The 116,010-nt window shown below is 42.6% G+C and overlaps 2 protein-coding genes across 7 annotated transcripts; one reads left to right on the plus strand and one right to left on the minus strand.

Annotated features, from left to right (window-relative positions):
• Positions 1-22,087: 22,087 nt before the first annotated feature.
• Positions 22,088-71,878, minus strand: HSD17B2 (hydroxysteroid 17-beta dehydrogenase 2). 2 transcript variants are annotated; one of them, XM_019743735.2, is made up of 5 exons: positions 71,430-71,878; positions 36,969-37,181; positions 31,436-31,621; positions 26,485-26,622; positions 22,088-22,536 (listed from the first exon to the last, which is right to left on the minus strand). In XM_019743735.2, the coding sequence occupies exons 1-5, from the start codon at positions 71,701-71,703 to the stop codon at positions 22,163-22,165; spliced, it is 1,185 nt and encodes a 394-aa protein (XP_019599294.2). In that variant the 5' UTR covers positions 71,704-71,878; the 3' UTR covers positions 22,088-22,162. The 2 variants fall into 2 exon arrangements, with proteins under 2 accessions (XP_019599294.2, XP_074170622.1); XM_074314521.1 differs by having other exon boundaries at positions 71,587-71,815.
• A 415-nt stretch (positions 71,879-72,293) lies between these two features.
• Positions 72,294-104,847, plus strand: SDR42E1 (short chain dehydrogenase/reductase family 42E, member 1). Of its 5 annotated transcripts, XM_074314523.1 has the most exons (4): positions 94,434-94,676; positions 101,076-101,303; positions 101,570-101,664; positions 102,216-104,847. In XM_074314523.1, the coding sequence occupies exons 3-4, from the start codon at positions 101,597-101,599 to the stop codon at positions 103,324-103,326; spliced, it is 1,179 nt and encodes a 392-aa protein (XP_074170624.1). In that variant the 5' UTR covers positions 94,434-94,676; positions 101,076-101,303; positions 101,570-101,596; the 3' UTR covers positions 103,327-104,847. The 5 variants fall into 5 exon arrangements, with proteins under 5 accessions (XP_019599283.2, XP_074170624.1, XP_019599287.2 ...); XM_019743724.2 differs by lacking the exons at positions 94,434-94,676; positions 101,076-101,303 and adding an exon at positions 72,294-72,312; XM_019743728.2 differs by lacking the exon at positions 101,076-101,303 and having other exon boundaries at positions 94,434-94,693.
• The last annotated feature ends 11,163 nt before the right edge of the window (positions 104,848-116,010 follow it).

Genomic DNA, 116,010 nt, shown 5'->3' on the forward strand with positions numbered 1-116,010 from the left:
TTCCTTGATGTATGTGTGCCCATTCCTTCTTTCTCCTCATTGCTCTTATTGTATACGGAATTTCAGTCTTGAAGTATTTAGTCTGGAGATACCAGAATATTCAGATGGATCTGGGACTCAATTCCAGTTAGTATAAGTAACATAGTCAGGGGATGAGTGAAGAGTGGGACTATCTCCCAGAAACATACGATGCTGGGACTTTTGTCTCCTCCTTTTGGAGAAAGGGTGAGAACGTTTTTTGCACAAAGGATGTTTGCGATCGTTAAGCAGAAATAGAGTTGTTTTTCTTGTTATGGGAAGTTTAAACATGTTTAGAAGTGTGTGCGTGTGGATGCTGAATGGCCCAAGGGGATGGACTGTAGCAGATACTAACCTGTTTCTCGGATTCAAACTCACCCTTTTATATCAGCTTTTGGTGCTGGGCTGGGGACTCAGCAAACCCCATTTCTCCTTTGCCACCTGGCTCCTTCTTGGGATCGGCCAGTGGAGGACCAGAGGGAGATGGCAAGACTAGAGGAGGAAGAAGGAACAGGTCCTTTCTGTCTGCTTCTCTGCTTACTGTTCTTGTCACCCCAAAACACCTCTTCACCCCAGCAGAGGCTGGTGTTTCAGTAACAGTCATTGATAGCATTCCGTGCTCCTTCCTCAGATATCTGCCGGGTCCCCTGGCCCATAGGACCCCCCACTCAGCTCAGACACCGGTATTAACCTTATCAGAGGTCGAGTTTCAGCTTTCTGGTCTCTCCAAGCTTCTAAAATTGAACAATTTCAACCTCTTCCCTAAGAGTGACAGCTTCCTGCGTGATATCCTAAATGTTCTCGTTTGGCTTTTTTAGTTCTTTAATCCCAATGAACAATTCTTTTTTAATTAATTAAGTGTATTGGGGTGACAAAATGAGGGTAAAAAAGATCAATGAACAATTCTTCATACTGAATTTGTTGAAACAAGGGTGGCTTTGATCTCTTGACTAGATTTTTCCTGATACAGACTCATCCCAAAGCATCTGTAAAATCACAGGTTTGGTGAGCTTGACATGCTTTTTCTAATCAGCATTCAAGTTTACAGTTATTAAAGTAAAAATGTTCAGCCATGTACAACTTCCTGGAAGTTATCTGATGTAACCAGTAGTTACCACATTTTGGGAAACACTGCCCCCAGCACAGTAACACCCACTGACTTGGTTGCCACATCATTCATACTCATCTTTGTTGTCAAGTTACTGTCCTCTGGGGATTGTATCTTACCTTTTCATTTGCCCCTGTGCCTAGCAAGGAATGTGACCCATATTTAAGCTTTTAGCGAATGTTTCTTCAGTGAATAAATGATAGACGATTTGGAAACCAGTTGGCCTACAAAGCCTGTTTAAACCACAGTGCCATGGAAATGAAGACCAACAAAATGAGAAAACAGACTATTCAGTAAATGCTATATAGCAGGCGAGTCAGCCACCATCATTTGTCTTTTAGCAGAGACTCAAAGGTAGAGGCATGGAAAAGCCTTACTGTGAATAAAAAGGGACGTCTTCAGAGAATGCCTCGATTGGAGGCTGTTGGCGAGGCAAAGCTGTAGGTTGCTAACTAGAAGCAGGGTATCCTATGTGATTGGTTAGCGATGAATATTTGACTTTCTCTGGTTGGTCCTAAGTTGGAAGTGGGGACAAACATTAGGGAAACTGTCGGTTATTAATCAGATCTTTACCATATGGAGCCAATTGTTAAAGAAGTTACTGTTTAGCTTCCTAGATTGTTGCTAGAGGTAACCATCTGGCTTCCTCCAAGTCTGACATAGAGTCGGCTGGCTTCCTGAGTTTGTTGGAGAGAAAGGCGTTGGTTTCTTGGGCTGCTGCAGGTTATGGGTCAAAGTTCTGTTTTTATATATGGTCTGGCCATTGTCTGTACATTCAGTCTCTCAGTGCTCGTTTAGTTCTAATCACACTGTAAAATACAACAGTTTGACCATGTCTCTGTGGAAATATGCTCCTAATTTAAGAAGACTCCACTTGTGGGATCAAGGATGTTTGTGGCTCCAGCCCTTGTGCTGGAGACAGACACCTCAGCATTTAGTGCCTCAGAGACAAGGCCATCAAATCAGGCAATTGGAACCATTTGCTACCCCAGATCTTGGGGAGGAAAACTGACTACCGTTGGCGAATGGATATAAAATTCAATTTAACAGATAATTATCATTTCACTCATAGATATACAGCCACCCATTCACTGACATTTACGTTGGTTGATAAACCATCCAATTGGGCTATTTGGGGAGAGAGAGAAGATGTAGCTATAATAGTAGTTTCAAGAAAATCCCTAGAATCTTCCACTTTTTAAGATGACCTTTGTGAAGATACCAGTGTCTCCACTTGCCTGCCAACACACATTTTCCCACTCCTGGCCTCAGAGAATACACCGGTACCTTATCATTTGAGTCCAAGGTGTGTTGGCAGCTTCTTAAAGAGAGTCTTTCGTCAGGCATGCCTTCTCTTTGTAGGAATATCCTTCCATGAGCAGTTTATTAAAATTATTTGGTGATTCTGTAAGTTCTTATAAGCTATAAGCTTCTCACTACACAGTAAGTTCTAGTTTTGATTTTAATCATTGTGAAATCATTAACCCATAAATGTACCCTGTTTAGCTCTTTTTGGAGAAAGAAATCATTTGCACAGAAAGGATACCACTTTCCAAACCAACAGCTCAGTTTTACATCCTGAGTTTTCTTTCAACCTACGCAGATTTTGCTGTTTTCCATGTGGTGCTGTGTCGTCACTTGCCACAAGAAAAACAGATGCCCTGGGTTTCAGATGGTCATTGTAAAGCACCCCCTGGCCTGCTCTGTCCAAAATCACACTGTTCTCCATAAGGCATAGTTAATCTGGATGCTATCTCTTGGTAATATCTCTTCCATCAGCATTGAATGTGAGAAAATCCTGCCTTCCCGTGAGTCGCAGAGGTAACCCGATGTTGTTGCAAAATTGCAACAGGATCAAACGACCAGGTCATGATGACCATCGGACAAATATTGACACTGTGATTTCCAGTATCTTCTCTCTCTCCTCTACCACTCACGCAGGCTCTCACACCCACAATCCCCTCGCTGACTTCTGCCCTGACCATTGTCCCTGATGGTCACTTCCCCACTGTTACACTCATGTCAAATGGATTCTATCCTTGAACTTGACACTTCCCTGTTCCCACCTTGGACTCTCATTTAACCTCATTGGGATGGCCATAGTCAAAAATGGAGAATAACATAGCATCAAGTCTGCAGTTCAAACCATAGACCAGGCATATGTTAGGAGGGTACTGTGCAAACCCACACTTGACCATTAGAGATTCTATCAGGTATTTAATCAAGAAGGGAACTGATAATGGTGGGACGAAGGTGTTACCTGGAGGAAAATAAAGCAAGGTGGAAGCAGTTGCTCTAATGGATGGGTCCCCAAAACAGTAACCACTCTGCTGTTCACGTTATGAAATGAGATCTGTCATTCAATGTCAGCCATGTACCAGGAACATTTCTGACATTATTCATTTAACTCAGCCAGGCAATAAATTATGGCCGAGGGTGTCAAGTATTGTCACTATTTTACCCATGAAGAAACAGAGACATTCAGTAACTGACCTAATGTCACACAAAACTGTTAAGTGATAGAGCGAGGATTTGAACCCAGATCTACTGACCTTAAATTCCATGCTCTTTCTCTTATGTCACACTGTACAGGAAAGCAAAAGAATAGAATTGGGAAACAGCCCCATAAGAACCTAATTTTTTACAAACAGAATCTTTCAGAATAATGTTGCCTTTTACATAAATTATCTTTTACAGATTATACAAGTCAAATTTACACTAGCAATCACTTTTTAACACAAATGATTAATATTGTAAATGGCTTATTCTCAATATTAGTAAACCCATATTAAAAAAGATTGTACATGTAAATCTATGGTAATAAAAAGAATTGGGAAAACAATTAGTTGATGAATATTCACTGGGAATATAACCACATGGCATCACATATTCACTTAGGTCATATTCTATAAAATAGTACCCAATTAAAGCAGAGATTATGCCTCAGTCTTCTTTGTCTGGTTCGAACCCCAACTTCCTCGTGCAGAGCCTTGTAAAAAATAGGTGTTTAATAGATAATAGTGAATGAATGAAAATCCTGTTCCTAGTATTTACCCAAACTCACATAAAATTTTTTAATGACTCTCTCTGTGACTTTGTTTAATAAATATTGGACTCCTCAAGGATTTTGCAACTTGACTGTTTCGCAAGATAAGTTTATTTGCAGGCATACTCATAAATTCACAAACTCAAAATCTTCAGTTGTTCAAGTCTCCAGAGTAATGGAGTAGGATATTAGTATTTTCCCCCAGGAAGTCAGAATTATGAAATTCTTAGTTGGGGATGTACTGCTTCCTTCTGATTTAATCCAGGTATCTGATTCTACTGTCTTGTCAAGTGAAAGATGCAAAACATTTAAGGCTAGTTCTTCCTAGAAATTAACTCCAGGACCTGCTGCATCTGGTAAATCTGACTGGGGAAATTCTGAGGCAGATCATTAAAAGTGACAAATGGCTTCTTTCTGGCTGCCGATGGTAAAATACAAACAAGATAGAGAAAGTGCTGAAAGAACTATTTAGTTCTGTAACTGAATTCAGAGAAAATTTGAGGGCTCAGGGTGGTCTTCCTAGCAAGTAAAAGGTTCTCAAAGTAAGAAAATGCAAAGATCAAATCTGACGGTTTGTCAATAGAATTTGGTCTCAGGGTGAATTTGGAGGTAAATCCTCAAAATCTGGGATTCAGCTGTAAGACCATTTTCCCGTTTTGAGATGTCAGAAAGATTTAAGGGTGTGTCTCCTAGACCATCTTTGTCATATAAAAGAGATTCCAAGTATCTTAAGGGCATTGTCACTGAATTTGGAGGTACTTTGTTATGCAGCATTATATCCTGAAACACCAAGTTTAAGACGTTAGACAATCCTATGTGTACAAGGTGTGGAATCTCCATGTTTCTTTCATTTGCATTTTTCTGGCTACTATCAAGTTTGAGAAGCTTTTTTTTAATCCCTGTGAATCCCCTGTAAATTAGATGACAAGGTTTGGAAGGATGAGGGGCGGGGGGAGAAATCAGCTATATGGGATAAACTGCAGTGCAGATACTGCTGGAAAGAAATTTCAAGGGAAGAAAAGAATCCCAGAATGTTAGGTTGCTGGTTGACCCATCCTTATACAGGTTTGTGGTGCTACTGTAGCTGATTTCGGGAGACTTGTTCAATAGATCATGGCCTCTGCCCTTGGTTATGGGAACATTGGCATCTGGATTTCTAGAAATTACAATCCAAATCGCCAAATGTACAGTTCTGGGGTGGCTTCTATCATCTCTAGCAAAAGTGGCAGAAGCCTCGAGAGCCTCCAGCAGGAAAATAATGGAACAGGAAACCACTGAGTCAGAATCCTGCCTGGTTTTAAAAGACAGTGAGGCTGAAACTGTTTCTGCCCATGTTGAGACAGACACAGCTGGGTGCCAGCAGAGAGCTTCAAAACGCCCTGCAGGTCCCGTGGATTGGCAGTTAGCCATTCTTAAATCAGAAACTGGATATTTTCAATATGTATACCTGGGAGCAGAAGAGCAAAACAAAGAAATACTTGAAGTCTTCCTGAGTTCACTTCTCATAGTTGAAGAGATTACCAAAAACAAGGCCACTAATAGATGCCAACGATTTCAATGGTGGGAGGAAACTAAGAAAAGCTCTTGTACATGTGAATTATGCACATTGGAAGCTTTTTGGCTTTAATACTAAAAGTGTTAGAATTTGTACTGTCTTAGTCCAAAAATTCTAATTCATATTGAATCAACTCAATCTAATGATTTAAATATGAGCTAACTCTTCATTTCCTTGATTAAGAATAAATACTTGCGCTATCAAAAAAGAAAGAGGGGGGAGGAAAAACGGAAAACTCTTTCTTTACTGGACTTCCCTGAGAAGGGCCCAAGGAAGAGATCTGCTTCAAGATGAAGATTTTAAAAGTAATTCTTTTAAAAGTTTGGGACCAAATCTTTACCATATAGGTCTCTTTTATTTTGACAGCCTCTCAACTAGTAAAATGCATTACTGTTTTTAGTCAGTACTGAGGTATAATTTACATATGATAAGATTCACTTATTTTAATTCTATGGTTTGATGAATTTTGACAATTGTATTCACTTGGGTAACCATTACCACAGTGAAGGTATGCAGTGTTTCCATCCATCCTAGAAATTCCCTCCAGCTTCTCGAGTCAATTCCCAACCTCCTGTCTAAGGCAACCACTGACCTGTTTCTTTTATATTACATTAGTTTTGCTTGTTTCAAAATATCATATAAATGGAATCTTACAGTATGTATTTTTTTGTACCCAGTTTCTTTTGCTCAGTGTAATGTTTTGAGATTTATCTATATTGTTGCCTGTTTCAGTAGTTTGATCCTTTTGAACTGATTTATGCTAAATCACTCTTAGTTCAAAGAAACTAATGTAGCCTAGCTCACTATTTTTTTGCTAAAGAATAAACAGAAAAGTAAAGAAAGGAAAAGAAAGAAAGAAATGCACCAGTACCCCTGAAACCTCTGAACCTGCAGAATTGATCCATTTATTTTGACAAATCTATCTTTGTCTAGAATCGTTCCCTGCCCTATCCTGATTCCCATACTCTCCTACAGGCTTCGGTTCTAGATAAAGACAGTAAGAGGGGAATCTAAAATGGATGGAAAAGACGGAAATAACAAGTATTCATTGTAATGTCAGACTCGCCTGCAGCAGCAGGGACTGTAACCTGTCTCACTAATCCTCTTATTATAAATTTTTATTGTTGACATTCTGACTGGCCACCACCTTGCAGAAGCACTGACAGAATGGAGGGAATTAATGTGGAGAGCAAATAGGTCTGAGTAGTGTAAGGAGCGGACTGCTGCAGAAGCTCTTTCTGCTCTGCCCATTTTCTTAGGTCTTACCATTCCGTGTACTGCAGCCGACTATCAACTGCCAGAATCCACATCTCTGTGCCAAAGCCTTTTTCCAAATTTGTGGAAGAGCATTCTGCCTGGGCACAGCACCCTGGAAGTGCCAGAGACTTAACTTCTTCTGGAAGCAGCCCTCAAGCAATCACTGATCAGAGTTGGTATCAAAACACCCCATCATCACTCAGCAGGGATGTTTGGAGGTGTGTGTGCATAACAGTACTTCAGAGAATTTTCCCAGGAATTGGGCTCCAGTGGACCTCAGTGCTAACTTGCTGGATAAGGCAGCTTATTGGCTGCTTTCCTTTCCCCTCACTACCCTCCAAGTTTTTCCTGCACCTCCAAAATACACTGCTTGCACTTGAATCCTCACCTCAGGGTCTGCTTCTGGGGAACTTAAGATAGTAACTCAGAACCAGGCATTTGAACAATTTTTATTGACAATGGAAGAATAGACAGACAGATGAAGAGTAGATAGACGATGGATGGATGGATGGATGGATGGATGGATGGATGGATAGATAGATGGTAGATCAATAGAAGCATGGATGGATGGATGATGGATGGATGGATAATTAATACATAAAATCAAGAAAAGAATCATTTGAAAGGAGAAAGATCAGAGACATCTTTATCTGGAAATTTTATATTGATTAAATTCAAATTTTCTTATTGAAAGTTTAAAAATCACAAATTGGTTTTATTTATTTTTTCAAAGATTTTTATTGTGGAAAATTTCAAACCTTTATAAAAGTAGATAGACTAGTATCATAAATTTCTATGTCCCCATTTTCCAATCTTCAACAATTATCTATTTATAGCTATTTTGTTAATACTTCCACTCACTTTCCCCACTCTATATTATTTTGAATTGAATTCCAGATATCATACCATTTCATCTGAAAATATTTTAGTGTGCATGTCTAAAAAGATAAGGGCTTTTAAAATAATTGTTATCACATGTAAAGTAATTAAAATTTCTTAATGCCGTGAAATAGCTAATCAGTGTTGAATTTTCCAATTATGTAATAAATGTCACTTTTTAAATAGTTTGTTGTTTAAATTGAGATCCAAATAAGGTCTCTACATTGTTACTGCTTGATGTTCCTTTTAAGTCTCTTTTAATCTACAGGTTCCCCACTCCATCTCCCTCTTTTTCTTGCAACGCATTTGTTGAATAATTGCTTGATACATTGTAATTTAACAAAACATGACTAAATCTAATGTAAATTACATTTTTGCTTCCTTTGAGTCATGCAATTTATAACCCAGGGTTAAGCCAGTGCTTTGACACGATTTCTTCTTTTCTGCAGACTAATGTTGAAAACTTTTATTTATGTTGTGGGAGGCATTCTCAAAATGTAAATGCTTGGAGGCTGTGGAAACAGACATATGTATATGAAAGTAAAATCAGAACTTTCAGAAGCTGGATAAGTAGAGAGAATGAGAAAGCCAACGATAAATGCCAAATTACTTTTTGAGTCTGGAAATTGATCATGTCACTTTGCTTAAAATGTTTCTTTGGTTTTCCACTACACTGAGAATAATACTCAAGACTAAACAGATGCAGACTATTTCCAAGTTTAAAAATGTATAACCAAGCCTAAAAACATGAGATAAAATGTCCCAGTAGCTACCAGGGGAACTTAGCCACAGTAATAAGCGAAAATCAAAAGTGTGTGGCGTGGGAATGTAAATGGTACAGATACTTTGGAAGACAGTTTGGCAGTTTCTTACAAAATTAAACATACTTTTACCATCTGATCCAGCAATTGCATTCCTTGGTATTTACCCAAAGGAGTTGAAAACTTATTTCCACATAAAAATCTGCACACGGATGTTTATAGCAGCTTGTTCGTAATTGCCAAAACTTGGAAGCAATCAAGATGTCCTTTAGTAGGTGAATGGATAAACTGTGGTATATCCAGACAATGGAATAGTATTCGGTGCTAAAAAGAAATGAGCTATCAAGCCATGAAAAGACATGGAAGAAACTTAAACGCATATCACCAATGAAACCTATCTGAAAAGGCTACATACTGTATGATTCCAACTGTATGACATTCTGGAAAAGGCAAAACTGTGGAGACAGTAAATAGATCAGTGGCTTCCAGGGGTTGGAGGGAGTAGGGAAGAAGACAGAATAGACGCAGCTCAGGAGATTTTTAGGGCAGTGAAAATACACTGTGTAATACTACAATGATAGACACATATCATTATATACTTGTCCAAAACCAAGAGTGAACACTAAGGTAAACTGTAGAATTTGGGTGATTATGACATGTCAATGTAAGTTCATCAACTGCAACAAACGTACTACTATTTTGTGGAATGTTGATAGTGGGGGAAGCTGTGTATATGTGGGGACAAAAGTTATATGGGACATCTCTGTCCTTTCCCCTCAATTTTGCTGTGAACCTAACAGTGCTCTAAAAATGTGGCTCAGGTGTGAATCTAGACAAGATAAATCCTTTGGGAGCTAGGTCTTGAACTCAAGTTTAGAAATGGAATTACTCTTGATAGTTCACTTGAGTATAGAACGCTGGATTGAGATTTGTTTTCACAAACCCAGAGATCAAGAGCTGTTATCCCTCCCTGAAAGAAGTACTGAAGAATGGATTTAAGAAAGTAAAGACAAGGTTATGTCATGAGAGAAAAATTAATGAAGACAGAAATCAGCAAAAATTGGCTGGAAAATCTGAATATACATTGATTGTAAATCATTAATTATTTGGAAAATTTAAGTATGCATTGATTATAATCAAATTATATGGTTTTCAAATTAATGTAACATGGAAAACATAACACGGAAGACGGGAAGGAAGCATTTTGAGGGAAATTAAATTGTGCTGATATCATCTTATTCAAGAGGAGACTAGAAATACACATTTATTTAGATATTATTTTTTAAACTATAACATTAAGTGCACATATTAAAATTTTGAGTAACCCTTAAAAGAATTGAAATAGAATATGGCTAAGTTAAAAATAGGAGGTCAAAAAAACACAACTCATCCGATAAGAGACAGAAAAAGAGAAATGAACAAGAATCATATGGTATTGGCATAGGATAGACAAAAAAGACACATGGAATAGAAGAGAGTCCAGAAATAGACTCATATCTGGTCAGTCATTTTTTTTTTTCTTTTTACAAAGGTGTCACAGCGATTCAGTGGGAAAGTCAAGTCTTTTCAACTGTGATGCAAGGACAACAGAATATCCATGTGGAAAAAAGTGAACCTTGATCCTTAATCCCACCAGTGTGGACTACACAAGTGTATTCATTTCTCAAAGCTCATGTGCTTAAGGTGTATTTGAAATGATTATGTCTCAATTGTCCTTAACCTTTGTTCTCACCCTAAATGTTACCCCCTCAGAGAGGTTCTCCATAACCCCTCTGTACTGTCAGCACCTTCAGCATCCTGGATGGTACTGACTTCAACCTGAAAGAGGTAAAAGGTTATCTGGCCAAGATTCTTCATCCCCCCTGCTCTACCACCCACCTCCATCCCCCATGTTCACTGGCTCTGCTTTCCTCGTTGAGCCCCTTCCCCGATAGGTTTACCCCATTCCCTCCCACCACCTCCAGCACCTTGCTCCCTCTGTTTCCTCCTTACCTCCCACCCCATCTCCGCATCTTCTTCCACTGGAAATGCTTGCCAGGCTGCCTCCTGCAAGATGTTGAGGCTAGCAAGGCAAGAGGTAAATAGTAACCACTCTTGGTTGTTAGTTTGAACTTTGAGACCCCAAATTTTCCCTGCTTTCTGGGTGTTTAATCAGAGTCTGTGTAGTTATTCAGTACCTGACGAATTGCTGCACAAGATCCAAAATCATTCCTGTGCCCCTAGAGCAGAAAGCTTTGCAGGGAAGTGGAATCAAAGCTAGATGACTATCTTCTTTCCCTCCAGCTGCTACTTGTTTATTCCCTTCAGTCTGATGCTAGCTTAGGCCTTGCAGGATTCATCCTAAGGAGGGGATGACAGAAACTGTCCTTGGAGATCATAAAGACTCAGCAAGGCTGACATGCATGGTTGCACAAGTTGTGCATTTCGAAATATACCCTACTAAGGCAGATAGAGGGGCCTGAAATCCAGCCTTCAGCCCCCTTACCAAGCCATTTACCCTTGGGACTGTGTCTGTCTGGCTGGCAATTAGCAAAATTGTTTACTAATCTGCAAAAGTACCACTAGCATCTACCCTGAAACTTAGCCTGGGGAAGACAGGAAGGGACACTGGCTTTGGCTGGATTCAGAATTCCTGTAGCAAAATGGCCTTGTTTTACATGTTTTCCTGAGCAGGTCTGAACGAAGGCGGCCTACAGACATGAGCGAGTTTTCAACGAGGCCCATTATCTGATGTTTAGTACAGCTAAACCACGTACTAAAATCATCCACAGGCCCTGCCCAGCAAGTTGCATCCATCTGCTCAGCTTTGGCCAGAGCTTCCCTCACTCCCTCCCGGGCCTCTGCCACCTGGCCTGTGCCAGGCATTTCAAAACCAATTACCAGATCAAATGGATTCTACCACTTGTCACCTCAGACCAGACCTGTGGTTCAGGGCCTGTGGACCTGGGTGCTGAGCCCCTACGTTGGGGCTGACTTTACAATCAGGCCCAGGCAGAACTGTGAGCACCCATAGGTGTTAAATGGGGATTGGAGTCATTTCTCAAGAGTCTAGGAGCAGCACACGCCTGCGTTGGAGTGAGTTAAGCACCCTGGCATGTCAGGCAGTTATTCAAGGAGAGCTGTTATCTTTCTTACACCTCCAGGGGCTGGTTGCCAAGGTGTTCCATCTGTTACTGGGTTCTTTTCAGAAGAGCCAGCAGTGGTTGGTTTAGGGGAGCCCTTTGTGATAGGAGAGCCCTCTGGGCACTCACACTTAATAGCACTGACCACACGTTTCCATCAAACAACTATTTATGGAGTTGCTGCCTGTTTGTCTTCCCCATGATACTGTCAATTCCCAGGAGAACAGGGATCCTTTTGTTTTGTCCCCAGATGTGTCCCCCAGTGACAAGCATCATACCTGGCACAAGGTAGGAGCTTCAGAAAAACCTGCTGAGTAGGAGTTGGTGGGTGAGAGATGAAAGAGAAAACCTGAAGCTTGGGGTGGAAACAGGACTCCCTCCTTTGAGCAGTGTGGACTGGGTCTGGCTTGGCATTTGTACCCCCGAGGCGGACCAAAGACAGAGTGGAAAGGAATCACAAAGCAGAAACGTTTGAGCTCCAGTTGGGGTGTGCAGGATATATAATACATGAAATGCGTCTTCCCTTAAAGTCTACTTTGTCTGGCATTGTACATCTTTACTAACTTACTTTTGACCAGTGTTTTCCATGGCAAATCTTTTTCTGTGTTCCTGACTTCAATCTTAGGATGTTGCTCTTGTTGCCACGGTCTCATTTTCAATGTCTTTGTGGAGACTGACCCTCAGAAGTCTGAGGTCAAGTCTTGGTACATTCCTGTCTAGTACACAGTGAGTGATTTCACTCTTAAGTATTATAACAATGAAGCAGAAGTCACAGGATGCGAAGACAGAGATGTCACATGTTCCACTTTCCCGTACTGCATGCAAAGCACAATGCCAGGTATTACCTGCTCGGCTTCTAGCCTCTGCCTCCGTGTGCTTTCCTTATGTTTTCCTTCAACTGTCCATTCACAGCTTTCCTGAGAGGGAAAATGCTCTGTCCCTTCTAATCATTTCACTCAGGACAGAAATGAAAGACTCGTGATGACACTGAATTAGTGTTCCTTTACCTTATTTGAAACACTGATGAACCATCAATATCCCAATACTGCATAGAAATATAAATATCAAGTGTCACTTTCAAGCAGGAAATTTTGCTGACAATTTGAACACTGCATCATTATAAGAAATAACGGTTCAGCAAAGGACATTGGACACACAGTTACGTCTTTGCTCTGACTGCAGATGTATGTGCCTTTACGAGACGAAACACATAGGCCTGAGCTCTATCACCTAGGAAACTTGTTCTAGAATAGTAGCAGAAGTCTCCAACAGCTTCCACTGGACTTCAATAAAGCTTGGTACATAATAGGTGCCACTGGATGCCTTGGAATGAATGAAGCATGATTGCTTCTCCTCCTCGGTTCTAATCTTCCCATTTCTCTTGATAACAACAGGTCCATGTACTGGATGGAAGGATCATACACTCTGTAAGGTCACGAGCAGCACCCAACATAATCCCCTTATAGCTCCTCACCTATTTAACACAGAACTCTCTGCACCTGATATGATCAAAACTACTGATCAGTGTGAGAGAAAGGGCTCTGAAGCCATGTAGCTTGTCTGTGAAACCCTGACTTAGAAAGAGCAAATGAACATCCATGTAGGATGGGAAAAAATAGCTTTCTTTGAACTCTCGCCTTCCTTCAGTGAGAGGTGATATTTCTCTAGTTCTTTCCTCGTGGCTAAGCCAGAGGTTTGACTTAGTCGCTGGAATGGCATCCACTAGCCATGGGAGAAGCTGTCTGGAACTTCTACACCAAGCCATCGTCATCATCGAGGGCTAGACAAGTCAATTTCCTGTCATGCACCAATTCTCATCAACTGGTAACGGCTATAGGAGTACATGGAGCACAATGCATAAAAAGCATCTAAGCCTTTATCTAGGTTTGGTGGAAAAGATTTTCTGATTGCTTAGCAATCCATACCTTGGTTATCGTTATGAAAAAAAAATCAACTAAAACTTGGAAATAAGGCAACAGTATATCTGTGATCTTCTTAATATCATGCCCAGAGCATTGTCTAAAAGTCTACCTCAGGACAACCTGACTCTAAGGAAGTGTGACCTTGCTTGACTTACAACTTACATATTGACTAGGGACCTAGCTCTATAAGAACAGGTATTAATTTGGAGAAAACCTATAGGGTGAAATTAGGAGACACGTTCTGATCAGTAGAGAAGATAGACCTGAAGATTATGAGTGTATTGTTCTGTAGAATCTTAACCAGATTTGTATCTAATTTAGCAATCTAATTCTAGCATCCTTTTATGATTTTAAGACCACTGTATTGTACATCATCTTCTCATATCCTATCTGAGGCCAGCTTTACCATCCTGCTGGTTCTCCAATTAATACGTTAAATAAAACTTTGATGCATGCACATTGTGTATTTGTTTTAGGTTTTAACGTCTTCTGAAAATTATTCCTTGACGTGTGGGAGGAGGAGGGAGGTGGAGTGGAAGTCATGAGTTTTGCATTCCTGGCCGGGATCCCAGAGAAGGAGAAGGGTTTGAGGATATTGCCTACCCAGGCTTGCGTTCTGCAGCTCATCCCAGGCTCTCCATCTGCCAGGGAACCAGCTCTGTCGGTAGAGATATTCATACGTGTTATTAGTGGCCTGCTGGGGCCACCAGGTTATCTAGTTATGAGAGAGATCATGTTGCCTTTCAACACCACTAGTGACTTAATGAAATCCCACTGATGTTATGTAAGACAGTGACATATCATGTCAAGCCCAGCTCAGAGAAGTCAGCAGGAATGAAACTTGCAGTATGGAGTAATAACTAACGTTTATCATGTGCCTACTATTTACCAGGTAAGTTCGAAGTACTTAACATAGACTATGTTATGGAGTATGACGGCCACTCTATGAGAGAGGCTCCATTAATCACCATCCTCTCCATGACAGATGAAGGGACTGAGGCATGAGGTAAAAGGAACTTCTCATAGCTCATCAGTGGCAGAACGGAGATTTGAACACTAGAACAATATATGCTCTTAACCCTACACAATTTGCTCCTTTCACACATTAGAAGTTAAACAGCTCAGCTTATAAAGCTCAACTGTTGGGATGATGAAAAAGGTCTGGAAATGGAGAGTGGTAATGGTTGTACAACATTGTGAATGTTCTTAATGCCACTGAATTATGCACTTAAAAATTGTCAAAATGGTAAATTTCGTTAAGCATACTTTACCACAATTAGAAAAACAAAACTCAGTTCTACTACATAGTAGACATGTGACTTTATGACGATAGTACGTACGTCATGAGGTTGCTGTAAGAATTGAATTGGTGAATGCAAGGAAATCGCTCAGCAGAGTTTCTGGCACATAGGAAGCCATAGATGATTGTTAGTTTAAGAGAAGGGGGAAAAAAGACAATAGGGATTATTATCAGGAAGAGTAGGAGGCATGAACTTCATTGTTTGTTTCTGAAAGACTCCCCTGTGCTCTCCTGGGTGGAAGAAGCATTAGCCAACCAGCAGTGAAAGCTCCCATTTGGATCAGTGTGTTCCTTCTGTCCTGGTTGCAAAGATTCAGAGCTCCACTGGCCTTTTCACTATCCAACCTCAACCTAGAAAGGACACACCAATGTGACCTTCTCTCCATAGCAAATGTGCTCAGATACAAAGAAGAAGAAAACAACAGTCACTCCTATGCGTATGGGGCCCTTATTCAATGCCAGGCATTATAACTAAATCCTTTGCATTGCTATCCTATTTCATGATGACAACAACTTTATGAGATCAGCATTAGCATAGCCCCTGTTTTTAGAGTAGAAAAAAACAAACAAAAAAACCCTAGGATGCAGAGAAGTTTAAACACTTGCTGAAGGTTGCCCAACTGCTGAACAACAGACTCAAATTTGAACCCATGTCTATGCATCTTCCAGCTGCTATAACAAATGACCATAGACTGGGTTGCTTAGACTACAACCATATACTTCGCAAAGTACTGGCGTCTGGCAAATCCAAGATCAAGGTGCTGGCAGATCTGATGTCTGGTGAGGGCCTGCTTCCTGGTTTGCAGATGGCCATCTTCTCCTATCCTCACATGGGAGAGAGAGAAAAGCAAGCGCTCTCCTTTCTCTTCTTATAGTGACACTAGACCCATCACAAAAGTGCCACCTTCATAACCTAATGACCTCCCAAAGATGTTCCTAATACCATCACACTGGGGGTTAGGATATCAACATATGAATCGGGGGTTGGGGGAGGAACACACTCAGTCCATAACACTGTGAAACTCCAAAATGCCCCTATCATATCATACAACCTTGCTGCTCTGCCACCAAGAATGTGACATGTTTAGAGCGATAGTAACCAGAATTCAAAACACAAAACAAAAACAAAACACTGTACGGGGGAAAGGAAAGTAGTCCTTTGATCTTAAAATAGGGAGAGACTAGAAGAATCCTCCAGGTTCTTTTTATGAGCCTCCCTGGAATAGTATCCCCTTGACCACCTCTCTCCCTTTTGTCTCTCCCAACCTGCCCAAAATCTTAATCTCACCCCTTACGGTAGAGCCCACAGCCTTCGCTCTGGGGGAGGTCACTTCAGGATCTGGGGTTATGAAGATGTTTCTCAGTAGAAATCAAAAACAGGAGATTGGAACCCAGAGCCTGTCTGAGGCCCCATCCTACTGTGTCCCTGCAGATGGGGAAGAGTCCGAGACAGAGCAAAGAGATGGAGAGAGTGACTGGGATGGTGCACAAGGGGAAACACACACACCAGCTCTTTTTGTAGAGGGTGCTTCCTTCTGGGAGACAAATACCCTGAGGACCATGCAGATGTGGGGCTGCGTGTTGGGAGTGAGCCCTTGAAAACACTACGGTGATGATTATGAGGTAAATCAGAATGCTCGTGATTGCAAGTAACAGAAACTGAGTTCTGGTTGTCTTTTAACAACATGGGAGTTATTCGATGTGTGTATGTGTGTTTCACATGATCAAGGCAAGGCTAGAACAGGCTTGAAAAATTGGGGGGCCAAGTGTCTCCAAAGGGCCAAGAATCAGGAAACACAACAACTGTCATTTGTGGGATGCCACCACCAGTACTCTTTATATCCCTCAACCAACATTCCATATCCTGGGAAGGTCATATGTTTTTCTTTGATGTCCAGGTTCTAGAGGCCAAGATGCTGAAAGAGGCAGGATTAAGATGTCTGGCTTCTGTAGTGGAAGGAAAAACATTGCTTTCCACCAAGATCTCATTCCTAGGGAATGATTTCCAAATAGGAAGGTAAGTGGATGCTGAACAGCACCCACCCCACACCTCCCCCTTTACAAACTCCACCTTTACAATGGCAATGGTACATATAGGCCTAGCCTTCTTCTGATTTTTCTGTCCTGTTTGGCTATTCCCCATGAGCTGTCAAGATGAAAGTGTGAGTTTTGAGTTCATCAATGACAATTTCTTGTATGAACATTTAAGTCTTACCTAAAAATCCTACCTAGAACAAAGAATAGCATAGCATGTTTCAAGTTAGGACCCTCTCTATATAGAATCAATTCAGCATGGATGGTCAGTAGAGAGAGCACAGGGCAATGCCCAAGAGAGAAAACCTCATTGTATCCAGCCATGAATCACTGCCTATTATCAAAATAGGAGGAAGAATAGAAAGTGGAGCTAAAACAAAGATATCTCTGTGGTAAAATTCCCGGGGAAATTATCTGGTGGCCAGAACACCCTCATAGGGATGGAATGACTTGAGAAGAATAAATAATTTGCTTGTTGACCTTCCTGTTTCCCATGGCTGGGATTGTTATGTTAGTCACCTCCATATTTTGCAATATGGTAAATAAGTTCTGTGATGATTCAGGACAGGATTGTATAATGCTAGACTCAGTGTACTTTACGCAGCTGTCCCAGCCAAGCATGATTCCAACAGTCTAGAATTGCCAGTAATCAGCTGAAATCTTTGGTTTCCACTATGAGGCTCAGCAAGGATTTTTGTTTCTCCTTGTTCCAGAGGGACCATGCTCACAGACTTTGGGGATAAAAACCCAAAAGAAATTTCAACTGAAAAATTGCTTTTCTACAGGAGAGGGCTACTGAATGATAATATCACCCACCCTAATCTTTTTGTCTTTAGTCTCATCTCTTTCTTTCTCCCCTAGGACATTACTGCCTTCCCTATTTTTTTCTGTCAAGCATTATTTTATTCCTCATTCGTCACTGAACCCTTCCCTAGAGTCTGTACTTGTCAGGAATTAATTCTATGGTAAAAGATAGAAACCCAACTTGAAATAGCTTAAAAGAAAGGTATCGGTTCACACAACTTAGAAATCAATGCAAATGGTAGCTCTGCAGGTATAGCTAGACCAAGGGGCTCAAGCTATGTCATCAAACCTTGATTTTTCCTCATCATTCTACTCCATTTTCCTCTATCCTGGCTCTATTTTCTACCCGACTCTCCTCTTGGTGGGCTCTAGGAGCTTCAGTTTAACATGGATATAACAGCAGGAATGGATACCCTTTTTCTCCCAGTGCCCATTAGCAATACTTCCTTCATTGGGAGACATGATTGGCTCTTCTTGGGTCATGTGCCTACACCTGAACCAATCATTGGAGCCAATGGTATATGTTGATGAGCCAGCCTGGGTCACGTGTGCACCCCTATGGTGGAGAGATAGGGTGCCTTGAATGACGGTCTTACCAAAATCCTCCAAAAAGGAATGCTGGGCAGGCATAAAAGTAAACAAACTCAGACTACGAACATTGTTACATCTCCCTGTCTTCAACCTTAAAATTGAAGGTTTGAAGAGACCTCAGTGCCCAGTCTCTCCTTCTTCCTTTTGCTGCTTGTTTCTCAATGTGGAATTCTGAGTTGGGTATTGAGCTGGGACTCAGAAACACCCATTTAGTCCTGCCATGGCTACACATACATCTGAGACCCCAGAGAGAAATACTGGCTTACAGGACAAATCAGTAGACAAATACTTTATTTTGAGCCACTCCGGAGATGCCAGTGGTCCTGAGTGGACCACTATGAGTTGGACAGGAGGTACCACCACCCAGCTGTTTGCATGGAATTGCTCTAGCTCTTCTTCAGAATTACACCATCCGGAATGGCATTCTAAAACATGGTCTTTATCACTAGTGGAATGAAACCGATGAAATTTAATGTTCCATTCAAATAAAATAGTAAAGCTTATTTGTAGGCCTTTATTGGCCCCCTGTTTAATAAAAGAAATGACATTTTCACTGAGTGCTTTTTCTAATTTTTCCCTCTTGCCTGGGACTGCCATGAGAATGGTCCACTTTCCTCTTGCCGGCAGTGGGAAAATACAGAAGAGGAAGAGATAAAGTGTAGTGGGGTAGGGTTTGGCATGGGATTTACATGGGATATTATGTGGCCAGGTATTAAACGTACCTTGCAACCTTCCCTTGAGCAGAAGAGCAGGACTGGGGGGAATGAGATACTTTTTGCCAAGAGTCTTGTTGTTGAATCTCCTGTTCACCATCCCTTCTCCCAATAATTCAATAAATTGTGGTCATAATGGGGGCTTCCCTCTGCCATTAGTTCTTCCTGGTTTCTAAACCAGTGGCATCAACTACTGTACAGACATTGTCAAGGCATGGTGGTGTTATGTATGTAATACTTGTCTCTTCTTTTCTGAGGTATTGTGCTAAAAATGAACTATATTGGAATGCTGATTAATTCTTTCAGGTAACTTAGCCTCTTCTAATTTAAAATAGGGTCTTCCAGATGAACATGCAGTGGAATTCCAGATTCTCACCCCCACCCCCTTTTCCTTGACCTTTTCCTCAGAATCTGAGTTCCTAGGGCCTGGTGTATTTCCCCAGCTCGAGGGAAGCGGCACTGTCTCTTCTTCACCGGCCTCCAGTTGGATTTCTCATCCTCACTTCAGCCCCCAGCTCAAGGCTGTCCCCCTGGTAGCCTCTGCTATAGCGTTGTCCCACCCACTCGCCTGGGACCCGGGCTTTTCCTTCCTACCCCGTTACCCCTGCTCTTTCCCTGAGACTCATCAACTTTTTCATACCTCCCCACTCCCACCCAAACCCAAGGGAGTCATGATGGGAGTGGCGGTAAGATGTTGTCGGTCTTTCTCTGGCTAAAACAAGCCACCCTGTGGTTTCTTTCCCTCCGAGGTAATCTGAAGATAGCGTGGAAGCTCTCCTGCAGGAAACCAGTTGGCAGCTTCTCTGATACGGGATTCTCAGACCCACCTAGGTCTCCAGGCAGCACCTTTTCCCCATGCCTCACAGTTTTCAACCCCTGGGAGGCTGCAGAACAGAAAGTAGGCCCCACACTCAGGTCTCAGCCTGATGTCGCCAGCTCTCCCCCACTGTCCTCAAAGAGCTCCCTCACCCTCCTGCGGCCTCACCACGTACCCCACAGGCTGCTTACTCTCTGCCTTAGAGCGGTGGTTCACAGACTTGACTGTGCAGCACCTGGAGAGCTCATTCCGACACAAGCGGCTGGGCCCACCCCGAGAATTTCCGATTCATTAGGTGAGGTCAGTAGAATAATGGTCCCTAGCAATGATAAGGGCACACAAGTTCCAAGAATCTGTGACTATGGAACCTCATACGGTAAAAGGGACTTTGTAGATGTGATTAAATTAAGGCTATTGAGATGGGGAGATTATCCTGGATTATCTGGGTGGGCCAATGTCATCACACGTGTTTTTATAAAAGGGAGGGGGTAGAGTCAGAGTCAGAGAAGGAGAGGAGGCAATGGAAGCAGAGGTCGGATGGAATGAGGCCGCCATGAGCAAAGGAATATGGGAGGACTTTGGAAGCTGGAAAAGGCAAGAAATGAATTCCCCCTTAGAGCCTCCAGAAGGAACACAGCTCTGCTGACAACTTGATTTTAGCCCAGTGAGATCCATTTCAGAATTCTGAACTCCCAAACTGTAAGATAATAATGTTTATTATTTTATCTGTATATTGTGTTGAGTGGCTGAGTTGTTAGTAACAGGTTGCTGCAGCCATAGGAACCTGAAAGGCGAGTGGGTTGGCTCCTGAGAACCTGTATTTCTAATAGGTTCTCGGGTGAGGCCGTAGCTGCCGGTGTAGGGACCACGCTTAGAGAACCACTGGCTTATAGTGAAGCACACAATCCTCAGTCTTCCTCCAAACTCTGGACTGCAGGTTAGACACACTCTGCCCGCTCCATGTCTGAACTGTGGAAATGGAATTGCTGGCCTTGCCAACTCAAAAAGTGCCTGTTGTGGAAATCAATGGTTTTACTTGATTTTTTTTTTTCCTTTCTGGTCTGCCCTAAAGCAATGGTGGAGAACCACTGGGTGGCTGGCATGACCAGACATTAAAAATGCATTGTATTAATAACTTCCTAACTAGTATCTCACTCTATCGTTGTTTATTATTTTCTTTGGGGGACAATTACAGACCGTTGTCAGTTTATCTACTTGCCCCATATCTCCATGAAGTTGGGAAACGGAAAAAGGACCTGCACGTTCCAGAAAGGAAATGAGACAAAGGGAGGGTTGCAATGAGCAAGATGAGTGGACCTCTGCTTCCCTTATGTCAGGTTGATATTTTTTCTAATTCCTTTTATGCCCCCTCTGTTCACGAGTTCCTCCGCCCCTTTTGCCTATCCCAGGTGAACCTGGCAACACCTCCCTTAGTATCTGATATTGCTCTCTTCAGCCAGGGTTCTCCTGGTAATGAGGCTGGCTTTCCATCCTGGGAGAATGGCTTTCCATCCTGGGATGCTTATCATGGAGGTGATAGGGATGGTTACTATGGATACCAAACCAGCCAGTCATTCGACATTCCCTGTCATTTGACATTCCCTGGGTCTGCCAAAAGGCCTCTGAGACCTTCCTTGAGATGAGAGACCTCATCCTATTATCTCCAGGGCTCCTGGTAGGTAGAGGAAGGGAGAGGAGGTACACAGAGTGCTGATTACGTACACTACATCCAATACCTTGGATGCAGTTGTTATGTCAGGACATCAGTGCACAGTTAGAAAGAGTCCATTTGATTGTGGTCCTTACTATTTTCTCCTCCTCTTCTCCCTTCCTTCTTTCATTTTTTTCTCTTCATCTCTGTTTCACGCCCTTCTCTCCTGGCAGGCAATGGAGTCCAACCTGGATTTCTGTTCTAGCTCTGCCTTTTGCTAGCTGTGTGGCAGTGAACTAGGAACTTAACTTCTCTGATCCTTAATTCCCTTACCCATTAGGTAGGGGTGAAGACACCTACCTTGGTTCTCGGATGAGAACTAGATGAGAGAATATCTAAAATGTATCTGATGCAGAGTAGGAACTCAAGCAAAGCTCTCCATGGTGGTCATTTCTACCCTCCAGTATTCTCACTGCTAGGTCCCAACAGAGTTCACAAGAAATGCAAGGTAGGAAACCACAAATTTAATGAGAAACTCAGTTTTCCCTTTCATGCCAAAACTATAGCATTCCCCACTTATTTGCCTACATGGCCTTCTTCTTCCAGGTAGGCATGCTTAGTGCTTTCGGCAGGCTACTTCCAAAGCAGAGTTTTCTTCTATAAATTTTCTTGCTAAAATAATCAACTATGCCAGTCGGGCTATAGGAAACGAAGCAGAGCCACAGGTACGTGCCTGAACCCGGCGTGTAAAAGGCAAAGGGCCTCTTCGCAGAGATGGCGTGCCGGACATCCAGGAGCACGGGGCACACATCCGGGTTGGCATATTTGTGCGTCATGCTGACGAAGTTCCGTTGCTCAAGGATATAGTCCTGGCCGTAGTCCTCCAGCACGTCAGGGGTGAGGTGGTCCAGGATGTCCTTCTCCAGCTTGTTCCACATTTCACTAGAGCCTACGATATCTGGGAGGCGACAGGAAAGGGAGGCTCAGATGGCAGGAAGTCCCAAACAGGCACGACTGCCCCCTAACAGGGAAACAGGCCCTTGTGAATTGGCTTCTGTTGGGAACGATGGGCATTCCAAACACATTTTAATATATGTGTTTGATGATGGTATTATATATATATATATAAAATATGTGTGTGTGTATACATATATATATTTTGCTGAAAAGTGCACAGGTGACTGGGTTTCCACCACCAAATGCTCATGTAACCAGCAACCAGATCAAGAAAAGGACAAACCAGACTCGAAGACTCCTCTTTCAGCCCCCTTCCCAGGAGCTCACTGTCCCAATTAATGAAATAGAGTAGTTTTGCCTGGCTTTGGACATTATATGAATGGAATCATACATTACGTTGAGAGACTCATCCATGTTATTGCGTGGTCATTCTCATCGTTTTCTGTTATGTGAATATGCCATCAATTACTTATCCACTACACTGTGATGGCCATTTGGGTTGTTTTCAATTTGGGGCTCTTAGAAATAATGTTGTCACAAACATTCCAGTACATATCTTTCATGACTGGTATATACAATGTGAAATATAATGCATGCACTACAATATATGTTATATATAAACTATGTATATACATAATGTGAAAAATAAGTAAATAATAAGATGTATATGTTTTTAAAATTAATCTTCTCTGAGGTAATTTAGTTGTGTGTGTCTTTCTACATTTCCTCCTTGTTCATGCAAACATATATACACATAGAGGGCTTTGGTTTAATTCTATCTTACCAGGAACAAACCAAAAAAAAAAAAAAAAAAAAAAAACCAAAAAGGATCGTACTATATGTATTTTCCAGGAGTTTGCTTGTTTGTTTGTTTGTTTGTTTTTGCTTTGTAATAAACCACAGGCCTATCTCCTGGTCAGTGGCTATAGATTGAAACCAGAGTAGCAGAATTTTCCATTAAACAGCTTTTAGTCAACCATTTCTCTATCAAAGGATTTTCCAGTGGTTGCTAGTTTCCACCATTTTAAGTGGTTCTACCATAAACCATCGTGCACAATATATCCTTTTGAATTTCGGCATTTACTTCTATAGGTTCCAGTCCCCAAAGTATGGGTGCCTGGTCAAAAGGCACATGCATTTTGAATTTTAATAGCTACCAGATTCTTTCCAGAAAGATTGTAGCAACCCACACTCCCTCCTGCAAAGTATGTGATTGCTTGGGGATCGCTGTGGGGATGAGATTGTGTTTGCTTGCGAGCTTGCGTGACTCCCCAATATCAAGACCACAGGGGAGTCTCACTGTAAAATACATGCCAGTGAAATCCAATTATACTCATGGGAATGCAAACAGAGTTCCAGTGGCTCGTTTCTTTTCATGAAGGCACAACACTCTATTTAAAGAAATTATTGCCCTGACAATTACTCTGGAGGGTTCTGGGTCATGAAAAACATGTTTACACGAACTCTTATTGTTCTTACAACTACCTCTCCCAGTCTCTTTCACAGGCTAGAAAATTCCTTTCCCTCACCACTTGCTCTTTAAACACCTCATGGACTATCTAACCACTCCGTGGGTACCCTGTCTAGAGTCTCCAAAGCTCCCTTTATTGGTGACAAAGCCACCAGCCCTTTGTCAACCTTCATCTGCCACTTTTGACACACACCTACCCATCCCCTGCCACTTTGGGGCTACACACAATGAAATTGTTAAGACTACCTTGATCCAAAGCCCATCTCTGCCTCATGTTGCTTCATATCAGCTCTGTGGCTTAGGAAATTTCTTAACTCCTCTGAAACTCAGTTTTTTCCCTGCAAAATGGAATTAGTGCGATGCCTACCTCAGAGGTGAGGATTCAGTAAGATTGTGTATGCGAAGTGCTTAAGAACTGCTCAGTATGTAATATGTTTTAGCTATTGTTATTGCAGAGCACCAGAAAATCTGGTGCAACTCCTTGAATGTCTTCAGATGCTCTTTGTGCCTCTGAAGATTCCTGTTCTTGTCCTCCACTTCAAGCATCATTTTCCAAACTTGAGTCCTCAGCCCTACTTTGTCTAGCCTCTTGCCTTAAAAGAACCCATCAGATATCAGCTTTAAACTGAGGGCAGTCTGGTATGAAATAAAGACTCCAGGCACTGCACCTAGGGAGCTGGTTTCAAATTCCCCAGCACCGCGGTGTGCCAGATACCCGTACTGGGTTGTACATTACCCCCACACACACCCTCACTGTCCTCACCTAGCAAATGATATCAATGAAATCTACCCCTCAGGGCTCTAGTACAGATTAAGACTCATGTGGAAAGGATGGGAGTATAAATTAGAGCAACATTTTAGAAAACAGTTTGGTATTATCCAGTGACATTAAAGATAATTAAACTCGATAATCCAGTCATTCCACTCCTGGGTAGGTATGGTAGGAAAAATCATGTACACAGACACCACAGTACATGTGCCAGGAAGTTCATAACTGAATTCTTCATAATTTTCCAAAAGTGACCTGAATAACCCCTCAACAGTAGAAAATTTGTGGCATATTCACAAAATACTATACAGCAGTAAAAATGAATGAACCTCAACTACACACAACAGAGACGAATTTGGGAAACATCATGTTGAGTGAAAGAAGCCAGACACCAAAGAATGCACACATGTTGATTCCATTCAAAAACCAGTACAGCCAAACTCGATTGCTTGGGGATGCGTGTATGGATGTAACACTGTGAAGAAAAGCAAATATAAATAAATGATTATTACAAAAAGGGAGAGAGTGGGTCATGCGTTGGGAGAGGACCGTATAGAGGCTTCTGGGTGCCGGAAGTGCTTTCTTTTTTGATTTGGATGTTCAGTACATGAGTTTTTATTATAATTTGTTCAACTATGTGTGTATATAGTATATTTCTCAACTACAAAATAAATAAGATCCACAACATCAGGACAGAACGTATGGACAGCAGCTAGTGTCTGAGAAGAGCAGCTCTCCCTAAACGTTAGCTATGCCAATTTCAGAGAATCCTCGAAACTATAACTTAACTGCAGAATCCAGGCACTGCTCCTAGGGAGCAGAGTGGCTCTTTGGTCCAAATGGCGCCACATCTCGGTGTTGGAAGTTTTCTTTGTCTGTGTCACTAAACCCTCAATTCTCCAGTCAAGTTCAAAATCAAATCTGTCATTCCCCGCTTTCCACGAGCTCTCAGTCAGCTTTCTTCTTTGTGTCATGTCTTCTCTCCCAGCCTCTCAGTCTGTCAAATTTGGCATTATCTTTGACCCACTGAATTCTCCTCCCTATCCAGGGGGTCCCCATGGTGGGAACCCCTCTCAGGGCTTCATCTCTCTATTCCTACTCCCCTGGTCCAGCCTCTCAACCTGGGTGGCCCAAGTCTCTTTCTCTCTGTCTTCCCCCTAGAATAGGCCTTTCACCCAGTCCTGCTCCTCCTGGCTAACAATCAAATCTCTAGGGTTTATTTTTGAGTATGTTAGCAATCCCTCCCAGTTTGTGGTCTTTTATTAGACAGGCTTTTTTTTACATCTTCACTTGAATCACCAATTAAAGGTTTAATGGCCCAGAACTAAGGACTGAGCCATAGGGGTGGCCATCTGCCCAGAATTCAGAAATTCAGGGAGAGGAGAGGAGAGGATGGCCATCTCCCTGGGGGGGGAGGGCAGGTAGAAGAGAGGTAGGTCATATTCTTCAGAGGGGAGGAGGTGGTATTTGAAAAATACATGACATCAAAACATGACAAAATACGTGACATAATTCCTTTGTGGAAGGATGCAGGGTCATAACCATATATGGAAGAACTTGGCACTTGCCCCTCTGTTCTTAAAAGAGCCCCACCCATCCCAACCCTCTTGGCTGGTTGACTTCTGAGGGGTTCAGTTTGAGCAGAACAAAGGACCTTTAGCATCTCTTCCTGGATGAACATTGCAAGGCCCTTCGGCTCAGATACCCACTTGTTCTGAAGCCTCCGGGCTGGATGACGGAGACTTTAACTCCCCATTTAGAAAGCTCTTGTCTCATGACCGCCGAAAACATCGTCAGAGCCGCCTTGGATGAGCCATAGGCTGCCAGCTTTACCATTGGGACCCCTCCTATGGAAGTAATGGGAGAGAAAAAAAATCAGGTCTGATGTTTTCAATTGTTCATCCACGCAGTATTTAAACAGCACCTACCACATGACAAGAACAGATATCAGTGGTGACTAAAGTATACAAGGACCCTCTATTGTCAGGTGAGTGCATATTCTTGGTCACCACTATTTGTCTGGCTTCTTTCCTTCTGCCTTCATGGCTGCTCCATCATATCTGGTCTAGGGACCAAACCAAGGGTAAGGTTCGATCTCTGCCAGCTTGTAAGCTAAATGTGGTGTAGGTGGATAAAGAGCACTTGCCTCAGCCTCTAACCTTCTTGTTCAGCCAGCCGACATTCTGAGGTTCCCAGTAGACATATCTTCCCGTGGTAAGGGGTGAGGTGGGGAGGGGGCACTGTTCAGCTCATTACAACAAAGAGCAAAACATTCCATGGAACCATGGGGCGTCTCTGAAAGAGTGTGTGAGAAAGGACTTATTCTAGGAGGGCCAGTTAGGGCTGAGAAAAGACGCTCTTTATCCCACCTAAGTCACATTTAGCTTAGAAGCTAGGTGAGATTGAGAGGGTGGGCGCAGAATGTTTTTCTTATTGTGTGAAATGCATATAACATAAAATTCACCATTTAACAATTTTAAGGTGTACAATTCAATGGCACGGAGTACATTCACAATGCTGTGTAACCATCCCCACTGTCTAATTCTATGTTTTCAATACCCCAAAAGGAAATCCCATGCCCATTAAGCAGTCACTTCTTGTTCCCTCTACCCTCAACTCCTGCTTTCTATCTCTATGTGTTTGCCTATTTGGGACATTCTATATAAATAGGATTGTCCAATATGTGACCTTTTGTGTTTGGCTTCTGTCACTTACCATAATCTTTTCAAGGTTCATCTATTCTGTAGCATATATCAGTGCTTCTCTCCTATTTATGGAATACCATTCCATTCTATGGATAGATGACATTTTGTTCATAAATTCACCAGTTGATGGACATTTGAGTTGTTTCCACCTCTGCCTAATCTGAATAAAGATACTATAAACATCCATATTTAAACACTTGTTTTCTGTTCTCCTGAGTATATACTTAGGAGTAGGATTGCTGGATCATGTGGTAACTCTATGTTTCACTTATTGAGGAACCCCAAATGTTTTCCGCAGAGGCTGCCCCATTTAACATTCTTACTAGCAATTGAGAAAAGTTCCAATTTCTGCACACTCTTGCCCTCGAGTGCTGTTTTCTGGTTTTTTTATTATAGCCATCCTCGTGGGTAGGAAATGTTATCTCATTGTAGTTTTGATTTCCTGCAGTTGTTTTTAAATAGTCCTCTTGGTGATGCTAAAACACCTGAAGTTTGAAAAAAATTGTCCAGGGACGAGTTGCATCCACTTAGGAACTAGTTATAAAAATGCAGAATCTTAGCCCCTCCCCCCTCAGACCAAACTTAATCAAAATCTGCATTTTAACAAATATCCCAGGTGACCACTACACACATTAGTGTTTGAGAAGCACCAGTGTAAGAGACAGCCTTAAATTGCTAACATTTCCTAATCTTCATTTAAACACTAGAATTAGAGTCTATGGTTTTGGGGGGGCTTTGCCACTGTTTGCCTAGTATGTCCTTGCTTGATTGTTTGCAAAAGTGAGAGGAATGCAGAACTTAGAGTAAAACTGATAGACTGGGTTACCAACCCTGGCTCCAGCGCTTACCAGCTGGATGATGCTGGGCTGGAGTGTGCTTGATATAGAAAAGGAATAAATACCCACATCCTTCCTGCAGACCTTATTGAATTAAGAATTATATAACTTTAGGCATGTAAGCTTCTAATACAACTTCGCCCAGAGAAAGTTGCTCAGTCTCGTTATACTCTCTTCCCCTTGGCCTACACTAGCCCTGGCTATTGCGTGAGAGTTTCAGGGAAGTAACTCAGATCTGGCTTCCTCTCAGATCACGGAGCAACTAAGGGACCAGCCGAATGATTAGCCAGATGATTCCCTTAAGGCAGCCAGCTCAGCAAGGAAATGTCCAGCAATGACCCCACCGTAAACTTCTCTAGACTAAGACCCAGCTCAAAGTGGAACCATGAACTTGGCTGGATACCTATAATTTATAGACTTGTTACAATCTCCAAGGCCACTTACTTTGGTGTAAAGTAATTGTAATGCATTTTAACCAGTAACTATGCTAAGCACTCACACCACACAATATATTTACATCTACAGCCCATACCAGAGGTTCACAACTGGGGGCAATTTGGGGTGACTCACCCCCCAACACACACACAATGGACACATGGCAATGTCTGAAGATTTGTCAACCCTGGGGGTGGGTGCTACTTACATCTAGTGGGTTAAGAACACAGATGCTGCTAAACGTCCCACAATGTATCAGACAGCTGCCCCACAGAAAAAAAAGTAGCCTTCCCCCAAACATCAATAATGCTGAGGCTGTGAAACACTGCCTTAGGCTCAGGTGCTGGGTCACCCTATCATTAACAGATGATAAAATTGACACGTAGGCAAGTGAGGTGACCTGCCCCAGATTACTCAGCTACTTAATAGAAGAAGAGGATTCAAATCACAACTGGCTCAAAATTGCTGAGGCCTGAACCGTTCTGTAAGGTGTGTTTTTTTTTCAACCATTCTATTCAAGCGGAGCTTGCAGCTGTATACAGGTTCGACTCTGTAATTTCTTAAGAGGAAACTGGCCAGGAAAAAGTTTTTAGATCTCTCAACATAAAGATTTTTCACCCGCTCTTTGTACAACCTATCAAAAAGTTGCCTCTCAATTCCTCTGATCCTTGGTTAAATATTTATCTAACCACCCTGCCAGGATTTGGGTTAAAGAGCTATTTCATTTCTGTGGGAGGGAGAATAAGTATGACTACAACAGATAAAATTCTACCAAAGAAGGTAGGGTCAAATCTAAAAGCAGTGACCTGTTAAGGGTTAGTGTGTGACAGGGAACAGCAGGATGGATGGTAACTTAGGGTCACAATCAGGGGTGACGATAACAATACTTGGCAGGATAAAAAGCTACAGGTAGATATAGACAGCCAGCCCCTTCCCAAATGTCATGGCAGATGGCTTTTGAGTCTCTAACTCACGCTATGCCAAGTGTGACTGATGATTAAACACGTGCCATTTCCTCTCTCACACAGCCCTAAGAAGAAGCAATTACTATGATCCCCAGGGTATAATGAGGAAGCTACAACTCAGGGGTCCAGGACTTTGTCGTAGGTCACTCAACTGTCAGTGGCAGGGCGGCTGGTGGCTCGGTTGGTTAGAGCGCAAGCTCTCAAAACAAGGTTGCGGGTTCAATTCCTGCGTGGAATGGTGTGTTGCGCCCCCTGCAACTAAGATTGAAAAAAACAGTGACTGGACTTGGAGCTGAGCTGCGCCCTCCACAGCTAGATTGAAGGACAACTACTTGGAGCTGATGGGCCCTGGAGAAACACACTATTCCCCAATAAAAAAAAAAATTTGAAAAAAAAGAAAAAGGAAAAATATGTCAGTGGTAAAAACAGGATCAAAACCTGGGCAGTTTATCTCCACTCCGCTTGGCTGCCTTCCTCTCCTTTTTGAAACCTTATTTTACCTGTATAACTACATGATGTCTTTTTCACTCTTTCTGTTTCTTGTTCCTTTTTTTAGGGATAGGAGGTGTGGGAGAGGAGGATGTATATTAAAAATGCAGTTCACTCTTCTGTACATCTCCTAGAGAAGAATTTAAAAAAAACATGTTTCTACCCTAACCTAATCCTTACAAGAGCAAGGCAGGAGGGTCAGAGTCAAGGAGAGATTGGAAAATGAAGGAAGGGGCCATGAGCCAAGGAATGCAGGTGCCTTCCAGTAGCTGAAAAAGTCAGGGGAACTAATTCTCCCTTAGAGACTTTGGAAGGAAAGCAGCCCTGCAGACACCTTGATTCTAGCCCAGCGAGACCTCTGATCTGTAAGATAAATTTGTATTGTTTAGCCACTAAATTTGTGATTATTTGTCATAGCAGCATAGGTGTAAACTAATACAACTGGGGTGAGGGTGCATCTACCCTCCCTCCCTGCTTTTCATCCTCCCCCACGCCACCGGCAAAACAAAACGAACAAATAAACAAACTGTGTGGGCTGACCTTAATACCTAGCATTGGCGGTCCATATCTAGGCTCACTCTGCCCGCCAGCTTTCCAAGCACTCCTAGCGGACATCTTTTATCACGTGAATGTGATGTCACATACATAAGCATTGTTTATGAAAGGAAGACTGTTAAACCCTTGACTGAAGTTGTTGACTATTGATTGAAATGGAGAGAGGTGTATTTTCAAATAATATGCCCGGACCCAGTTGCCCTGAGATTGCAAAATAATGAGAATGATTTTATGGGAAAATACTCAGAGCAGCCAACTGAGACAAAGCAGTCTCTGACAATGCCAACAGTGTGGAAACATTTGCCCACTCATCTTACAGGGAGAAAAAGAGTCTGCTGAGTTTGGGAAGGTTGAAAACAGATTACCTGCAATGCTGACATTAACCATTTGTAGGATTTCCTGTCCTCTCTATACGAGGAAGCGTGTGCGTGGACAGTCACATTGCAAAGATATGCAACACCCTTAAATCCTCAGTAATGAATAGATGAGTCAGAAGAGTTCACACATGAAAAGATTTGAAAAGCAGAGAAAGCTTTGATTGTGTTAAGAACAACAGTAAACATACAATTTGACTAATCTTGACCCAGCCCTGTTTGAGCGTGTCCTGCTTTCCTGTTCAGCCCACAGAGAATGCAGCGAGCCGTGTCTTGCACGCCAGGAAAAAGATCAACTTACCCACCATGCTGCTGATATTCACCAGCCTCCCCCTGGATTTCCTAAGAAGAGGCAAAAATGCCTTTGTGACTTCCACGGCCCCGAAGAAGTTCACCGCCATGCATCGTTTGTATTCTGTCATGGGAATGAGCTCCCCATCAGCGGGTAAGCCAAGGATCCCAGCATTGTTGACCACAGCCCACAGTCCTGAGAACAGGAAAGAATGCTTTTAAGTCTGGGTAAGGCTGGAGAGCAGGACGATTTTTTAACACTTCACGTTCTGGAGATTTAGGACCTAGGCAGATCACTTAAAATCTCTAACCTCAGTCTTGAATACCTATAACTACCTACCTTAAGGGGTTGTGTGGGGAGGACATTTGTGAACTATTAAGCAGTGCTTTTTTGGAGGTATTTTCTTTTGCTTCAAAGCCCTTTCCTACATCCAGGCAGCTAGAGATTTGCTACATCTGGAGAGAGATGACACATCAAGGGGAAGGGTAGTAAGAGTCTACCTTATGTTTCTTTCTCTAAGGAATGTGTAAAGACCATATAATATCTTTAACACAATGCAGGATGACATAAGAGCCTGCCTTACATTTCCTTAGACTAGAAGAATTCCTAATCCAGGGAAACAGGAAAACTAGAGCACAAGGGCCAAGAACTACCATGTTTCCCTAAGAATAAAACCTAGCCGGACACTCAGCTCTAATGCATCTTTTGGAGCAAAAATTAATATAAGACTCGATCTTATATTATAATACATTATATAAGACCCAGTATCATATTATATTGTATTATATTATATTATATTATATTATATTATATTATATTAACCTGGTCCTTATATTATATTATATTATATTATATTATATTATATTATATTATATTATACCTGGTCTTATATTATAGTAAAATAAGACCAGGTTTTATATTAATTTTTGCTCCAAAAGACACATTAGAGCTGATTGTCCAGCTAGGTCTTATTTTCAGGGAAACACGATAAGAAGATTGCTGAGTCCAGACTCCTATTTTTTCCCCAACCAGCCTGATCCCCTTGATCAGAATCACCAGGAGGGCTTGTTCAAACACAGATTGCTGGGCCCCCCTCCAGAGAATCTGATTTGTGATGTCTGGGGCGGGGCCTGAGAATCTGCATTTCTAACAAGTTTCCGGGTGATGCCGAAGGCTGTTCGGGACATACTTGGAGAACCACTGTCCCCACATAGTGGTTTGAACCTTGACTGAACATTAGGATCACCTGGGGGGCTTTTTAGAACCCCAGTGCCCAAGTTGTACCTCAACCAATTAGATCAGGAACTCTGGGGTGGGGGAGAGAGAGGAACTTGGCATTGGTAGTTTGTAAAATCCCCCAGGTGATTCCCGTGTCCAAGCAAGCTTGGGATCCCCTGCCATAAATAGTAGGAAAGAGGCAACACTAAAACTCCAGATGTTTCCGGGGTGAGGGATCTGGAACAGAGGTGAGAGAACTGGGTCTTCTTTATCTGGGAAAAACAGAGGTGACAGGACCTGGGGTGTGTTGAGCTAGACAGACCGGAAGCAAATTCTCCGAGTCCCCCATGCCTCAGCGTGATTTAGAACAGCGGTTCTCAAGTGTGGAACTTGTTAGACAGGCCAGTTCTGGAGCCCTACGTCAGACCCGCTGGATCAGAAACTGGCGATCAGAAACTGTTGAAGCTCAGCATCTGATACAACCTGCCCTCGAGGTGTGAGAAGCTGTGGTACGTGCAGGAGAGGAATAAGCCTCGGTGCTGGCTGAGGCACCGAAATGGCAGGAGAAGGCACCAGCCCAGCAGTGCGTTTCTGATGGCATCAAGCATGTAGGTAGCAGCCAACCTATGTGAGGAGTACGCGGAGCGCTGGGCATCTCCACAGGCGCCAGCATGAAGCACTGACAGTCCAAGACGAAGTGTCCCATCCCCAGGAATTTAGATGCTTCCCCGGAGAAATGAGATAAAGCGCAAGATGACAGAAATGGGCTTGGCCACGTGGCAGAAAGATGGCTCAAAATAGAAATTGAGTTCCGTTATGGAAAATAAAGTTATGATTTCTTGCACACCTGAGTTGGTGGTCTGACATTTACACACAGTAATGATTGGGCACATACAGCGAGAGGGTGCCTAGCACATAGTAAGGCTCGACAGCTAACATGAGGATGGTGATGGGAGAAGAGGATGCCTCCACTAGCATCTCCAAATGAGGGTTTTAATTCACTCAGCCTGATGCACACCTTTAACCTGTCAACGCGCAGACGGCAGCTTGAGAATGCCCCTAGAACAGCAGTCGGCAAACATTTTCTATAAAAGGCCAGATAGTAAATAGTTTAGCATGGCAGGTCATACTATCTCTCAACTCTGCTATTCTTGTGTGAGAGCAGCCAGACTGTCAGTGAATGGGCTTGGCTGTGCTACAATAAAACCTGACGCATGGACGTTGACATTTGAGTTCCATATAATTTACATGTGTCAAAAGAAATCCTTCTTCTTCTGATTTCTTTTAACCATTTAAAAATGTAAAAAATATCCTCAGCTCACAGGCTGTACAAAAACAGGTGGCAGAGCTATATCATAGTCTTTAAATGACAAAGTTAAAGAGCTAGACAACAGATTAGTGATTGCCAGCGGTTAGGCATGAGAATATGGTTCTAAAAAGGTAGCATGAGAGAGGCTGATGGTGATGAAACAGTTCTGTGTTTTGATTGTCTTGATTTTTGCACAAAGCTACATGTTATAAAATTGCAGAGCTACACACACACACACACTTGCATGCATAGACGGTAAAATCTGAATAAACTCTATGGACTATATCAATGCCAAGTTCCTGGTTTTGCTATTGTACTATAGTTATGCAAGCTGTTAATAGTGAGGGAGACGGGGCGAAAGGTACACAGGATCTCCCCGTACCGTTCTTTCCACGTTCCTGTCAATCTACAATTATTTAAAAATAAAGCATTTAAAAAAACAGGCAAGGTCATGGTTTGGCAACTCCTGCCACAGAATGCTAAGCTGGATCCAGACACGCCCAAAGCCACCTGGACTTTTCGGTTACATGAGCAAATACATTCCCTCCATGCTTTAGCAATTTGGAATTGGGTTGGGCCACTTGCATCTGAAAGAATCTTGATGGAAACGTGGTTTTAGTTGTCAAGGAACCTAGTGGGAAGGAGTGGGGGATGAACAGATATTTATAATCATGCAGCAACACGGGTACGAGTGAGTGGCCTGAAGACCAAGTGAATGATTCATGGATTACCAGGAAGGTCATGCAAGAGATGTTATGTTTGAGCCAGGTCTCCTGTGGGAATAGAGTCTGCAGCTGGATGAAGCAAGAGTCTTGGAGAAAGGGAGAGAGACAAGAAGGAAATTTTGGCAAGAGGAGGCTGCATATGCAAAGATATGAACTAGAACATTCTATTCTGGAAACCATTCAGAATGTACTGAGTGGATCATCAAGTATTGAAGATTAAGGGTTTGGCAGAGGCCATTCTCCTGAAAGGCCTTCAAATCCTTGCTTAGATTTGATGTGATAGTGGATAAGAGAATCACTGAACCATTTAATGAGACAAAGCAAAACAGATACCACAGGCCTGGCTCATGGGGGGAACCCAAGATGTGGAGGCTCTATGTCAAAGGGTTGTTCGGAGATGGACCACATTGGAAGATGTGCGCGTTATAAAGATCACGCTCCATTTGGAAAGTAATGGGGAAGGTAAAGCCCAGATGCAAGGAGGCCATTATGGGAACCCAGATGGAAGAGGGGGTCCTGCTCTAAGCCATAGCTGCCTGGAGATGATAGGAAGGGGCTGGGATGATAAAGATCTAGGACGTAGAATTGACAGGACTCAGAACCAAAAGGACGCACGGATCAAGGGCAGCTGCAGGTCTAAGTGACCCCCAGGTTGCCTGCTTGAATGACGGATCAGGTGGCAGTGCCAGCATCTGAGCCCATGGGGTGCAGGAGGGTAAACTGATTTGCAAACTGGCTGCAGAGGAAAGTAAAATGAGGTTGGTTTTTAACAAATCAAGATGGAATGTTGATAACCATATATCCATATAGTTCTGGATGTTGAGAAGAGGGCTAGGTGGATAATACAGATTTGGAAGTTACTTAAATCACTGTTGCTTAAATCTCAGTGTTTCTCAACTCTAGCAGAGCAGTAGCATCGCCTGGGGGGGCTTTAAAATATACTGATACCTGGACCCCCCTAAAGAGGATTTATTTACAGCTGACATGCCCAGCAAAAGGCAGGCAACCGTACGGGCCTTATTCTTGAAGGATTAGCTGAGTTAGTGTATGTACATACTGATATAATTGGTTGCGGGTGGGGTGCCCAGGATGGATGGGAATCACGGGTGTGTGACCTGTGCAGTCACACGGGGTCCAGTGCTCCTGAAGGACCTCACGCTTGGGTCAATTCTCTGCTGGCACTATCTTAAAGTCTTAATCATTTCTTTAAATAAGGAGCCCCACATAGTTTTCATTTTATACTGGGCCTCCGAACTTAGGTAGCCCATCCTAGGCCCAAGCATAGGTGTTTTCAAACACTCCCCAGGTGAGAATTCTTGGTATAGGGAGAGAATAGTATAGAAACAAGAAGTAGAAAGTTTGGGGCTGGAGCCTCAGTAACATTCACATCTATGGGCGAGGGTGGAGGGTGGTAGAAGAGGTTCACACAGGAGAAGCAGACAGAATGATCGGAGAACAAGGAGGGCAACAGGGGGCTGGCCACCCCAAAGCCAAGGCAGGACAGTTGATTGCCACATTTTAAAACACTGCAAAGAAGTTAAGAGCTGGGTGTGTGGGCTAATACTGATTAGCTTGGCCAGACCCGTTAGAGAGGCATGGTGAGAGCCAAAATGGAATTGAAGGTGAAGAAGTGAAAACGGAGGGCAGCAGGGTTCCAAAGAGCTTGGCCATGAAAGAAGGGAAGCGAAAGGGCAGGGGCTGAGGGAGGACAGTGATTACTAAGCTTTTTTTCTTTTTTTTTTTTTTAAGTCTAATGCATGTTAATATTGGTGGCAGGAAAGAAATGAGGAGGGAGTGGTGGGGGCGATCATTACAGGGATAAAGAATTCTGTAAAACTCATAGACACAGACAATAGTTTAGTGGTTGCCAGAGGGTAAGGGGGGCGGAGGGTGGGGGGTGGGAGATGAGGGTAAGGGGGATCGAATATATGGTGATGGAAGGAGAACTGACTCTGGGTGATGAACACACAATGGGATTTATAGATGATGTAATACAGAATTGTACACCTGAAATCTATGTAATTTTACTAACAATTGTCACCCCAATAAATTTAATAAAAAAAAAAAAAGAATTCTGTAAGTTCTGTGAGGATGGATCATGCCTGACTTATTCCTAACGTCTTCATGTCTATGAGAGGCCACAACACATGGCAGGTGCTCAGTACAGGTGTTGAGGTGCAGTCAGCTGCCAGAACAGATTACAGCGCAATGGTAAGTAGAGGCTCGACCCCATGACGGGCCTGGGCAAGGAGGTGGAGGCAATAGAGGGTGCGATGGCTGACGGCCGTACCTCTGTTCTGCACCTTTTGCACCACTGTGCTGTACGCATCTTTTATCTGCTGGGGGTCAGTGATGTCCATCTGCAGCACGGAGAGACGTGTGGAGCAAGTTCTTCGCAATTCCTCTGCTCCTGATCCCTTTTCATTCAGAACTCCGGCAAACACTGTGAAGCCCAGCTGGTCCAGATACTTGGACAAAGCATGGCCAATCCCGGAATCGCCACCTGCAAGGGGTCAAGGCAAGACAAAGTGGGCTCAAGCCAAGAAGGCAGGAGAAATTATTTAATAAGGAAACACTGCATGGTGGTACACTCTGGAAAGAGCGGGTCTTGAGGAAGTTTCTTGATTTGCAAAGTGAAAAATGCGCAGAGAAGCCACAACAGACCAATTTCTCTGTATTAAAAAAAAGGGGAAGATGAGGGAGAATTTGGGGTGGAACCATACATGGAAGGGGAAACACTGATGGGGTCGGGGGATGGTCCAGGAGTGACTGGTGGCCAAAGAATTTAGGAGAGAATAAAATCTCTCCTTACTAAATCTGGATTTGTTTTTTATTTGACAGTGAATGAATAAAGCCAAAGTTCACAGGAGGACATTTGCTTGTACTTATTCATGAGGAAGGGTAGCATAAAGGCCTGGCCCCACCATGCCTACCTGTGCAACCCAGATTAGGTTATTTAACCGCTCTGTGCCTCAACTTCATCATCTATAAAATGGGCCTAATGGTGGTACCTACATCAGTTAATATTTGTGACATGCTTCACAGTGCCTGTCCCAAGTAACTATTACATAAGTCTTTTTCTTTTTTCTTTTTCTTAACAAAACTATGTCATCCCTCCTGATTTCCAGGTCTTTACATGCACAATATTGGTAGATGGGTAGTTTGACTCTACTGACAGCTAAACACCTTGGTTACGACTCAGACTGCCTGATTCCGCCTCTTCCATGTCTGAGCCTTGGGAACTATTACATATAATTGTGTGGAACCTCCATTGCATCTGGTAAGTGGGGGTATAAAATTATCTCCTTCCTAGGCTGACCTTGGAAGTCAACAAGACGGAGGATGTTTTGCACAAGGCCCAGCATGTTATACATGGCTATTATCAGACATCATTGTGGCTCTAACCCAGATATCATTTCTGATTTACAATGTTAGAGATCAGGCAGTGCTGGCCCTAGTGTTGTAAGGCTGTGAGTTTGTACAGGGGTCAGAGGACCTCGGGAAAGTATATGGCTGGCGAGGCACTCCCTGCCAAGATAGGATAACCCTTGTGTACTCCAGAAACCCAAAGACGAGGCTGGGGCCTTCATGAAAAAACTAAGGGTTCCTTCAGTTACCCAATAGTAGCCTCTGAAAATGATCATACCTAGTACAAATTGAGTGTTCATCAAGTGCCAGCCAGCCTCATACATATTAACTTAATGAAATCCTCCAATACACCCTGGGAGGTAAGTCATTTTACTATTTGAGGGGGAAACTGAGATACAGAAGGATTAAGTCATTTAGCTGGGACACAGTAGAGGTTGGAAACCACGCAGGGCTTGGGATATAAACATCTAGAGTATGAAATATTCATTTCTTCCAGAGCACAGGGCTTAGCACGTAGTAGGTGGTCAATAAAAAGCATGTGTTGACTAAATGGGCATTTAGGAGGGCACTGGAATGTGAATTCCTTAAGAACAGAGAGTCCTGTGTCACTAGTATTGTGGGTACCTGACTCAAAGAAATGCTCAACAGACGTTTGTTGAGTTGGATGCCTACCCCAATAGCAGAGTGGGGGAAATGCTGGGGTTGGTTTTAAGTTATGCTCTTTGAGATCATTCTTTCTCTAGTGGCCTGGAAACCCATCAACTTGGAGCAAGCAAGGAAGACTAGAGTCGCATTTGTGCAAGATTGGAATGAATTTGAAATAGTGATTTATTCTAAAAGTATTAATAAAGTCTCAAGTTATGTGCAAAACGGAAACAACGTAAATCACTTTAACTCAAAAGAGTTAAGAATTGTAGTTTCAAAACTGTTCTAACTGTAAGTAGATTTCTGCTGTTGCCACATGGGGGCGCCATATTAGCTGGTAAACATAAATCTATCCTATCATTTCTTGGGTCAAGTCTTAAACTAGGCAAGTTGTGAATAATTTGAGTTTAGGAGTTCTTCAGGGTCAGGTTCCTTGAGTGAAACACCCCATGTTGTTAAGATAAGACTGCGCGTGTTCTTGAACACAAGTTGGATGCTACATTCAGAAAGAGGGATGAAGGGGGGAAAGTCTGCAAGCCTTTAAATGGTTTCTAGTCATTATTAAAACATCATATAAGTAAAAAAAAAAAAGAAGAAGAAGAAGAAAAGAAAACAAACTTTAAGATCAGCAGTGGGATAAGTAAAAGAAGAAATTACCTGTAACTTCACCAATCTAGCATAACTTTTACACTTTTTTTTGTTTTTTCTTCTAGTCTTTTTTCTATACACTGCTCTTTAATAATTACAGTTATAGCACATATAACTTGACAACTAATTTTAAATTAATATTATATAAACCAGTTTTACATGTTCTACATAGTCTTCAAAACCATAAACCATAATGTTTCACTACTCGATAAAATTCTCCCTATTAAAAAATGCAGCAGAGAAAAATGGTGAGAGCCTGGATTCTAGAGCCAGGGCACGTAGGTTCAAATCTTGACTCTGCCACTTATCAGCTGTGTGACTTTGGCCAATCACTTAACCTCTCTACATGTCAGTTTCCTCATCTGTAAAGTGGAGTGATACTAGGAACTGCCTCATAGGGTTGTTAGCGGATTAAATGATTTAATATGTTTAAGTAATTGGAAGAGGGCCTGGCATATGGCGGTCGCTATTCAAGTGTTCGTTAAATAAGTGGAAACTTTTTAAACATTCTTTCATTGGCTACTTCTAGTTCCTGGAACCAAAAGGGTTTTCAGTTCAGCGTTTATCTCAGAAGGTCATCACAGCTATTCTAACCACAGTGATGAATCAGCCAAGGACCCTGGCTCTGCTTTCTGCCAGCAGTCCCATCTCTCTCAGACCCTGTCCCTAAAGCTCCTCTATGTCCCCACTTTGTCAATAAAGCCTTTGACCAATAGCTGCTTAAGGCAGAGCTCCTCGGCGGGTGGGTATCTTCAGAAGTACCAAGGCCCTTTCTCATACTGGCATTTTACTTCTAACAGTGACATGAACAAACACAAATTGAAGACCTTCTCTGTATCAATAGCAGAACACACTCTGAATATGTGTTTGGCTTGGCCCACACAGTGTGTTTTGTAAAAATTTAAACAAATACTTCAAATCAGATGATTTCACCTAAAAATCCAAGTCCGTGGTTTTTCTTGATTAACCGGGAGATGGGCCAACTCCAGGCCTGCATTCCTACAATTCCTCTGAGTTGAAGTTGAGGACCTCAGTGGCTGCCTCCTTATATGGGCCATTCTCTCAGTTAGAACAAGGCTCAGTGCTCCATCATGTGCACACATTTCCACTGCCAGCATTGCTTAATAATGTGACCAGGATGTGGTCAAGATGACGGAGTAGGTAAATTCGTGTTTGCCTCCCCTGACCACCTCAAAATTACAACTAAGCTACAGAACAACCATCGTTGAGAATTACCTGAAGTCTAGCTGAACAGAAGTCCTGCAACTAAGGACATACAGAAGAAGCCTCATGAAGACTGGTAAGAGGGACAAAGACACAGAACAGGCTGGTCCCACACCTGTGTGTGACCATTAAAAATCAGGAGGGATATCTCAGCTATGCAGGTTCCCCCTGAGGAGCAAGGGGTCCTGGTCCCACACCAGGCTCCCCAGCCCAGGGTTCTCGAGCTGGGAAGAGGAATCCCCACCAGTGGAGACTGTGGCTGAGTGAGACGGAGGGTGGCTCGAGTCCCAATGTTTCTCTTAAAGGGCCCATGCTGGGGCTTACATGCTGACAAACTCACTCACTCTGAACTCCAGCACTGGGGCAGCAGCTCAAAAGGTGCCAGGGACATACAGGGAGGAACTAAGTTATCTGGCTTCCAGGCAAGAGCTGGAGGGGCAGCTTTCTCCCCAGAATTGTTGGCAGAAGCCATTAGCCCTGTCTCAGTGTGCAGACACAGGTGACCATCTTATCTGAGTCTCCATCAACCTGGCTGACACCTTTCCCCTAGCTTTGGCAATTGTCTGAGACCTCGCCCCACCCAACTTCCAAGCCCACCCAAGCCTCTCAGTGGCTTTTCTATACAAATGGCCTGTTTCTAAATCTCTCAAAGGTTCACAAACCCCAAACAAGTAGCATCTGGCTTCAGCTTGCCCCATACCACTTGCTGAGCAGCCCCAAGCCCAGCATTGGTGGCAGCTCGCCTTGGTTTGAGGCTTGGCCTCTCCTGGGCACCTCCAAGCCCAGTGCGAATAGCAGCCATCTGCGGAATGCTTTGTGGCTCATGCCAGGTGACCCCAGGCAGGTCACAGGCTGCGGCTGAACTTTGCCTGGGTCAGGGCCCCTCCTGAGCACCAGCTGGCCTCCTCCGCAGATGACACACTCAAAGGACAGTCTGGGAAGGCACCGGAGCCCTGCAAAAGCAACTCCTGCACCATAGGGTCAGCCGCTTCACTGTAGTCATGGCCAGTCTTCACAACCAATGAGGGCAAGGGTCAGTCCCTCCCATTGATGTGAAAACAGCAACCAAGTCTCAGCTACAACCGGAGGGCACTCATGACCCACAGAAGGGACACCCCTGGAGCACCTGGCTCATGTAACCAGGGGACTGTGCCACTGGGCCTCATAGCACACCTACTACATAAGGTGATTCTACTAAAGCAGGGAGACATAGCAGCTCTACCTAATACATAGAAACAAACACAGGCAGGCAGCCAAAATGGCAAGACAAAGAAAGAAACATGTCCCAAATGAAAGAACAGAACAAAGCTCCAGAATAAGAACTAAACAAAATGGAGACAAGCAATCTACCAGACTCAAGAGTTCAAAACACTGTTGATTAGGATGCTTGATGATCTCAGGGAGAACTTCAACCAAGAGATAGGAAACATAAAAATGGAGATAGAAAACAGGAAAAGAAACCAGTCAGAAAAGAAGAATACAATAACTGAAATGCAGAATACATTAGAGGGAATCAACAGTAGATTAGATGAGGCAGAGGATAAAATCAGCAATTTAGAAGATAAGGCAGCAGAACAAACAATCAGAATAGCAAAAAGAAAAAATTTTAAAAAATGAGGATAGCTTAGGGGCCTCTGGGACATCAAGCATACCAACATTTGTGTCATAAGCCCAGGTAGTGAGAGTCCCAAACAAGATACACCCAAAGAGGTCCATGCCAAGACACGTCATAATTAAAATGCCACAGGTTAAAGACAAAGAAAGACTCTTAAAAGTAGCAAGAGAAAAGCAGTTAGTTTCCTACATGGGAGCTCCCATAGGACTGTCAGCTGATTTCTCAACAGAAAATTTCCAGGCCAGAAGGGATTAGCATGAGATATTCAAAGTGATGAAAACCAAGATTACTCCACCCAGCAAAGCTATAATTTAGAATCAAAGGACAGATAAAGAGCTTCCCAGATAAGAAAAAGCTAAAGGAGTTCATCACCACCAAACCAGTATTTCGAGGAATGTTAGAGAGACTTCTTTAAGACAAAAAATGATTAAAAATATGAATAATAAAATGGCAATAACTACATATCTAATAACAAAATTACTTTCAATGTAAATGGATTAAATGTTCCAATCAAAAGATAGGGTGGCTGAATGGATAAGAAAGCAAAACCCTTACATATGCTGCCTACAAGAGACTCACTTCAGATTGAAAGACACACACAGACTGAAAGTAAAGGGATGGAAAAAGATATTTCATGAAAATGGCAACAACAGGAAAAATCTAGAGTAGCAAAACTTATACCAGACAAAATAGACTTTAAAACAAAGGCTATAACAAGAGACAAAGAAGGACCCAGTGATCTCACTTCTGGGTATTTATCCGGAGAAACCCAAAACACTACTTTGAAGGGACATGGTCATCCATATATTCATTGCAGCATTATTTGCAATAGTCGAGATATGGAGGTAACCTGGGTGTCCATCAATGGATGAATGGCTAAAGAAGAGGTGGTACATGTGTACAATAGGATATTACTCAGCCATAAAAGAATGAAATGTTGACATAAATGGACCTAGAGGGTATTGTGCTGAGTCAAGAAAGTCAAACAGAGAAAGAAAAATGCCATATGATTTCACTTATAAGTGGAATCTAAAGAACAAAATAGACAAACAAATAAACTCATTACAGAGAACATTTAATGGTTGCCAGATGGGAGGGCATTGGGGGGGCGGGGGGGCGTTGAAAAAGGTGTAGGGATTAAGAAGTACAAATCTGTAGTTACAAAACGGTGATGGACATATAATGTATAGCAAAAGGAATATAGTCAATAATATTATATGTGGAACCTAGAGAACAGGATAAACGAACAAACAAAACAGATGTAAGCTCATAGATACAGAGAACATTTTAATGATTGCTGGACTGGGGAGATGTTGGTGGGATGGTGAAGACGGGAAGGAGGTGAAGAGGAACAAACTGGTAGTTACAAAATAGTCATCGGGATGTAGAGAGTATAACATGGAAAATATAGTCAGTAGTATTTTAATAACTGCATAGTGTCAGACGAGTACTGGATTAATTGAGGTGATCACTTCATAACTTATATCTATGTCTAATCACTGTGTTGTACACCTGAAACTAACATAATATTGTATGTCAACTGTAATTGAAAAAAATTTTTAACTATATATGTAAAAAAGAGTATATAACTAAAATAACTTTAAAATAATATTATAAAGGTGTGTACAGTAGTTAGTTCATAAAAATATTGTTATGGCTTCTGTTCTCATTCTAAATAAGTATTCACTTTTCATACCTGAAAAAAATAATAATAATGTGTCCTGCCACACTTCTGTAGCCTTTGAGCCCAAGAACCTTGATATACATTGTCCCATTCACACATGTTCTCTAGGTCGAAAGCTGTTTGTCTGGAAACCTGTAAAAAACTAAGGAGGAAAGGACTTTCCCCTCCATTCTTTAAGATACAAGCGATCCATCAGCTTGCCACCCTCATGTTGACACTGCCTGTTCCCTATAAAGTAGATTAAGACGTGATCAAAGGGTAGATAAATAAGACTCAAGTGCACTTACGACTTCCCTGAGGGCCATGCAAGGCTCAACTCCTAATTCTGGAAGAGCAAAATACTTGACAATTGTAGCACCAACAACCCATCTACCTTGCCCGTGGCACTCTAAAAGGATAGTAACTGTTGGGTGGTGAGGCCCTGGGGAAAAAATCTTTATGTCAATTTTTTAATGAAAATAAATGCATTTTTCCTGGAATACAATCTCTAATTCTCCCATACTATTGTTATTCCTATAGTCAGATAGGCAACTGAGATGTTAAACACTTGTTCAAGGCTACCCAGCTGGGATGTGCTCGGGTCAGCTCTCAAACCCAGATTTGCTCTTTATAAAGCATGTTCTTTTACTGCTATGAGTTACTGTCTCCTTGAGCACCTGGACAGGGGAAGAGGGATGTAAAAAGTGGGGACACCAATGATGGGAGCGGTCTTCCAGAGAGGGGTTCCCATCGCTGATGCCAGCTCCCTCCACAGAGAATGGACTCCCATCACCTATGCAACAGCATAAACTACTTACAGCTGCTCTTCCAGAAGGGAAAATGCAATGGTACCGTTCTCAGTGATGCACGAGGAAACAACTCCTAGCCTTGCTGCAAAATAGGCAACCAATCAGAGTATCCCTGGGGGGTCTGAGCACGTGGCTGGATTCCCAGACCACAGTCCAGTCCTCATGGCTCTCCTGAACTCCGCCTGCTGCCCCTCAAACTCAAGCAGAACTCATCACCAATTGCCCCCAGTTGCTTCACCTTCTGGAATTCCTTATTCTCCTAAATGGCATCACCCTCCTTCCAGTTACCCAGGGTCAACGTCTTCTCTCCCAGCGCTCACCTCCATTCAGTACCTATACTTTCCATACCAAGATTTTGGCATCTATCTCCATACCTCCTCTTCTGCTCCTTACTGAAAAAAGAAAAGAAAAAAAAAACAAAAAACAGCCAACTCATCTAAGCTCAGCCTGCCCTCAGATCACCACCAAGCTGGGGCTATACATACTCAAGAGCAACAGAAAATAAAACCATAATTGTCCCAAATTTCGTGTTACACCTGCTGAGAGTATTCCAGTTAAGCAACAGTAGGTGTAACTCTTGAAACTGACATCCCGAGATTGTTGCTGATGGGGATTACTGTGCAGTCAGCTGGGATGGCCAGGATTTCAGAAATCCTCTGCCAAGACCAGAGGCCAGTATCCAGACAAAGGTGGAAAAACTCTCTCTTGGCAGAACTTAGGTGACTCAGCCAGGACTTCCTAGCCCCATTTCCTCTACAGTGTCTTTGCAGAGACTCAGAGAATACTTTTTAAAAAAAAAAATCTATCAAATACCCACCTCCTTAAAAAAAGAAAGAAAATAAGAAGTCTATCCAACCGTTGATATCTATGACCATAAAAAAAGGTGGTGCTCTGGCTTTCCCTAAATGCCACTTTTAACTTCTTCCTGCCTCTCTTCACATTCTTCCATCCATTCATTCATTCATTCATTCATTCATTCATTCATGGGTCACTGTGTTAGGTCCTAGAAATATCCCCATAAAAGAGAGACATCACCCCACTTTTATGAAGTTGACTGCCTAGGACACAAGTTCTCAATCCTGAACACCGCCAAAATCCCTGGGACACTCCAAAAAATGTCTGTGCCCAGGCCCCACCTCCAGAGAGTCTTATTTAGTTGGTTTGAATGGAGCCAAGTACTGGCAGCAATTTCTAACGCTCTCTAGGTGGTTCCAGCATGCAGCCAGGGTTGAGAAATATTGATCTAAGGCAGGGATCTCAACCAGGAGTGACTTTGCCCCCCGGGATATTTGGCAATGTTTGGAGACTCAGAGAATGTTATTGGCATCCAGGGGGTAAATGCCAGGGCTGTTGCTCAACATCCTGCAGCGCATAGGGCAGCCCGCACCACGAAGAGTTCTCTGACCCCAAATGGCAACAGTGCGGAGGCTGAGCAAGCCCAGTCTATGGGAAAGACAGGCCTTAGTTAAATCATTACAATACAGAGCGAGGAATGTTACAAATAGGAAAGTTCTAAGAATCACAGGCCATAGAGAACTCAAGTCCCCTCCTTTAGTGAGCACTCCATGGAGAAGAATGCAGGCAGCAAAGAGGAGGAACTAAGTCACCCACATCAGGGCAAGGACTCTACTGGGATACCTAGTTCACTCTTCTATATCCCCTGTGCCTGAGACAGTGCTGAGCGCATTGTAGTGGCTCACTAAATACTTGCCGAATGACAAAGTGATCGGCTGATTGAATGAAAGTATCATACATAGTCCAGCCACCATCCTCTTCCCTGTTATCTTGCACTACACTGGTTTCCTGAAGTCACTTCCCCTTCCTGGAGCCTGCCTACCCTGCCCTGCCATCTGTCCGGCCCACAGTGCCTGATTCCGCATCTCAAGGGAGATCTCAAAGTCTACTTTTCTTCTGCTTCACAGCCTCAGAGGTTTTCCCCTCCCTTAAACTAAACTTCAAGTTCTTTTAACCGGCATCAAAGGCTGCACGATCTGATTCTAATCTGCGTTTCTGGAGGCATCTTCCATTGTCCCACTTGTATCCTGAATGCCACACATCCTCATGCTCGAACTTTCCTTTGTTCTTCCTTACCCACATCTTTGATCACATCGGACTTTTTGCTATTCCTTACCAATTCAATTTTTTAAAAACTATTTTCTACAAAAGAGCAGAGGATTGTATCCTGGACTATGTACCCACCTTCCGTCTACAAGAATTACCAACATTTTGTTTCTTCTATGTCCTCCCCACACACTTTCTCTTTGTCTTGTATTTTAAAGCAAATCCCACACTTAATTTCATGTTACCCATAAATCTATAAATAGGTCAGTATACACCACTAAGAGACAAGGACTTTTTAAACTTAACTATATTGTCATTAGAAACCTGGTAAGATGAACCATTTTTGTTCAATGTCATTGAATACCCAGCACGTATTCACATTTCCCTGCTTATTTAAAAAATGTCTTCTTACAGTTGGTTTGACTCAAGGTACAAATAAAGTTCACATATCACATTTGGTTTTCATGTCTCTTAAGCCTCATTTATTCTATACAATTCTATTCTCCCCCCTGTTTTATGCCAATTACTTGTTGAAGATACTGAGGCATTTGCCCTTTAGATCATGCCCACATGCTGAATTTGTTGAATTGCTTCCTTGTGCTGGCGACCTTCTCCTCTGTCCTTTGTATTTTCGGTAAAGTTAAATCTATAGACTTAGTTAGATTTAATTTTTTTTCTTTTTAAGATGTCCTGGTACACCGTGCTGGGTGCCTTCTGCTGTACCATGTCAGGAGATGCAAGGCTGAGGTATGTCCCACTTTTAGTGATGCCAATTGATCAGTGTATTCAATATAAAGTTCCCCATCAACCTTTCACATGAGGTTTAGCCTATGTTACTGACATTAATAATTGTGGCCTCCATTCATATTTCATTCAAGATTTACAAGTAATGGTTTTTCTACTTCTAATATTTCCTTTGCATCTATTAGCCAAAATTGTGGAAACTGACAAAAAATTTAAACTGCACTCATTAGCACCGTAATTAGTAGTAATATTGTAATTATTTTGAACTGTCCCATGTACGTCAAGAATAAAGCAAATGAAGTATTATGTTAATGGCATTGGGAACCAAGATTTTTAGCCTAAAATAAAAGAGATACAAGTCTAAAATCAAACAAGTAAAAGTCTTGTCATCTTAAATTTGAATTAAATGTATCAATGTGAATGCGTGATTTATTTTCTTCTTTTCAAACATCACATATTCCCTAGTTCTGTGCCTAGAAGCAATGACCATCCCCCAAATTCATATGTTGAAACCCTACTCCCAATGTAATGGCATCAGGAGCTGGGTCCTTTAGGAGATGATTAGGTCGTGAGTATAGGGCCTCACCAATGGGATTAATGCCCTTATAAGAAGGGCCTATTGAGGCTTGCCCTGAGAATACAAGAGAAACCTGCAGTAAGCAACCTGGAAAGAGGGCTTGCTCTCTCCCACCAGCACTGGACTGTGCTGGCACCAGAACTGTAAGAAATACATTTCTGTTGTTTATAAGCTATCCAACTTATGGTATTTTGTTACAGCAACCTGAGCTGATAAAGACAAATTTTAAGGTGTCAATTGTTTAACAATTAGCTCCCCACATGTCTGAATATTCATCAATTTACTCTCTAGAGCCTGTACAAGCTGACTCCAGCACCACCAGAAATACACGGCAGCTTAAGGAAACATACAGATGGTTATCAGGAACCTAGAAAAGATGCACCTCGGGAAGGAAAAAGAATATTTTACTTGGTGCCTAGACTGTGCCAAGTGGCTCATATCAGCAGTATCGGTACTGATTTATTTCCTACCTCAGGACCTTTGCACATATAATACCTCATCTTTTCTTTGCCTTGCTAGCTCATTCTCATCCTCCAGGCCTTAGCTTAAATGTCCTGGACCATTGTGTTTAAAGTAGATGTCCCCTACCTCCCAGGGTGAACATCCCTGTGACGTACCACCCAGACTCCCTTCTAGGAAGGACTTGCCCCAGGTTCTGTGAATGCTGTCAGCTGACATCCTTCAGAAGTCAGCTCCTCTGGGGATTGTCTCAGCTACAGGTCCACATTCCCGAATGTGGTCCACATCCAATATCTGATCAGTGCAGGAGCACACAGGCCTATCCATTTCAGCCCAACTTGGGAGAAATCAGACGGTCATTCCCATCCTCGAGCTCCCCTGGCATTGGCCATCCTGCTTCCTTTTCTTCCTTTTCTCCCTTCCATCGGTGCATATCCTAGGGCCCTCCTTCCTTAACAAACATCTTGCATGGTCAACTCTGCCTCAGAATCCTTTTCCCACCGGATCCAACCTGCACCATTCCCCATCCCAAATCTTAGACTGCATTATTTTTTATCTCAGCCTTTTGGTTGTTTCTTCAATTCAAAAGTATTGTATTTGTTAATTGAATTGCTTTTTTCTTATTTCCCTAGTGGAATATAAAGCGGTGATTTATGCTCAGAGAATGTTTGTACTTCTATCCCTATGCTATCAACAACAGTGCTTGACTTGTATTAGGTATTCAATAAATTTTCAAAGTAAATTAAATTCTCAAACTATAGCCAATGGTGCACTGATGGGCCACAAACAGGTAACATTCAGATCCTTTATTAATGACCATATTCGTCCATTCATTTTTTGACATGCATCTAACTTATTACAGGTTTCCCAAATTTATATTCACAGATGAAACTGGAGTACACAGATGACCCTGATTTATTCAGCATTCTACTGAGAGTGGATTCCCATGAAAAATTTGCATTGGCATATGGCAACCAGCACAAAACAAGGCTGGTGTGGGAATGGGTGGAGTACGTACATGCTAATGAATTTTGTCCCATGCAAGGTAACTAAGTCCCAAAAGTTTGAGAGCCTTATGTTTATATGTGTTACCTCAGTTCATGCCTAAGATCTCAAGGTAAAGTGGGTCTTTTTTAAAAAATAGATTTTAATTATTTAAAGCAGTTTTAGATTTACAGAAAAATTGGAAAGACAGTATAGTTTCCCTATGTGCCGCATAAAATTTCCCGTTATTAACGTCTTACATTAGTATGCTATATTTCCTACAATTAATGAACCAATATTGATACATTATTATTAACCAAATTCCATACTTTCTTATTTTTTACTTAATGAGTTTTTCCATTTCAGAATTCCATCCAGGATCCCACATTACATTTAGTCATCGTGTCTCCTTAGGTTCCTCTTGGCTGTGACAGTTTCTCAGACTTTTCCTTATTTTTGATGTCTTTGATCATTTTAAAGAGTACTGTTCGGGTGCATTTTAGGATGCCCCTCTGCTGAAATTTGTCTGATATCTTTCTTTTGATTAGACTGAGTTGTGTGTTTGGGGGAGGAGATCACAGAGGTACAGTGCCATTTTCATCACATCATTATTAAGAGTATATAGTATCAACATGATTTATAACTGTTGATGCTGCCCTTGATTACTTGGATGAAGTGATGTGGGATTTCTCCGCTGCAAAGTTCTTCTCCCCTCACCCCCCAAACCATACTCTTGAGAAAGAAGTCTCTATGCATAGCTCACGTTTAAGGAGTGAGAAGTTACCTTCTCCTGTAGAATGGAGTATCTACATGAATTATTTGGAATTCTTCACATGGAAGCTTTGTCTCCTCGCCTTCATTTATTAATTTATTCAATTATTTATTTCTATCACTGTGGACTCATGGATATTAATTTTATACTTTGGGTTATAGATAATCCAATACTACTTTATTTTACTGCTCAAATTGTTCCAGCTTTGGCCATTGGGAGCTCTTTCAGTTGGCTCCTATGAAAGTAGTGCATCTTTGTATTCCCATCTTACAGATGAGGAAAATGAGCTTCAAAGAATATAATGTTTCCACCATCAATCAACTAACAAGAGGAGAGGTGCAATTAGCATCATAAGATTCTAAGGCACACATTTGGGTTTTTTGAGTTTTTTTCCCTATTCACCATGTTCCATCTGAATATAGTCAATCTTTGTAAATCAATAACTAGGGTATATATTGCCTGTTGGTTATTTAAGGCAATAACAGTTTTGAGATGATCAATCTGCTATGTACATTATAGAAAACTCCTTTAGGTATTTCTTTACTGATTATAGTGTATGCCTCAATGAATTTTCACAGAGAGAACCCACTCACGCAACCAGCACCCAGATTAAGGCACAATATTACCAGTTCACCAGAAATCTCCCTTGGGCTCCCCTATAGTCACCCCCACCCCACAGGCTACCACTATCCTAACTTCTAACAGCATAGATCAATTTTGCCTAATTTGTATTTTAATTAAATGAAATCATACATGAATCCTTTTTGAGGCTATATTCTTTTGATCACACTCCTCTGTTTTCATGTGTTTCAGTTAGTGGAATTTTTTTAAAGCTTCCAACCATATATTTCACAAGAAAGGTTACAAGCAAAGTAACACTTGTAAAAACATGTTAAGCAACTACATAAAAAAAGTGCATACTACCACATAAAAAGTAAATTTACTTAAGATTAACGTAACACAAAGATATGAAAACCACCCTGAGGTGTAATTAAATTGCCTCATTATCCCAAGGTGGCTCAGTTCTTCCTCCCTATTATTATCTAGAGTTTCATCTACAAAGGCTGCCTTCATAATGTCTCTGTGGGTCTTTTTCACAGGAAAGGTGGTTTCTGACTGACAGGATGTCATTCCTGCCAACACACAGCCAAAAACTCACTCGGCTCCTTCAAACATATAGTGGTGCAAGATGCGACCTGCCAACTTTGAGTAAAATTATTGCCCAGAAATTCAAGAGATCTCTGATTTACAGAAGTTCTCTATTTTCTGTTTCATTAACAATCACCACCTAGTGTTTAAGAATCTGACATCGTCCCTTTCAACAGGGATGGCAAATCCTTGACACTCTTGCCACCACACGCTTCTAATGCCACCATGAACACTGTTCAATCAAAGCATTCTCTCCCTCAGAACCTACTTGCCCCAACACTCCTAACCAACCAGAGATGGCACAAGGGAGGAAACCTATCTGCCATCCCACTCACACGCAAAACATTGTGTTATTTTCTGGTAGGATCCAGGCTTTCATTGTATTGTTTTCTACTGAGATTCAGGCTTCTAATTTCTCCTCCATCTTTACCACATATGTCCCCCACTCGTGAACCTACTCTGGCTCCCACTAGTCTGATAAGTAATGGATGAAGTACCCACCTGGGTTTCAAGTATCTCTCTAATTTGTTCATACCAACCAAGCCCAACTTCAGGACCTACTTTTTATTCCAGTCGGGCTGGTTTCTTCAGTATCTCACACAATTCTGCTTTTTCCATCCTGTTCCTGCCTATCCTTCTAATAATCATATATTTATTCATCGATTCATTCTTTTAACAGCTATCTATTAAGTGCTTGCTATGTACTGTTATAAAGTCTTCTAGATCATGGAAGTACAGCAGTACATAAAACCACCCAAGTGCCTGTCCCATGGCATTTACGTTGAAGAGGGAGATGGGATACATTCAAAAAACAAACAAACAAATGCACATGGTGTCCAGTGGTGATGCAGCAGAATAGTGATGGGGAGGAGAATGATGTGTTCTGCATGGAGATCAGGGAAAACAACTCTGAGCAAGGAGCAGACAGCAGATATTCCAGGGAGGCTGCTCCAGGCATAGGGAAGAGCAGGTGCAAAGGCTCTTAGACAGAGACATGATTGTTAGAGGAAGAACAAGGCGACCAGAGCAGAGTAAGTGAGGAAGAAAACAATAGGAGGTGAATCAGAGCAGTAGTTCAAGGCTAGTTCACGTGGGGCCTTTAAGCGCGTGGTTCTCAGCTAGGGCAGCTTCCCCCCTCCCCCAGGGGACAGCTAACAAGGTCTGAGACACTTTTGGTTGTCATGAGTTGGATGGTGCTACTGGCCTGTACTACGTAGAGTCTAAAGACTACAAGGCACAGGACAGCCCCACAAGAAGGAAGCATCTGACCCCGATGTCAACAGAGCCAAGCAAGGTTGAGAAACCCCACTTTAAACCACAAGGAAGACCGTAGCTTTTGTTCTAAGTGTTATGAGATATCATTAGAAAGTTTTAAACAAAGGAGGGACAAGAACTGACTGAGATTTTAGAAGGATCACTTTAGTTACTATGTAGTAAATCATAATTTGAATAATGAGAGTGATATAAAAAGCTACCATTGATAGTTGAGACACTGTACTAAATACCTTAACCAAGATATCTTGGTATTTTTCTTCATTGTTCCTACCACTACCTGATATTATATTATAATTGGTCTATGAATTTCTAAATATTTGTCTCTTTCAATAGAATGTAAACTCAATGAAGGCAAGAATTTTGCTTTGTGTCCTGTTGAATCTCCAGCACCTAGGACAGGGTCTGGCATACACTGGGTACTCTGTATTTGTTGAATAAATAAACAGGTCCAAGGGTCAATCTGTTTATTTCACAGACACGAGGACTGAGTTTTAGTATTTGTTGTCTGAACCATGGCTATGAGCAAATCTATATTTTGTGGCCATTACCAGGAGAACAATCTCCAAGTTTGGTGACAGTCCCCAGAAAAGAAATTTCCCAGTGGATGATAGTCTAGGTGAGTTGTCTAAGTAGCTATTGCTACACTTTGCTAATTTTTGACATCCAGGTCTATTTATTCATTGGCTCACTCACCAATAAGTTTTTATTGAGCTCATATTATGTGCCAGGCACTGTGCTACATACTTGGGATATACTGGCAGGAAGATAGATGTGATTTCCATCTGTATTAGTCAGCTCAGGCCGCCATAACAAAATACCACAGGCTGAATGGCTTACACAACAGAAATCCATTCTCCCACAATTCTGGAGGCCAGAAATCAGAGACCATGATGCCAGCATGGACACGTTCTGGTGAGAGCGAGCTTCGTGGCCTACAGGAAGAGAGCTCACTGCAGGCCTCATCACTGTGTCCTCACATGGCAGAGAGAGGAGAGAAAGAGAGTTCTCTGGTATCTCTTCATATTAGGAAACTGATCCCATCACGAGGGCCCAATCTATATGACCTCAGCTAAACCTAATCACTTCCCATGCACCCCATCTCCAAATACCATCACTTTTGGGGGTTAGGGCTTTAACATATGAATTTGTGGGGAACACAATTCTGTCCATAGCACCATCCTTACCAAGTTTACAGTCCAGTCTGGAATACAGACAGCACATGCACCATATAAAAAAGAAAATCATGAGCTGTGATAAGTGCTACAAAGAAACAAAAATGAGTGTTGGGATGAATAACTCAGGTGGAAGGGAGGGACCTGCCTTGAGGAGGCAGATCATGGAAGACTTCTCTAAGGAAGTAACAAACAAGTCATCAAAAATTTAGTATCATGAAAAATTCCTAATTAATATCTTTTATGCTGATTACGTGTTGAAATAATACTTCAGGTATGTTGCATTAAAAATATATTATTCAAATTAATTTTATCTGTTTCTTTTTTGCTTTTTCAAAGGTGACGATTAGAAAATTTTAAATGACTTATGTGGCTCATGTTATATTACTATTGGACAGCACTGCCATATACCATTCCCTCCCACTAAAGACTCTAATGGGGAAGGAGAAAGGGTGACACCCCAAAGAGATGAGTAGGGGTGGGAAAGGAAAGCCACATGTCATGAGGCTGAGAAGTCAAGTGGTGGAAATGACTAAGTGACATTTTAAGAACAGGGCAGTTTCATAATGGTTATGGGTTCCTTTGGGGGGGGATGAAAATGTAGAATTAAGATAGTGGTGACAGTGGCATGGCCTTATGAATATACTAAAAACCACTGAATTGTATACTTTAAAGGGTGAATTTCATGGTATGTGAATTACAGCTCAATAAAAAAGTAAGATATAAAAAAAAGAATTGGGCAGTCTAAAATCTAAAGTGTCTGCTATAACAGAAGACCCTGGAATATTTTCTAGAAAGCTTACTACTTCCAACTCATCCGTATGCATAGCTTGTGTGTGTGTGTGTGTGTGTGTGTGTGTGTGTGTGTGTGTGTTGAGGGTGAGTTATTAAGAAAAGGGGGCTCTTACATGTTTTGACTAAAAGCAGGGTAAACAAAGAGTTCACCTTCACTAGAAATCAGAGTCAAGGTGACCTGGAAAAAGATGAGCTTGGGAATTTGCAAACATTTTGTGGAAGATATGGATGGACCTCTCCCAGGAACTCAAGCAGATGATATCTTGACCTAACAGGGCAGGGTGACTCTCCCTGATAGCTGAGTCACTTAGATTATCAGGAACCACAGATCAATTAAATAAAAACATAAAACTTCAACCTATGATTATGTGTCCTAGCTTAGAACCTCCCTTGCATGATGCAAAGGGGATACCGTGACCATTGGGCAGGCTCCATGTCTACCATGTGTTGGTTCCCTAGCAGCAAGCTGAGATGAAGCTTTCTCCCCAGGGGCAATAGCACATAAGGTCAAGTTTTCTCTGTGTGCAATCTCAGAGTTGATTTAGAACATCTTTAGAAGCCAGCTGTAACCAAAATACCTCATTCAGGGGCCGGCCCGATGGCTCAGGTGGTTGGAGCTCCATGCTCCTAACTCCAAAGGCTGCCATTTTGATTCCCACATGGGCCAGTGGGCTCTCAACCACAAGGTTGCCAGTTCGATTCCTGGAGTCCCGCAAGGGATGGTGGGCAGCGCCCCCTGCAACTAAGATTGAACACAGGACCTTGAGCTGAGCTGCCGCTGAGCTCCCAGATGGTTCAGTTGGTTGGAGAGCATCCTCTCAACAATAAGGTTGCCGGTTTGACTCCCACAAGGGATGGTGGGCTGTGCCCCCTGCAACTAGCAACGACAACTGGACCAGAAGCTGAGCTGCACCCTCCACAACTAAGATTGAAAGGACAACAACTTGACTTGGAAAAAAGTCCTGGAAGTACACACTGTTCCCCAATAAAGTCCTATTCCCCTTCCCCAATAAAAAAAAAAAAAAAAAATACCTCATTCATTAGTTTACTCAGCTTCTCTCTACCCTATACTGGGCTGGGTGCTCGGAGTAGAATGGTGACTAAGGTGGACCCAGTCTCTGCCCTCAGCAGGTTTACAGTCTGGTGGGGAACTCTGCGTCCATGGCTGGCTCTATGGACTGCTGCAATCCTGCTAAATTTATCATTCTGTTATGCAGGTATTTGTTGTCTCAGTTTGCAATCTCTGTCATTGTCATTTTTAACTCAGGAAAATAAAAAAAGAATGGTAAATGACATCAATGATCTCTTATCCCCTCTGTAGACGCTGCACATGGGTGTGTCAGTCTTAACCAGTTTGGAACGTGTGCTTCTTCCAAATCTCCCCTGCTCTTAATGTTTTTGGCTTGGCTTCTTTTCTATGCAGGCCAGGTCACTAACTCCCTGACTTGCACAGGGGCATTGTGGGCTCCTGCTGTATTCTGCACCAGCCACACAGCCAAAGCCTGTGCTGGGAGGAAAAGAAATTCTTCGAAATCTCTTTTAGTTAATGTGTTACAACTAGATGCAACACGAGCAGAACACCAAGAAGCATAAGTCATGACCAAGAGCTGTCATTTAGCAAAATGTTTATTTAATTGGGAAATAACAGTAGAACGAACATTTCTTGGAAGTATAGTGGACATCTGTTGTTTTTACTGCTATATATGGCAGTATTCCCTAGAGCAAAGAAATGGCAAATTGGCTAATTGAAAGAAAATTCAATAAAGGGCGTGGGAAGAGTCAAAAGACAGTGGGGATCTCTTTTCCTAGGCCTGAAGGGGCAAGGGAAGGGATTTATTACTGGAATCTGGAGAGAATGAGCTATAGCCTTTAGGCAAGGGAGTTAAGCAGTGCACGGTGACCCTGCTGGAAGGGAGTCAGGGGGCGTAATCTGATGTCACGATTCACCCTTCCTCCAGCCTGTAGCCCATGTGCCCATTGGCTGAGCTTGGCCTCCAGGATAGAGAGCATAGTGGGGAAGATGGATGGAGAAGGGTGGATGCAGGGTAAATTTGCCTGTAGCCAGCACATCTGCTCAACATCTATCTCCTCTTTTTCTGGTAACAGGACCCTATGTTGGTGTGGGGAATGTTATAAGTTGAATTATGTCCCCTCCAAAAAAGATATGTTGACATCCCAACCCCAGTACCTCAAAATGCAACCTTATGGGGGTTGTTGCAGATGGAATTAGTTAAGAGGAGGTCATATGGAAGTAAGGTCAGCCCTTAATCCAGTATGACTGGTGTCCTTATAAGAAGAGAGAAACTTGAACACAAATATATTGGGAAGACAGCCATGTGAAGATGGAGGAAGAGATTAGAGGTATGCTGCCACAAGCCAAGGATCATCTGGGGCCACCAGAAGCTGGAAATGACAAGAAAGGATCCTCCCCTGGAAGCTTTGGAGGGAGTGAGGCCCAGCTGACACCTTGATTTTGGACTTCTGGCTTCAGAACTGTGAAACCACTTAAAACAATTGTCTGTTGTTTTAAGCCACCCAGCTTTAGGTGTTTTGGTACAACAATGCTAGGACACTGGAGAGGAAGCCACTCCTTCCCTAGCACATGTGGTCTTGGTTGAACTGTCCAACCTACCCAGGCTGGTGGGGAAGAATTCCTGTTTTCTGGAATGTGGATTTTGAGCATGAAAATGGAGAGATGGACAAGATCTAGAGTCAGATGTCAGTGATGCCCCTTACTGGCCTAGTGGACTGGGATGGGGGGCTAACCTCTTCTTGAGGATTTCTGAGCACGTAGGACACCTCACGGGGGTACCTCCTGAGAGAGCTTGGGTGGTGAGCAAACTGGAACTCATTGGCAAGTCTACTCACAAGAACTCTGTGCTAGAACCATTTTGGAGATAGGAAGGTTTCCTTCTGCGGCGAAGGAGGAAAAGGGGAGCATTCCTGCCCACACTCAGTTTTCTGGGTTTAAGAGACAGTTGGACAATATCAAATTCATTATTCCCCAAGCCTGGAGAAGACAGAGAAAAAAGAGACTAAGATGACCCTGGCCTAGCATCCCCATGTTCTGCAAGAAGCCAGAATATCCACCTGAACGTTGGGCCACCACACAGAGGGATACGGCCTCGCCAATCTCATGACCCACTAAGGAGGGACATGAGATTGGTCATTTTTCCAAGGGACCAGCCCCACAAAAATGATCCCAGCTGACCAGACATGGCTCTATCATTAAAGCACAGATACAACTTGACCCTTGGTCACACTGCACAGAGGTCATTGGCTGAGCATCTGTGATTTGCTTGGCAGCAAATAAGGCACTGAGAGTAGGGTGTTGATTCCTGTCCTTGATGATGGTGAGCTGCACCAGCTTCCAAGGGCACAGGAAGGAGTATCACAATCACCTGGGGTCTGGGAGAGAGCAGGGAGGACTACACAGCTAATCAGACACTCAAGGATAGTATCCCCATTTTGCAGATGACTAAACTGATGCTGTTAATTAAGATGTTAATTAAGCTGTCTCAGGTCATGGAGAGCTAGGAAGCCAGAACTTGCTGACTCCAAAGTCCATGCCCTTTCTGCTATGCTAGGTCATCTTTCACCCTAAGAGGACGGCTCTGCATGCCCCACAGTCCCAACTTGCTCATGCATTTGTTCATGCATGTGTGCATTTGTTCAACACATGTTTATTGAGTACCTACTGCGCACCAGCAGCTGTGTTAGATGCTGGTAATACAGAAATAGTCCAGGAAGTTTAGTGGTGTCTGGGGGCAAAGATACTTACTAGATAAATAAATGTATATTTAATTTCAAGGTGAGGAAAGTGCTATGAAAGAGGCAAAGAAGATATGCAGATTGAGGATAACAGCTGAAGACTTAAAATCTGGACACCAGGAAACACCTACTCAGGAAGGTAATATCTGAACCAGTAGTTGTTTCAACTGGCCAGTTATGTTGCCACCATATGACATTTGGCACTGCCTGGACATTTTTTGGTTGTCACAGTTCGGGGGGCTAGGGTGCCATAAGCATCTAATAAGTAGAGGCCATGTTTACTGGTAAACATCCTACAATGCACAGAATAGTCCCGACAACAAAGAATTTTCTGGCCTAAAACGTTAATGGTGCCAAGACTGAGAAACCCTGATTTAAACTAAGATATGAAGGTGAAGAAACTAGTCCTGTAAAGGGGCTCCACCTACTTCCAAGCATTCCAGGTGAAAAGAATAACATATGCTGAGGCTGTAATACCAGGAAAGGGTGTAAGATGAGAGGGACCAGATTTTGCAGGGCCTCAGGTCTTGGGCAAAAGTTCGGGTTTTTGTTGTCTACAGTAGAAAGTCAAACCAGAGAGGCCTGCTGTCATGCCAGGTCTCATGCGGGGTCTCTGATCCCGCTCCCCACACATATGCAGGACATGGTGAGGCCAAAAAGGAACACCAACGGAGCCATGGATAGGTGGTTCATACCACTATATTCTCGCTGGTGGCTGGGTTGGAGACACAGGAAGCAGGAGCCACACAATCTGCAACCTGCCATTTGCTCCTCTGCCAACCAACCAACCAACCAACCAACCAACATAGCCACGGCAGTTATATCCGTGGCTAATGGCTAACCGGTAATGACTGATGGCCACCTAGTCACAGCTGATGGCTATCTACTACCCGAGCCAGAACCTTTCTACATGAGGCCGAGAGCCTGGAAACTGCTCTCTGGGACTCTGTCCCCACACCTGCTCTGGCTACCCTCCAGAGAATGTGTTAGAGTGTCAAGAGTGAAATCCCAGAGGCCGAGAATAGCCCAGGAAGAAATGGCGGCAGCTTTGAGTAGAGCAGAGGCAGTGGAGGGCAGCAGTGGGTGTATCAAGATGCATTCTGTAAGTAGCCATTACAGCACATAGGGGGAGGAGGAGAAAGAGGGATTAAGGCAGCTCTCAGGATTCTGGTCTTCACAGAGCGCCGGGTAGTGTGGGGAAGATATGGGGAAGATGGAGCCAGGGCCAGGTAGGTGGGGGTCCCAGGTAAAGAGCTGCGATTCAGACATGTAAAGTCTGAGGCAGCCAGTGGAATTGGGTGCATAGGAATTGAAGAGGAATTGCTCATGCAAGACATTGAGCTATGGTTCATTCTCATTGTAGGGCTATGCATTAGTTTCACCAGGGAAGAGGGCGCTCTAATGAAACACCAACGCCCAGGTCACATGCCTTAGAGCAGGTAAACTCAAGCTCTGACAGCAGGGATCCAAGCATCAGTATGTATTAAAATTCCACAGATTTCTGGCACAGGGATTGTCGATGTCCACCAGACATGAGGCACTGCCCCAAGGCACAGACCTCTGTGTGCATGGCAGCCCACAGTCGGCTGAGTAGCCTCCCCTCTGTGCATTACCAATGGAACTCTCTCTAGTTCGTGTCTATTTAAAATTCTGTCTCTGCTTTTCCAGCGGTTGGCTGAATTCTACCTGTCAAAACAATGAACTGCTCAGAGTCTTGGGTGCTCTTGTGTTACTTGCAGTGCCGGATCTTTTGTTCTGAAACGCTCTTGTTTATAGCAGTATCAGTCTCCTGGTCAAGCCCCAGGGCTGCTCCATCACATCCATCCCTTTGGAGACAGAATAGTTGCAACCGCCTTTGTGAACTTTCTTTCCAAACAACTCCCAGCGCTCTTCACTTTCATGTACTCAAAGCAGAAGAAAATACGTTTCACACCTGTTCTAGTCTTTAAGTTCCAGTTCAATACCCATGAATTATTCTCATTGGGCATCCATCATGTGACATGCTTTGTACCTGGCACTTGGGGATACCATGATCAATGAGAATGATATGGACCCTGATCTCGAGCACTCACACTAGGGTATCTCAACCTCAGCGCTATTGACATTTGAGATGAGGGGCCGTCCTGTGCACTGTAGGATGTTTAGCAGCATGCCTGTCTTCTACCCACTAGATGCCAGTAGCATGGTTCTGTGACCTCCCCCATCCCAGTTTTGACAACCAAAAACATCTTCAGACATTGCTAAAAAGCCCCCTGGGAAGCAAAATTGCCCCTGGTCAAGAAACACCACTTTAGGAGGAAGAAGATATTAAACAAATACTCAGGAAGGTTGATTAAAGGTGATGAAAGGGGCATAAAAAGAGAGATCTAATTTAACTTGGCTGGAACAAAGAAAAAAGAGCTCATAATGGAGACTACTTGTTCCAGCCCAGAAAATAGCTGGTATTATTTCCATCGTGATGCTCTCTGATTATTTTAATGTCTTTTGTCTTTTCCAATTTCCTTCCATACTACTCACTGATTGTGTACTCTGCAGCCAGGCACAGTGTTAAGAATTTGGCATGCCTTATTTCATTTTATTCTCATAACTATCCTATAACCGTAACTGGCACCACAAACCATTGAAGGTTTGCTATATAAGTAAATTACCTTTTTCAACCAATAGTGTTGCATATTAGTCTTGTAAACTAAATAGAATAAGAGCGGAGACACCCACGGCTTCTACTTTTTCTTTGTTCCTTAGACAACAGCCTTTTACTTCATCAGTTACCACAGTCCTTTTGGCACTGTCAGTGTCTTCTGATTTCATTTCATTAGTTCCAGTCAGGTTTGTATCACTCATAACGAGATAGTACACTATGTTAAATCTGAGTCAACATCTCAAAGGAATGTCAAGAAACTGAAAATGGTCCAGAGGACGCTGAGTAGAATGGCAAAAGTTCTGGAAGCCAGACCATGGGAGGTACAGTAAAAGGAATGAGAAAATATAGTGCAAAGCAGATGTGGCTATAATATGATACAGTCTTCACACTTTTCAATGGCTATCATGCAAAAAGAGTGCTTAAATTAGATTATGTAACTTCTAAGGGAAGAATTGTTGTACTGATGGATGTTTAAGGAAGGCATATTTTGGGCCATTATAAGGAAAATATTTATAACTGTTAGCATGGTATAAAAATAGAATGATTTCTCTGAAGAGGTACTGAGCTTTTTTTATTCAAGCAACCCCAGTAGATGAAATGGATGATCCTGAAAAGGGCATTCAAGCATTGGGAGATGGTTAGTTGAAATAAAGTTCAGCTATGACTTATGTAAACCCAAAAGTGGCAGAATGAGATGCTCTTTCCCCCTCACCACTTTTCCCCCCAATATCATAATGGACCTGTAACAAATAGAGTGGGTCAGGGGAGATTCCTTGCACGTGGCCAGACTCTGCCTAGGGAACAGGATGCAGTGAAACCCTAACCCCCTACATTGTTGTCCCTACAATGATGCTCCCCTAAGAAGACTAATTGGTTTATCTGTATGTCAACACACACTTCCTGTGGCTTATTCTAGAAGCTTCTCTCAAACTTGAAGTGGGAAAAATTGTTTGTGTTGGGTGGGAGAATTCTCAGGAAGTGACTCCCTCCATCTCATATTCCAGGGCCTGTTACAATCATGCTCGCTCTCCTTCTCTTTCCAGAGCTGGGGGGCGGGGGGAAGAGGGTGAGGGGAGAGGGATCCTATTTTAGCAACCTCATCTTTTGACTATCTTGTCACAACCCTCATGCTGCTATGGTTGGCTAAGAATGAAAGTTACCATCTACAGTTGGCCCTTTGTGTGTTGTCTGATTCCATCCTGGCAACAATCCCAGTGAGGTCAGTAATATACTTATCTCCATTTTATAGAGAAGGAAACTGAGGTTCAGACAGGTTAATTAACTTGTCCTAGGTCAGAAAGCTATTAAGTGGCAAAGCCCGAGCTGGTAGCCAGATCAGTCATTGTCTGAAGTGTGTGGTCTTAACCCCTGCACTCTACTTCCCACCCTGAATGACAGTGACCAGAGCTACACTTAGATAGACATCCATTATGGCTTTGTTTCAAGAGAGGAACATAGTTTTGATTTTGTTTCTAATCCCCTTCTTGATGCCCAGGTTTAGTTTGACTCTGAAGGCCACGGGACCTCAGTAGATACGCATCTTTAAAAAATAGGATTCATTGAAACTCGGATCCCTCTCCAGTGTTTCAACTGACCTATCAGAGCCTTTTGTCCATACAAGTAGAATTTGGGTTCTATTCTATCTAAGACCGTGTCGGGCATTCTGTCAAATTATAAAGCATCTGGCCCAGTCCCTGGACCTGGAGTCCTCTGTACACAAAGGGCATTCAACACAATGTTCATCATGGCTTCTGTTCTTGAGTTTTAGAATTGTTTTTCAGTGGACATGTACCTTTTCAATGTCCTGTTTATGGCACAAAGTCATGGGAGTTGGCTGAGCACAGAGGAAGGATCTTTAGATGTGAGCCAGTGGGCAAGGGGGAGTCGGGGATTACCAGAGTATTGTATGTAGTGAATCCTGTGTTAAAGAGGAGATGCTGTTTTGTGACAGTGGTGGATGAGATGAAAGCCCCAGGGGGTCCCTTGATCATCCAAACCAAACAAGTTCCCCCATTCTACTCCATCTCTGCACTAGACTTCCTCATGCCCCCTGCTTACCTCACCCCATCTTGTCTTCTTTGGCACCTGGATTTACTAATTTTTCTCTTTCCCAGTCAACTGTTTATCTCCATTTGGTTCAGTACAACAAAACTGTCTGAACCATCCAGCTATTAACTTCATGTCTCTTGCTTTACTTCAGACCCTTTGCCCATGCCATGTCCTATCACATACGATGCACTTATGTGGTGGAAAGTTCACGAACTTAATTGTCGAACCTCATATATTGACAACCTATGATCGAGTCTAATCCCTGATTCTGAGGGCCCAGCATTGAACGAAAAAATTGGAAGGCAGGGGATGGGATGAAGGAGCAACATCTGTGAAGGGTTCATCTTTAGAAGCATACATAGGGCATTCCAAAATCATGGGGTGATCAAGGTTCAAATACTGACCTAAACAAATGGACGTGGCAGTTTGGGCCTTGAGGGTATAGACAAGGATACACTTTTATCATTTTTTGAGGTAAGAACTTGTTTGTATTAGGGGTCCTGCTGAAAACTTTGGGTTTTACCTTCCTGGCAGCTCTTGACTTTAAAGGTAGTAATATCTTTTTTTAGTATAATACTTGGATAGCATGCAACTTTTTTGAATAGCTGATAGGTATCTAGAACTTTCCTGGGAATTTGGGGGAAATATACAATGTGACCTCCATTGTCAAGGATCTTTGCACTCGAGAAATTTGGACTTTATAGAGATGAGGGGCTATAGAAGGATTTTATAAACAGGGGCATGTGGATGGATTAGCTTTATATTTTAGAAAAGCATTCTTCTGGCTACAGAGTAAGGGTGGAGAAATGAGAGGCAGGGATAACAACCAAGACACTGGTACAATAGTCCAAATGAGACACTAGGAAGCTTTGAACAAAGGAAGTAGCATCAGGAATAAAAAGGAAGGGAGAGAATCAAGACGTAGGGAAAGGTCATTGAGTTATGAGGAAACGTCTGGTTGGGTGAGGCAGTGAAAGAGAAGAGTCCAGGGTAACTCTCAAGTTTTTGATTTGGGCTAATTGAGATGAGGATTCAGAAATGGCTGTGAAATCTCTGACTTGGGCAGATGGGTTGGATGATGTAAGTGCCATCAACAGAGAAGAGAATACGGGACTGATGGCAGGATTTAGGGGAAAGTCAGAGAGTGCAGTCTGAGATGTGTGGACCCTGGGACACTCAGAAAGCAATGGCTATGTGATCCAGAGTGCAGGATACAAGTCTGGGCAAGGTGTAGAGGTTGACCATCCCCAGAATACAGATGTCAAGGGATGCCATCCATGGAAATGAGAGGACTGCGGTAGGGCACGAAAACTGTAAATAGGTCCTAAAGGAAAGCACAGGGAAATTTGGGGTATAAGGAATGCTGGCATTCAGGGGGTTAGACAGAGGGAGATGAACCCATGAAGAAATTACCAACAAAGAATAAAAAGAACTTGCAGAAAATGGCTGATGTAAAGAAGTGGAAGCAGGGGTGGGAAAGAGGTGGAATAGACAGAGTTAGGGAAAAGGTGAGAACCCGAGAAGTTAAGAAAGAGGATTAGGTGATAGGATAAGATTATTTTAAAATATGCCAAGTTTAAAGTTTCAGTCTAAAATCCTGAAAATATGAATCAGGAAGTCAAAAGAGTGTCAGGTACACAAAACTACATAGAATCCATGTTACCACAGGAGCAGGTAGGACTTAAATGGTAAAGAATGTGGCAAGATAAGTGAGCTAAGGACAGAGCCACAGGGGCCACCTTGGGGGAGGGGGAGGAAAAAGAACCTGGAAGGTCAAGGGACAGAGAATGCATGGAATTGCTGTATTCTAGAAGGCAACAGAGGCCATGTCAAGAAGACATGGAGTGGAAATCAAACTCTGGTGACTAGAAGGGCACCAGTCACCCTTAGGAGAGCAATTTAAGCAGCCTGCTGGGAGCCAGAGGATGCTCTGTTTGTGCCACATCCTGGGTATGCAGAAGCACACTTAGAACCAAGTCATCACAAAGCCCTGGCCACAGCAAGCCAACAATTCATGGCAGAACAATGGGGCCTCTAGAGCTCAATTGTGTCACTCTGTCCTTTCTACACTGGTGACTCCAGCAAAAAGAACAGGCAGGGATAAGGTGACCCCAGCAAAAAGAACTAAGCAAGTGAGCAGATTGGGACAATCCCATTGCGTCCAGCCAAGGACCACAAAAAGGGGAGGAAATGTCACCAGCTTGGTTTGTTTACTCATGGCTCATTCATTCATTCATTAACACTGTACTGGGCCTAATGTGCTCAGAGACTGAGAAGGGGGACATGGTCATAAAGGAGAGCCGGTCCTTGCCTTCATACTGCTTGCAACGTGTAAGGGGGAAGGGGCTTTCATTCCATGAGAATTTCCCCCAACCAAAACACCTCATCAAGAATGCCTAAGAAAAGCACTACTCAAACTTTTACAAAATTACCCAGGTTAACAAGACCTTTTCATGCTTCTCTGTAGAGGGCGAAGGTAAAGCTTAAAGTGAATTATAAAAGGATATGTACACATGTAAAAAATTCTGATAGACTGGATTATAGGCTCACTGCAGACTGTAATGATTCTTTATTACATACTTCAAGGACTTCTTCCCTTGCACCATTAACCATCACTTTGTTGCTGTGTTTCTCCCGTCTTTTTCTCCAAACTAACCAAGGTCTAGTTCTCTATTTCCATCTGCCAATGGCTTTCCGCCTGCACTGCCCCTTCTCACTGCCCTTAAATTCAAACCTAAATTCAAACTTGTGAGTTGGACTCTCAAATCTTCACCCTTTTCAAACATCCCTATCCCTGCCATTGGTCCCTTCATTGTATCTTTTCTCACCTGCATCTCTTGCATCCAATCAATTGCCAAGGTCTGTATCAAGCAGAGTCTTGTGAGCATAATAGATGTTCAATATTTACTTGCCAATTGAGTGGACACATTTTGTATCCTGGACACATTTATAGGCTACTAGTAACCATGGCTATAACACTGATAAAGACAGTGGTTAAGAGCAAGGCTTTGAGTGGTAGATGGGTTTGATCTGGGGTTAGTGATTGGACATATAGTTCCCTCAATCACTAGATGTATGTTATTAGAATTGTGAGAATCAGATATAAAATGTATGTAAAGCTCTGAGCCCAGAGATGTTATTTCTCTCAGTGCTGTAGCCCACTGTCAATGTTCACCATTTCAACAATCTAGTGTTAAATCCAAAGGAGCCCAAATCCCAAGCTGATGCCAATAGTAGTCAATTTTAGAACCTTAACTGGACTATTTAATAAGTCCCAGAAGGAGTCACCAACCACTTATGACCTTTTGTTTAGAGCATAATATAAAGACCTCCACATAAAATAGATCCTTCTTTCCCTGCCTGATCCATCCTCCACTGTACCCAGTTTCAAAAATTCCAATTAAAAATTATTCAACTCAGTGGAATACAGCATTAAGAATAGAGACAGTGGAAATGTAATGGCTCTGTGAGATGTCAGAGGGATAGTGGATGGGGAAGGGGGGTTCACACAGTGTGAGGGATATAAAAGATAAACGTCTAAGTATTACTTTATCTTGTGCACCTGAAACTAATTAAAACAAAATTTAAAAAAATTATTCAACTCAAGTTTTAAAACCAATTAACCTGGAAGACCTTCTTACTTTTCCTCTAGAAAGTTACTTTTTAATTTAAGGAGGCCCCTCCTTTGTCAAGCTTTCCCCTTTCCTCTACACTGGAGCTGTGTCCACCCCTGAGCTCCATGGCTTTTGGGGACTCCTCCTGGAGGTGCCCTCTGTAGCCCATTGCACGGCTATACATAGTTAGGTATGGCCATATCTCTTCCATTGGACTGTGATGCCCTCCAAGTGGAGGCCCTGCTCACAGTAGATGCTAAATCGGTAGTTAACACACAAGATGGGTAAGAAAGACTGGAGGGGCCAGAATGAAAGAGCTGAGGGCAGCAAACCAAAGTGAACTTTGCATCTTCTAACAAGCTCAAAGGGTAGGCAGAAGTATAACACACATCCTCAGAGGAGGAGGGAGTAACCCCCGTGAATGTGGACCAAGGTCAAGGACAACAAGGAACTTTGATCCCATCACTTGACAACATAACAACTGCATGGTCTTTAATTTCCTTCCCCCATTGCTTCTGGACAATGCATGGCATGTACTGAGGACTCAATAAACAGCTGTTGAATGAATAAATGTATGTTTGTTTTCTCCATTTCTTTGTCAGCCTTTTTTCCTCTTTGTTCTCTTTTTGTCCTCCCTAACCCCACTCCCCAACCTTTCCCCTCACCATCCCAGTACACAAAGATCACATTTCCCTCTCTCTTTCTCTCTCTCTCCCTGCCTCCCTCCCATTCTCCCTTCTTCCTCCTTCCCTCTCTGTCTCTATCCACTAATTCCATGTATAAGAGTGTGTGTGTGTGTGTGTGTGTGATGATGATGATGATGATTCCCAGTGTACAGAGAAGAAAACAAAAGTTCAAAAGCCCAAAACTGGGTACCAAAGATCTCACAGCTAGGAAGAGGTTGTAGTGGATAATGTCATGCTGCCCTAGATCCCTTAGTCCTTTTGGTGCACTCTAAGCCGTAGAGTGCTTCACTCCCAACAGCCATTCCCTGTGACTTTGTCTGAGGGTTTGTCCAGGAAGCTGGAGCACACTTAGCCAGTGGCCAAGGAGAGCCAGAAGTGCCTGGAATTTAAGTCTTCCCTTCTCCCCACCGCTGAGAGGGGTGGGGCTCATAGCCCATAACTAAAGATTGACAGGAGTGAGGGCATAAAGACTGCAGCTCCCTGGTGGGCAATGGAGACAGCTCCCATGTGTGACCCCTACTGCCTCCAGCGATTAAGCCAACGTGACCCTCAGCGGACTTCCCTTGATGTTGCACCCCGTGTAGCCTCCGCCCCTTCCCGGTCTATCTTTCCTACTCTAGGCCCCGTGTTCCTTGGAAACGTTCCCAATAAATCTCACTCACACTGTAGGGGTCCCTAAAACGATCTCCCTAAAATGTACCACTTTGGCATGGGAACTATTTTGAGCTGAAGGTAATCAAGACCCTGAAGGCTCACGAGAAACTTTTCCTTTAAAGAATTTAAATGAGGGGCCTTGGCCATACATTATAAGAATTGTCACCAGAAATAATTTTTTATGACCTCTCTATAGGATAGGGAAAGCTACTTAGTACTGAACATCTACCCTTCTTATCGTCCTGCAAGGACCTTACTCCCCTCTGAAGCCCCGAAAGCACCTTACGTCACCCTTAGCTCAGAATGCCATATATACTTCATTGTAATTTTCTGTCCCTGAACCTCTCATATGTGGGGGGTTCCCATATATGTGCATATAATTAAATTTGGTTATTTTCTCTTGTAAATCTGTCTCTTGTAGATTTGATCGTTAGACCAACCAAAAGAACCTTGAGGGTAGAAGAAAGTTTCTTCCTCCTCCACAACACAAATCCTCATCAAGCCTGCCTCTGGAGAACCTAGCCTAAGACAATGTAAATACAGGATTCAAACTCAAGCCTGTCAGACTTCAAAGTTGTTTTCCACTAAATTGTGGTTGAGATTCTATTGCAGTCACGCAGGCCTGCTCTTCATTAATTTTATCGTCATTTTAAAAATGGAAGGGTCCCTGTAGCTTCTGGTACTTTGAAGACAAATGTGTTCAGACACTCTATGCTTATTTCGTCTTCTTACTATAATCACACGCATATGTTTCTGAGACAAAACAAGATAAACTAAGTGACTCAGAAAAAACCTTATTTTTTTTAACTTGTCCTTGTAATTCTCCTATACGTGGGTCCATAACTAGACACTAAAATGGACTTTACTCTTTTAATGTGATCCCTTTTAAAAATATTTTTATTGTATAAGTAATATAAGTAATATTAGAGAAATTCTAGGGAAAACATCTAGGGGGGAAAAGAGCCAAGTACCCTAATCGAATCATTCACAAATGATTTCCTTCCAGTGTTTGTTTTTTGTGTGTGTGTGGTTTTTTTTTTTTGGTTTTTTTTAATTCATGTGACATGGTTGCAGTCTTGCTCAAACACCTGCATCTCCTGCATGTTTTCCTTTAGCTTAGTTTTCCATGGTGTAACACAGTCCTGTGGTTGTCATTTTTAATGGTTGCTCATTCTTCCACCTGGGGCATATACTGTAATTTGTCACCTTTTTAACGGTTTTTGATATTTCACTATTTTAAATAAGATTGTGCTGAACAACTTTGTGTTTTGTTTGACATCTACCCCTTTTCCATATTTCAGATTATTTCTTTAAGAGAAATTCCCATATCTTGAATTATCAAATAAAGGAATGATATTTATGACCTTTGATATACATTGCCACATTTCTCCCAGTCCCCCACACACACTAAAATGTGTACCAATTAATAACATAAGCCAACCTGACACAAAGGTTATTCCAAGTCATGGTGATTTATGTTTTTTGAGTTTTGATCTAACTAAATAAATTCATTTTAAATCTCTCCACTTAGTACAAAGGTCTTGAAACTTCTAGAATTACACTGAACCTATGGCATTCCTCATTAAAATGACAAAGAACATGACAGGGACATTTTACTTACCCTAAAACGTATGTCATTCCTTTCTTAATTCTAAGCTTTCGCTGAGGGATTAGTCATTGGGCTTGCGTTGCCTAACGGAATCAGTCATTTTACGTACCACTAAACACAAGCCAGGACATTTCAGTGGCTGATGTGGGCTAACTGACTTAGGTCAGTAATTTGAGAGCATTTCTGCTTGCTTACATCTGCAGAAGTAGAGGGTGAAGAATACTGACAAGATAAATAAGCAAGAGAGGATTCTTGTTTTCTCAGTTACCTGGAAGTTTGCCTGAGCTTTCCTAAGGTTTAGTATTCTTATTTACTAGCCTTAGAAGTGTTGCTCCCTGAAATGGATTGCCCAGGAATACTTGGACCTCCGGGAGATCATGTCACATTAGTTGAAACCATGGCATTGTTTTTCCGGGTTTTTTTCTAACATGCTTAATTGTCCTGGCTTTTCTCACAAGTGGAAAAGTACTGAACATAAATTCAACCTGGAATTATTCTGAAAACCATTTGTACTTGCTACTACACACAGAACAGAAAGACGTAGACCGCTATTACAGCTTTTCACCCAGCCCACCCAGAGAATTCTAGTAAAAAAGTAGAAAACCCAGCCAGTCTTTTAGCTGCATGATTCCAAGTGCTATGAGACATTCATGTAGGTCAACATTCCATTGATCAACTGAGTTTATTTTTTACCTTTGAACTGTTTGTTTTTTGTTTTTTTTTTCTGGTTGTTAAAGTTGTTTTTGAAGAACTTTGTTTTCCATAGCACTTCTAAACTCATGTGCCAACTTGCATTTCATTTTAAGAGAGAATTTCATTGTTGGATTAAAGTAAAAGGCAAAATAGATAAGACACTTTCCAGTCTATTTCTCCATGAATTGAGAAAATCCCTGATTTGCTTCCATCCACACCCCATGCTTGCTTTCACCCCTAACAGGTTGTAGCCACTGGGTGTGGGGTAATGACATGCCAGCAAATAATTCTGCAGCTGATGTCCTTACGTTGGCAGAATTTACTAGGTTAGGATAATACTGGATAATCCTAATTAAAGCCCAATCCAAGCTCAAACTTCACAACCAAACAAACCAGTTTAACAAACCACAGGAATTTAATTTGGCCTCACACTTGCAGCGGAAAAAGAAACACAACAGAAGCAAAAAAAGCTGGCAGCTCAGCTAACAAGCAGTCGCCTTCTGGACTCACTGCCAGCTTGATCCAATTAAGGAACGTTAGGGGTCTAATGACAGATATGAAGACAAAGGTTCAAATGAGACACAAGTTTCTGGACAACAGCCAGGCAAACTGCAAAGTTTCTAAACCTAGTGAGTCCCTTCAATATTTAAAAAACACAGAAAAGTACAAAGATAACCTGGCTTTATAAGCTTCCTTGCATATTTAGGGAATAAGAGCCAAGGTCTAGAATACAGCCAAAAATTAATCCCAGAACAAAATTCCATTTAAACCCAGGGGACTGGATATAAGGAAACACATGAAATACTGCAGGTTTGCTTATGAGTATTTATCCTGGGAGATCAACAAAGTCACAGCTTAGATCCACTTCACCTTCCCCGTTCCTCTCACATGCACCTCCTAAAGAAAACAAACCAAAGCAATGTCATGAAAACCACTTGGGGGCGGGGGGGGGGGGGTTACATTTTACTCCATGCCAAGTGTTGAATTTTTAAACCAAATTTGAAAAAGTCCGGCTGAGGCAAAGCAAGTGCCAGATTCTGCCCTGAATGAGAATCGCAGCGCCGTCCACTTACCTGTGATTAGCACTGCCTTTTGATCCACAGGTAACAATTCTTGACCAGATAAGTAAATATACACGAGAAAACATGACAAGGAGAAGAGAATCAAGCCCCAGAAGAGGGACAGGCTGAGCAGGTAAGCCCCGCCACAGAAGCCTGCCAGGCAGAATACCTTTCTCCCCACCTGCCCTGGTCTCTTCTTGAATTTGTAAAGAACCAGTCCTCCTAGCGCTGCTGTGACAGCCAGGCAGAGCCATGCTGTCTCAGAGAAGATAGTGCTCATTCTCATAAACTCCGCTGCACCTTTTTGTGCTCAGGGCAAGTGGGCAAAGCCTGGCTGGAAGCAGCCTGGGTTATATGAACGGAGAGGCAAAAAGGGAGAGGTGGTGGGGGTAAACAGCCTCAGCACGCTTTGAATGAGCCTGGATTAATCACTCTCACATGGGCACATATTTCCTAGTGGTAATGTAAACCAGCATGCAGTAAGATATAAATACCAAAGCACTTCCTATTTGATTGCTCCCCCCACACCCACGGCACACGTGACACATACGTATTCTCATCCACAACAAACATGCATTAGTTTTTTAACGACCTCTGGAGAGATAACTAGTTGGATAATTATTGACAGATTCAATCTGAGCTGTAAATTACAACATCTCCAGCTAGTAGGAAAACATGCTTCTCCTTTAGGAGTCTACTATATGTCTGTGTCCAGTACTTGTTCTGACGTGTGTGTGTGTGTGTGTGTGTGTGTGTGTGTGTGTGTGTGTGTGTGTATAAATCCAGGCAACTGGTGAGGTTTGGAAGATTGACTCTGGAAGGGGAAGGCATCACTGATTTTGTCTCTGTCCGTAGGATTCCTGCCACCTTCTTTCTACCTGAGCCAGGTTAAAGGGTAAGTGGAGAGGGAATATAGAAGAAGAGAAAGAGATTTATGGCAGATGTAGTGCTTTGGTCTTGTCAGAAAAGAGAGATGCCAGGGTGAGATAACGGCCATAACACAACTAATAATGGCCCATATCTATTGGTACTTTTCTGTGCCATGTTTAGCTACTGATCCATTCATTCTCTGCATTGAAACCCTATTCTCTGCCAATCTCTGCTCCAGGCACTGGCACACAACAGTCAATATGCTTGGTCTCTTTGAATACCTTAGGATGGTACGTTCTATTATTGTAGTAATTTTACAGGTGAGAACACTGAGGCACAGAGAGGTTAAGAGACTTGCCCAAGATCCCGTGACAGTGGAGTCCAGCAGCCTTGTTTCAGAGCTTTATGCTGTTAACCATTCTATTCTACTGCCTATCTTAGGCAAAACATAAAAGACAATCAGAATGGTATGTACTAGTGCTTCCTTACCTTAGCCTCCTTTGAACCTTAGGGAACACTTCAAGGTGGATATTATTACACTCACTTTAGAAAGAGGAAAATGGAGGCTGGGAGAGGATAAGTAATGAATCTGGACCCACACCCATGATTTACTAAAAGCCAGGACTTAGAGAGCTGTAACTACCAGCGACACTGTGGCTGTAACTACCAGCAACAAGCTGACTGTCCCAAGAGGGCGCCAAACCACCTGGGCTTACAGCATGCCCCGTGTTTGTGCCCAGCACCTGGCAGGGAGGGATGGAGAACTCCAACAAAGGCGGGCCGCTGCCGTATCTGGAGTTCTCACTTTGAGGTCAGATTATCTATATTCAAATCCAATCTTAGCTCTGCCACTGACTAACTAGGTTGTCCTGGGTGGGTACTTCACCTCCCTAGACTCCCAACCCCTCAGCTGTAAAATAATAAAAATACCATGAGAAAGCACTTAACACATCCTGCCTGGAACACCAGAAGGAGCTTCATAACTGCCAGCAATTTGTTTTTTGGGTGTTTTTTGTTGTTTTTTTTCAGACAGAACAGGCTCTCTGGCTGGACTAATAACCAAATGAACATAAGACAGAGTAACCGGAAAAAATAACCAAATTTCATTACGTATATACGAGTACACATGGGTGTTCTATAAAAATATGAGCCTCTAGGGCAAATCGGGAAGTTAAGTCTTAGAGGCCATCTTGAGTTAAGAAGGAGGGTTGTTGTCTGGGACTTCAAAAGGGAGAAAGGCAATTCACATGGAGATGGAAAAGCAAATGTTTGGTAAATAAATGTTTGCTGGGCCATCTTTAACAATGGGACACAGAGAGGACTTTGGGTTCCTCCTGGCCTGTCACACAGCAGTTCCTATTAAACTACAGTTATCTACGATAGCAGGCTCCTTTCCTGAAGCAGGTCCCCTGCCTAAATTTTTTTGGGCAATTAGGGCAAAGGTCAAGGGTTTTTCCTGAGTCTTTTGTTTCTTGAAAATCACAAGCTTAAAATAATCAATATCCCCAAAAAGCATATTTTGGCGTGGCACACTCTGCTTCCCTTCTCAGGAAGAGCGAGAAGAGTAAAATAAAGCGCCCAAATGGAATGTTGACTTGTCCCCAAATGTGGCTGAACTTAGCACGAATTGAGGAGGAGGGGAGAGGACTGCAATGACTGCAATGGAGGAGGCAGGATTACGGGAGAAATGTAAGCAAACAATGATGTAAGAAGGTAGATAGTGCTTTGAACTGGGCGTTGGGAAGCTGTCTCTGGCCTCAGAGGAGCCTTTGGTGAGTCACTCTTTGGCCAGCTCAGCTGTGAAGGGAGCCCACCTGGGCTCAGGGCTATCTCAAGACCCAAAGGGGGGTGGGGGGGGCTGGGTGTGAAACATACTGTTCTGTGGGACTACGAGGGGTGATGACAAAGTCATTTAAGGGGTCTCGCATGGGGCCATGGCACCTCTTGTCTGCCCTCCCAGCTTCGTGAACAGTTGAGGTGGGGAGATGTTGCCAGCTCCAGGCCAGAAAGCTTAGGGAGAAGGGTCTAGAATTCCCCTTGGCTAGCCCTGAGATCTCCCTCTCCCCTACAAACCTCATTTACTCCTGTCAGCCATGAGTACACCTGTCGCAGGTGCAGGTACCTCTCTCAGGCTATTGGCCTCACCAGCCAGGAAGATTCAGATAAGGTAGACCAGGTCTCAGATAGCTTTCCAGGTAAAGATACAGGATAGTTACTGCCCTATGTGGGGGCCTCAGCACTTTGTCAGTGGCTCTGACCCTGCAGCTGGAGTCAAACACTCATGGTGGGTTTTCTGATGGGCCCACACCACCAGAGATGAAAAAAATCTCCTGGTGGCAGCCCACATTGCTTCCTAGCTGCTCAGTTCTGGGGCTCCCAAGGAGAGAGCAAACGCTGCTGTGAAGTGGAAGTCTAGGTAAGGATGGTCCTTGCCCTCTGATGGGGAAGGAGGTACACAGTATTAAGAGGGTGAGCTTTACAGCCTCACAGAACTGAGTTCGAATCTTGACTTTGCCACTTACTAGCTGTGAAGCATTGAACAAGTTACCTGCCCTTCCTGAGCCTCAGTTTCCTCCCCACCCTAAAGGAAGCCCGGTGCCCTGGCATTGTTTCTAAAAGTGATCGGCATAATTCTTGCCTTATGTCTGGCAGGACGATAGCCACATTTCTCATTGTTAGGAGTATTCACTGCCTCAAGAGGGCTAAGGCCCTTTTCTCCTGGGCAGAGGGAGAGGTTCTTGCCAGCTTCCTCCTCACTCATTTCTTCATTCAGTTCATCACATCCCCCTTCCCCTGGCCATCCTTCACACATCTGCTTGAATGTCAGCACCTCATCACCCAACCTGAATATCTTCTGTCACCACACCCTATTCATTCCCTTCGCTGCGCTTAGCTCAATGCATAATTCTGTACTCTCTACATTTTTAGGGTTTTCCTGTCTCCCCTACTAGACTACGAACTTCACGAAGGCAAGAATTGTATCTGTTTTGTTGTTGTTTTTTGTGTGCTATACACCAAATGCCTAGTGCCTGGCACATTCCATGTACTTAATTAACATTTGTTGAATAAATATGGGAAGGAGAAGGTCTCTAATGAGTGCCTTGTAGGTGGCAGGTTTTGGCCAGACAAGGAGGAATTCAGCAGTGAATAAATGGACCCAATTCCTGATCTTGGGGAGCTCTCAGGAGTAACTGCCACAGGAGCAGTGACTAGTGTGGGTGGGTGGGGGTGGAAAGGAAGGTTTTTTTCCTTTCCACAAAGATGGAGTTGCAGAATTCCTAGGTGAGAATTAGCCCAACACCTTCTGAGCCCCATATGTTTGCATTCCTTTGACTGAGAACTTCAGGGTCCTGGTCCTAGAGTAGCAGCTCTGCCTCTGAATGAAGACTTAATTCAGAAGTCTGAATTGAGTTGTGTCTCCTTGTTGTCCCCATCGTTTTGTCCAAGAGCTACCTTCAGCCATCCCTCTTTGGCCAGTGTCCCTTTGCTGGTTCTTAGCTTTTCAAGGGGAAGGAGCCAATTGGATCAATTCATTCTTGCTAATGATGCCAGTGGGTCAGTGTGGTGCTTCCTTCCTTTTTGAAGGTACCTTTTGAAGACAAAATATCTTATCCAAAAGAGAGGATTTCCCAACCTGGGGGGGAATAAAAGCTGAGAATGCTAGAATGTATACTTTCTTAGAATCAGTGACTCTTGAGTTTAGAAGGGAATTTGAAGAAGTAATTTCCTATCTAAAATGGGGATTCTCTCTGTAACCTCTCCACCAAATGGTCATCTTGTCCACTGTCAGGACAAGTGGACTTTCCAGTTCAGAACAGCCTAAGGTATCAGAAAGCTCTCTTCTAGACAGAGCTTGATTGTGGCATTTGTCTTTCCTTACACACCTGGAGTCACACAGACCAGATCTAGCCCCAATTTCCTTCAGATATTTGAGGACTGCTATCATGCCTTACCTTCTCCAGGATATGGTTCTAGGTTCTCTCAATTGCCACATATGTATGGTAGAAGGATTTCTCTGGTGCTAAGTGCCTGAAACAGTCACCTTTTTAAGTGTTCAAACATTTTTTAAAAATCACTGTGTTGCAATAACTGAAGAACATCTTGCTATGGTGAGTGTAGCAAGGTGATGGAATAATTCACCAAGCAGAGAATGACCATATGTTGATGTCAGGATGACCTAAACTTTAAGATGTGGACAGGGCAGTACAAGTCATAACAGATCATTTCAGGGACATCAAGTCTTTCTGGTAACACAGGTTTTGTTAGTGTTTTCAAGATTTGGGGTGATGACTAGTGTTTTAAATGTTAAATTATAATTGTGCAAATGTTACATATGTCATTTCAAACAGTGTGGTGGGGAGGGGAGCCAGGAGAAAACACCTAGAAGTTAGAGTTGGATTAAGTCGTTTTTCTGTCATTGAAACATTGTGGGGTAAAGATGTTTCAACTCTACAATTATCAGGCAGAGGGAGATTCCAAACAGGTCAGATCTCATTTATTGTATGTAGAGTTTCAAGAATCCTTAGTGTGGACAAAAAAGAGGTCCTATGAAAAGGAACCTCACAGGGTGATCTGATCATAAATTCCTAACTGGTCATGGTGGGTAGTCATGCCCAGGCACACAGCGTTTTAGAAAAAGGCTTATCTTTGCCGTAAGCAAGCCCTGCCCATTGTGCATCTAGGTTAACACACCTTTGAAGTAAGTAGTAACCACTCCCAAGAGAGCCCATAATCTTATTAACTATCCTGTAATCCAATCCCCTGCTTTGCTTTCCTCCACCTTCATGTAATCTTCCTTACATTCCTTCCTTAATTCCAAATGCATAAAAGAAACTGCAAACTGTCATTCTCGGGAGCATTTGAGATCTTGCGTCCCAACACCTGTCATCAGTTGGGGCTCAAATAAACTCATAAAGATTTTCTACAGGTTTGGATGTTCATATGTTGATATAAGCAGCCTGGCCCTTCTTAGAATGGGATTCAATTACTTATATCTCCCCTAGAAAGGCTGGGCCCAGAACAAAAAACAAGATATATATATATATATATATATATATATATATATATATATATATATATATATATGTATATGTATATGTATATGTATATGTATATGTATATGTATATGTATATGTATATGTATATGTATATGTATATATATATATTTTCCATCCCCATCTCTTCTCAGCACTCACCATAGCAAGGGGCAATAACCACACCAAGAATGGAAAAGTCAATCACACTCACACACATACACGCATACATGCAGAAACATGCACTCTCCTTTCTTTAAATTAAACAGTTATGTTTAAGCACAGATTATGAGGTTGTTCTCTTCCTGTCAAGGAGTTTTGTAATCTCAGTAAGAAAGAGTTAAATACTCCTCTACAACCCTGATGCTTTACGTATACACAGGTAAATGACCTGAATATTCCCAAGTCTTTGGCTTTCCAGGACTTTTCTTCTCTCTCCTAAGGCTGCAGGCCTAATGCCTCGTGCAGAACATCTACATTACCTTGGAGGATTTGGGGGGATTTACATTTCTCCTAAAACTTTTTCTGCTTCCAGCAGGTCCAGAGAGTTCTGGCTCCCAGCAGCAATTCAGTTCCCTTACACCCTAGCAATTCCCTGCAGGCTGCTGCTTAGGACCCTGAGCTCAGAACCAATTCTGTACCCAACTGAGCCACCACCAGGTTGGCCACAGCACAGGGCTAAGTTGGGACAGGCTGCACTTCCCTTAGAGGCCCTGCCCCACAGTTTCCCACAGCCCCAGGGAGACAAGGCTCTTGTGTATAACAGACTTTTGCTAGAAGCTGGGAGGTAGCAGGGGGAGGGGGCACCAAAGGGGGCTGTACAAGGAACACCAAGAGCATGGATTGCTCACCTCCCTGCTCATTAAGGCTCCTTGGCCCTGCCAGCCCCTGGAGAGATTTCTCAGGCTGACCCTCTCTCCTGGGACTCTGCAGTCTGCTCATTTCCAAATTTTTTAAGCCATGGACCCTTTTGTGCAAATGAATTAAAGCAGGCTGATAAAGCAAAGGCAAGTTTAGCTGTCCTGGTGGAAGCTGAGGTGAGGGCAGGCAACCACCATGCTGGGCTTTTCCATCATGACTGCGGCAGCCCCGGGGTACCTGGACACAAGAGCAGATAATCGTTGATGTATCTCAACTTGCAGTGAGGAACCTGAGGAACAGAGAGGGGACGGTACTTGACTAGACTCATAAGGGCAATGAGCATCAGAATTCGGTGTATAACCTGGGCTCTTGCTGTGCGTGTATCTATGGGGGTAGGTGCATGTATGTGTGCATGTGCACGTGTGTATGCATCTATGTGTGCAGATGTGTATGTACATGACTCTGTGTGTGTGCATTGTACATGTGAAAGGCTGATGCGGTTCCATCCTTGCTCCATTACAGCTCTCATGTCCTGCTGCTCAGCATCTCCTTAAGCTCTGTCGTCTGTGAACTAGAGATAACAGTAATATGTCCCTCATTGTGTTCTTAGGGGGGAGTATGTGAGCTCAGTAAAAAAGGTATAAAGACTTTAGTTGTTGTTGTTTGTTTGTTGAGGGAAAGGAAAGTAATTTTGTCCTGAAGTGAGGCTGGTTGTTGCAGAATGGGAAAGAGGGAAAAACAGGGCAAAATCTGAATGTAAAAAGAAAGTTGTAAAAGTTTTGTGGAAAGGTATCTTGAGAAAAGAAATTTTGTGTGGTTAAGCTAAATAAGATTGGAATCAATTTAATTAAGTACATGAATTTAAATATCAAAAGTAAGCTGATGCAAAATTAGAGTCTTTTTTGGGACCTGGAAATGGCTTTAGGGTGTTCCAGGAGGCCCCTGGAATACCTCAAATGATTTGTTTTCTCTCCCTCTAAATGAGAAGTATTAGGTTGGTGCAAAGGTAATTGTGGTTTAAAAGGTTATAATTGCAAAAACCGCAATTACTTTTGCACTAACCTAATATTACACTAATTATGCTTGTTTGGTGTATTGAAATGACATGGGGAGGGGCATTGTCAAATATAATGACTTTGAGTTGTTGTTTTTTTCTTATGTTGTATTTGTGTAAGTACAGGTGTTCAAAAAATAATGTGAAAATCCTGGAAATCTGAGCTATCCTGACATAAAAACTGCCATTAAAATATGGCATAGGTAGATAAAGTCCATTCTGTTTCTGCAAAAATGACCCCTCATTGCCAGACTTTTGCCATCCTGATATCCCTGTAACATGGCAACAGTCTGCTCCCGAATCAGAGAAATTAAGGTGGGTAAACAATGGCTGTAAATGAAATAAATCATCAGGGCTGTGGGAAAGCCAAGATGGCCACTTGGTTCTTACAGGCGCCCTGACAAACCCCATATTTCCATTTTTGCATTCCTTCATTCACATAGTGCGTGGAAGCTGGACTTCATTCAACTGCCACTTCGTATGGGTTGTTAACATGTTCTTGTTCTTGTAGGTCTATTTTCTGGATGAGTTGAAACATTTCCTTGTCTCAAGGCTGATGCTCTCACAGTGACAAAGAAACTGTTAGGAAATGTGTGTCCCACTTGGGGTATACCTTCCAAGTGCTCCCTCAAGGCTATTTACCTAGCCTCACCACATGCCATGGGACAGTGGCTAAGGACCTGTCACTGTTTTCCTTCCCAACCTCTGTGGAATGGCCTCTTTATACCGATGACATAATGCTGACCTGTGAAGATGTGTCTCTGCTATAGAAAACCTTGCAGGCTTTCCTGGACCACCTACAGCAGAGAGCACGGGCAGTGAAGCTACAGGAAATTCAAGGTCCAGTCACCACAGTAAAGTGTTTGGGAGTCATACGACTGTCACTGAAAAAGTACAAGCCTACCCCATACCACGTAATATAAAAGAAGCACAGGCTTTCTAGGAATTCTGGGGTACTGGTGAACTTTCATACCCCCTGTAGCACCATGCTTTTGCTCATTTTATCACCTAGTTAAGAAGGGATATATATGTGCCCGAGGGGCTCCACAATAGGCTGCCTTCAAGAATGCTGGTTAAACAGATTATAACTCTTGGAATCCCAGGTGGGAATGCCGTTTGAATTAGATGTTTCAGTTTCCCCGGAAGGCTTGGGCTGTGCATTATGACAAAAAAAAAAAAAAAAAAAAAAAAAAGGAGAGTACGTATCCCTTGGCTTTTGGTCCCAACTGTAAAAGAGGGCAAGAGCTCAGGTACATCCTGACAGAACAGCGAGTATTGGCAGTGTATGCGGTGCTCCTGCAGGTGGAGGGAGGCTCTTAGTAAAGAACTGCCAGTTACAGTAAGAGCTTCACTTCCCATCATGGGGGGATGACAACATGCTCCACTCACCGGCCTCTGCCACAGCTCAGACTTCTCTGCTGGTTAAATAGCATGCCTGTTTACCATAGGGGAGTACTACCCCCAAATGCTCCTGCTCCTATCCCTGGCTCCTATCCCTCCAACCTGCAAAACAGAAATAGGGGAAACTCTGGCTTGGGCCTGATGCCTCTAGCGATCGAGAGCCACCGATAGCTCTAACCAGGGCAGTCCACCTACTTGCATAAGAGTTGCCATTCAACCATCCACTGATAATATCTGGATGGAAACAAGAATAAGTCACAGTCGCCATGGGCTGAGTTAAGAGTGGTCTGGTTGATAATCACACATAAACCTTTAGCAACTGACCCGTCAGTGGACGCTGCGAGTTGGGTATATTAAAAAAGTGGGCACCGTAGTGCCTGGGTAGGACAGCAACAGAACCAAGGAGGATGTGCTAGAGCTTGAGCTAAGGGCAGTGCCTCTCGAGCCAACAATGGTTAGAGTCTGTCTATCTATTCACCAAAGATCCTGACCGGTAAGGGACTAGAAAAGTTCAGTACTATGTCTGGATAACCCCATCAAACAGATAGTGACTGAGGGTCACATTTCAAAGGACTTGATATACAAGAGTGGACAAAAGAACATGATATGGAATGGAGGTTCCTCCTCCCCTATAACCCACAATCAGTTGGGCTGGTGGGACACATAAGTGGGGTTCTTCAGCCACAGATAAAATTGCTCAATTGAAAACCTACCCTGGCCAGGTGGACAAAGGTGTTTCCCAAGCGTTACTACATTGAAATGACCAACCAGTGGGACCTATTGCCACATATGCCAGCTTAGGATCTCAGACTGAGACCCCCAACATGGTAAAGGTGTGGAAAACGAAGGACATGGCAATGGCCTGATGCTTGCTATGGACCAGTGAGCTATAATAATAATGATGGCACCAACCATGCTCTATTGTCCCTGGAACAGGGGCCATTTACTGGAATCTGCAATGGGACATTCCACCAGGATGGGTCGGATACATCATGCCCCTGAATGGGGTGAAACTGCTCAGTCTCAAGTGGGACCCTGTCATCCTAATGCAGTTGGGACCCATGGAGACGTACTATACGTGGATTGGTACACGCACCATTGAAAGAAAGGAGAAAGTAGGGGTCCTAGTCTGGCATAGTCCTTTCCCATTCACCTCCTCACACCAGAAATCACCACTTCCCCTGGCCAACATGTATGGTTTACACAGCCTGGCCAGATTCCCAAGGCCATGGCTATATTAACATCTGAAGATAAGGGACCAAGTGTCATTCTCATAAGAGAAGACCTCCCAATTCAGTAACACATATAAAACCTCAAGTAAATGCCCTCCGTGATCGAACCCCAAACCTAGGCAACCTATTAGCACACTCATTCAAATCCTGGGGACATGATGAAAAAAAGTTACTTATACTTGGATGGCTTCTACTAATTTCTCTTTTTTCTTACATGTGTCTGTATTATTGCTGTGAACTCTATCTCCAATGCAGTTATTTGGTGACTAAGTGAGTAACCTCCCTGCTACTGAAGCCCCTCGCTGACCACTCAGGACACCTCGTGGAAAAGGGGGATGCGTGAGGTTGTTAAGAGGTGGTCACGAGAGGTGAAATGTAGAGGAAAGACTATTCCATGGCATGACCACTACCTGAGCACTGCCAGACCTGCCAGCTAGATCCGGGGCACAAGAGAGATCGCTTCTCCTAAATTCCCTCAGAGACTATCTTATGGATGCCTCCCTTATGCCCAACAGTGTGCTGGTTTGTGCCAGTTCCTGGAACAGGCTATTGCCTCACCCCAGGCAAAGATGATAAGCACCTCATATGTAAGTTCCCTTTATGAACTCTTAATGTAATGATACAGTTATTAGCTTCTTCCCCCGGTCTCTCGGGTCTGGGAAATTTTTCCCAACACCATGTATCCAAATATTTCTGTCTTTCTCCTTATTCCACCTTTTAAATGTCTTTAAACTAGTCTACATTTCCTGTCTCCGCTTCCTTTCCTCACTCTTGGAAAGGACCAGAGTATGACAATTCTACCTTGAATGGAGGTGAGTGATGGCATGGATGCCCTGCTCTCTAGGCTGAAAGTTTTGCCAGCTCCTTGCTGCAGCAGAAAGGGGGCCATGCATCTCTCTCCATGTCTGTCAGCCAAGCCAGAGCAACCATTCCGTCAAGGCCACAATAACAATAGGTCGTCTGGAAGCAATACTTAAATGTGGTCTAGAGACAGTGCCCAGTTTTCCCTGGTCCCTGGTGAGATGATGGCCATCAGTAGAACAGCATGCTGCATTTTTATAAGATTGAATTCATTTAACTTAAAGGAGTATCTTCGGAGATTATAGCCGTCCTCTCTATTTGGTATTAAAACATCTTCATGTATGAAATGGGGGTGATAAGATATCACAGTTTAGTTGTTTGTTTATTTGTTTGTTTGTTTTTCTGTCTTGATTCCCTTAAAAAATTACAAGTTGGCAAGCTACACACTTCCCCAAATTTTGGTCTGAAATCTACCAGTGTTCAAAATACAAAAACATGGGAGCCCCACTCACAGAACATGGTGGATATGAGTTAGAAAAATCGTGGGTGGAAAGCCAACTCTGCTACTTACATGATTGTGTGGACTGCCCTCGCTGCTTGAAGCTACGGTTTTCTCATCAATAGTGGGATAATAATTCATACCTCGTATTGGTTATAAAGATAATCTATGGAAATGGCTGGCAGAGTTTTCAATGGCAGTCTTTATTACAAGAATTTTTGGGGTCTCATTGAAAACTCTTGCAATGTAATTCTTTCAGTTTTTGTCCCTTCTTCTTAAGAGTTACAAATTGAGAAATAGGAGCTGAAGGCAACCAATGCACAATTTGGCATGGCTTCTCTCCTGTAGTCATAGTTCCCAGGCTGAACGTTCACAGAAGGAAATACACTTGCATCTGTATCTCCAGAAGGGAGATTAAATCTAGGATGAGTCTATTACAAAGAAGACATTTCAAATTTTGAGCACACAGCTGAATACCAAAAGTAAATTACACCATAAGCCAGATGTTCCAGGAACTTCTTTTCCTTTTTTTTTTTTTTTTTGCCTGAAGGAAAAGTTTTAGTTCATAAAGAAAACAATGAGCAGAAATTGCTATCACAAAATTATTCATCGTTATTTAAAATGAGCCCATTTGAAAATAATCAAAGATGTGCAGAATGATTTATAGAGAAAGTTGTTCATTTCAGTGTTATTTATCATATATAAAACATAGACACATTCTAAATGACTTACCATAAAGGATTTGTTATATAAATGACAGTACTTTCATTTGATGGACTGCCATACCACCATTAAAAATCATGTTGTTGAAGAAAAGTTAATAAGTTGAAAGAGTGTTCACAATATTTTTGAGTAAGGAGAGAAAGTTACAAAATGGAATATGCATTGTAATCATATTTTACATCCAAGATATGAGCTGGAACTTCCTGTACTTTGGCAATCAGGTTGAGATTGTCTCAAATTCCCAATCCTATGGCCTGGGGACATTAAAGCTTTCCCAAGATCTCTTCATGATCCTAGGGACCTACCTTCTCACAGTTTCTTCTGCCTCTTGTCAGTTACCACTTCTGTCTCTCATTCTGAACTCTGTGTAACTCAACCTCTCCTTTCTGTTTGCAAAACAAAATTTATCACAGTAAAGTCAACTTTGTCAAAGTTCCTCCTACCTTTAGTGGTTTGGGGGTTGGGATGGAAGAGATGGAACAGATGGAAGAAGCATTTATATCACTGTAGAGAGGGGAATAGTGGCCCCCAAAAGACATGTCCATGTCCTAACTCCATGAACCTGTGAATATGACGTTATTTGGGGGAGGGGCTGGGGAAGAGTATTTGGAGATGTAATTAAGTTAAGGATCTCTAGATGAGATCATCCTGGATTAGGATGGACCCTAAATCTAACAACAGATATCCTTCTAAGAGATAAAAGAGAAGACACCAGAGGGAAACTTGGGGTAAACTATGTGAAGATGGAGGCAGAGATTGGAATTATGATAACTCAGCCAAGGAAAACCTGAAGCCACTAGTAGCTGGAAGAGGCAAGGGAAGATCTTCCCCAAGAAACTTCAGAAGGAGCATGGCCTTGCCACACCCTAGTTTCAGACTTCTGTCCTCCAGAATTATAAGATACTACATTCCTGTTGTTTCAGCCACCAAGTTTGTGGTAATTTTGTTATGGCAGTCCTAGGAAACTAACGCAATCTCCAAAGTGCATATAACAGTAAAGGGAAATCTACTTGCTAACAAGGTCCTTTGTCTCCTCCCGTCACCACCACTGTGGAATTTCACCAACCTTATAGATGCTTCCTTGCGCTTCTCTTACTCTCTCTTTAACCCCCTCCTCTTCCTCCTTCCCTTACTGTTCTATGGACTCTAACTTTTATTCCCTCCATCCTACAGAGTTATCAGCGCACAGCTCACTCTAACTCCTATTCCTCGACTTACATGTTATAAATTTATTCCACCCACAATCTTCCCCATCTCAGTGAGGGCAACTTCATCCTTCTACTAGAACAACATACAAGCATTGGACTCCCCTGCTCTTGGACTCAACTTACATCCAACCCATCCAAGAAATCTTGCTGCCTCTACCTTCAGAATATATTCACTACTTGACCGCTCCACTGCTACTAACCTTGTGCAAATTACCATTCCTTCCTACCTGGATGACAGCAACAGCCTTGTATTAGTAGGTCCCTCTGATCCCACCCTTGTCTCCCTACAGTCCATTCTCAACCTAGCACCAAAGAAATCCTTTTATAAACTCAGTCCTATCATATCACCCATTTGCTAAAAACTCAGCAAACGCTCCCCATCTCACGCAGAGTAAAAGCCAAAATTCTTAAATGGCTCCAAGGCTAGATGATCTGGCCTCCATAGCTCTAGGACCACATCCCAGGTTTCTATCACCTCATTCATTCCATTCTAGTCACAAGGACCTCCTAGCCACTCCTCAAACACATGGGTACACATCTGCTCTGACTTTTCCCTTGGAACACTTGTCCACCTGCCCAGCTCCCTGGCCTCCTGCAATTCCTTGCTCCAAGATCTCCTGCCCAATGCATCCTGCCCCCATTTCCTTCCTCATTAACGTGCTCTAATTTTTTCCATAATAATAATCTAAGTAACAAATTCATGGCAACGACAACAAACTCCACAATCAATCAATCAATCAATCAATCAATCAATCTACCTACCAAAAATGAAACAGTTGCCGTAAAGTTTCTGTTATATTTATGTGAACTGAAATATGAAGTCTTTTTTTTTCTAACAGCTAAATCATTAAATATAATTTGAGGCATATAACTCAAAAACTATTCAAATACTTTGATCTGGCTGATTGATTTGACAATATGGAATGACTTGGTCAATGATATGATGAATATTTTCCAAAACTTGCATGAGGTATAGCTTCAGTTATGTCGTTGTTTTAAAATATATTTAGGACACACTATCATATTAAAGGATTTTAGCAAAAATATGGCATTCGTATTGAAATTAACACTATTTTGATTTACCCACCTCTGAATACACCTAATTAAACAAGATGCCTCTGAGTGAAAGAATAATAGCCACCCCACAGAGCCACTCGCTGATAGAAAGGAAACCATTCCTCATTCCCAAGACCCTAGGGCCCATGTTGTACCTTTTACGCCCACACCCTCCCCTACATTGTCTCATTCATGTCCTCTTGCCTAAGGCTCTCTCTTGGTTTCATCTTGTTCCACAGGACTTAGGGGAGTGGTATCTTTGGACCTTGAAGTGCAGGAAGGGAGTGAAAAGGCAGTGCTTGGTCTGGCCTCAGGATGGATTGTCTAAGAGATGATCAAAGCTTGCAGACTGCCAAGATTAACTTGCTGATGCTCTGCATTATTATTCTGGTTAGAAGGCCATCAGGAAAACAGAGTGAAAGCAGAAGGAATCGAAAAAGAAACAATGAATCCAAGAGACTCTGCTAGGCAAATTAAACGAATCTGAGAATGAAGGAAAAGAAGGGAGGCGTCAAAATGGTACCTACGCCAACGCCACGTATTGCTGGAGATAAGGAATCCCCTTGTGGACATGAGATTAAGATCAACGGACCATCCCCATAAATAAATCCCAGTGGCAAGTGTATATATGTTTTGGAGTCATCAGTTCAGTGGTCAGAGTTGAAACCAAGAAAACGGAAGAGTTTTTTTAGGTGACGGGTGTACACTATAGAAGAAAAGAAGGGTGAAGGTGGAATCTTGGGTTTTACCCAGTTAGGAGCTGGCAAGAAAAGAAAAGGGAGCCAAAGAAAGAGAATGGAGAGGAGAGCTGAAGTGAAAGGAGAACAAGGAGAGGAAGGAAAAAGAGGAGAGGGGAGGCAGCGCAGAGCATAAATAGGCAAGTGTTAGTTAAAGAAGAAGGGATTCTACAGGAAAAACTGATTCTGTCAGTGACAGAAATTCAAATACCATCTTTCCCCCAGAATAAGACCTAACCAGAAAATAAGCCCTAGCATGATGTTTAGATGAGACATCCCCTGAAAATAAGCCCTAATGCGTCTTTTGGAGCAAAACTTAATATAAGACCCGGTCTTATTTTCGGGGAAACACGGTAGCTAGCAACTAGTGAGGAAATGTTCTTTGCAAAGAGGAAAATCTAAACAAATGGTAAGTTTTAATTTGTCTTACATACTGAATCTCTAGTGTAACATCTGTGCAAGAATTGCAATTAGTACCATGTAAGGAACTCCTAGCATTCGCAGCACTGCCTTTAGTTTTGTAGATGCATCTGAATAGTATATACATTGCTTTTCAAGAAATACCACCTAAATGTTCCTTACAAACAAGGATGGAGAAGTAAAAGGAGTTTCAGCTCTGTACCATGCACCACCTATTTATATTACATCGTACTTCCACAGTCTCTGAGGGAGGGAAACATTGGGGTATGCTGTGGGCTAGGTAAACACCCACTAAATATTGATACACGCATAATTCAAATGACTAAAATAATCCCAGCATAAATTACCCTTGCAGTTAGAGGAGAGACAACATGGAGTAAGCTGATCATGAAAATTAATACAAGTCAACTCTCAAATTTTAATGTAGTTAATTGAACACCACTTATTATTCAAACATCACTTTCTCTCCTGGCTTTTACCTTTCCCTCCTTTCCCTGAGTAAGAGGAAGGTAAGAGGATAGCACCATGGACAAAGCCGTCACATCGAGATGGTGGAGCCAGAGAATTATGTTCATTTTTCTAAGGCAGTGGCTTCTCAACTTTTACCCACATTGATTTTACCATCTATGACACACTTCTGTGGGCATATCCAGGGTAACAGGCCATCCTGTCCTCTCCCACTCAAACAACATTGAAATTACAATGATATCAGTGTAGGTGTAACCTTTTTTGATGTAGTTTTGTTGAGCTATAATTCACATATCACGAAATTTACCCATTTGAAGTCAATGGTTTTTAGTATTTACAGACTCATGCAACCATGACCACATTTTGTTATCCCAAAAAGTAATCCTATATCCATTAGCAGTCACTCCTCCCTACCTCATTTCACCTCGAACCCCCTAGCCACTCACAACCACCAATCTGCTTTCAATCTCTATGGATTTGCCTATTCGGGACATTGCATATAAATGAAATCATGTAATATGTGGTTTTAGTGCTGGGCTTCTGAAACTGGCTAGTAAAATATGTGCACATTGTTTACTAGGCTTATCCATTGTAGCATGTATCAGTACCTCATTTCTTTCTATGGCTGAATAACAGTCCACTTGTATGGACAGATCACACTTTGTTGATCTGTACAGTCATCGATGGACATTTGGGTTGTTTCTTCTTCGGAGATATGATGAGTAACGCTGCGGTAAACTATCCCCGTACAAGTTTTGCTCATGTACTCTTGAACTTGATCTCTAACAAGAGCAGCTAACACTGGCCACAGGGTGTCTGTAGGGGAACACAGGCGTTGTCTTATTTCATCATTTCAGGAATCCTCTGTGCGGAGTCAGGGTTCAAATACTTATTGCTTCAACTCCAAAGTCCATGCTTCTAATCTCCTTGCTATACTTCCTCTAAGTCTAAAAATTAAAAAAAATCATTCATTACTTTAAGTTGATGACTATACCATAGGTAAGACATTAGTTATGACACCTCCTAGCTGATCGTAACACATCCTATTTGAAAACCACCACCCCTGAAAAGGTGGCTCCCTGGAGAAATTATAATCAGGGGCAGAAGGAGGCCCCTAAAACTGCATCAGGACAATGCTTTCAGATGATGCAGTTCCGCCAAACCAAAGCAGGGCTCTAAAGAAGCTCCAGAAGCAGTCAAGAGGGTTACTCTGAGAATGAAGATATGTCAGGAAAAGGGTGAAATGTGGGAATCTGGATCATGCCTTCTTCCTCCTAGAGACTTCTTCCATCTTGCTGTGGTCCACTGGACAGTCCCAACACATGGACAAGATCTTTCCTTCAGATGAATGAATCTGAGCACTATACAGAATGGTATCTCCTTTTCCCTCCCAGCACAGACATAGCCAGTACCTCTTCACTCCTCAGACATGTGACATCAATCCTGACTCTATGCTTTTGCCTGTTATTTCTTCCACCAAAATGTCCCTTTCTTCTTGTCTTTCTGAGCAAACCCCTGCACATTTTTTAGGACTCATGTCACAAGCCACTTCCTCAATAAACACATTTCAGTATCTTCTGCCTTTAAATACATCATTCTTTCTTGGCACAGGGCGTTTAACTATCTTGTATTGGTATAAAATCTAACCTGCTCTAAAAAAGCAAACCCTCCAATTACAGTGGCTTGCTACACAAACTTATGCATGTGATAAAATTGAAAAGAACTACATACACAAAACACACACACAAATGAGTACATGTAAAACTGGGAAAATCTGAATATGACCTGTGGATTGTACCAGTGTCAGTATCTTGGTTGTGATATTATTACACTATAGTTTTGCCAAATGTTACATGTGAATCTAGAATTCTCCTAATAAAAATTTCAATTAAGACGTATAGTATCATAAATAAGTAATAGTACAGGTAATCTAGATTGGTGAGACTAGTGAGACAGCTCTACCCCACAAGGTCATTCAGGGATCGAGGTTCCTTTTATCTTGTTGCTCCAACATCCCTTAGGGTACCATCCTCAACTGAAGTGTTGAAGCTGAGTCAATGACCAAGTTGAGTTTTAGTCCATGGGAGTGGAGAAAAGCAGGCAAGAAATTTCCTTTTAAGTATGTGATGCAGAAATTGCACATATCACTTTCACACAAATTGTATTGGAAAAAACTCAGCCACCTAGGCACATCCAGCTTCTGAGGAGGCTAGTAAATGTAGTTTTTATTTTAGATAGTCATGTGTTAATAAAACATTGTTATTATGGAAGAAGAGAAAACTGCATTTGGGGTAAAAACTAGCAGTCTTCCACAAAGCACACACTGGTTTTGCTGGTTGGTGAACTGTGTTCTTTGGTTATGTGCCAAAAATCCATTTGTTGGGGAAAACCACATCTGACGTATTATATAATAATCTTTCTCTGTCCAATGGTTGGGTGGGACTGAATCCGATCTGTGGTAAGCTGAACAATGGCCCCAAAGATATCCATGTCATAATTAGTTGAATTTGTGACTGTTACCTTCCATGTCAAAAAGGACTTTGCAGGTGTGATTAAGTTAAGGTTCCTGAGATAGGATATTTATTCTGGATTATCTGTGTGGGCTCTAAATGTAATTATAAGTATCCTTATAAGAGGGAGGCAAAGGAAGATTAAATTATAGAGGAGGGAGAAGGCCATGTGACAACAATGGAGCAAAGAGAGATTTGGAGCTGCTATATTATTGACTTTGAAGATGGAGGAAGGGGCCATAAGACAGGACTGCAAAGAATGTAGCTCATAAGCTGCAAAAGACAAGGAAACAAATTCTCTAGAGCCTCCAGAAGGAAACAGACCTGCCAACACCTTGACTTTAGCCAAGTGAAATTGATTTCAGATTTATAGCCTCCAGAACTTTAAGAGAATAATGTGTGTGGTTTTAAGCCATCAAGTTTGTGGTAATTTGTTACAGCAGCTATAGGAGACTAATTTGACATCTCAGGGTGAATAATACTCCAGTCCCAGTCAGTTGAAATATACCATCTCCCAGCTACAGTGAATGGTTAAGAAATTATCACATGACCCATGACTATCCAATCAGAGTCTTCCTTAGGACTTGTGCTGAAAATAAAAGAAAAACAGTCTTTCTCAAAGATCCAAGGTATTAGGAAGTTGTTGTCTTTGATGACCAGTGAATCCCATCTGCTGCCACAGGAAGATTACCAGCTAAAACAGTAGTAGGGGGAAGCTGAGAGATGTAGAGACAGAGCTCCGATGATATTTGAGGCCCTGAAGCTAGATCCACCTTCTGAGCTTCCAGTTACAGGAGCCAATCATTCCTACCTATATCGGGATGGATTTCTATGATTTGCAACCGAAAGAGATCTAATTAACATAGTTGGTATCCACACTCTTCAATCTCTGAAAACAGTAAAGAATAAAAGTGTTAAAGATAAGCTTTACTATCTCAGGAGGTCATTGGTGTCCTTCTAAGAAAGCTCTAAATGCTTGACCCTTAAACAGAGATCCTGTGGCCAAGACACACAAAGTAACATTTAGTTTTAATTGGCACCATTTAAACATTTAGTGTAATCAGTACTGAGAGAGGCATAGGTAATAATAATGAGCTATTTCCAAGTTTTTAAAAGGAAAAAGAAAAACTATTGACTCAAATAAGATGTTTGATAATTCTGAATGTGTGCAATGAATGCTTATAAAAGAAAGTTAAGATGATTAATTGTTGAATAAATAAAATATAAACATTCATTTTATTACTTGGAGAGTTCTTTAATATATAAGGGGGGAAATTTATCAAATGCATTGAAAGTGATAAATGTTAGTTTCCCTTTCTTAAAAAGAAAATCAATTCTTGAAACCATTAACCACCAATTCAAAGTAACTGTACGTTTTCTATTTGTTTCTCCCTTTTAATTTTTTTTCATCTGTGGAAGAAAATAGATGTATCCAGGAGATAGAGCAGCATAATGGAAGGAGCATGGAGTGTAGAGGAAATTGGAGTCAGAAGCCTTGACTTTTAATCTTAACTCTGTCAATTACTAGTTCTATAACCTTGGGTAGTCACTTAACCTCACTTGGCTTCCAGGTGTGACAAGAAATCTCTTACCCATCTCAGAGAGTTGTAGTGGTAAACACCTTTAAGGGCAATATCTCTCAGCCTTAACTGTGCATGGGAATTCCCTGTGAAATTCCAACTTTTGTTAGAATTTTTGCAGACTCTTGCTAGGTTTGGAGTGGGACCTGAGAGCTGCATTTCTGAAAAGCTCTTAGGTGCTGTTGATGCTGTTTCACACTTTTGAATAGCAAGCTTTTAGGGTGTCTTCCAAGCTCACAATGATTTCTCTTCTCTAGAAACTGCCTTACTTTATAGCAGTGGGCTGTTAATAGTTGTCCTTCTACCCCATTGCCATGGATGACTATAGTAAAGGTGATTTCTGATGCAGCCTGGACCAAAAGAAGGTCTCACCTGCAAATCTGATTTTGAACAAAGACAGCCAGAGATGTGACATTTATTCACTTCCTCATTCATTCAGCAATTCTTTTTAAATTCTCTCTATGTCAGACACTATGATAGACAGTGGATATACACCAGTCAATAAAGCAGGTCTCTGCCCTGACAGTGCGTTAGCAATGAACAGGATCCTTTTAGATGGACTAAGTGCTGTGAAAGGATTGGAGGATTTCAAAAGTTGCAGACACCTGATTTAAATAGGGGTGTTAGGGAAAGCCTAGTTCCTGCTTCCCTTTCTGCAGAAACCTCAGAGGCCACATGTTGAAGACAATGGCATAACAAATGAAACAAGACTGGATCCCTGTGTGATTGTGTGGAGGAGAGCCGCTTTCCCCACTTCCCTGCGGACTGAATTTGACTACGATATGAGTGAGAAATAAACTTTTATCGTACTAAACCACTGAGATGTCAGACTTTATCTATTATAGAAGCTAGCTGTAAATACATTTACTGCTTACTGTAAATACATAGTCACCTGTTTCTGAGACTCTAAAAATTGCTCTTTTTTCACTTAAATTAACTAGAGCTACTCTCTACTACTTGAAACCCAAAGAACCTTATGGATACAATTTCTGTGAGGATCCAATGAGCTAATAGGTGTGAAAGTACTTTGCGAGGAATAAGGGTACACCTATGAAGAATTATGACTGTAAATTGATTTTTCTGTAAAGTACCCACTGTCTGGATATATTAATGGGGGAAAGAAACTAAACAAGCATTGACCTATAAACTCACACTGCAGTCATTTCTTTCTCTGGTCATTTCTATCTTGATTTCTTGTTCAGACCTTTACAAAATCAACTTTACTAAATTGCAGTGGAAACTAAGGAAGTAATTATAAAGTTTGTAATTTTCCTTTAAAACGTGCTTATTTTTTAAGAGTCCTGGGTGGCACAAGAATATTAACATAGAAATTTGCCATACTTATTCTCATGTGCTATCAACTTGCCATAGATCTGGGCACCCCTGAGGGGATCTGAAGTCCCCAAGGGAAATCTGTCTTCTCTATTACATCCTCAGAGGAGTCTTTTCTTCTTTGGCTACTGGTCCCAGGAGCATGTAGCTGGTCTCCCAGCCCCCTCACTATCTTTCCTCTTCCTCTCTTCTAATCTTTGTGCATCCTGGGCAGCAAAAGTAAAGCTGTTCCTTGAGACTACTTGGTACAATCATATCTCAGTCTCCTACAATTTATAGCTGGATCACAGTTGACGACAAGACAGGCAGACAAGGCCAGTTCTGGAGACTTAGCTTTCTTTACCTGGTCTTCATTAATGTTTCGATCCCAGGGCTTGAGGTTGTTGTGACTTTGTGTTGCTAGTGGAAACTTAGCAGGAAATGACATACTTCATATGAGGTCCTATGAGTCTCAATGTGGCAAGAGCAGCACATGAAGTCAAAATCTTCATCCTGTGAGCCTCCAAAATGAAATCCTCCCCAGCCAGGGGTCAGTCCGTGTGTGTGTGTGTGTGTGTGTGTGTGTGTGTACACAGAGCCTGCACCTCTCCATAGAACCAGATTCCTGATGAGCAGACACAAGATGGGCCTCTCAGGGCGACCTTTGAATACGGATGCCAACCTTCCTTTTTACATGACTTTTAGTCTTTGGTTCCAGCAACAAATGTTAATCTTGGCCTCATTGCCTGCTCAGTGACCAGAAGAAGTAGAATTGGAAAAAATAGTGAAAATCAGGGACCCAGGAAAACATATGGACACACATAAATGTGGAAACTCAGAGAGAAATAGAGACTTTACAAGATACAAGGAGACTTTAAAATATTCAGGAGTGTCAAGAAGCCTCATCCATCCATCCATCCATCCATCTATCCAGGCAATACTGACTGAGCTGAGCCCCTCCTATTTATCAGGTACTGTGCTCAGCATTAGGGGGTACACAAAGATGGAGGTGGAAGTCTAAAGGCAGACACTGGAGGTGGGAATAGCAGTAGTCCTGACTGTAAGGACTCCCACGAAGTTGCAATACAGGCAGGGACTGGGCACATGGGGGAGATTCATGAAGTGAACCTGCTGCCTCAGCACAGGTGAGGGTGGATGAGAAACCTGCACATCATAGAGATGCCAACACCTCCGGGCTTCCTAGAGAGGCCAGGAAGTGGCTCCAGGAGGCCGGTCAGATGGCTCAGGAGGTGCCAAACAGGGGTGGCACCAGGCGCTGTGGTCCGGGCCTCCCTGTTCTGTGCAGTTGTACGCCCGTGTGCCTGGGCCAGGGTAGAGAGGGCCGCCCCTGCGCGGGGACCTGGGCGGAGCTTGCAGGAGCGCGGCAGCTCCAACGAGCGTCAGGGCAGCTGAAGGTGACCCCGCCTGTACCTGCGCGGGGTGGCAGCCCAGGTGGGACGAGCTCAGTCAGCGGCAGGTGGTTCGCAGCGCCGAAGTGAGTAACCGACACAGGTGACGGGAAAACCCTCCCCTTTCGGTTCTTTCGGATTCTAAGGAGCCAGGCTTTCTAGCTTGGCTTTCTAATAAGTCGCTAAGGCCTGAACAATACCTCGCTGCTGGGTGGTTTTGTTTGTTTGTTTTTTTGTTTTTTTCCCCCTTGATTTTGTTCAGACTGCAGGCCGCCAGCTCAGAGCTTTCAATGGCATCTGTATCTAGCTACACTTGATTCACAGCTTTTATTTTCATCTCACTTTTTTTGGAACGATTACCTTTCTGACAAATGATTCTGGTTTCCCATTTAAAGTGGCAATGTAAGGTTCCCATTTAAAATGGATGTATTTCTTGTAAAAAGGTAAGTAGATCTAAATAAAACATAATAGGTAACTCATAGTACCAGAGGTACCAGGTGTGAGAGAAATTGTGAAGGTGGGTAAGTGAACAATACTGCATTGTCCCAACCCAGCTGGGGAGTCCTACATGATAGGTCCACCGGGAAAGGAACGCGCATGGTCTGGTAAATTAAGTAAGTTTTTATTGTAAGAGAGCAAGAGTTTATCGGGCTGAGCAAAGACAGCTACAGCCCAGACTGCATGTCTAAAGGAGACTTGCAGCCCCGAAGGAGGGGGTGAGGAGGGTTTTATAGGGGCGGTGTTGACAAGGTAGCATTGTTTGAACAGAAAATGTTAACCAGTAGCCTGCAAACCAGTAGCTGGTAGGCTTGCATTTTCTGTTATCGCAAGTTTGGCTCTGTCTGCAGGTGCAGGCCAACAGACATTTTGTTGTTTTCTTGCAGATGTGGCTGTATGTATAAGTTAAGGTCTCTGAGACCTAACATTCAGGGACCTACACTAAGTCAAGGTCTCTAACTTTCAGAGACCTTACACTACAGACCTCACTTCAAGCCCTGGGTTTAACTTGCTGCTTGTGGCCTGCATCACCGTGGATCAGTTTCTTTCTTGCTTTTTCTTCCTTGCTTTCTTTGATTTGTTTTTTCCTTCCAGCTTTATTGAGATATAATTAGCATATAACGTGGTGAAATTTTAAGGTGTACGCAGTGATGATTTGATACATGTATCAACTGTGAAATGATAACCACAATAAGGTTAGTTAGCATGTCCATCACTTCACATAACTAGAATTTTTGTGTGTGGCGAGAACTTGAAAGATCTCTTTTAGCAACTTTCAAGCATGTAATACAGTATCGTTAACTGTAGTCACTGATGCTGAATATTATAACTGGAAGTTTGTTCCCTTTGACCAGCATCTCGTCATCCCCTCACCCCACCCCACCCCACCCCATTCTAACCATCATTCTACTGTTTCTATGAGTTCAGCTTTTTTTAGATTCCACATGTAATTGAAATAGTATTTGTCTTTCTCTGTCTGACTTTTTTCACTTAGCATAATGCCATCAAGGTCTATTCGTGTTGTCACAAATGGAAGGATTGCCTTCTTTTTATGGCTGAATAATATTCCATTGTGTATATATTTACTACATCTTGTTTATCCATTCATCTGTTGCTGGACACTTAGGTTGTTTCCATGTCTTGGCTATTGTGAATAATGCTGCAATGAATATGGGGGTACAGATATCTTTTTGAGGTAGTGATTTCATTTACTTCAGATGTATATTAATATATGCAAGTTTCTTCACCTCTGACCCTTGGTCCTCATATCTGAAAAGCTGAGGATAATAATAACAACCTGACAAGATTGTCCTGAGGCTTCAGTGGTAAATCTTTAAAGCCTTTAAAGCTCCTAGCCCATAAAAAATAATAAATCTAGCTATAGTTGCTATTTTCATTTTAGCGAGGAGGAAACAGGATCAGAGAGGTTCAGTGCCTTGCGCAGGGTCACACAGGGAATTGGTGAGAGAGCCAAGTCTAGGACCCATATTTTCTGATTTCAAACATAGGAAGCTTAACCCCGCAACCCTACTACCTCTACCTCATGGGACAAGATGGGGCACCTCCTCCCTGCCCCTCTGGGAATTGGAGAGACCACTATGAGGTCGCTGGATACGTTAGCTATGAAAGCCTCCACAGGAGTCAGGTCAGTAAATTTGGGATTAACAAATTAGTACTTGTCTCAGAGGGTTATTAGGAGCATCAGAGGAAATAATTCATGGAAAGGGCTTAGCATAATGCCTGGTATACTGTAAGTGCTTAATAAATGGCAGCTGATGTTATTTGGATATGTTGAAGTGGCAGACATGCTGAGCTAGCGAGGGGAAGTACACGTGTAATACTCCTTGCAGATACAGCAGAAAGGGGCATTTGAAAAGGTTGCAGAGTACTCATTCCATTTGAATTTACAATCTGCCAGATACTTCTTGTCCCTGTAGATATTCCTGGAGAAATGGCCTATGCTCACAAGCAGTTTATATCGTAGTTTGGGAAGCAGATGGGAAATACCAGTTATAAAATTTTATAATTACTTTTGTCATAAGCATCGTGAAGAATTGCAAGGAGGTTTTGTGCAATAGTTGGGTAAAAGGAGTTTAAGTGGGGAGCTGGACAAGAAGATTAGATAAGGTGGCAAAAATTAGACAGCTGCTCTGCCATCTTTAGTTATATTGAAAACAATGTGCACAATTACCCCTCTCTGTCATGAGCATATCGACTTTCCACTTGGTGATATGCCCTTAGTTAATTTTCTCCCCAAATGCATTTGGCCTTTTTGGTTTTACACCTCACATCCCTTTTACCTGTATCAGGGTTATTCTCCTTATCGTCTGTAACTACTTCATCGTTACTGCTTTGCCTGCTTTATATTAAATACAAAAATATTCAGATCGCGCATGGAATGTGAACAGCACTGTTTTTAAGCCCTCTAGCCCCAATGTGTTTTCCTCCTCTCGATATAGCAAGAACACAGTTACCTTTTGCCTCCAGTCAGTAAGTACTCAGGCAGTCATTTAAAACACGCCATCGTAGGATTAAACGACCTGGAGATATTTTTCTCTCCCTTAAAGTAAATACAGTAAATTTTAACTTTTATGAAAGCAGTCTTCAGTTCTCCTCTGTGTTTCATACTCCAGTGGCACTAGATTTGTATATTGCATTATAATACCACAGGGCTAGTCCCATCATCACGTTGAACTCATGGGATGAAGAAACTGTGTGCACAATCTAAGGTTCTTATTACTAATCCTTAGCATTTAATTAGTTCTTTGTAAATCTAAAGCACTCCTACTCATTTTTATGAGTTTCTTCTCATCACTTCCCCATGAGATGTCAACTTTATTACCCTCACTTTATCTTCGTATTATCAAGAGGTCAGGCAGGTTTTAAATTTCATTTTTTCCTGTTTGTAATTAAGATTCCCTTTTCTTGATCATGTATTTAACTTTAACCTGTTTCCACTGAAACGTCTGCTCGGATCAGATGTGACCCTTCCCACTGACCTAGAGGAAAGCAATTACTGAACAAAGCCGCATTTTAGAGGAGCCGTAAAGCAATTGCAATTATAAAGGGCAGTCTGAGTGCCCAGGCCTAGAAGGAATCAGATGGAAACAAATTAATAAGACAGAAGCCATAAAGTGTATAAAAAATGAGGCAGCTGATTGAAAAAACAAAAAAACAAAAAGCGTGTATACTCTCTGTATCCCTGGCTTAGTGTTTACGGGAATTTCTTGTGATTTTTCTGTGAAATGTGTTCGCTGCAGTTTTTCTATGCTGATTTTAGGGAGGAGGCGGCTCCTGTGAAGTACCATTAATGACTGATAATCTACAATCTATGAAGGTTTTACCGACCTGGTAGATAGGCTTGTTTTCCTTGGTGTTTGTCCTGATAAATCATTAATATTTCCTTATTCACCTTTCTCTTCTGACCGTCCTGATCAGGTCAGTTATCTAAGCTCTTGCCTCATATCATCCTGGAATTAGCTGGAAGGTAATGAGGAGTAGCATGAATAGGCCCGCCAGGTACTCTGGAAGCATTAATCATTTGAACTTGTACGTCCCCAGCTTGATTGATGTGCACATGAGCCATGAATGGCCTGTGGCCTTGAGACTGGACTGCAATGTGCAGTTTTAAAAACAAAGCATAATTAGAGTTGAGGAATAAATTCTGTTGGAATTTTCTTAATTGGACTCTCTGAGGCCTCATCCGTTTCTGAACCCTTCCAGTGGAATCCCTGTGGCGCGACGAAGAATGTCTTAAAACTTTGTTCTCTGGTATTATAGTAATCAAAACTCTATGAACCTGGCAGAACATTTCTAAAACCTGTGTGTGCTTTTTCAGTTTGTGGCAACACCTTCCTCAAACTTGTGGACACCGCTTGCTGCCATGTCGTTGAGTTGCTTCCCGCTCTCGTCCTAATCTCAGTTTAGGAGTTTAGGCGCCACTGACATTTTATCCTCGCCGGTAGCCCAGATCCTCGTCACTCCTTACCTAGACTCTTGCCGGTTTCCAGGCTCTCCCTCCTGCAGGGAAAGCATGACCTTTGGCAAGGGCCAAAGTGACGATGCCATTCTGTAAACCTCCAAGGGCTTTCTGTTGTCTGTAGAATGGAATCCAGACTCCCCCGAAGAATACTCAAAGCTGTCACTGAGCTGACCCCAGGCTGTCCTGCCCCAAGTCGACAGCCGCTCCCTTTGGCTTCCGTTGGTACGCCAGCCACAGCAGACTTGCCATATTAGCTGCCCTATACCAGCCTTCCCAGTTACCATTCCACTAATTTATGAGGCTCCCAGCCTGTGGTAACCCTGTGCCTCATCTCAGCTTGCCTAGATCTCCCTCTTGTTCCAGTACAGCTCTCATGCTTACTCTTTGACAAAGTCTTCACTGATCAGACCTTCAGGATCGATTTCTGCTCCCCCCCCCGCCCCCACCCACCTTAGTGCTCCCACAGCACCTTGTTTGTACTGGCATTATTACACCAATCTTGTTTTCTCCTTTTCGCCTTGGACTTTAGATATTTGCAAAAGGCTCTCTCCTTCATCGTAAGCTCCAGGATGCAGCTGTCTTATTTAGCTTCATGTCCTTTTCACTCCAGAACTTTGTAGGAGATAAATTAAAGTGACAGTGCTAATTGGCATATGTAACAGTGACTCTTAGCTCCTTCAGGGCCCTGCATGTGTGCCCACCATAATTTTACTAAGTTGGATGTATCTCTGTGTTCAAAATCATCCATAAATTCTACACCTACTTGTTGAGCGTCTACTGTGTTCTAGGTTCCAGGGGGGACATGCCAGTGAAAAAGGCCAAAGGACTCAATTCTCATGGCACTTGACGTTCTATTGGAAGGAGATCAATAGTAATTTTAGATAGTGAAATGTGCCATGAAAAGAACAAAGCAGCATTTACGGTACAGGAGAACTGTTTTAGGTGAGGCGATCAGAGAAGCCTGTCTAAGTTGAGTAAGTGACACTTGAACAGACCCAAATATTGAGAAAGATGCAGCCAGACAGTGATCATAAGATCACTGTTAGGTAAATTAAAGAGATGCTGGTACGTTATTCTTCATGACTTTTCTTGGAAGCATAGCTGTGGCAATTGCTTAGTCAAACCTCTGGAATCCATCAGGCATCCTCCACCCATTTTGCTCAATGTTCCTAATATTTCTCACTCTTCCCTTCCTGCGTACCCTCAAGCCACGGAGACAGTCATTTGCTGAATCTTGTCTTCAGCTGGCACACCTACTGATTTCTGCATGGATGATCTGGTTAGCTTTCCTGGCAATCTGACCTACGTAGTACACTTCTCCAGGAGAATTTGTCAAACTTTTTGTAACCCTGTGCTTTTGAGAGACCTCATCATGCTATGTGGGAGTATAAAAGAATAATCGAATCCCCAAACTCTGGAGCTTGAAGAAAAGGAAATTCAAGAAATGACATCCATGGGGCACCCATATCATGCCAGGCAGTTTGCTAGGCATGCTTTATACACTATCCTGTTCGGTCTTCAGAAGCCTGTGAGCTTATTGTCAACTCCACGTTTTAGAGGCAGCAACAGGCTCACAGGGATTGAGTTGTCCAGGTGACGTTGGTCGCTTGCAGTCTCCCTGCCTAACCACTCCTATGAATGTCTCCACAGACTTGAGTGAGGGAGCATGTGCATTCCCAGTGCATTTGAGGACCTGTGTGCTTCCTGCTCCATTTCTTTTTAAGTGGGAAGAACTGAGTCACCCACTCTTTGCTTGTTTTGTCTTGTTCTTGAGAGAATAGGGTCTTGGAACCTTGAGAAAAAATTATAGATATTTTTATAAGATGTAATTTATAGCATAATCATTATTATTATTTTGGCATAGAAGAGGAGGGACAGAGAAGGGTGACCCCCATACGCATTGAGCACATGCAGTACTTGCAAGATTTGCTGGAGGTGGGGAATGGGGCTTGCTGTATCGAAGGAAACTTTTGCCCCCTAACTTTATTTTTTTTTTCGTATATAGGGTTACCAGAACACCAGTATTAAACTATGTTGCCGTGTGAACTTGAAACAAAAGATGTTGGAAATTTGCTTTAGAGTTCTGTCCTTGATTTTTCTGATGCATGGGGGAAAATGCCTCTGCTTACCAAAGTTGAATGAATTCTTTTCAGCAAGGCTCTAATTTTTCCCAAGGATTAAGAATAATGCCTTACATTTGGAGAGTGCTTTGTGGTTTCCAAAGCACTCCCAGGTAATTATCTTATTTAACTTTCATATCCACCTTGCCCGGGAGGCAGGGCAGATGTTGCTGTCGTCATATTACAGAGGAAGAAATTTGAAGTCCAAAAGTGAAAGGGGAGGAGACGTTGGCTAACATCACACAGTTATGATGAGAACCTAGGTCTTAGCTTTTCTTTCTGTTAGAGGATACTGCCTTTTTGTTTTTGTTAACCCAAATTAAGGACAGTCACGTTTGCATTTGGAGTAGTAACTGGGTTGCATATTTATTTCTTACAGGTCCAGTTATCCTTTTGTCTGTCACATATGGACTCCCAAAAATCTCCGAAGGAAAGTGTCCTCATTACAGGAGGAGGTGGCTATTTTGGTTTCCGGTCAGCGCATCTATAAAATATGTCCCTAGAATTATTTTACTGGTAGTTGCTGGAAAAAGTATCTGTCAACTCTGACATTAATACAGTATAGACTTTTACTTGTTTGTATAGTGTTAAGCCAAGAATGAACTATTTTGTCCACTGCTCAGATACTGAAATTGAGAACTGCGGATATATTCCAAGTTAAGAAAAAAAGCCATTGATTCTGGGAGGGGAGATATGCACATCACCAAAAACAATTTAAAATAATAGTGGTTCTTTCAAAGTTATTCATCAGTATTCCAAAGAATGGATGGTGGGTCCAAGAACAGAGAGACAAAGTGTAACACATAGATGCCACTGTCTTTGAAGATAAAAGCCTCTCTCATGTAATTTAAGTAAATGCGGGGATTCTCATTTTTGAATATTTGCATAAGTAAGACTTGCCCCAATGAACACATAAAGCGAGGGACTCAGGATAAGCTGTGAAGACTTGGTCGGTTATTTTACATACTTTTCCTAGGCATAGCTTAACAGTGATTTCATCTAACTGTTACTCTTTTTCACTTCAGCCTAGGCTGTGCTCTGAAGCAGAAGGGAGTCCACGTGATTCTGTTTGACATCAGCAGCCCTTCTGAAAGCATTCCAGAAGGAATCAAGTTTATTCGTGGAGACATTCGCCACCTCTCTGATGTAGAGAAAGCCTTCCAGGATGTGGATGTCACGTGTGTGTTCCACATTGCCTCTTATGGTATGTCAGGGCGGGAGCAACTGAATCCACACCTGATCGAAGAAGTCAATGTGGGGGGCACAGACCATATCCTCCAGGCTTGCAGGAGGAGAGGGGTGCCAAGATTAGTTTACACTAGCACTTTCAATGTCGTCTTCGGAGGTCAAGTTATCCGAAATGGAGACGAATCTCTGCCTTACCTACCTCTTCACCTCCATCCCGACCACTACTCTCGGACCAAATCGATTGCAGAGAAGAAGGTGCTGGAGGCCAATGGTACAGCCCTGGAAAGAAGTGATGGGGTCTTGAGAACTTGTGCTCTGAGGCCAGCTGGCATCTATGGGCCTGGGGAACAACGGCACCTTCCCAGGATAGTGAGCTACATCGAGAGGGGCCTGTTCAAGTTTGTGTTCGGGGATCCCAGGAGCCTGGTTGAATTTGTCCATGTGGATAACCTGGTTCAAGCTCACATTCTGGCCTCAGAGGCCCTGAAAGCGGACAGGGGCCACATTGCTTCTGGGCAGCCCTACTTCATCTCAGATGGCAGACCCGTGAACAACTTTGAGTTCTTTCGGCCTCTGGTTGAAGGCCTGGGCTACCGGTTCCCATCCATTCGGCTGCCCTTGACCCTTATCTACTGCTTCGCTTTCCTAACAGAGATGGCCCACTTTGTTTTGGGTCGACTCTACAACTTCCAGCCCTTCCTCACCCGCGCAGAAGTTTACAAAACTGGTGTCACACATTACTTCAGCCTAGAGAAGGCCAAGAAAGAGCTAGGCTATGAGGCTCAGCCATTTGACCTCCACGAAGTAGTAGAGTGGTTTAAAGCCCGTGGTCATGGCCGACGTCCTGGGAATCGTGATTCTGAGTGTCTTGTTTGGGATGGGCTGTTAGTCTTACTCTTGGTTATGGCGGTTCTCACATGGCTGTCTTCTGTGATTCTGTCACTGTGAACGAGGTACTAAAACTAAGGAGCCGATCACACTTGCTGAGATGGTTTTCAAGAAACACAAGTTTTAAAATATAGATAGATAGATAGATAGATAGATAGATAGATAGATATATCTGGTGCCAAATTGTGGCTCTTCAAATTGCTACTCAAGAATAGATTCTTGGATTAAGTCTTCATTTCTTACCTCCTTGCACTAATCCTAATGGGAGAATAAAGAAGCAAAGATAAATTTGAAATTTGGCTTCTTATGTGTCCTCTTTCTTTAGATGGGTGCAGTAGAAGTCATTTTGTAGACATAGACCTAAACTTAGTTAGACTGGAAATGTCTTCCCTGAATTTCTCAGAAGCCAAAAACATACTTATTTCTGTTCCATACACTACATCTACTTAAAATGGACTAAAAACGCACACTGATAGGGACATGGCAAAATGCTAACAGGCTTGAAAATGTGTGAAAAATACCAAATTGGGCCAGATCCCTACAGACCGACCCTCTGAGGAGCTGATGACTGTTGTAGGGGAGGCATTAGCTATTTACTGCATAAGTTTTGAGAATTAGTTTTTGCCCTTTGTGTTATAAGGGCATTACCTGTGTGACCACATGCTAATGTTTGATGTTTAAACAAATAGACCTTTATCTGACCTTACAGGATTCTTTGGAGGATTAAATTAGACATGGTTATAAAGTGCCACTCAGCACACTTAAGCCATTATTTTTATTAATATTGTTATTACACATTCCTTATGAGTGTTTTCTTCCTTTGGGGTATTCTGTTTAGAGGGGGCTGCTGCTGCTAACCTTTCTGGAATGCCTTCGTGGTGTGCCCTCAAAGTCTGTAACAAATGTGTTTGAATATACTCAGTGTTTGTAAAGTTTTGGTGTCTGAGGATAGACTGAAGTTTAAGAAACAGCTATAAGTCTGATAATTAAGGAAGAGGACCAAGCCGATGACGCCATTCATAATTAAAAAATGAAGCATAACTGTAAACTAATAGACTGGTTTTCTTACTGGAAGAATTTTTGGTTCTCTGAAGGCCATTTCCAATGAGGAATGTTTTGAACAAGGGCATTGTCCAGCCATCCACGGGGATTGCCTTGGAAGACATTCAAGTTGTTGCATAGGAACCAAAGTGGAAAGAAGACAGAATCTTGACCCATTCCATGATTCCAGCTACAGAAAGGATAGTATTAAAACATTGTAAAATAGCATAGATTGCCCTGGAAAGTAATGTTACAGTTGTTTGGAGAGTCTTGGTGGAAGAAGGATGCCAGACGAACAACCCCTCCTGAGTGCTGCTTGGATGTTTTAGAAAAAGTGCTCAAATTGATACCAGAACTGCAACCATGAATAGTTTGTGTGACCTTATCCAAGTGACTGAAGCCTCTTATGCTTTAGTTCCCTCATTTGGGACATGAGAATGACTGTATTTGCCCTTTCTATTAACCCACCTCACACAGTTTGTTGGAAGCATAAAATAAGACGTGGTGAAAATATTTTTAATGTATAAATTGCAACATTAATGTGGTGGTAGTATTGTTTTTGGTAAAATATTTTTGGAGTCTTATAAGATGCTTTTGCCTTTTAGTCCATGGGGAACTTCTATAAGTACCTGCAGCTATCTAACACACCAGGTGCTATGGGGCAGGTTTCTCTGCCCTTGACAGACTTACAGTCTCGTAATGACATGGTGTGTCCATACGAAAAGGTCACTCATAGGCCAGATAAGTACAGTAAAAGATTCATCCATTGCCACTGAGAGGTATCGTGGGCTTTCAAAGCATGTTTTTAATGAAGTCCTTCAAAAGAATGATAGCTACCGTGTTTTCCCTGAAAATAAGACCTAGCCAGACCATCAGCTCTAATCCATCTTTTTAATTTTTGCTCCAAAAGGTGCATTAGAGCAGATGGTCCGGGTAGGTCTTATTTTCAGGGAAACACGGTGCTTCTCAGTTTTCTCAAACCAAGTATACTGTGCATGGCGGGGTTTGGCTTGTTTTTGTTTTCCACCATCAAGATATCTCAATGAAATTCAGCATTGATATATGGGCTTCATTGCCATCCAGGTCTGAGACATTTGGCCATTCCACAACATTCGACAATTGTCCACTCTCCCTTTGAAAAAATAGTTCATTTACTTTTCATGAACTTGCACTCTTCCGGCCTTTTTCCTGTTATGTATTATCTATTGCTACATAACAAATTACCCCCAACACATATCATCTTAAAGCAATAAACATTAATCACCTTCTAGCGTGTATGGGTCAGGTATGTGGATACAGCTTTACTGGGGAGCTCGTGCTTAGTTACGGTCTTCCATGCGAGTCGCCTTGTGGCATTGGCTGGTGCAGCCGTCATCTGACAGCTTGACCGAAGCTGGAGGATCCATTTCAAGGATGGCTCATCTACATGACTGTTGGCAGGAAACCTCAGTTCCACATCTGCCTGTGGGCATCTCTGTAAAACTGAATGTCCTTGTGACATGGCAACTGGTTCCCCCCAGAGCAGGTGATCCAAGAGAGCAAGGTGGAAGCTGCAATGGCTTTCATGACTTATCTTCAAAAGTCACACTCTGTCTCTCCACAGTATACTTGTTACACAGGTCAGTCCCATTTAGTGTGGGAGGGAATTACCCGAAAGTGTGAATACCAGAAGGTGGAGAATATTGGGGGCCATCTTGGAGTCTGGGCTCTGGGCTCTACCCTCTGAGTGATGCTCCTTGTCCATGAAAGGTAGCCCACGTTTACAGCTACATAGTTGCCTCAGCCTGCTTCTACCCAGTAGCCTTTTGGGGGTCCAAAGCCTCTTTACATTTTATACTGTAACTCTCAGTCCAAGCTGATAGTGTCATTATGAATATAATTCTTTTGAACACTTTATGTGTCCCCTATGGGGACAGTTCACTCCATTAGGCAAAAGACACCCCCACAAATTTCTTTGAGATAAGCCCTTCTCTACCTCGGGTTTTGCTCAGGCTGCTGAGGGACAATACTCTGAGATCCTCACTGAGGTTCTATCTTAGGTCTCTGAGGCCTTAAAAGGTTTTATAGTCACAACCTCAGTCATGCACTGTCTCCTCCTTCAGTATCAGATTGGCTACTCAGGTTAGTCCTATTCCATGTGGGAGGAGACCACACAAAGACATCAGTACCAGGAAGTAGGGATCATTAGAGGCCACGTTGGAGTCTGCTACCATCAGACAGACTCCTGCATCTCATCAGTTCTCTTATCTCCTCCACTCCCATTTTAAATGGTAGATTTCTTCAGTGCTCAGAGCTGGGCCCTCTTCTAATACCATGCTTTCTCCCTAAGTGATCTTGTCCAACCCCCTGGCTTTAATGTCCATCTCTATTCCAAAATTATGCTGCTACATTTATAGTTCTAGCCCAGACCATTTTTCTGAGTTCCAGACCCATCTACCTCTGCATTTCCACCTGGATATTTCACATGTACCTTCCAGGCAACATCCAGAATGGAAATTCAGAGTCCCTCGAAATTCTTACAGGCTCTCGTTCCTTAGTAAATGTCACCAGTATCCACTGAATTTCACACACACACACACACGCCTTTTTTTTTTTTTTTACTGTAGAAGGTTTATTTCATGTCTCAGCTTCAGTCTCTTCTTCCAGAGGGCTTCCATGATGCCAACAATTTAGATTTGGTCCTCCTGCTCCAAGCTCTTACAGCGCTCTGTTTTTCTTGTACAGCCTCTCTCACGACTGTAATAGTCTGTAATTGTCTAATGCCTGTGAGCTCCATAAGGGCAGCGACTTTGTCTTGCTTCCTACTGAATCCCTAATGCTTAGCACAAAACAGGAGCTCAGGAGGTACTTGTTGAATGAATGTTATCTTTTCCCATTTTTAAATACTTTTTTGTTTCTAATGTACTGTTTCTAATCTGTTGAAGCCTGGGAAAAATAGCCAACATAGTAGAATTGTGTGTAAACTAAGTCATGACTAGATGGGGCATAGATCAGGACGAGGGCTCCAAGTCCTCCCCAACCTGGGGGTGAGGGCCTCAGCAAGCACTTCCCAGCCCACAGGCCGCAATGACCTTCGCTTTCTCTGGCCAGACTTCCTGGACTCAGCCAGGTCCTCTCAGGGCACTGCCACTCCCTCTGGGCACAATAAGTGAGGCCATTCTGCATGTGACATGGTGGAAGATTAGGTGTCGTAAGATGTTCAGAGAACGGGGAGGGATGTGGGCAGAGTGGAAGTTTATCTTTCCTTCCACTCTGTGGAGGGAAAGCTCCCTCCACATCTCAGCTGAAAATGGACCACTTGAATCAATTCAGTTTATTACCTGAAAGCTAACTCCCTTCCTTTCTACGGCCAAGAGATACTGCAGTTAAGGAATTCCATTAGCTTCAGGGTTCTCAGCTGCCCTCACCTACCCTCACGCTTGGATTGAATTCCAAAACCTACGTAAAACTATGAAATGATGCTCATGCTTGTGCATGTGGGGACCCTCCTACACACCTGGACATAAGCCACCCAGCACCGCCACCCCAAGGTGGGCTGTCACGCAGGGCGGCCTGCGGGGTCTCTGGTCCCGCTCCCCACATAAGAACGCAGGACATGGTGAGGCCAAAAAGGAACACCCACGGAGCCATAGATAGGGAAGTCATACCACTATATTCTCGCTGGTGGCTGGGTTGGAGACACAGGAGGCAGGAGCCACACTATCCGCAACCCGCCATCCACTTGTCTCTGCCAAACAATCTCACTTGCTAGCAATCCGCTTCTCTGCAATCTGCAATCCACACTCCACCGCTTGCTAGCTCAGCCACTATCCTCTCACTGGTTACAGCTGACGGCCATTCAATCACAGCTGATGGCCATTTACTACCTGTGCCAGCACCTTTCCACGTGAGGCCGAGAGCCTGGAAACTGCACTCCTGGCTCTGTCCCCACATGGGCACTTATCCATTAGCCTGTTGGAGGATCACTTCATTGGACAAAGAGCCTTGTAGTGGAACACAGGTAATGCCCAAACTGCACACACCTGAAAAAAAAAGAGGTGCCAGGCAGGCCTGTTAAAATACTTGATTCCCTTACTGCTGTTCTGGTCCTGGGTGGCAGAGGTGCTACATTAGGAACAGTGGCAGTTCCTGGAGGCCAAATGACTAATTCTGGCTCCATATTACCTAGGCTATACTATTTCTCAAGCTTACGGAATGGATTCTCTTCAAGAAAATTTTTTGTTTTTATACTATGTATCAGTGAAATCATATAGTTCTCTACTTTTCCTATCTGACTGTCGTGCGGGGAGTCATGTGGGGTCTCTGCTCCCGCTCCCTGAACAAGAACGCAGGATATGGTGAGGCCAAAAAGGAACACCCACAGAGCCATAGGTAGGGGAGTCATACTAATATATTCTCTCTGGCGGCACTATAGTCTCACTGGAGGCTGGATCCACACTGTCCGCAAACCGCCATCCTAACTGCAATCCGCGCTTGCCAGCCACCATCTTCTTGCTAGCCCCCATTTTTTTTGCTAGCGTAGCCACAGCAGTTATATTAGTGGCCAATGGCTCACTGGTTACAGCTGATGGCCAACTAGCCACAGTTGATGGCCATCCAATCACAGTTGATGGCCATTTACTACCTGAGCCAACACCTTTCTATGTGAGGCCAAGAGCCTGGAAACTGCTTTCTGGGGCTCTGTCCCCACACTGACTTATTTTGCTTAGCATTATAATCTCAAGATCCTGAAATCTATGTAACTTTACTAACAATTGTCACCACAATAAACTTTAATTAAAAAAAGAAAAGATTTTATTTTCTTCAGTCACCTAATGTGGTGATTATAAGAAAGCCAGTATTGCTTTGTCATAGATTTAATAAGTTTACTAACAATTATTGGGGCATCTCCTACCTTGTATTCCTTTCCAAATCCCCAGCAGCTCGCCTAGCCTTACAGACAGGTGTAGCCTGCAGAATTCTACTCCCAGGCGGGACCCAGCTGCGTACCCTGGAGCTAATGCCTTCCCCTCACCCCTCTTGCCCCGTTAGCTTGCTTTCGCAGCCAACACCAGCAGTTAGTATCTTATTAAAACTGTCACTGTTTTCCAGCATTCCTTTCTTTAGAGTGACAACCCACTCCCCTTTTTCACGAGAGAAACCCATCCTCAGCCCTTCCAGGGGGCTGACCTTCACCTGCAAGGCCTGGCCAATCAGAAGACCACTGCCTTTCTGATTGCAGTTAATGGGACAAGTTGGGCCAATCAGCGTCCTCTTCTCAACTTTTCTCTGGGGGCTGTGTGGAGTAAATTCTTTCTGCTCTGGTTGCTTCATGGGGAGGTTAGGCTTTGGTGCTGCCATGGTCTCTCCTACGCCGAAGGACCATGGTCTCTCCTACGCCGAAGGAGAGACCGAACTCTGATAATGTTTGGGCTCCAAGCCCCAGCCATGAGTGAAGTATAGCAGAACTAAGAAATGGAGAGAGAGCAGGTCCTTGAAGACACCACTGGGCCTTTGCCACCCAGCCATGCCCAAGGCTCACTTCGCACTGGATCACCCTGTCACGTGAGTCTCAGTATATTTTCTTTTCTGCTTAAAGCATTTTGAGTTTGATTTTTCTCCATAAATTGGTCTTTGCTTACATTTCACTCCTGGGCACAGGTGACCATACTCCGTGGTTTCCAAAGGTACTCACTCTGCATTCACCTGCGTGCCCTCTTCCTTCAAAAGGACTCTCTTTTAGCCCCTGGGGAACTGAACATTTGCCGGTGTTCTTCCAGAACTGGACTAATTTCCTTTACTTGAATCATGTATATTCGGGATTGACCTACCTTTTAGCAGTCTAATTTAAACTCGTCTGTTCTATGATAAGAAAATTGTTTGACAAAGTGATTTGTTCCCCAGAATTTTGGTGCCTCGTGAGGGACCGTGTCTGTTTTGTCAGCTTCTATATCCAGAGAATATAGAACAGTCCTTTCATCTGCCCAATAAGAGTTTGTTGATTGAATGCATTTATCAGCCAGGTAATTTCATCTGACATTACAACTCTGATATCCTAGTTATCTCTTCCTTTAAGCTCCTGAATCCCAGTCCTACCTGTAAAAAAGGCACACTGGAGGCCTAAGGTGAAAGAGAGAGAGAGAGAGAGGGAGGGAGGGAGGGAGAGCGAGGGAGAGAGGGAGAGAGGGAGAGAGGGAGAGAGGGAGAGAGGGAGAGAGGGAGAGAGGGAGAGAGGGAGAGAGAGGCCAGTATTTAATACAGTATTATTAACTATAGTCCTCATGCTGTATATTAGAGCTCTAGATTTATTTCAGGTGCACTCATTACAAAAGAGGTACTATGTGAGGAGAAATGTTAATTAGCTTGACTGTAGTAATTTCACTTTCTATATGTATATCAAATCATCATGTTGTACACCTTAAATATATACAATTTTTATTTAAAAAAGAAAATGTATTCCAGTGGCGCGATGTCATGCAGAATAGCAGAGTGGGAAACTCTAGGAGTCAGTCCTTACCAAAATAACCAGTAAACTGGGGGTGGGGGGGATAAAATGATCAGAACCGACAGTTTGGGCACTCTTGATATTATGTCTCCTTTACCACAATACAAAATATGTCTGCAGACGCCAAACTCTTCCCCTGGCGGTTCTGATTCAGAAGGTCTGTGCTGGCTGGGAATCCTCACTCCAGGTGTTTCTTATCTTCCCACAAGGAGGTGAAATACTGCCAGGTACCAAACATGTGCTCCCTTAGCAATTGCTACGTGAGAAGCACCTGAATTCTCCATTGCTCTCCCCTTCCCAACGCTTTGCCATAGGAGGTGCTCAGCACACCTTTGCTGAATGAATGCATGGGGCGATGGGACCCACAAAAGGACCTCTCTGCTCCTTCCTACAGGCCTAGTTGTTGTTTGTTGACTGACAAGCAGTGCCCAGCCCACTTGGAACCTGCTTCCTTTGACCAATGGGTTCCTGTTGTGGCCCATCCAGTCGGGCCTGGTACCAATCTTTTAGCCATTTGCTATAGAAAAATCTAACCTGACCAGACCACGCAGTATCTCTAAATTGGGCAAATCCATATGATGTGACGCTTCTGTATTTTAGAACTCATGCACACCAGGAAAGATAGCCTTTGTCATTGAACTGAAGTAATGATGACTGAGGAGAAATCTAACTCAAGAAATGACACACAGCAAAGTGACCTGAGCAAGTCTCTTTCAGCCAACAAACAAGGGATTTATCTGCAGTAATTTGCAATGTTTATTTTTAACAGAGCTGGTTGAGCCATGCAAGTAATTTCAAAATTCTGCTTTACTAATACATAGGATTTTAATCCTGGCAAATATTTTAGATGTCTTTTCCCCCCAGTCCTCCAGGGAAGCCTATTACAGATATTAAAGTAAAATACTATCTTACCAATATATATTTTTAAATTTTGTTATAAGAATAAATCGCCTCGTGCTCCTAACCATCCCTAAGAGCTAGTGTCCTGAATAGGGAATATGGGTCTGAAATGCTCCCCAGCTTTAAAGAGGAATGGTTTGCTATGTTGCTGGGGTAACTACAAAACCCCCACTGAGTTGTGGTCAAGTCCCTGCCATTGGGATTTTGCTTCTGGATCTGTTCAACATTGGGATAACGGTAGATATTAACCTGTCATCCTCATTGACTAAATTACTCAAAGACAATCATTCTTAATAGTTAATTGCTACTATTGTTTGAGTGTTTGCATACTATGTGTAAGGCTATTTCTTAAGCTCATTTAGTTCTCTCAATGACTTTAAGATGTAGGTACGTATATTTCCAGTTTACATGTAAGGAAATGGATGTGTAAGGAGGTAGAGAATCTTGCTCAAAGTCACCCCAAATCACTAAGCTAGGAAGTGGCAAAGCTTGGATTTGAGCCAAGTCCACTTGAATCCAGACACCAAACTCTTGATTACCATGTCTGAGGTGACTGTATGGTTTTAGCACAATACTATTCAAGACCAAACATCACCCAAACTGCATTTGCAATTGAACTATTTTATTTATTTGTTGCAAAACAACCGTGTAATTGTATGTAGTGACTTTTGCTGCACAAACTCATAAGTTACACCAAGAAGCAAAGCAATATTTTGCCATGTGAATGTGTGTGTGGTAGGGCTTTTGTGTGCGTGTGTATGTGTAAGTACGTTAATCTACTACAATTCTACGTATTTAAAGTAAGGAGTATGGCATGTTAGAGCCCTAATAACCCATCGGACATCCTCCAAGAACAGTTGATTTGCTTTTGTACCTAATCACATACTGACATTGGTCATATTGCACATGTCTTAGTCTCCCCCCAAGTTGGCATCCTAAAGAAGGATCTTGAGAGGAGAGCCCATGTGTTATTCAGTTGATTGATAGTTGCCTCCCTTTCAGTCTCTTGCATCATTCTGGGCATGGAACATGGGCTGAATAAAAAAAATAAGCCAAATAAAAATGCAAAATCCAACTTGTAGAGATACCCTTAGTTGTTTAAATTCTCCCACAGAAAGGTGGACTTTTTCGAAACACTTCAGAAATTTCTCTAAGCACTGGGAAGACCTTAGACCTCTGGTCCAAGTGGAAAAGAATTCTTTGTGCTCATGGCCCTTCTATGCTCAAGGGACTTGTGCCTTTGCTTGCACTTCCTTAGGCAGGATCTGTCTCTTCTTTGCCATCTCTTATTTGCAATTTGACTTCAGGCAAATTCGTCTCATCTGTAAAGTGGAGATAATGGTTTCCCTATTCATCTCACGGGGGAGCGTGTGTGGATAAAATGACATGAAGGCCTTTTGGTAACCTGCAGAGAACTAATGCACGTAGATCCTTAATTAATGGTAGTTCTGCAGGGAGCTGAAGGGTTTGGAGGAGAAGCTAGTGTGTACAGGAAGAGATATAAGACATGCTATTTGGGTTTGAGGGATTCAAGAGGAAAGCTCAGTAATTAGCAATGTCAGACTGGAGTTTAAATGAAAACTGGATGTTTAGATAGTGATGGTAGTAATGAAAACATTTCATTGAGTCACTGCTATGTAACAGGTGCTAGTTTGTTTACTGTGGTTTTAGATACCTCATTTCAATGATGTTTGAGCTCTAAACTGAAAAATGTGTTATTTTTGAAGTTGCAGAGTATATTACACCATACTATAGAAAAAAATGGTAATCTTTGCCACTCTCCTCTAATTTTTGAGGTATTTAAACACTCACAATGGTGTTGTGAGTTGGTTTGAAACTGCAATGGACTGAAACGCCAACTCAAAATGACATACTCATCCATATCTGTCAAGCTCTTAATTCTATACACTCAGAATTCTTCTCTTTAGTTTTAAAAGGACCTGTACAAATAATGCACGAATACATTTTCCTTGTAAAAAGTTGAAACACTGCAGATAAAACCAAAGAACGCTTTTACCCACGTGGTTTATGTATATATTTGGTTTATGTATATATTTGCATAGAAAATAGGGCTGAAGTGTGTGTTTTTCCCTATACTATTTTCCCCCCCAGTTCCTTCTGCTACTTGTGTTTCTCACTAAACACTACATCATGATGATCTACCAGTATTAGTACCTATATAGGTAGATATTTGTATATTAGTATTCCTTATTAGCCGACATAGGTATGCAGGTATATAAATATGGTGACTGTATGTCTCAGTTTGCCCAGGACCATTTCAATTTTATGTCTGTAGTCCCATCCTAATTTTTCATAGTGTCCCCTTTCACTTTCAAATGCACTGCATTTTGCATAAGTTGTATAGTCACCTTATTATAGAAGATATTAAAATGATATAAAGAATTAAGTATTTTTTTCATATTATACGTATCAGACATTATTGTGAAGTGGTTTAGAGTGGGTAATATCATTTTGTACCTGTATAGTAGAATCTAGTAGGAAACGCTAAATTCTGAGTATGCAGTAATAGTCTACCAACACTGAAATATCAGTATAAAATCAACTAGCTAAATAAAATTTTATGTACATGTTTGTCAGTGATCCTTTTCTGTGACTCGCAGCAAAACACATCTAGTGGGTTCAAAGGAATTCCTTGACAATACATGCAAAATAAAGCAAGTATCAGTAAAAATTGATAAAACCATGTAGCAAACAATAATAATACATTCGAATAAATTCCTCTGCCAGGAGCCATTGTGCATGTGGAAAAAAATAAATATTTCAGTAAATATTGGTACAAATTATGCACCACAATGATGCACTTGAAAGAATTCCAATATCAGCCTTGTGAATGCATTAAAATAAACTCTTTCACAGAATACTATAGTATTCAAGCAACAAAGAAAACTTCAACTTGATATTGCAGTAAATATAGCAACATAAGTCCAAAGGTATTTGTAAAAAGCATCATAAATGTTTTACTCAGCATTTTCTCACAAACCTAAAATGCCATCTGTGCTGCCTGAGTATAGGTAATTCTCCTTGTAATTGGCCAGTGCTGCATTAGTAGTAGAATGAATAATAGCATCAAACAATGAATTGTCCTTGATATTGTGATTATTGTTCTAGTAATCCTGCCTCAAATTTGCAAAATAGGAAGACATATCCTGCTTGGACAAGGATGGACGTTCAGAGCAGGTGGAAGTGCTGGCCTTGCCCACACCCCAGGCAGGAAGACCTCTTGTTCTGTGTGCACATCAGAACTTTCCTAACTCATGTGGGTGCTACATCTACAAGGTCTGACAATTAAGTGCGTGAACTCATCCTAGAAAAAGTGCTACATACCTCATTGCTGAATATCACTACAGTCACCTTTGAAGTACTCCCCTTGGGAAGCTATGCACCAATGCCAGTGCCTAGTCCACCCTTCAAAGCAATTTTGGAACGTCATATTACCCTTGATGTCCTGAATGTCATCAAAATGTCTTCCTTTCAATAGTTCCTTTATCTTTGGATAAAGAAGGAAGTCACGGGGGGCCAGATCAGGTGAGTAGGGAGGGTGTTCCAATACAGTTATTTGTTTATTGGCTAAAAACTCCCTCACAGACAGAGCTGTGTGAGCTTGTGCATTGTCATGATGCAAGAGCCATGAATTGTTGGCGAAAAGTTCAGATTGTTTTCATCTAACTTTTTCACACAGGCTTTTCAGCACTTCCAAATAGTAAACTTGGCTCACTGTTTGTCCAGTTGGTACAAATTCATAATGAATAATCCCTCTGATATCAAAAAAAGGTGAGCAACATTGTTGCAATAAGTTCATGAACCTAATTGTCATATCTTGTACCTCTCCCACCTCCCTGCCAATCTCTCCAAGTCACCAGCGTGACTCAACTACCTCCAAGGGTGAGGTCTGTGAGCAGGGAGATCTAACTCTTAGATTGCAGTTCTGCTCCCCACCCTGGGCACACCTGCTGAGCTGCAACCTGGCTCCAAGCGAGGAGCCTCATCCCGTGAGCTTGGTGGTTCCCAGCTTAGATCTTGCTGTCGTAATATAGGACCACTAGAAGTATGATACTTTTTGATACAATGATGTCATGGAATGTGTTTTATTTATGACTATCAAATAAGGTAGCTATCTCTAATTTTTGTAACAGCGGCATAGCATACCATAGTGTAAGCACACCACTATTGATTTAATCATGTCCTTGGTGGTGGTTATTCCCTTTCTTTCTAGCTTGCCACTTTATCAAACAGCACAACCATGAATGCTCTTATACACATTTCCTAATGAGTCTTGACAGTAGACACCCAGAGTGGAA

The sequence above is a fragment of the Rhinolophus sinicus genome, linkage group LG11 (genome assembly GCF_036562045.2).
Source record: "Rhinolophus sinicus isolate RSC01 linkage group LG11, ASM3656204v1, whole genome shotgun sequence".
In the NCBI taxonomy this organism is placed as follows: domain Eukaryota; kingdom Metazoa; phylum Chordata; class Mammalia; order Chiroptera; family Rhinolophidae; genus Rhinolophus; species Rhinolophus sinicus.

What these genes read in the sequence shown, in the direction of transcription:
- SDR42E1 (XM_019743724.2), top strand. Translation starts at nt 101,597, where the DNA reads ATGGACTCCCAAAAATCTCCGAAGGAAAGTGTCCTCATTACAGGAGGA. An exon ending in GGTGGCTATTTTGGTTTCCG is followed by an intron (nt 101,665 to 102,215) that starts GTCAGCGCATCT and finishes TTTTCACTTCAG; the next exon opens with CCTAGGCTGTGCTCTGAAGC.
- HSD17B2 (XM_019743735.2), bottom strand. Translation starts at nt 71,703, where the DNA reads ATGAGAATGAGCACTATCTTCTCTGAGACAGCATGGCTCTGCCTGGCT. An exon ending in AAAGGCAGTGCTAATCACAG is followed by an intron (nt 37,182 to 71,429) that starts GTAAGTGGACGG and finishes GACCCCTTGCAG; the next exon opens with GTGGCGATTCCGGGATTGGC. An exon ending in GAATATCAGCAGCATGGTGG is followed by an intron (nt 26,623 to 31,435) that starts GTAAGTTGATCT and finishes TTACTTCCATAG; the next exon opens with GAGGGGTCCCAATGGTAAAG.